This window comes from Schistocerca gregaria, unplaced genomic scaffold, assembly GCF_023897955.1.
Source record: "Schistocerca gregaria isolate iqSchGreg1 unplaced genomic scaffold, iqSchGreg1.2 ptg000845l, whole genome shotgun sequence".
Lineage (NCBI taxonomy): Eukaryota > Metazoa > Arthropoda > Insecta > Orthoptera > Acrididae > Schistocerca > Schistocerca gregaria.
The window spans coordinates 87-144,265 of NW_026062209.1; the positions used below are offsets into that span (position 1 = coordinate 87).

The window sequence follows — 144,179 nt, forward strand, 5'->3', positions numbered from 1 at the left end:
CATGGCCCTGCAGGAGGCCAGCGAGGCCTACCTCGTCGGCCTCTTCGAAGACACCAACCTGTGCGCAATCCACGCCAAGCGAGTCACCATCATGCCCAAGGACATCCAGCTCGCGCGCCGCATCCGCGGCGAGCGCGCCTAAACCCGCACACCGCCAAACAAACAAAACGGCCCTTTTCAGGGCCACTAACGTCTCTCCGTCGCGAGCAAAACTTTGTCGGTCGCAACGACTAGTTCCCCACTCACTCTCCAGTCCAGTCGTCCCACCCCCGGCCCGGCCCGGCGCCGCCGTTTCCAAAAAAAAAAAAAAAAAAAGCACCGCACCGGCCGAGCCAAGTCGCAAGCGTCAATAGCGCCACGGCACAAAACGTGACGCCCGGAAAGCAAAGCCAAAAAAGACTATTCCAAAACCACCACCAAGACAAACAAACAAACGCGGCGCAAAATAAATAGGTAAAAATAATAAAAGTAAAAATACACTTTATGTAACACCGACCGCGGCGCCGCCGCCCACGCCCGCCAACGACCCCACAATCCAACCACCGCGGCACGCAAACACCATCCACACATGAAACAAACAAACAAACGCCAGCAAGCAAGACAGACAGACAAGGCAACCGACCGACCACGACACGACAATCAACACCTTCCCGACGTGCTTTGATGGCCCTGAGAAGGGCCGTTTTTGTTTTTGTCCGGGACCGCGCGACAGCCTCTGGTTGCGCGCCGGCCACCAGGCGACGGTGTCAACCGCCAACCCTTCCCTGCCCTTTTTTACTTCTTCTTCTTGGGCGAAGCCTTCGCCTTAGACGGCGTCGCCGTCGCCTTCTTCGGGCGCGGCGCCTTCGGCTTCTTCGTCGGAACCTTGGCGGCCTTCTTCGCCTTCGACGGCGACTTGGCCTTGGCCGGCTTGGCCGCAGCCGCCTTCTTCGCACCCGCGGGAGCGGCCGACGCCGCAGACGCCTTCTTGGCGGCGCCCGCCTTCCGACCGGTCGCCGCCTTCACGCCGCCAGCCTTCTTTGCGCCGGCCGCACGGGCCCCCTTCTTCTCCTTGCTGGCCGGAGCGGCGCGCTTCTTCTTCGCACCACCGCCGCCACCACGAGCCTTGCCGCCCTCGGCCGCCCCGCCGCCGGCGCCGGCAAGCTTGAAAGAGCCCGACGCGCCCTTCCCCTTCGTCTGCACCAGCTCGCCAGCCACGACGGCCGACTTGAGGTACTTCTTGATAAAGGGCGCCAGCTTCTCCGCGTCCAGCTTGTAGTGCGCGGCAATGTACTTCTTGATCGCCTGCAGCGACGACCCGCCGCGCTCCTTCAGACTCTTGATGGCGGCCGTCACCATCTCAGAGGTGCGCGGGTGCGCAGGCTTGGCGCGCGGCTTCTTCGCAGACGACGCAGACTTGGCCTTCTTCGTAGTGCCGGTGGCGGCGGGTGCCGCGGCAGTCTCGTTCGTAGCCGCCTGGTCTGCCATCTTTTGCCTGTTCTCTTTTCTTTTTTCCCCTTGCTTTCGCTTCCTTCTCTCCTTCGACGACGCACAACAGCGAGGGGCGCGCAGCAGAGAATAGCCGCGCACGCGCCTGGCCCAGCCAGTGTCGCGGGCGGGCGCGGACGGCCGAGAGAGCGGCCGCCACTCGGCGCGCCGCCGCGCCGCCGCGCCGCGCCTCCCGCGCTTGCTACCGCCCAACGTCCGACAGCCTGCGCGGAGCAGCCCCCAACCTGCGCCGCAACCACCCGCGCCATTCAAACCACCGAGGATGGGGCTACACACACCGACACCACGGTCGCCAACCAGTCGCCGCGGCGGCGCCGCAAACCACGGCCAAACTGCAGCCACCGCGCGCCACAGCCTGGGTCGGCCCGCCGAGAATCGCCGCCCCCGCCCAAATGCCGCCCCCACAGCCCCAGCCGACGACCCGCCACAATGGCCAAACCTTCGTCAAAACTCCCACACCGTCGCCGCGGCAGCCCGGCCACCGCGGCCGGCGCCACAGCCACACGAGCCGAGTCGTGCGGCGATGACGGCCGTGCACAAACGCACCTCCGCCGCCCCATCGCCTTCCGCCGTTTTCCCGATCGGCCCGCAGCCGTCGGGCCACGGCCGCGGGCCGTCCTCCTCCTCTCGCCTCGCCCGCCAACACCCACAGCCCTTCCAACACATTTTTCTTTTTCTTTTTTCTTTTTTTTTTTCTACTTTTTTACGATCGCCGCCTGCGCAACATGGCACCGGCCGACGGAGCGCCAACCCCCCCGCCACAGGCGAAAACAAAACAACGATAAACAAACAAACAAAATAAATTACCAGCCAGCCCCAACTACAGACACACCGAATCTGCCCTCACAGCCGACCTTACACGCCTCAACGTCAAAACAAAGGTGGTTTCTTTCTTTCAACGGTTACCTTACCTTACGTTACGTCAGGTTAGGCTAAGAAGGCGTCAGGGTTAGGTTAAGCGTTGACGTGACGTCACGTCTTAACGTAGGCGTTAAGCTAAGGTTGCGGTCACGTACGTTAGGTTAAGGCGACTTGGGGGTTGGCCTAAGGGCTTAGGTTAGGTTACGTTAGTTTAGGTGGCTGCGTTAACGGCTTAAAGAAGTTTAGGAGGTTAAGGCGTCGAGGCGGCCGCACCCCCTTAGCTGCTGCGGCTCGGCCACGCCACGCCACGCCACGCCACGCTTTGGGGTTTCATAAGGTCGCGCGGCGGGTCGTCGGCACGCCGCAAAGGACAAAACTGCAAGACGACGTCGAAAAACAAACAACAGGTAAAAAATAAATAAGTAAAAATAAACGACGCCGACAGGCGGGGATCAGCAGAACGAGCAGATTCCGGAGAGCGAACGAGACACACACGCACGCACGCACGCACGCACGCACGCACACACACACACACACACACAAACCCCCCCGAGCCGAGAGAGCACAGAGCACCACCACGTGTCGGCCTCCGCTCACCCGACTCGGCTGGGCTGGGCTGGCGGCCGGGCCGGATGCACGTACACGTACGGCTACAGCCACTACCCGTACACAGCCGCTCTTCACGCAACACCAGCCAAATGGCGCGCCCGCGGCTCGTCGCGGTCGCCGTCGCGGTCGCAACGCCACGCCGGCACACTTTCGGCACCACCGTTTTCGCGCGCACCGCAAACAAAAACGCAGCCGACACACACAGAAAAAAAAAAAAAAAACAACACAGAGCGCGAGAGACGGGCGGCGGCGCACCTTTCGCCAGCCGGCAGGCAATCGACTCGCCCAGTACGACAAACGTGCACGCCACCCCACCCACCAACCAACCAGTCGTCGTCGTCGTCGTCGTCGTCGTCGTCGTCCCGAAATCAAACAAACTCTCAAAAGCACAGCCCCTGCTGCCAACGGACGCAGGCGCCACGCAGCTCCCTTCCCGCCACACTCGATTCGCAGCGCAACTCACCCGGCACACCGTCAAACGACGGGCTGGGCTCGCCGCATCGCCGCAACCTACACACCTTCCCCGCCACGACGCACAGCCCCACCAGACGCCCGTGCCGCAACGACACTACTGCACTACCACTACCGCACTACTCCTCTCGCCCTTGCCATACACGACACAACACGCCAAAAAATGAAAATCCAAATACAAACAAAAACACCGCCCCCACGACCCAAACACATGCACGGCGCGCCAACACACGCGAGGCAAGGCACGCAGCAAACGGCGTCCCCTCCGCGTCGCGCCATCAACCTACACACACAAGGCAACACCAACAACAAACAGCCAGCCAGCCCCACTCTCACGCCGCAAAAACAGAAAACACACCGAAACCGCCAAACGCCGCACATTCGCGCTTCGCACTCACCACACACCTCTCGGCATCCGTTTCGCACACAACGACGCGACGCACAATACATCATCACGGGCTACGCACGCACACCGCGACCCACTTTTTTACGACGCCCTCGGCAGAGCACACGTGCCCACGCCCACACACAGTCGACACAACGACGCAGCGCGCAGCAGACGCGGCCGCAACACGTACCTCCCCGACGACGCGCCAACACCGCCAGCCACTGCTCACTCGCCCAAGCAACCCGTGCACACAACTGCCACACGCGTCCACCACGCCGCCGCCAACCACCCGCCCGCCAGGGGGCGCTCACGTCCGCGACAACAGCGCGGCACCGCCGGACCGGGCCGAACCGAGCCGAGCCGCCGCCTCCTCTCCACTCGGCACGCCACGTCCTGCTTGCAAAACACATGGCTCGTCCCTCTGTACACACAACGCGCCTGCCTGCGGTCGCCGCCGGCATCTATCTACCTGCGCATCGGAGCCAGGCCGGCAAGCCCACACTTAAATAATGCACTTCACCAGCCAAACAAACCCACTCTTCCTTTCTTTGCACAGCGCATGCAACAGCAGCCCCAGGAGCCGGGCCCGCCGCCAGCGTCTCCTCCTCCTCTGGGCACAGCCAGCCAGCCGTTCCCACCGCCCCGCCCCTGCTCTGCAGAACAAGAAAAAACGAAAAAGTACCAACACACGCACCCAAAGCGTAAGCCAGACAAGACCAGCCTCTCCAAGGCCACACACACGCAAAAAAACAAAAAAACAAAAACACTACAACAAAATAAAATAAAATGAAAAAGAAAAAGCAAGCTGTCGCCTCGCCCCCGCCCGTCCCCCCCACCACATTCGCCCCCTCCGCTTGTTTTCCTTTCTACAATTTCCCTCTTTTCCACCCAATATCCCGCCGCGGTTTACGGGCACCGGCCGATTTTGCGCCCGCCCACATGTGTGCCTACTCCCCACCACCATTCCCTCCGCAGCCCGCAGCCCGCTTTTCCCCCCCTCCCTGCCCACACCACACCACACCGACGGTGCTGACGTCGACACGCACCCAAGACAGGGGCCACGACCGTCTTTTTTCCTGGGCCCATCCCCGCACCGCACCTCCTTCCAATCATCAACGCTGTGGCGCCTGTGTCCGCGCGAGACGCGTGCGCGCCGCCTCTCTCAACATCCGTCCGCCGTCCGGCCCGTTTTTCGGCCCCCAGGCCATCCGTCAACCACCACTGCCACTGCCACTGCCACTGCCCCTGCCCCTGCCCGCCCCGCACCACACCACACACCGCTGCTTGCCCCGGCCGTTGCCACCAAAGGCGCCAACCGCAGCCCGCGCGCGCCAGAAAGAGATGGCAAAACTACAGGGACCCAGCCGACCGACGAAAATCAGAGCAATTGGCCGGGAGGATCAAAAAGAGAGCTCCGAAAACCACCGTAGCGAGGCGTGGGAGGAAACGTTACGAGAAGCAGGAAGGGACCAGGAAAAATTCTGGAAATTTCTTAAAACTCGTAAACTAGACACGAAACATCTACATCTACATGGGGAAGGAACGACCCCACAGACCGAGCTGAAGCACTGGCGGATTCACTAGAAAGGCAATTCCAAGCACCAGAAGCGGTAGATGACGAAACTGATGACCACCAGGAAATGGTACTCAGAAGGGTAAAACCGCATCCTGAGTGCCCCGATCAGAACATCTTTCACAATCCAATAAACGCAGAAACCCCGTATCTTATCACATCACAAACATACACACATCCTAAGAAGGCATCAGGCCCAGATTCCATCAAACCGCAACTACTACATCACCTACCTCCAGCAACTATCAATTATCTATCTAACATCAATATATAATGCTTGCTTCAGACTAAACTACTTGGAAACAGGCCCGAGTCATCACATTACCAAAGCCAAACAAGGACTTATTATTTCCGCAAAACTATAGGCCAACTTCCTTGGAAAGGTCCTCGGAAAGCTCATTCAAACTGAACTGAAGAAATTCAATTCTTAAAGGATAACAACATAATCATCCCACAACAATTCCGATTCCGCGAAGAACACAGCACCACCCACCAGGTGACCAGACTAGTCGAGCACATATGTCAGGCCAGAAACATTAGACACAGTACTGGAGCAGTCCTGCTTGACATTGGAAAAGCATTCGGATAACGCCTTATCTACAAGCTCCACCAGTACAACTGCCCCATCCACATTATTGCTTCTTTTCTCCGCAACAGAGCATTCTATGTCCATGTACCAGGAGCGGCAAGTAACACTAGATCCATAGAGGCTGGAGTCCCGCAAGGCTCAGTGCTGGGGCCCATTCTCTACTCAATATACACAAACAAACAGCTGGGAGGACACTTGTCACTATTTGCAGACGACACTGCAGTCTACCGCAGCAGTTCTAACCTGCAATATAGAGTCACAAAAATAGAGCAACACCTACAATCCATCCAGAAATGGGCTAACCAATGGAAACAAAAAACAATAAACGCGGAGAAAACCCAAGCAATACAATACGATTCACATTCAAAAAGAATACCTCCTAACCTGCATATACGCCTCAGAAATAACAATCTTCCATGGTCAGGCACAATAAAGTATCTAGGCATCAAGCTGGACAAGAGGTTGACATTTAGAGACCATGTTACACACGTTTGTAACAAGGCTGCAGCAGCAATATTCAGACTGTACCCAATCATCAAAGGAAACAGAATAAATATGCGCGCCAAAAAGAAAATCTTCAAAACCGTCATAGGAACCAGCCATCACTTACGGCTCTGAAAATCTGGTCAATGGCCGCAGACACCAAACATAACAAGAGTAAAAAAGGGTGCAGAACAAATACTTCAGAATTACTACTGCTGATGCCGGCCGGTACCAGACAAACCGAGACATATACACAAACCATAACATACTCAATCAAAATCCCGGAAATCATCCAAAGAAAAATCCATAAAGTGTTTTTTTTTTTTTTTTTTTTTTTTTTCCACCAAACCACGGATTCGAACCACCCACTCATCAGAAATCTGGGACAAAATCCACCCGACCCAAGAACGACATTTCCCATCACGACAAAACACCACAAACTACAACATACCATGATAAACAAAAATAAAATACAAACACCATAACACTCACTCAAACAACAAACATCTACACACACCCAAGAGACCCATCATTTTGTTACCCAACATAATCAGACAGAAGGCAGGGATCAAGGACAGATCCGGTCCTTCGAGTACAGGGGGTAAAAAATACCCATCAGACCAGCGCTCTCTCTCTCTCTCTCCTCCTCGCTTCTCCGTGCCGACGCTGCCCCGCACACGCGTTCGGCCGACACCACACGACAGGTCTTTGGGGCCCCGCCACTGCGCGCACGCACGCCTCCTCCTCTTCCTTAGTTCTTTTTCGCTTTTCTTTTCTCCCCCGCCCCCCGCTCTCACCGCCACATCATCCCGCAACCCTTGGGGGATGTTTCCCAACATCAACGCGCCCCAATTCCACTCTCTGCCCGTGCCGCACTCTCCACTTTGCTTCTCCCCGTCCCCTACACACACGACTACCGAAACCCCGGTTGACACACCTTCTCGTAGGACAGGGGTGCGTGCGTGCGTGCGTGCGTTGTCTTGACGGTGACAGCAACAGCAACGGATCCGTCCATCCCATTCCCCCCCACTCGGTAAAGAACCATGTTCAACCCACACTACACAACAAGGGGGGCACACACGAACGCGAAAGAAAGGGCAGGGCAGGGGCAACTATCTCGTACACATTCTTCCTCAGAACCCACGTATCGCATCAACGAACGGCAGGCCAATTGCGGACTCAGCCGTGTCAGGCAAATCCAACCCAACCAACACCTCCCACGGAAAACCCTGACACTGATCCAGCAGTACGTCCACATACATCGCCACACCAAATACGGGTGACGAGTGAGCAACAAATGGAACAATACACAACAAGGGCTGACCTAATAAAAACTGCACGTCACGTCATACCTTCCAGACAGACGCAGTTCCGACGGGACGGCGGAACCGTATACGTACCTTTCAGCCACAACAACCGACCGACTGGACACGCCCGCGTCTCCAGCCAGCCAACCACCAGGGCCACACAGCCCGCAAGTTTCAGCGTCAACACTTCTTAACGTACGTTGCAAACTTTTCAAAACATTGCCACACACACACACACACACACACACACACACACACACCACGAAAAGCGTCAACCTCTCTCACACTGGATACACTCAACACTTTTTGTCGGCGGAGCTTGAGGCCAACGGTTGACACACCCCCACCGGCCACACAGGTTTCCCTTTGAAAATTGCAGTGACGGAGGAGACGCGGCATTACGAGAGGGTTGTTTCCGAGAGCGCGAGCTGGACGGAGCTGCGGCGCCGCCGCCGCCGCCGAGGGGTAATGAACGCACGCGATGCCGCATGACAGCCCATCACCCAAAGTTTCACCCACAACTGCACAGGTCGCACCCCCTTTTCGCGCCATACTAGTGTCGATCGTCAATTACAGCTGACGGTGTTCGCATTTGCCACTTGACGGGGGGGAAAAGAAAACAAACATCTGACACGCCATGTGTTTCTCTCTCTCTGTTACATCTAGGTCATTCGGCAGCCACTGTAAAAAAAAAAAAAAAATATTTTTACGACATGGTTGGGTAAGTGATTTAAAGACAACAATTGTGGGTCACACACCATAGACCATTTCGATAGTGTTCTTGTTCTTCTCTTTTTCCTTTTTTTATCGCTCAATTGAAATAAAACCTGGGGATGATGCAATGCTGCGATATGGCACAACCGTCGTCCATTGTACACAACTCGGGAACAAAAAGAAACCAATTCAGGGAACGTTCGTTCCTTCACAACGTTTCTTTCAACGCACTTGGTCTTTACCATCCTGTATTCAACACACATTTCCTTTCATCAAACTAGGGCATTTCCATAACAGTATTTGCAATACTGCTTCTTCGACGTCATTTCACCATCTTAACTAGAGACAAACAAACAACAAAATAGGAAAACAGCCTTGAGAACCCCGTCCACCAAATTTCAGTTAGCACGGCATCCAAGATTCTTTTCCGGGGAGTGCAGTGCAGCTGACGCTGCTCAGACCATATACCGTCGCCAGTCTCACTCAACTCTTGCGCATTCCATTCTACGCTACGTGACTATGCAAAAATGAATGAATCAAACCCGCCCAGAGAGCGTCTTGTGCGAGGGGACACACGATATAGAGAACAGGGGACACCACCACAGTTGGAGAGAACGTTTCCACCACGGCAGCCGCGCCGTTACGCGCTTTTTTTTTTTTTTTTTTTTTTTCCTCCCCCCCACTGCACACCTCCGACACCACGGGAACGTTCACCGTCCCGTTGCCCTACACTGGCGTTTCTTTTCAACCCCCCACCCTATTCCTCGCTCCCCGGACATTCGACCGATCACAAAGTGCAACCTCTCGTTACCGTCGGGTGCCCCTCTTCATCCCCGGGGCGCCAACAACAAAACAAAAACACCACCGACGCCGTCGTCTCGCGTCACCTCACTCAACTGAGCGGAAAATACACGTACATCCAGAATGACGACACCGCCTCCACAAACAAAAACCAGACGTCAGACGTCAGGTCGAAAGAGGGCACCGTACGTCGTGGCGCGTGGTCTCCTAACTCACCTCGCGCGTACAAATACAATGCAATGCGTGTCTCCTCACGTTCACACACACCTCCACGCTCCACTTTTACGTCGCCCAACCAACCAACTAACTTAACCCACCCGCTCGGCGTAGAAGCAGCTGTAGGCGGCAACGTGTTTCTCACCCTCGCCACCAACGGTGTGACATCCGACAATCGCGGTTTGCTTTCCGTTCCACACCTCCGGCCATACCATACAAAGGGGACAAAAAAAAAAAAAAAAATATATATCAAACAAGCCAACTCCAGCGATCCGCCCCCCTAACACCAACACGTCTCGAAACACCCACGCCCACGACCCGGCTGTGGCTAAAGTGCGTATCCCAACGTCACACCAAAACCAAAGGCGCCGGCGCCGCACCACAAGCTACAGCTACAGCTGTGCCGCCGTCCACCCGCTCACAACAACAACAATTCCGCCCTTCCCGCAAAGGCATTTTGGTGGCCCTGAAAAGGGCCGTTTTTTTCTTTTCTTCGCCGCGCCGCGGACGAGCCTCCTATTTCCAAGAGCCACCTCCTTACTTGGAGCTCGTGTACTTGGTCACCGCCTTCGTGCCCTCGCTCACCGCGTGCTTGGCCAGCTCGCCAGGCAGCAAGAGCCGCACAGCGGTCTGGATCTCGCGGGACGTGATGGTCGAGCGCTTGTTGTAGTGCGCCAGGCGAGAAGCCTCGGCCGCAATGCGCTCGAAAATGTCGTTCACGAAGCTGTTCATGATGCTCATCGCCTTCGAAGAGATGCCCGTGTCAGGGTGCACCTGCTTCAGCACCTTGTAGATGTAGATGGCATAGCTCTCCTTCCTCTTGCGCTTCTTCTTCTTGTCGCCCTTCGAAATGTTCTTCTGCGCCTTGCCAGCCTTCTTGGCGGCTTTCCCGCTAGTCTTGGGCGGCATCACGAACAAACAGGCAGGCAGGCACGCGCAGTCAGTCAGTCAGTCAGGCGCTCCGCTCCAGTCAGCGTCTCCCCACACAGTGGCACCCGCCGCACGTCTCGTGCATAAGTGTGTGAGTGACGCAGTTTTTGCGTTCTCACCTGTGGGGAAGTTTACAGCGTACTTGACACTCTTTCTTCCAGGAATGGGGTGTTTCTTCTTAGTGGGAAGTCTTTGTGTGGTTTATTCTTGTTCTGCACTTGAACATCACATGAGGAAATTCTTCACTTCGCGGGCACTATTGTTGCGTGCGAAGGAGGTCTGGCCAGCGCAGTGTGGCGCGCCAGTGTGGTCGGTGGCCGAGATCGCGTACCTTGGGGTTACGCGATGCTTCAACCTTCTCGTAGAAGTCTTGGGCAGCATGTTGAAACCGCTGTCTGAGTAAAGGTACTCCTGCGATGTCGTGTAGTTCCGCGGCGTTGAAGTCCCGCGGAAGATGCAGCACCGTTCTGAGGGCCCTGTTTTGGACCGTTTGTAGACGGCGGATGTTGGTCTCGGCTGCGTTGCCCCACACCACCGCTGCGTAATCAAACAGCGGGCTGATGGTGGTTTTATACAGCGTGAGACCTAAGTCTGCTGGTAGCGATGATGTGGGGTTGATGACCGGGTACAGCATGCGCAGTCTACCCAGTGCTTTCCTCCTCACTTCTTCGATATGTTGGCGCCACGTTAGACGCTTGTCTAGCGTGACGCCAAGATATTTTGCACTGTTGTTCCACGGTACACGTCTTCCGCGGACTGTCAGCTGCTCGAGGTCTACCGGAACGTGTCGAAGCGCGATGATTATCGCCTGACTTTTTTCTGGGTTATAAGCCAGACGCCATTTCGTGGCCCATTCTTCTAACGCTGTGGTTGCCGCTTGCAGACGCCTTTGTAGAGCTCGGGGGCATCTGCTGCGGCTGTAGACGGCGGTATCGTCCGCGTACAGGGCGTTGTTGACTGCGCCTGTGCGTGGGAGGTCCGCTGTGTAGAGCGAGTAAAGCGTCGGGCCGATGACCGAGCCTTGCGGTACACCCGCGAGTACCCGGCGCTCCGTGGAAATTCCACTATCTGCCCGAACGTGGAATGTCCTGTCCCGCAGGTAAGTCTGCAGGAGACTCACGTGTGACACGGGTACCCCCAGTACAAGTAACTTATACAGGAGGCCTTCGTGCCACACCGAGTCAAAGGCGCGTGACACGTCGAGCATGAGAGCACCGAAATACTCGCGTCGGTCAACTGCTCCGAACGCTTCCTCGGTCAGCCGTAGGACTTGGTGTGTGGCAGAGTGTCCTCGCCGGAACCCAAATTGCTCATTTGGCAGGATTTCTTCCGCAGTGATATGACGCAGGAGGCGCGTCATGTATAGCCGCTCAAAGAGTTTGGATAGCGCCGGCAGCAAGCTAATCGGACGGTAGTTTTTTGCCATCCGCGCGTCCTTCCCTGGTTTTGGTAGGGCCACTATTTCTGCGTGCTTCCAAATTTGCGGAAACTCTTCTGTTCGTAGCACTTCATTGAAGAGTTCCGTGAGTTTGGCCACTGCTTCTTCTGGGAGTTGCCTAAGGAGCGAATTTGTCACCATGTCTGGGCCGGCAGCTTTGCGACCTTGAAGGTGACGCAGCAGCTGTTTCACCTCGTCGACGACTATCGGCGTGATGTGGTCGTCAGGGTCTCTCGCCGCAAGAAAGCGGGGAAGACGATCCCTGACGAGTCGAATATGCGCTGCGTCAACCGGGTCCTCCATCGGTGTGAAATTAGCGGCGAACACATCGGCCAGGGAGTTAGCCTTTGCATTCGGCTCGCTGACAAAGTCCGCACCGACCTGTAGTGGAGGAATTTTCATCGTACGACGGATGAAACTCTTTACCATTCTCCACGCCGAACCATCTTCCGTGTTGAGCTGGGAGATCTTGGTCGCCCACTCCTGGTGCCTGTGTTGTTCTGATGCGACCTTGATTTCCCTGCGCAACCGGTTGAGTGTCGGTTTGATGGCCGGATTGCGGGTGCGTTGCCATTCTCTGGCAACCCGGTTTTTCTCGGAGATCAGGTTCTCCAGGTCTCGTGGCAGACGCTGTAGCTTGCAGCTTCGGTGGTCAGCGGCTGGTCTGGGCGGTGTGGCGTTGGTAGCTGCTTCCAACATGCAGTTTGTGTAATGTCGTAGAGCTACGTTTACTCCGTTCGCTGCCGGGTCCGGAAGTTGTTCCAACGCTGCCACCATGGCTTCGCGGTATTGGTCCCAGTTGATCCCGCGTAAGTCAAGCCCTCTTCTTGGTATCGGCGTAAGTTCCGCCTCGACTTCGAACATGACTGGGACGTGGTCGGAGTTGATAGGCGGCCTTGTGCTCGCTGTCAGGTTCTGTCGGACGCCTTTGTTGATCAGTATATCGATCACATCAGGCAGCCCTCTAGGAGGGAAAATAGTTGGTTCGTGTGGAGCGACGACTACGGCGTTATGGCGCTCTACGATGCGTTGCAGCTGCCGCCCACTCGTGTTAGTAAGTCTAGAATTCCAGACTTGATTTTTGCAATTATAGTCGCCTCCCAGTAGTAATTTTCCTGGTAACGACAACAGTTTGTCGATGTCTTCGCGTTGCAGGCGCCGGCGCGGCGACTTGTACACGACACCGACCGTTATTTTTCCGTGCGCCGTGTTTACTGCAACCGCGGTCGCCTCGGCTGTCTGCAGCGGCGGCAGGTGAATCTTGTAGTGATTTAGTGTACGACGCACGTATATTGCCGTTCCCCCTCCGTGGGTTGGCCTGTCGTCGCGGTGACACACATAATTCGGAATCCCGACGCGGACTCCGGGCTTGAGGAAGGTCTCTGTTACCAAACATAGATCCACATTTTCCTCTCGAATTAACTCGCGAAATTCTGCAGCCTGTTCTCGTAGACCGCGGGCGTTCCAGAGGCAGATTTTAATTTCGCGAGGCGCTGCCATGCTGGGCCGTGGAGTTGTTTATATTTGTTGCCTGCTGCATCGCGGCCGCAATCTTGGCGGGAAGCTCGCTGATGATGTTCACGACGAGGGACATGAATTTTTCCATCATCGCGAACATTCGCTGCTCCATTGCCGTCATCATGCGCTCATAGCTGGCGCTCATACTGCCGACGGCGTCGAGGCGGTCGGCGTGTGGTGCGTTGTCGTGTCCTGCCTGGTGAGCGGCGGTCACGTCGCCATTGACGTTGCCGACAAGATGGCGTGTGGCTGTCTGGCCAGCGGCGGGCTCGCCGCCATTGCTGCTGCCGACAAGATGGCGCGTGGTTGCCTGGCCGGCGGTGGGCTCGCCGCCATTGCTGCTGCCGACAAGATGGCGCGTGACTGCCTGGCCAGCGGCGAGCTCGCCGCCATTGCTGCTGCCGGCAAAATGGCGCATTGCTACCTTGGGTCCGCCATGCTGTCGGCGCTCGCGCAGTCCGGGGAAGACGGCCGCATCGTTCAGTGGCGGTGCCTCTGCGCCTTCATTTTGTGCCTTTGGCGTGGTGTTCTCCCAGCGACGCGCTCTCTGATTGGCGCGCGGGCGCTCGGTAGTGTGAGCGGTGGATTGTGTTACCTGCGTCTTGCATCGCTCGGGGATTGCTCCGTCCGCGACGATGGCTGCGCTGGGCGGGGCTTGCCCGCCATTTTGTGCGCTGCCAGTCTTCGGTTGGGCTGAAGTCTGCTCGGCCTGGGGATGGTGTGAGGTGTCACCTGGGCGGGGTTTGGAGTTCCTTACCCCGCGGCGGCGACCTTGACGACGGCGACCACCTTTTGTTCGTCCTTCCCGCTCGGCTCCGCGTTGTCTGGAGTTTCCCGCCAAAACTGTGCCTTTCTTCGGCGTCTCCGCTTTCCGGAGGCGCGCCGCGAAGGCTTTGTGCCGTGGACATCCTCGATAAGATGCCACGTGCTCACCGTTACAGAGTTTACACTTCGGCTTAAAGTCCTTCACCCGCCGCACGCCGCCGCCGCACCTTTACCAGCTCGCCCTGCTGCGGCCGCCGACCAATGGGGCGCGCGCGCAACCGGCCGCCGCACCCGAGCCCATAAAGGACCCCCACCCCGCCGGCGCCGGCACGCACTCCGCTGCTCGACTCGCTGCGGCTCGCACCGTTTGGGGCGTTGTGCTTTTCTTTCTCGCTTCTTTCGAAACTAGCCCATCGCCATGTCCGGACGCGGAAAGGGAGGCAAAGTCAAGGGCAAGTCAAAGTCCCGCTCAAGCAGGGCTGGGCTCCAGTTCCCGGTCGGCAGAATCCACCGCCTCCTGCGCAAGGGAAACTACGCCGAGCGCGTCGGCGCCGGGGCGCCCGTCTACCTCGCCGCCGTCATGGAGTACCTCGCGGCTGAGGTGCTCGAGCTGGCCGGAAACGCGGCCCGCGACAACAAGAAGACGCGCATCATCCCGCGCCACCTGCAGCTCGCCATACGCAACGACGAGGAGCTCAACAAGCTCTTGTCGGGCGTCACCATCGCACAGGGAGGTGTCCTGCCCAACATCCAGGCCGTCCTGCTGCCAAAGAAGACCGAGAAGAAGGCCTAAAAGAGAGACAGCGCAATCGGCAACCGCCGCGTGCTCCCTTGGCACGCAGCGCGCCATTTGCCGCCTCGGCTCAAAAAACAAAACACAATCGGCCCTTTTCAGGGCCACCACACAAACCTACGTCCAAAGCAGAATTCCAGTCGTTCGTCGCACCACTTTTCTCTCTCTCTCTTTCTGTGTACGGTTTTTTCCTTCTTACACACACAGGCGCCGCCATCTTGTACACACGTACTTGGCCACCTCCTCCACTCAACTCCACGCACGCACAGTCTCGCGACCATTAACCAGCACACGTGGCGCACAACAACACACCTCAAAAATAATAACCCCTCGGCACTCAGCCGCGCCGCAACACACAGCCCATCCACCGACAAGAAGCATACAAGCAAAGAGGGAGGGGAAGGAAGGAAGGAAGGAGCTCACACAACGCAAGGGCACGCTTCCTTCCTTCCCTCCCAACCGCACCGCACACCACGTCAAAAAAAAAAAAAAAAAAAAAAAAAAAAAAAAAAAAAAAAAAAAAAAAAAAAACTCCAAACAAAACTAAAAGGCCAAGTAGACTAAAAAGGAAAAGAGAAAAACCAGCAACACAGACTCTTTCGCACTTTTCAACTTCCGAACACTGTGGTGGCCCTGAAAAGGGCCGTTTTTCAATCTATCTCTCTTTCCTTCCTTCGGTCTCACACCGCCTAACCGCCGAAACCGTACAGGGTGCGCCCCTGCCTCTTCAGGGCGTACACCACGTCCATGGCCGTCACAGTCTTGCGCTTGGCGTGCTCAGTGTACGTCACCGCGTCGCGGATCACGTTCTCCAGGAACACCTTCAGCACTCCGCGCGTCTCCTCGTAGATCAGACCAGAGATGCGCTTCACGCCGCCCCTGCGCGCCAGGCGGCGGATCGCGGGCTTCGTGATGCCCTGGATGTTGTCGCGCAACACCTTGCGGTGCCGCTTGGCGCCACCCTTGCCGAGCCCCTTTCCTCCCTTGCCGCGGCCTGTCATTCTTCTTCTTCAAGCGTCTCAACCACAATAATATAAAAAACAGAAAGCAAGGCAAGCTCCTCACCCGGCGCTAGCGAGTCGGCTACGGTTGTGGCGCCCAGCGCGCGCGCCGCCCCCCTATATAGACTCTGGGGCCCCGCGGCCCGCCCTCCCCTCCCCCCACCACCGCGCACCGAGGGCATATAAGCGCAGCACCCGGGGCGCGCGGGCCCGTTGTCAAGGCAGCACCGGACGCCGTCGCGCACGCATATCCTCCACGCCGCATCCGCATCCGCAGTAGCCATGGCCCGGACAAAGCAAACGGCCCGCAAGTCCACCGGCGGAAAGGCGCCGCGCAAACAGCTCGCCACCAAGGCGGCGAGGAAGAGCGCGCCCGCCACCGGCGGCGTCAAGAAGCCCCACCGCTACAGGCCGGGCACCGTCGCCCTGCGAGAAATCAGGCGCTACCAGAAGAGCACAGAGCTGCTCATCCGCAAGCTGCCATTCCAGCGCCTAGTGCGCGAGATCGCCCAGGACTTCAAGACCGACCTGCGCTTCCAGAGCTCCGCAGTCATGGCCCTGCAGGAGGCCAGCGAGGCCTACCTCGTCGGCCTCTTCGAAGACACCAACCTGTGCGCAATCCACGCCAAGCGAGTCACCATCATGCCCAAGGACATCCAGCTCGCGCGCCGCATCCGCGGCGAGCGCGCCTAAACCCGCACACCGCCAAACAAACAAAACGGCCCTTTTCAGGGCCACTAACGTCTCTCCGTCGCGAGCAAAACTTTGTCGGTCGCAACGACTAGTTCCCCACTCACTCTCCAGTCCAGTCGTCCCACCCCCGGCCCGGCCCGGCGCCGCCGTTTCCAAAAAAAAAAAAAAAAAAAGCACCGCACCGGCCGAGCCAAGTCGCAAGCGTCAATAGCGCCACGGCACAAAACGTGACGCCCGGAAAGCAAAGCCAAAAAAGACTATTCCAAAACCACCACCAAGACAAACAAACAAACGCGGCGCAAAATAAATAGGTAAAAATAATAAAAGTAAAAATACACTTTATGTAACACCGACCGCGGCGCCGCCGCCCACGCCCGCCAACGACCCCACAATCCAACCACCGCGGCACGCAAACACCATCCACACATGAAACAAACAAACAAACGCCAGCAAGCAAGACAGACAGACAAGGCAACCGACCGACCACGACACGACAATCAACACCTTCCCGACGTGCTTTGATGGCCCTGAGAAGGGCCGTTTTTGTTTTTGTCCGGGACCGCGCGACAGCCTCTGGTTGCGCGCCGGCCACCAGGCGACGGTGTCAACCGCCAACCCTTCCCTGCCCTTTTTACTTCTTCTTCTTGGGCGAAGCCTTCGCCTTAGACGGCGTCGCCGTCGCCTTCTTCGGGCGCGGCGCCTTCGGCTTCTTCGTCGGAACCTTGGCGGCCTTCTTCGCCTTCGACGGCGACTTGGCCTTGGCCGGCTTGGCCGCAGCCGCCTTCTTCGCACCCGCGGGAGCGGCCGACGCCGCAGACGCCTTCTTGGCGGCGCCCGCCTTCCGACCGGTCGCCGCCTTCACGCCGCCAGCCTTCTTTGCGCCGGCCGCACGGGCCCCCTTCTTCTCCTTGCTGGCCGGAGCGGCGCGCTTCTTCTTCGCACCACCGCCGCCACCACGAGCCTTGCCGCCCTCGGCCGCCCCGCCGCCGGCGCCGGCAAGCTTGAAAGAGCCCGACGCGCCCTTCCCCTTCGTCTGCACCAGCTCGCCAGCCACGACGGCCGACTTGAGGTACTTCTTGATAAAGGGCGCCAGCTTCTCCGCGTCCAGCTTGTAGTGCGCGGCAATGTACTTCTTGATCGCCTGCAGCGACGACCCGCCGCGCTCCTTCAGACTCTTGATGGCGGCCGTCACCATCTCAGAGGTGCGCGGGTGCGCAGGCTTGGCGCGCGGCTTCTTCGCAGACGACGCAGACTTGGCCTTCTTCGTAGTGCCGGTGGCGGCGGGTGCCGCGGCAGTCTCGTTCGTAGCCGCCTGGTCTGCCATCTTTTGCCTGTTCTCTTTTCTTTTTTCCCCTTGGTTTCGCTTCCTTCTCTCCTTCGACGACGCACAACAGCGAGGGGCGCGCAGCAGAGAATAGCCGCGCACGCGCCTGGCCCAGCCAGTGTCGCGGGCGGGCGCGGACGGCCGAGAGAGCGGCCGCCACTCGGCGCGCCGCCGCGCCGCCGCGCCGCGCCTCCCGCGCTTGCTACCGCCCAACGTCCGACAGCCTGCGCGGAGCAGCCCCCAACCTGCGCCGCAACCACCCGCGCCATTCAAACCACCGAGGATGGGGCTACACACACCGACACCACGGTCGCCAACCAGTCGCCGCGGCGGCGCCGCAAACCACGGCCAAACTGCAGCCACCGCGCGCCACAGCCTGGGTCGGCCCGCCGAGAATCGCCGCCCCCGCCCAAATGCCGCCCCCACAGCCCCAGCCGACGACCCGCCACAATGGCCAAACCTTCGTCAAAACTCCCACACCGTCGCCGCGGCAGCCCGGCCACCGCGGCCGGCGCCACAGCCACACGAGCCGAGTCGTGCGGCGATGACGGCCGTGCACAAACGCACCTCCGCCGCCCCATCGCCTTCCGCCGTTTTCCCGATCGGCCCGCAGCCGTCGGGCCACGGCCGCGGGCCGTCCTCCTCCTCTCGCCTCGCCCGCCAACACCCACAGCCCTTCCAACACATTTTTCTTTTTCTTTTTTCTTTTTTTTTTTTCTACTTTTTTACGATCGCCGCCTGCGCAACATGGCACCGGCCGACGGAGCGCCAACCCCCCCGCCACAGGCGAAAACAAAACAACGATAAACAAACAAACAAAATAAATTACCAGCCAGCCCCAACTACAGACACACCGAATCTGCCCTCACAGCCGACCTTACACGCCTCAACGTCAAAACAAAGGTGGTTTCTTTCTTTCAACGGTTACCTTACCTTACGTTACGTCAGGTTAGGCTAAGAAGGCGTCAGGGTTAGGTTAAGCGTTGACGTGACGTCACGTCTTAACGTAGGCGTTAAGCTAAGGTTGCGGTCACGTACGTTAGGTTAAGGCGACTTGGGGGTTGGCCTAAGGGCTTAGGTTAGGTTACGTTAGTTTAGGTGGCTGCGTTAACGGCTTAAAGAAGTTTAGGAGGTTAAGGCGTCGAGGCGGCCGCACCCCCTTAGCTGCTGCGGCTCGGCCACGCCACGCCACGCCACGCCACGCTTTGGGGTTTCATAAGGTCGCGCGGCGGGTCGTCGGCACGCCGCAAAGGACAAAACTGCAAGACGACGTCGAAAAACAAACAACAGGTAAAAAATAAATAAGTAAAAATAAACGACGCCGACAGGCGGGGATCAGCAGAACGAGCAGATTCCGGAGAGCGAACGAGACACACACGCACGCACGCACGCACGCACGCACGCACACACACACACACACACACAAACCCCCCCGAGCCGAGAGAGCACAGAGCACCACCACGTGTCGGCCTCCGCTCACCCGACTCGGCTGGGCTGGGCTGGCGGCCGGGCCGGATGCACGTACACGTACGGCTACAGCCACTACCCGTACACAGCCGCTCTTCACGCAACACCAGCCAAATGGCGCGCCCGCGGCTCGTCGCGGTCGCCGTCGCGGTCGCAACGCCACGCCGGCACACTTTCGGCACCACCGTTTTCGCGCGCACCGCAAACAAAAACGCAGCCGACACACACAGAAAAAAAAAAAAAAAAACAACACAGAGCGCGAGAGACGGGCGGCGGCGCACCTTTCGCCAGCCGGCAGGCAATCGACTCGCCCAGTACGACAAACGTGCACGCCACCCCACCCACCAACCAACCAGTCGTCGTCGTCGTCGTCGTCGTCGTCGTCGTCCCGAAATCAAACAAACTCTCAAAAGCACAGCCCCTGCTGCCAACGGACGCAGGCGCCACGCAGCTCCCTTCCCGCCACACTCGATTCGCAGCGCAACTCACCCGGCACACCGTCAAACGACGGGCTGGGCTCGCCGCATCGCCGCAACCTACACACCTTCCCCGCCACGACGCACAGCCCCACCAGACGCCCGTGCCGCAACGACACTACTGCACTACCACTACCGCACTACTCCTCTCGCCCTTGCCATACACGACACAACACGCCAAAAAATGAAAATCCAAATACAAACAAAAACACCGCCCCCACGACCCAAACACATGCACGGCGCGCCAACACACGCGAGGCAAGGCACGCAGCAAACGGCGTCCCCTCCGCGTCGCGCCATCAACCTACACACACAAGGCAACACCAACAACAAACAGCCAGCCAGCCCCACTCTCACGCCGCAAAAACAGAAAACACACCGAAACCGCCAAACGCCGCACATTCGCGCTTCGCACTCACCACACACCTCTCGGCATCCGTTTCGCACACAACGACGCGACGCACAATACATCATCACGGGCTACGCACGCACACCGCGACCCACTTTTTTACGACGCCCTCGGCAGAGCACACGTGCCCACGCCCACACACAGTCGACACAACGACGCAGCGCGCAGCAGACGCGGCCGCAACACGTACCTCCCCGACGACGCGCCAACACCGCCAGCCACTGCTCACTCGCCCAAGCAACCCGTGCACACAACTGCCACACGCGTCCACCACGCCGCCGCCAACCACCCGCCCGCCAGGGGGCGCTCACGTCCGCGACAACAGCGCGGCACCGCCGGACCGGGCCGAACCGAGCCGAGCCGCCGCCTCCTCTCCACTCGGCACGCCACGTCCTGCTTGCAAAACACATGGCTCGTCCCTCTGTACACACAACGCGCCTGCCTGCGGTCGCCGCCGGCATCTATCTACCTGCGCATCGGAGCCAGGCCGGCAAGCCCACACTTAAATAATGCACTTCACCAGCCAAACAAACCCACTCTTCCTTTCTTTGCACAGCGCATGCAACAGCAGCCCCAGGAGCCGGGCCCGCCGCCAGCGTCTCCTCCTCCTCTGGGCACAGCCAGCCAGCCGTTCCCACCGCCCCGCCCCTGCTCTGCAGAACAAGAAAAAACGAAAAAGTACCAACACACGCACCCAAAGCGTAAGCCAGACAAGACCAGCCTCTCCAAGGCCACACACACGCAAAAAAACAAAAAAACAAAAACACTACAACAAAATAAAATAAAATGAAAAAGAAAAAGCAAGCTGTCGCCTCGCCCCCGCCCGTCCCCCCCACCACATTCGCCCCCTCCGCTTGTTTTCCTTTCTACAATTTCCCTCTTTTCCACCCAATATCCCGCCGCGGTTTACGGGCACCGGCCGATTTTGCGCCCGCCCACATGTGTGCCTACTCCCCACCACCATTCCCTCCGCAGCCCGCAGCCCGCTTTTCCCCCCCCTCCCTGCCCACACCACACCACACCGACGGTGCTGACGTCGACACGCACCCAAGACAGGGGCCACGACCGTCTTTTTTCCTGGGCCCATCCCCGCACCGCACCTCCTTCCAATCATCAACGCTGTGGCGCCTGTGTCCGCGCGAGACGCGTGCGCGCCGCCTCTCTCAACATCCGTCCGCCGTCCGGCCCGTTTTTCGGCCCCCAGGCCATCCGTCAACCACCACTGCCACTGCCACTGCCACTGCCCCTGCCCCTGCCCGCCCCGCACCACACCACACACCGCTGCTTGCCCCGGCCGTTGCCACCAAAGGCGCCAACCGCAGCCCGCGCGCGCCAGAAAGAGATGGCAAAACTACAGGGACCCAGCCGACCGACGAAAATCAGAGCAATTGGCCGGGAGGATCAAAAAGAGAGCTCCGAAAACCACCGTAGCGAGGCGTGGGAGGAAACGTTACGAGAAGCAGGAAGGGACCAGGAAAAATTCTGGAAATTTCTTAAAACTCGTAAACTAGACACGAAACATCTACATCTACATGGGGAAGGAACGACCCCACAGACCGAGCTGAAGCACTGGCGGATTCACTAGAAAGGCAATTCCAAGCACCAGAAGCGGTAGATGACGAAACTGATGACCACCAGGAAATGGTACTCAGAAGGGTAAAACCGCATCCTGAGTGCCCCGATCAGAACATCTTTCACAATCCAATAAACGCAGAAACCCCGTATCTTATCACATCACAAACATACACACATCCTAAGAAGGCATCAGGCCCAGATTCCATCAAACCGCAACTACTACATCACCTACCTCCAGCAACTATCAATTATCTATCTAACATCAATATATAATGCTTGCTTCAGACTAAACTACTTGGAAACAGGCCCGAGTCATCACATTACCAAAGCCAAACAAGGACTTATTATTTCCGCAAAACTATAGGCCAACTTCCTTGGAAAGGTCCTCGGAAAGCTCATTCAAACTGAACTGAAGAAATTCAATTCTTAAAGGATAACAACATAATCATCCCACAACAATTCCGATTCCGCGAAGAACACAGCACCACCCACCAGGTGACCAGACTAGTCGAGCACATATGTCAGGCCAGAAACATTAGACACAGTACTGGAGCAGTCCTGCTTGACATTGGAAAAGCATTCGGATAACGCCTTATCTACAAGCTCCACCAGTACAACTGCCCCATCCACATTATTGCTTCTTTTCTCCGCAACAGAGCATTCTATGTCCATGTACCAGGAGCGGCAAGTAACACTAGATCCATAGAGGCTGGAGTCCCGCAAGGCTCAGTGCTGGGGCCCATTCTCTACTCAATATACACAAACAAACAGCTGGGAGGACACTTGTCACTATTTGCAGACGACACTGCAGTCTACCGCAGCAGTTCTAACCTGCAATATAGAGTCACAAAAATAGAGCAACACCTACAATCCATCCAGAAATGGGCTAACCAATGGAAACAAAAAACAATAAACGCGGAGAAAACCCAAGCAATACAATACGATTCACATTCAAAAAGAATACCTCCTAACCTGCATATACGCCTCAGAAATAACAATCTTCCATGGTCAGGCACAATAAAGTATCTAGGCATCAAGCTGGACAAGAGGTTGACATTTAGAGACCATGTTACACACGTTTGTAACAAGGCTGCAGCAGCAATATTCAGACTGTACCCAATCATCAAAGGAAACAGAATAAATATGCGCGCCAAAAAGAAAATCTTCAAAACCGTCATAGGAACCAGCCATCACTTACGGCTCTGAAAATCTGGTCAATGGCCGCAGACACCAAACATAACAAGAGTAAAAAAGGGTGCAGAACAAATACTTCAGAATTACTACTGCTGATGCCGGCCGGTACCAGACAAACCGAGACATATACACAAACCATAACATACTCAATCAAAATCCCGGAAATCATCCAAAGAAAAATCCATAAAGTGTTTTTTTTTTTTTTTTTTTTTTTTTTTTTTCCACCAAACCACGGATTCGAACCACCCACTCATCAGAAATCTGGGACAAAATCCACCCGACCCAAGAACGACATTTCCCATCACGACAAAACACCACAAACTACAACATACCATGATAAACAAAAATAAAATACAAACACCATAACACTCACTCAAACAACAAACATCTACACACACCCAAGAGACCCATCATTTTGTTACCCAACATAATCAGACAGAAGGCAGGGATCAAGGACAGATCCGGTCCTTCGAGTACAGGGGGTAAAAAATACCCATCAGACCAGCGCTCTCTCTCTCTCTCTCCTCCTCGCTTCTCCGTGCCGACGCTGCCCCGCACACGCGTTCGGCCGACACCACACGACAGGTCTTTGGGGCCCCGCCACTGCGCGCACGCACGCCTCCTCCTCTTCCTTAGTTCTTTTTCGCTTTTCTTTTCTCCCCCGCCCCCCGCTCTCACCGCCACATCATCCCGCAACCCTTGGGGGATGTTTCCCAACATCAACGCGCCCCAATTCCACTCTCTGCCCGTGCCGCACTCTCCACTTTGCTTCTCCCCGTCCCCTACACACACGACTACCGAAACCCCGGTTGACACACCTTCTCGTAGGACAGGGGTGCGTGCGTGCGTGCGTGCGTTGTCTTGACGGTGACAGCAACAGCAACGGATCCGTCCATCCCATTCCCCCCCACTCGGTAAAGAACCATGTTCAACCCACACTACACAACAAGGGGGGCACACACGAACGCGAAAGAAAGGGCAGGGCAGGGGCAACTATCTCGTACACATTCTTCCTCAGAACCCACGTATCGCATCAACGAACGGCAGGCCAATTGCGGACTCAGCCGTGTCAGGCAAATCCAACCCAACCAACACCTCCCACGGAAAACCCTGACACTGATCCAGCAGTACGTCCACATACATCGCCACACCAAATACGGGTGACGAGTGAGCAACAAATGGAACAATACACAACAAGGGCTGACCTAATAAAAACTGCACGTCACGTCATACCTTCCAGACAGACGCAGTTCCGACGGGACGGCGGAACCGTATACGTACCTTTCAGCCACAACAACCGACCGACTGGACACGCCCGCGTCTCCAGCCAGCCAACCACCAGGGCCACACAGCCCGCAAGTTTCAGCGTCAACACTTCTTAACGTACGTTGCAAACTTTTCAAAACATTGCCACACACACACACACACACACACACACACACACACACCACGAAAAGCGTCAACCTCTCTCACACTGGATACACTCAACACTTTTTGTCGGCGGAGCTTGAGGCCAACGGTTGACACACCCCCACCGGCCACACAGGTTTCCCTTTGAAAATTGCAGTGACGGAGGAGACGCGGCATTACGAGAGGGTTGTTTCCGAGAGCGCGAGCTGGACGGAGCTGCGGCGCCGCCGCCGCCGCCGAGGGGTAATGAACGCACGCGATGCCGCATGACAGCCCATCACCCAAAGTTTCACCCACAACTGCACAGGTCGCACCCCCTTTTCGCGCCATACTAGTGTCGATCGTCAATTACAGCTGACGGTGTTCGCATTTGCCACTTGACGGGGGGGAAAAGAAAACAAACATCTGACACGCCATGTGTTTCTCTCTCTCTGTTACATCTAGGTCATTCGGCAGCCACTGTAAAAAAAAAAAAAAATATTTTTACGACATGGTTGGGTAAGTGATTTAAAGACAACAATTGTGGGTCACACACCATAGACCATTTCGATAGTGTTCTTGTTCTTCTCTTTTTCCTTTTTTTATCGCTCAATTGAAATAAAACCTGGGGATGATGCAATGCTGCGATATGGCACAACCGTCGTCCATTGTACACAACTCGGGAACAAAAAGAAACCAATTCAGGGAACGTTCGTTCCTTCACAACGTTTCTTTCAACGCACTTGGTCTTTACCATCCTGTATTCAACACACATTTCCTTTCATCAAACTAGGGCATTTCCATAACAGTATTTGCAATACTGCTTCTTCGACGTCATTTCACCATCTTAACTAGAGACAAACAAACAACAAAATAGGAAAACAGCCTTGAGAACCCCGTCCACCAAATTTCAGTTAGCACGGCATCCAAGATTCTTTTCCGGGGAGTGCAGTGCAGCTGACGCTGCTCAGACCATATACCGTCGCCAGTCTCACTCAACTCTTGCGCATTCCATTCTACGCTACGTGACTATGCAAAAATGAATGAATCAAACCCGCCCAGAGAGCGTCTTGTGCGAGGGGACACACGATATAGAGAACAGGGGACACCACCACAGTTGGAGAGAACGTTTCCACCACGGCAGCCGCGCCGTTACGCGCTTTTTTTTTTTTTTTTTTTTTTTTCCTCCCCCCCACTGCACACCTCCGACACCACGGGAACGTTCACCGTCCCGTTGCCCTACACTGGCGTTTCTTTTCAACCCCCCACCCTATTCCTCGCTCCCCGGACATTCGACCGATCACAAAGTGCAACCTCTCGTTACCGTCGGGTGCCCCTCTTCATCCCCGGGGCGCCAACAACAAAACAAAAACACCACCGACGCCGTCGTCTCGCGTCACCTCACTCAACTGAGCGGAAAATACACGTACATCCAGAATGACGACACCGCCTCCACAAACAAAAACCAGACGTCAGACGTCAGGTCGAAAGAGGGCACCGTACGTCGTGGCGCGTGGTCTCCTAACTCACCTCGCGCGTACAAATACAATGCAATGCGTGTCTCCTCACGTTCACACACACCTCCACGCTCCACTTTTACGTCGCCCAACCAACCAACTAACTTAACCCACCCGCTCGGCGTAGAAGCAGCTGTAGGCGGCAACGTGTTTCTCACCCTCGCCACCAACGGTGTGACATCCGACAATCGCGGTTTGCTTTCCGTTCCACACCTCCGGCCATACCATACAAAGGGGACAAAAAAAAAAAAAAAAATATATATCAAACAAGCCAACTCCAGCGATCCGCCCCCCTAACACCAACACGTCTCGAAACACCCACGCCCACGACCCGGCTGTGGCTAAAGTGCGTATCCCAACGTCACACCAAAACCAAAGGCGCCGGCGCCGGCGCCGCACCACAAGCTACAGCTACAGCTGTGCCGCCGTCCACCCGCTCACAACAACAACAATTCCGCCCTTCCCGCAAAGGCATTTTGGTGGCCCTGAAAAGGGCCGTTTTTTTCTTTTCTTCGCCGCGCCGCGGACGAGCCTCCTATTTCCAAGAGCCACCTCCTTACTTGGAGCTCGTGTACTTGGTCACCGCCTTCGTGCCCTCGCTCACCGCGTGCTTGGCCAGCTCGCCAGGCAGCAAGAGCCGCACAGCGGTCTGGATCTCGCGGGACGTGATGGTCGAGCGCTTGTTGTAGTGCGCCAGGCGAGAAGCCTCGGCCGCAATGCGCTCGAAAATGTCGTTCACGAAGCTGTTCATGATGCTCATCGCCTTCGAAGAGATGCCCGTGTCAGGGTGCACCTGCTTCAGCACCTTGTAGATGTAGATGGCATAGCTCTCCTTCCTCTTGCGCTTCTTCTTCTTGTCGCCCTTCGAAATGTTCTTCTGCGCCTTGCCAGCCTTCTTGGCGGCTTTCCCGCTAGTCTTGGGCGGCATCACGAACAAACAGGCAGGCAGGCACGCGCAGTCAGTCAGTCAGTCAGTCAGGCGCTCCGCTCCAGTCAGCGTCTCCCCACACAGTGGCACCCGCCGCACGCCGCCGCCGCACCTTTACCAGCTCGCCCTGCTGTGGCCGCCGACCAATGGGGCGCGCGCGCAACCGGCCGCCGCACCCGAGCCCATAAAGGACCCCCACCCCGCCGGCGCCGGCACGCACTCCGCTGCTCGACTCGCTGCGGCTCGCACCGTTTGGGGCGTTGTGCTTTTCTTTCTCGCTTCTTTCGAAACTAGCCCATCGCCATGTCCGGACGCGGAAAGGGAGGCAAAGTCAAGGGCAAGTCAAAGTCCCGCTCAAGCAGGGCTGGGCTCCAGTTCCCGGTCGGCAGAATCCACCGCCTCCTGCGCAAGGGAAACTACGCCGAGCGCGTCGGCGCCGGGGCGCCCGTCTACCTCGCCGCCGTCATGGAGTACCTCGCGGCTGAGGTGCTCGAGCTGGCCGGAAACGCGGCCCGCGACAACAAGAAGACGCGCATCATCCCGCGCCACCTGCAGCTCGCCATACGCAACGACGAGGAGCTCAACAAGCTCTTGTCGGGCGTCACCATCGCACAGGGAGGTGTCCTGCCCAACATCCAGGCCGTCCTGCTGCCAAAGAAGACCGAGAAGAAGGCCTAAAAGAGAGACAGCGCAATCGGCAACCGCCGCGTGCTCCCTTGGCACGCAGCGCGCCATTTGCCGCCTCGGCTCAAAAAACAAAACACAATCGGCCCTTTTCAGGGCCACCACACAAACCTACGTCCAAAGCAGAATTCCAGTCGTTCGTCGCACCACTTTTCTCTCTCTCTCTTTCTGTGTACGGTTTTTTCCTTCTTACACACACAGGCGCCGCCATCTTGTACACACGTACTTGGCCACCTCCTCCACTCAACTCCACGCACGCACAGTCTCGCGACCATTAACCAGCACACGTGGCGCACAACAACACACCTCAAAAATAATAACCCCTCGGCACTCAGCCGCGCCGCAACACACAGCCCATCCACCGACAAGAAGCATACAAGCAAAGAGGGAGGGGAAGGAAGGAAGGAAGGAGCTCACACAACGCAAGGGCACGCTTCCTTCCTTCCCTCCCAACCGCACCGCACACCACGTCAAAAAAAAAAAACTCCAAACAAAACTAAAAGGCCAAGTAGACTAAAAAGGAAAAGAGAAAAACCAGCAACACAGACTCTTTCGCACTTTTCAACTTCCGAACACTGTGGTGGCCCTGAAAAGGGCCGTTTTTCAATCTATCTCTCTTTCCTTCCTTCGGTCTCACACCGCCTAACCGCCGAAACCGTACAGGGTGCGCCCCTGCCTCTTCAGGGCGTACACCACGTCCATGGCCGTCACAGTCTTGCGCTTGGCGTGCTCAGTGTACGTCACCGCGTCGCGGATCACGTTCTCCAGGAACACCTTCAGCACTCCGCGCGTCTCCTCGTAGATCAGACCAGAGATGCGCTTCACGCCGCCCCTGCGCGCCAGGCGGCGGATCGCGGGCTTCGTGATGCCCTGGATGTTGTCGCGCAACACCTTGCGGTGCCGCTTGGCGCCACCCTTGCCGAGCCCCTTTCCTCCCTTGCCGCGGCCTGTCATTCTTCTTCTTCAAGCGTCTCAACCACAATAATATAAAAAACAGAAAGCAAGGCAAGCTCCTCACCCGGCGCTAGCGAGTCGGCTACGGTTGTGGCGCCCAGCGCGCGCGCCGCCCCCCTATATAGACTCTGGGGCCCCGCGGCCCGCCCTCCCCTCCCCCCACCACCGCGCACCGAGGGCATATAAGCGCAGCACCCGGGGCGCGCGGGCCCGTTGTCAAGGCAGCACCGGACGCCGTCGCGCACGCATATCCTCCACGCCGCATCCGCATCCGCAGTAGCCATGGCCCGGACAAAGCAAACGGCCCGCAAGTCCACCGGCGGAAAGGCGCCGCGCAAACAGCTCGCCACCAAGGCGGCGAGGAAGAGCGCGCCCGCCACCGGCGGCGTCAAGAAGCCCCACCGCTACAGGCCGGGCACCGTCGCCCTGCGAGAAATCAGGCGCTACCAGAAGAGCACAGAGCTGCTCATCCGCAAGCTGCCATTCCAGCGCCTAGTGCGCGAGATCGCCCAGGACTTCAAGACCGACCTGCGCTTCCAGAGCTCCGCAGTCATGGCCCTGCAGGAGGCCAGCGAGGCCTACCTCGTCGGCCTCTTCGAAGACACCAACCTGTGCGCAATCCACGCCAAGCGAGTCACCATCATGCCCAAGGACATCCAGCTCGCGCGCCGCATCCGCGGCGAGCGCGCCTAAACCCGCACACCGCCAAACAAACAAAACGGCCCTTTTCAGGGCCACTAACGTCTCTCCGTCGCGAGCAAAACTTTGTCGGTCGCAACGACTAGTTCCCCACTCACTCTCCAGTCCAGTCGTCCCACCCCCGGCCCGGCCCGGCGCCGCCGTTTCCAAAAAAAAAAAAAAAAAAAGCACCGCACCGGCCGAGCCAAGTCGCAAGCGTCAATAGCGCCACGGCACAAAACGTGACGCCCGGAAAGCAAAGCCAAAAAAGACTATTCCAAAACCACCACCAAGACAAACAAACAAACGCGGCGCAAAATAAATAGGTAAAAATAATAAAAGTAAAAATACACTTTATGTAACACCGACCGCGGCGCCGCCGCCCACGCCCGCCAACGACCCCACAATCCAACCACCGCGGCACGCAAACACCATCCACACATGAAACAAACAAACAAACGCCAGCAAGCAAGACAGACAGACAAGGCAACCGACCGACCACGACACGACAATCAACACCTTCCCGACGTGCTTTGATGGCCCTGAGAAGGGCCGTTTTTGTTTTTGTCCGGGACCGCGCGACAGCCTCTGGTTGCGCGCCGGCCACCAGGCGACGGTGTCAACCGCCAACCCTTCCCTGCCCTTTTTACTTCTTCTTCTTGGGCGAAGCCTTCGCCTTAGACGGCGTCGCCGTCGCCTTCTTCGGGCGCGGCGCCTTCGGCTTCTTCGTCGGAACCTTGGCGGCCTTCTTCGCCTTCGACGGCGACTTGGCCTTGGCCGGCTTGGCCGCAGCCGCCTTCTTCGCACCCGCGGGAGCGGCCGACGCCGCAGACGCCTTCTTGGCGGCGCCCGCCTTCCGACCGGTCGCCGCCTTCACGCCGCCAGCCTTCTTTGCGCCGGCCGCACGGGCCCCCTTCTTCTCCTTGCTGGCCGGAGCGGCGCGCTTCTTCTTCGCACCACCGCCGCCACCACGAGCCTTGCCGCCCTCGGCCGCCCCGCCGCCGGCGCCGGCAAGCTTGAAAGAGCCCGACGCGCCCTTCCCCTTCGTCTGCACCAGCTCGCCAGCCACGACGGCCGACTTGAGGTACTTCTTGATAAAGGGCGCCAGCTTCTCCGCGTCCAGCTTGTAGTGCGCGGCAATGTACTTCTTGATCGCCTGCAGCGACGACCCGCCGCGCTCCTTCAGACTCTTGATGGCGGCCGTCACCATCTCAGAGGTGCGCGGGTGCGCAGGCTTGGCGCGCGGCTTCTTCGCAGACGACGCAGACTTGGCCTTCTTCGTAGTGCCGGTGGCGGCGGGTGCCGCGGCAGTCTCGTTCGTAGCCGCCTGGTCTGCCATCTTTTGCCTGTTCTCTTTTCTTTTTTCCCCTTGGTTTCGCTTCCTTCTCTCCTTCGACGACGCACAACAGCGAGGGGCGCGCAGCAGAGAATAGCCGCGCACGCGCCTGGCCCAGCCAGTGTCGCGGGCGGGCGCGGACGGCCGAGAGAGCGGCCGCCACTCGGCGCGCCGCCGCGCCGCCGCGCCGCGCCTCCCGCGCTTGCTACCGCCCAACGTCCGACAGCCTGCGCGGAGCAGCCCCCAACCTGCGCCGCAACCACCCGCGCCATTCAAACCACCGAGGATGGGGCTACACACACCGACACCACGGTCGCCAACCAGTCGCCGCGGCGGCGCCGCAAACCACGGCCAAACTGCAGCCACCGCGCGCCACAGCCTGGGTCGGCCCGCCGAGAATCGCCGCCCCCGCCCAAATGCCGCCCCCACAGCCCCAGCCGACGACCCGCCACAATGGCCAAACCTTCGTCAAAACTCCCACACCGTCGCCGCGGCAGCCCGGCCACCGCGGCCGGCGCCACAGCCACACGAGCCGAGTCGTGCGGCGATGACGGCCGTGCACAAACGCACCTCCGCCGCCCCATCGCCTTCCGCCGTTTTCCCGATCGGCCCGCAGCCGTCGGGCCACGGCCGCGGGCCGTCCTCCTCCTCTCGCCTCGCCCGCCAACACCCACAGCCCTTCCAACACATTTTTCTTTTTCTTTTTTCTTTTTTTTTTTCTACTTTTTTACGATCGCCGCCTGCGCAACATGGCACCGGCCGACGGAGCGCCAACCCCCCCGCCACAGGCGAAAACAAAACAACGATAAACAAACAAACAAAATAAATTACCAGCCAGCCCCAACTACAGACACACCGAATCTGCCCTCACAGCCGACCTTACACGCCTCAACGTCAAAACAAAGGTGGTTTCTTTCTTTCAACGGTTACCTTACCTTACGTTACGTCAGGTTAGGCTAAGAAGGCGTCAGGGTTAGGTTAAGCGTTGACGTGACGTCACGTCTTAACGTAGGCGTTAAGCTAAGGTTGCGGTCACGTACGTTAGGTTAAGGCGACTTGGGGGTTGGCCTAAGGGCTTAGGTTAGGTTACGTTAGTTTAGGTGGCTGCGTTAACGGCTTAAAGAAGTTTAGGAGGTTAAGGCGTCGAGGCGGCCGCACCCCCTTAGCTGCTGCGGCTCGGCCACGCCACGCCACGCCACGCCACGCTTTGGGGTTTCATAAGGTCGCGCGGCGGGTCGTCGGCACGCCGCAAAGGACAAAACTGCAAGACGACGTCGAAAAACAAACAACAGGTAAAAAATAAATAAGTAAAAATAAACGACGCCGACAGGCGGGGATCAGCAGAACGAGCAGATTCCGGAGAGCGAACGAGACACACACGCACGCACGCACGCACGCACGCACGCACACACACACACACACACACAAACCCCCCCGAGCCGAGAGAGCACAGAGCACCACCACGTGTCGGCCTCCGCTCACCCGACTCGGCTGGGCTGGGCTGGCGGCCGGGCCGGATGCACGTACACGTACGGCTACAGCCACTACCCGTACACAGCCGCTCTTCACGCAACACCAGCCAAATGGCGCGCCCGCGGCTCGTCGCGGTCGCCGTCGCGGTCGCAACGCCACGCCGGCACACTTTCGGCACCACCGTTTTCGCGCGCACCGCAAACAAAAACGCAGCCGACACACACAGAAAAAAAAAAAAAAACAACACAGAGCGCGAGAGACGGGCGGCGGCGCACCTTTCGCCAGCCGGCAGGCAATCGACTCGCCCAGTACGACAAACGTGCACGCCACCCCACCCACCAACCAACCAGTCGTCGTCGTCGTCGTCGTCGTCGTCGTCGTCCCGAAATCAAACAAACTCTCAAAAGCACAGCCCCTGCTGCCAACGGACGCAGGCGCCACGCAGCTCCCTTCCCGCCACACTCGATTCGCAGCGCAACTCACCCGGCACACCGTCAAACGACGGGCTGGGCTCGCCGCATCGCCGCAACCTACACACCTTCCCCGCCACGACGCACAGCCCCACCAGACGCCCGTGCCGCAACGACACTACTGCACTACCACTACCGCACTACTCCTCTCGCCCTTGCCATACACGACACAACACGCCAAAAAATGAAAATCCAAATACAAACAAAAACACCGCCCCCACGACCCAAACACATGCACGGCGCGCCAACACACGCGAGGCAAGGCACGCAGCAAACGGCGTCCCCTCCGCGTCGCGCCATCAACCTACACACACAAGGCAACACCAACAACAAACAGCCAGCCAGCCCCACTCTCACGCCGCAAAAACAGAAAACACACCGAAACCGCCAAACGCCGCACATTCGCGCTTCGCACTCACCACACACCTCTCGGCATCCGTTTCGCACACAACGACGCGACGCACAATACATCATCACGGGCTACGCACGCACACCGCGACCCACTTTTTTACGACGCCCTCGGCAGAGCACACGTGCCCACGCCCACACACAGTCGACACAACGACGCAGCGCGCAGCAGACGCGGCCGCAACACGTACCTCCCCGACGACGCGCCAACACCGCCAGCCACTGCTCACTCGCCCAAGCAACCCGTGCACACAACTGCCACACGCGTCCACCACGCCGCCGCCAACCACCCGCCCGCCAGGGGGCGCTCACGTCCGCGACAACAGCGCGGCACCGCCGGACCGGGCCGAACCGAGCCGAGCCGCCGCCTCCTCTCCACTCGGCACGCCACGTCCTGCTTGCAAAACACATGGCTCGTCCCTCTGTACACACAACGCGCCTGCCTGCGGTCGCCGCCGGCATCTATCTACCTGCGCATCGGAGCCAGGCCGGCAAGCCCACACTTAAATAATGCACTTCACCAGCCAAACAAACCCACTCTTCCTTTCTTTGCACAGCGCATGCAACAGCAGCCCCAGGAGCCGGGCCCGCCGCCAGCGTCTCCTCCTCCTCTGGGCACAGCCAGCCAGCCGTTCCCACCGCCCCGCCCCTGCTCTGCAGAACAAGAAAAAACGAAAAAGTACCAACACACGCACCCAAAGCGTAAGCCAGACAAGACCAGCCTCTCCAAGGCCACACACACGCAAAAAAACAAAAAAACAAAAACACTACAACAAAATAAAATAAAATGAAAAAGAAAAAGCAAGCTGTCGCCTCGCCCCCGCCCGTCCCCCCCACCACATTCGCCCCCTCCGCTTGTTTTCCTTTCTACAATTTCCCTCTTTTCCACCCAATATCCCGCCGCGGTTTACGGGCACCGGCCGATTTTGCGCCCGCCCACATGTGTGCCTACTCCCCACCACCATTCCCTCCGCAGCCCGCAGCCCGCTTTTCCCCCCCTCCCTGCCCACACCACACCACACCGACGGTGCTGACGTCGACACGCACCCAAGACAGGGGCCACGACCGTCTTTTTTCCTGGGCCCATCCCCGCACCGCACCTCCTTCCAATCATCAACGCTGTGGCGCCTGTGTCCGCGCGAGACGCGTGCGCGCCGCCTCTCTCAACATCCGTCCGCCGTCCGGCCCGTTTTTCGGCCCCCAGGCCATCCGTCAACCACCACTGCCACTGCCACTGCCACTGCCCCTGCCCCTGCCCGCCCCGCACCACACCACACACCGCTGCTTGCCCCGGCCGTTGCCACCAAAGGCGCCAACCGCAGCCCGCGCGCGCCAGAAAGAGATGGCAAAACTACAGGGACCCAGCCGACCGACGAAAATCAGAGCAATTGGCCGGGAGGATCAAAAAGAGAGCTCCGAAAACCACCGTAGCGAGGCGTGGGAGGAAACGTTACGAGAAGCAGGAAGGGACCAGGAAAAATTCTGGAAATTTCTTAAAACTCGTAAACTAGACACGAAACATCTACATCTACATGGGGAAGGAACGACCCCACAGACCGAGCTGAAGCACTGGCGGATTCACTAGAAAGGCAATTCCAAGCACCAGAAGCGGTAGATGACGAAACTGATGACCACCAGGAAATGGTACTCAGAAGGGTAAAACCGCATCCTGAGTGCCCCGATCAGAACATCTTTCACAATCCAATAAACGCAGAAACCCCGTATCTTATCACATCACAAACATACACACATCCTAAGAAGGCATCAGGCCCAGATTCCATCAAACCGCAACTACTACATCACCTACCTCCAGCAACTATCAATTATCTATCTAACATCAATATATAATGCTTGCTTCAGACTAAACTACTTGGAAACAGGCCCGAGTCATCACATTACCAAAGCCAAACAAGGACTTATTATTTCCGCAAAACTATAGGCCAACTTCCTTGGAAAGGTCCTCGGAAAGCTCATTCAAACTGAACTGAAGAAATTCAATTCTTAAAGGATAACAACATAATCATCCCACAACAATTCCGATTCCGCGAAGAACACAGCACCACCCACCAGGTGACCAGACTAGTCGAGCACATATGTCAGGCCAGAAACATTAGACACAGTACTGGAGCAGTCCTGCTTGACATTGGAAAAGCATTCGGATAACGCCTTATCTACAAGCTCCACCAGTACAACTGCCCCATCCACATTATTGCTTCTTTTCTCCGCAACAGAGCATTCTATGTCCATGTACCAGGAGCGGCAAGTAACACTAGATCCATAGAGGCTGGAGTCCCGCAAGGCTCAGTGCTGGGGCCCATTCTCTACTCAATATACACAAACAAACAGCTGGGAGGACACTTGTCACTATTTGCAGACGACACTGCAGTCTACCGCAGCAGTTCTAACCTGCAATATAGAGTCACAAAAATAGAGCAACACCTACAATCCATCCAGAAATGGGCTAACCAATGGAAACAAAAAACAATAAACGCGGAGAAAACCCAAGCAATACAATACGATTCACATTCAAAAAGAATACCTCCTAACCTGCATATACGCCTCAGAAATAACAATCTTCCATGGTCAGGCACAATAAAGTATCTAGGCATCAAGCTGGACAAGAGGTTGACATTTAGAGACCATGTTACACACGTTTGTAACAAGGCTGCAGCAGCAATATTCAGACTGTACCCAATCATCAAAGGAAACAGAATAAATATGCGCGCCAAAAAGAAAATCTTCAAAACCGTCATAGGAACCAGCCATCACTTACGGCTCTGAAAATCTGGTCAATGGCCGCAGACACCAAACATAACAAGAGTAAAAAAGGGTGCAGAACAAATACTTCAGAATTACTACTGCTGATGCCGGCCGGTACCAGACAAACCGAGACATATACACAAACCATAACATACTCAATCAAAATCCCGGAAATCATCCAAAGAAAAATCCATAAAGTGTTTTTTTTTTTTTTTTTTTTTTTTTTTTTTCCACCAAACCACGGATTCGAACCACCCACTCATCAGAAATCTGGGACAAAATCCACCCGACCCAAGAACGACATTTCCCATCACGACAAAACACCACAAACTACAACATACCATGATAAACAAAAATAAAATACAAACACCATAACACTCACTCAAACAACAAACATCTACACACACCCAAGAGACCCATCATTTTGTTACCCAACATAATCAGACAGAAGGCAGGGATCAAGGACAGATCCGGTCCTTCGAGTACAGGGGGTAAAAAATACCCATCAGACCAGCGCTCTCTCTCTCTCTCTCCTCCTCGCTTCTCCGTGCCGACGCTGCCCCGCACACGCGTTCGGCCGACACCACACGACAGGTCTTTGGGGCCCCGCCACTGCGCGCACGCACGCCTCCTCCTCTTCCTTAGTTCTTTTTCGCTTTTCTTTTCTCCCCCGCCCCCCGCTCTCACCGCCACATCATCCCGCAACCCTTGGGGGATGTTTCCCAACATCAACGCGCCCCAATTCCACTCTCTGCCCGTGCCGCACTCTCCACTTTGCTTCTCCCCGTCCCCTACACACACGACTACCGAAACCCCGGTTGACACACCTTCTCGTAGGACAGGGGTGCGTGCGTGCGTGCGTGCGTTGTCTTGACGGTGACAGCAACAGCAACGGATCCGTCCATCCCATTCCCCCCCACTCGGTAAAGAACCATGTTCAACCCACACTACACAACAAGGGGGGCACACACGAACGCGAAAGAAAGGGCAGGGCAGGGGCAACTATCTCGTACACATTCTTCCTCAGAACCCACGTATCGCATCAACGAACGGCAGGCCAATTGCGGACTCAGCCGTGTCAGGCAAATCCAACCCAACCAACACCTCCCACGGAAAACCCTGACACTGATCCAGCAGTACGTCCACATACATCGCCACACCAAATACGGGTGACGAGTGAGCAACAAATGGAACAATACACAACAAGGGCTGACCTAATAAAAACTGCACGTCACGTCATACCTTCCAGACAGACGCAGTTCCGACGGGACGGCGGAACCGTATACGTACCTTTCAGCCACAACAACCGACCGACTGGACACGCCCGCGTCTCCAGCCAGCCAACCACCAGGGCCACACAGCCCGCAAGTTTCAGCGTCAACACTTCTTAACGTACGTTGCAAACTTTTCAAAACATTGCCACACACACACACACACACACACACACACACACACACCACGAAAAGCGTCAACCTCTCTCACACTGGATACACTCAACACTTTTTGTCGGCGGAGCTTGAGGCCAACGGTTGACACACCCCCACCGGCCACACAGGTTTCCCTTTGAAAATTGCAGTGACGGAGGAGACGCGGCATTACGAGAGGGTTGTTTCCGAGAGCGCGAGCTGGACGGAGCTGCGGCGCCGCCGCCGCCGCCGAGGGGTAATGAACGCACGCGATGCCGCATGACAGCCCATCACCCAAAGTTTCACCCACAACTGCACAGGTCGCACCCCCTTTTCGCGCCATACTAGTGTCGATCGTCAATTACAGCTGACGGTGTTCGCATTTGCCACTTGACGGGGGGGAAAAGAAAACAAACATCTGACACGCCATGTGTTTCTCTCTCTCTGTTACATCTAGGTCATTCGGCAGCCACTGTAAAAAAAAAAAAAAATATTTTTACGACATGGTTGGGTAAGTGATTTAAAGACAACAATTGTGGGTCACACACCATAGACCATTTCGATAGTGTTCTTGTTCTTCTCTTTTTCCTTTTTTTATCGCTCAATTGAAATAAAACCTGGGGATGATGCAATGCTGCGATATGGCACAACCGTCGTCCATTGTACACAACTCGGGAACAAAAAGAAACCAATTCAGGGAACGTTCGTTCCTTCACAACGTTTCTTTCAACGCACTTGGTCTTTACCATCCTGTATTCAACACACATTTCCTTTCATCAAACTAGGGCATTTCCATAACAGTATTTGCAATACTGCTTCTTCGACGTCATTTCACCATCTTAACTAGAGACAAACAAACAACAAAATAGGAAAACAGCCTTGAGAACCCCGTCCACCAAATTTCAGTTAGCACGGCATCCAAGATTCTTTTCCGGGGAGTGCAGTGCAGCTGACGCTGCTCAGACCATATACCGTCGCCAGTCTCACTCAACTCTTGCGCATTCCATTCTACGCTACGTGACTATGCAAAAATGAATGAATCAAACCCGCCCAGAGAGCGTCTTGTGCGAGGGGACACACGATATAGAGAACAGGGGACACCACCACAGTTGGAGAGAACGTTTCCACCACGGCAGCCGCGCCGTTACGCGCTTTTTTTTTTTTTTTTTTTTTTTCCTCCCCCCCACTGCACACCTCCGACACCACGGGAACGTTCACCGTCCCGTTGCCCTACACTGGCGTTTCTTTTCAACCCCCCACCCTATTCCTCGCTCCCCGGACATTCGACCGATCACAAAGTGCAACCTCTCGTTACCGTCGGGTGCCCCTCTTCATCCCCGGGGCGCCAACAACAAAACAAAAACACCACCGACGCCGTCGTCTCGCGTCACCTCACTCAACTGAGCGGAAAATACACGTACATCCAGAATGACGACACCGCCTCCACAAACAAAAACCAGACGTCAGACGTCAGGTCGAAAGAGGGCACCGTACGTCGTGGCGCGTGGTCTCCTAACTCACCTCGCGCGTACAAATACAATGCAATGCGTGTCTCCTCACGTTCACACACACCTCCACGCTCCACTTTTACGTCGCCCAACCAACCAACTAACTTAACCCACCCGCTCGGCGTAGAAGCAGCTGTAGGCGGCAACGTGTTTCTCACCCTCGCCACCAACGGTGTGACATCCGACAATCGCGGTTTGCTTTCCGTTCCACACCTCCGGCCATACCATACAAAGGGGACAAAAAAAAAAAAAAAAAAAATTTATATCAAACAAGCCAACTCCAGCGATCCGCCCCCCTAACACCAACACGTCTCGAAACACCCACGCCCACGACCCGGCTGTGGCTAAAGTGCGTATCCCAACGTCACACCAAAACCAAAGGCGCCGGCGCCGGCGCCGCACCACAAGCTACAGCTACAGCTGTGCCGCCGTCCACCCGCTCACAACAACAACAATTCCGCCCTTCCCGCAAAGGCATTTTGGTGGCCCTGAAAAGGGCCGTTTTTTTCTTTTCTTCGCCGCGCCGCGGACGAGCCTCCTATTTCCAAGAGCCACCTCCTTACTTGGAGCTCGTGTACTTGGTCACCGCCTTCGTGCCCTCGCTCACCGCGTGCTTGGCCAGCTCGCCAGGCAGCAAGAGCCGCACAGCGGTCTGGATCTCGCGGGACGTGATGGTCGAGCGCTTGTTGTAGTGCGCCAGGCGAGAAGCCTCGGCCGCAATGCGCTCGAAAATGTCGTTCACGAAGCTGTTCATGATGCTCATCGCCTTCGAAGAGATGCCCGTGTCAGGGTGCACCTGCTTCAGCACCTTGTAGATGTAGATGGCATAGCTCTCCTTCCTCTTGCGCTTCTTCTTCTTGTCGCCCTTCGAAATGTTCTTCTGCGCCTTGCCAGCCTTCTTGGCGGCTTTCCCGCTAGTCTTGGGCGGCATCACGAACAAACAGGCAGGCAGGCACGCGCAGTCAGTCAGTCAGTCAGGCGCTCCGCTCCAGTCAGCGTCTCCCCACACAGTGGCACCCGCCGCACGCCGCCGCCGCACCTTTACCAGCTCGCCCTGCTGCGGCCGCCGACCAATGGGGCGCGCGCGCAACCGGCCGCCGCACCCGAGCCCATAAAGGACCCCCACCCCGCCGGCGCCGGCACGCACTCCGCTGCTCGACTCGCTGCGGCTCGCACCGTTTGGGGCGTTGTGCTTTTCTTTCTCGCTTCTTTCGAAACTAGCCCATCGCCATGTCCGGACGCGGAAAGGGAGGCAAAGTCAAGGGCAAGTCAAAGTCCCGCTCAAGCAGGGCTGGGCTCCAGTTCCCGGTCGGCAGAATCCACCGCCTCCTGCGCAAGGGAAACTACGCCGAGCGCGTCGGCGCCGGGGCGCCCGTCTACCTCGCCGCCGTCATGGAGTACCTCGCGGCTGAGGTGCTCGAGCTGGCCGGAAACGCGGCCCGCGACAACAAGAAGACGCGCATCATCCCGCGCCACCTGCAGCTCGCCATACGCAACGACGAGGAGCTCAACAAGCTCTTGTCGGGCGTCACCATCGCACAGGGAGGTGTCCTGCCCAACATCCAGGCCGTCCTGCTGCCAAAGAAGACCGAGAAGAAGGCCTAAAAGAGAGACAGCGCAATCGGCAACCGCCGCGTGCTCCCTTGGCACGCAGCGCGCCATTTGCCGCCTCGGCTCAAAAAACAAAACACAATCGGCCCTTTTCAGGGCCACCACACAAACCTACGTCCAAAGCAGAATTCCAGTCGTTCGTCGCACCACTTTTCTCTCTCTCTCTTTCTGTGTACGGTTTTTTCCTTCTTACACACACAGGCGCCGCCATCTTGTACACACGTACTTGGCCACCTCCTCCACTCAACTCCACGCACGCACAGTCTCGCGACCATTAACCAGCACACGTGGCGCACAACAACACACCTCAAAAATAATAACCCCTCGGCACTCAGCCGCGCCGCAACACACAGCCCATCCACCGACAAGAAGCATACAAGCAAAGAGGGAGGGGAAGGAAGGAAGGAAGGAGCTCACACAACGCAAGGGCACGCTTCCTTCCTTCCCTCCCAACCGCACCGCACACCACGTCAAAAAAAAAAAACTCCAAACAAAACTAAAAGGCCAAGTAGACTAAAAAGGAAAAGAGAAAAACCAGCAACACAGACTCTTTCGCACTTTTCAACTTCCGAACACTGTGGTGGCCCTGAAAAGGGCCGTTTTTCAATCTATCTCTCTTTCCTTCCTTCGGTCTCACACCGCCTAACCGCCGAAACCGTACAGGGTGCGCCCCTGCCTCTTCAGGGCGTACACCACGTCCATGGCCGTCACAGTCTTGCGCTTGGCGTGCTCAGTGTACGTCACCGCGTCGCGGATCACGTTCTCCAGGAACACCTTCAGCACTCCGCGCGTCTCCTCGTAGATCAGACCAGAGATGCGCTTCACGCCGCCCCTGCGCGCCAGGCGGCGGATCGCGGGCTTCGTGATGCCCTGGATGTTGTCGCGCAACACCTTGCGGTGCCGCTTGGCGCCACCCTTGCCGAGCCCCTTTCCTCCCTTGCCGCGGCCTGTCATTCTTCTTCTTCAAGCGTCTCAACCACAATAATATAAAAAACAGAAAGCAAGGCAAGCTCCTCACCCGGCGCTAGCGAGTCGGCTACGGTTGTGGCGCCCAGCGCGCGCGCCGCCCCCCTATATAGACTCTGGGGCCCCGCGGCCCGCCCTCCCCTCCCCCCACCACCGCGCACCGAGGGCATATAAGCGCAGCACCCGGGGCGCGCGGGCCCCCTGATCCACGTCGCTCGGGAGCGGGTACTCCCCGACGTTCAGTTTGGCTTCCGGCGAGGACACTCCACCACCCACCAACTCCTCCGTCTTGTTGAGGAAGCACTGGAGGCCATTGAGCGTCGGGAGTACTTCGGGGCCGTCTTCCTCGATGTCTCCCGGGCGTTCGATTCTGTCTGGCATGAGGGGCTACTTTACAAGCTCTTCGGGCACGGCTTCTCCATCTCCCATGTGCGCCTCATCGCCACCTACTTAGAAGGTCGTACATTCCATGTCCGGATCCCGGGAGGTACCTCCACCAGGCGTCGTATCAGGGCGGGTGTTCCACAGGGGAGCGTGCTCGGCCCTGTTCTATACAGTCTGTTCACAGCTGACACGCCCACCGTGCCTCGTGTGCATCTCGCCCTGTATGCGGATGATACCGCGGTTTTTGCTCGCTCCCGGAGCAAGGCGCTCCTCCGGCAGAAACTACAACAGGCCATCGACTCTGTTGTCGATTATGCCAAACGTTGGCGCCTGGCCTTCAACCCGGCAAAGACGCAGGCACTCATCATTTGTCGGCGGCGGTGGCCGGTCGCCTATCCCCCTGTCACTGTGCTCGGCACCCCCGCCCCCTGGGCCAGAACAGCTATGTACCTGGGGGTCACCCTGGATAGGGCCCTCACCTGGCGTCCCCACATAGAGGCCATCCGGCGGAAGGCCTTGGGGCGCATCGGCCAACTCTACCCTTTTATGAACCCTACCTCTACCCTTCCCATTCCTCTTGCCCTCCTCCTCTACACATCCCTCATCCGCCCCCTCCTGGAGTATGCCTCGGTTGTGTGGGGCAATGCCGCGCCTACACATCTCCACCGCCTGCAGACGGTACAGAATCGTGCCCTTCGAATTGCCCTTCGCCTCCCTTACCGTTTCCCAACCCGTGAACTTCACCTCCTTGCCAATATCCCCCTCCTTCAAGACCGTGTCCGATCCTCCGCCATCTCCTTCTATGACCAATCCCGTCATTCCCCCAATCCACTCATTGTCTCTCTTGGCACCCGCCTCCATCGCCTGGCCACCACTCGCTGGCCCGACCTCCTTTCCCGCCCCCCCTGACACCTCCCATCCACCCCCCCGTCCTGTTACTTCTTCCTCTTCCTACCACTTCTCCTTTTTTGTCACCCCATCCTGAAATATCTGCCGCCACCGTCATCGCCGTCGCCAAGAAGATCTGGCCAGGACGAAGGCCTTTCGTTTTCTTCATCCTCTTCCTGTCATCTTTCACTATTCTTTCGTCTGTCACTCAACGTTTCTTTTCCGGTTAGTCAATGGAGCCGTTCGTTTTCCTCTATCTCTCACTATTCCTTTTACTGTTCTGTCACCTGTTACTGTTAATTACCGTGCAACGGCCAGTCAATTGGGCCTTTCGTTTTCCTGCTTCTCTAACTATCCCTCTCACTATTCTTTCATCTTATGAAAAAAAAAAAAAAAAAAAAAAAACCAAAATGCACAACGTCAAGCAAACCATACCGCCAAGTCCACTTCTTCACCACCCGTCAAGAGGAAGGCGAAGCGCGCCAGCGCTAGTACTTCCTACACGAGTCGAGGGACCACCCTCTCCTGTGCAGCGTGGCGTGGCGTGGCGCGCGGGCCCGTTGTCAAGGCAGCACCGGACGCCGTCGCGCACGCATATCCTCCACGCCGCATCCGCATCCGCAGTAGCCATGGCCCGGACAAAGCAAACGGCCCGCAAGTCCACCGGCGGAAAGGCGCCGCGCAAACAGCTCGCCACCAAGGCGGCGAGGAAGAGCGCGCCCGCCACCGGCGGCGTCAAGAAGCCCCACCGCTACAGGCCGGGCACCGTCGCCCTGCGAGAAATCAGGCGCTACCAGAAGAGCACAGAGCTGCTCATCCGCAAGCTGCCATTCCAGCGCCTAGTGCGCGAGATCGCCCAGGACTTCAAGACCGACCTGCGCTTCCAGAGCTCCGCAGTCATGGCCCTGCAGGAGGCCAGCGAGGCCTACCTCGTCGGCCTCTTCGAAGACACCAACCTGTGCGCAATCCACGCCAAGCGAGTCACCATCATGCCCAAGGACATCCAGCTCGCGCGCCGCATCCGCGGCGAGCGCGCCTAAACCCGCACACCGCCAAACAAACAAAACGGCCCTTTTCAGGGCCACTAACGTCTCTCCGTCGCGAGCAAAACTTTGTCGGTCGCAACGACTAGTTCCCCACTCACTCTCCAGTCCAGTCGTCCCACCCCCGGCCCGGCCCGGCGCCGCCGTTTCCAAAAAAAAAAAAAAAAAAAGCACCGCACCGGCCGAGCCAAGTCGCAAGCGTCAATAGCGCCACGGCACAAAACGTGACGCCCGGAAAGCAAAGCCAAAAAAGACTATTCCAAAACCACCACCAAGACAAACAAACAAACGCGGCGCAAAATAAATAGGTAAAAATAATAAAAGTAAAAATACACTTTATGTAACACCGACCGCGGCGCCGCCGCCCACGCCCGCCAACGACCCCACAATCCAACCACCGCGGCACGCAAACACCATCCACACATGAAACAAACAAACAAACGCCAGCAAGCAAGACAGACAGACAAGGCAACCGACCGACCACGACACGACAATCAACACCTTCCCGACGTGCTTTGATGGCCCTGAGAAGGGCCGTTTTTGTTTTTGTCCGGGACCGCGCGACAGCCTCTGGTTGCGCGCCGGCCACCAGGCGACGGTGTCAACCGCCAACCCTTCCCTGCCCTTTTTACTTCTTCTTCTTGGGCGAAGCCTTCGCCTTAGACGGCGTCGCCGTCGCCTTCTTCGGGCGCGGCGCCTTCGGCTTCTTCGTCGGAACCTTGGCGGCCTTCTTCGCCTTCGACGGCGACTTGGCCTTGGCCGGCTTGGCCGCAGCCGCCTTCTTCGCACCCGCGGGAGCGGCCGACGCCGCAGACGCCTTCTTGGCGGCGCCCGCCTTCCGACCGGTCGCCGCCTTCACGCCGCCAGCCTTCTTTGCGCCGGCCGCACGGGCCCCCTTCTTCTCCTTGCTGGCCGGAGCGGCGCGCTTCTTCTTCGCACCACCGCCGCCACCACGAGCCTTGCCGCCCTCGGCCGCCCCGCCGCCGGCGCCGGCAAGCTTGAAAGAGCCCGACGCGCCCTTCCCCTTCGTCTGCACCAGCTCGCCAGCCACGACGGCCGACTTGAGGTACTTCTTGATAAAGGGCGCCAGCTTCTCCGCGTCCAGCTTGTAGTGCGCGGCAATGTACTTCTTGATCGCCTGCAGCGACGACCCGCCGCGCTCCTTCAGACTCTTGATGGCGGCCGTCACCATCTCAGAGGTGCGCGGGTGCGCAGGCTTGGCGCGCGGCTTCTTCGCAGACGACGCAGACTTGGCCTTCTTCGTAGTGCCGGTGGCGGCGGGTGCCGCGGCAGTCTCGTTCGTAGCCGCCTGGTCTGCCATCTTTTGCCTGTTCTCTTTTCTTTTTTCCCCTTGGTTTCGCTTCCTTCTCTCCTTCGACGACGCACAACAGCGAGGGGCGCGCAGCAGAGAATAGCCGCGCACGCGCCTGGCCCAGCCAGTGTCGCGGGCGGGCGCGGACGGCCGAGAGAGCGGCCGCCACTCGGCGCGCCGCCGCGCCGCCGCGCCGCGCCTCCCGCGCTTGCTACCGCCCAACGTCCGACAGCCTGCGCGGAGCAGCCCCCAACCTGCGCCGCAACCACCCGCGCCATTCAAACCACCGAGGATGGGGCTACACACACCGACACCACGGTCGCCAACCAGTCGCCGCGGCGGCGCCGCAAACCACGGCCAAACTGCAGCCACCGCGCGCCACAGCCTGGGTCGGCCCGCCGAGAATCGCCGCCCCCGCCCAAATGCCGCCCCCACAGCCCCAGCCGACGACCCGCCACAATGGCCAAACCTTCGTCAAAACTCCCACACCGTCGCCGCGGCAGCCCGGCCACCGCGGCCGGCGCCACAGCCACACGAGCCGAGTCGTGCGGCGATGACGGCCGTGCACAAACGCACCTCCGCCGCCCCATCGCCTTCCGCCGTTTTCCCGATCGGCCCGCAGCCGTCGGGCCACGGCCGCGGGCCGTCCTCCTCCTCTCGCCTCGCCCGCCAACACCCACAGCCCTTCCAACACATTTTTCTTTTTCTTTTTTCTTTTTTTTTTTCTACTTTTTTACGATCGCCGCCTGCGCAACATGGCACCGGCCGACGGAGCGCCAACCCCCCCGCCACAGGCGAAAACAAAACAACGATAAACAAACAAACAAAATAAATTACCAGCCAGCCCCAACTACAGACACACCGAATCTGCCCTCACAGCCGACCTTACACGCCTCAACGTCAAAACAAAGGTGGTTTCTTTCTTTCAACGGTTACCTTACCTTACGTTACGTCAGGTTAGGCTAAGAAGGCGTCAGGGTTAGGTTAAGCGTTGACGTGACGTCACGTCTTAACGTAGGCGTTAAGCTAAGGTTGCGGTCACGTACGTTAGGTTAAGGCGACTTGGGGGTTGGCCTAAGGGCTTAGGTTAGGTTACGTTAGTTTAGGTGGCTGCGTTAACAGCTTAAAGAAGTTTAGGAGGTTAAGGCGTCGAGGCGGCCGCACCCCCTTAGCTGCTGCGGCTCGGCCACGCCACGCCACGCCACGCCACGCTTTGGGGTTTCATAAGGTCGCGCGGCGGGTCGTCGGCACGCCGCAAAGGACAAAACTGCAAGACGACGTCGAAAAACAAACAACAGGTAAAAAATAAATAAGTAAAAATAAACGACGCCGACAGGCGGGGATCAGCAGAACGAGCAGATTCCGGAGAGCGAACGAGACACACACGCACGCACGCACGCACGCACGCACACACACACACACACACACAAACCCCCCCGAGCCGAGAGAGCACAGAGCACCACCACGTGTCGGCCTCCGCTCACCCGACTCGGCTGGGCTGGGCTGGCGGCCGGGCCGGATGCACGTACACGTACGGCTACAGCCACTACCCGTACACAGCCGCTCTTCACGCAACACCAGCCAAATGGGGCGCCCGCGGCTCGTCGCGGTCGCCGTCGCGGTCGCAACGCCACGCCGGCACACTTTCGGCACCACCGTTTTCGCGCGCACCGCAAACAAAAACGCAGCCGACACACACAGAAAAAAAAAAAAAACAACACAGAGCGCGAGAGACGGGCGGCGGCGCACCTTTCGCCAGCCGGCAGGCAATCGACTCGCCCAGTACGACAAACGTGCACGCCACCCCACCCACCAACCAACCAGTCGTCGTCGTCGTCGTCGTCGTCGTCGTCGTCCCGAAATCAAACAAACTCTCAAAAGCACAGCCCCTGCTGCCAACGGACGCAGGCGCCACGCAGCTCCCTTCCCGCCACACTCGATTCGCAGCGCAACTCACCCGGCACACCGTCAAACGACGGGCTGGGCTCGCCGCATCGCCGCAACCTACACACCTTCCCCGCCACGACGCACAGCCCCACCAGACGCCCGTGCCGCAACGACACTACTGCACTACCACTACCGCACTACTCCTCTCGCCCTTGCCATACACGACACAACACGCCAAAAAATGAAAATCCAAATACAAACAAAAACACCGCCCCCACGACCCAAACACATGCACGGCGCGCCAACACACGCGAGGCAAGGCACGCAGCAAACGGCGTCCCCTCCGCGTCGCGCCATCAACCTACACACACAAGGCAACACCAACAACAAACAGCCAGCCAGCCCCACTCTCACGCCGCAAAAACAGAAAACACACCGAAACCGCCAAACGCCGCACATTCGCGCTTCGCACTCACCACACACCTCTCGGCATCCGTTTCGCACACAACGACGCGACGCACAATACATCATCACGGGCTACGCACGCACACCGCGACCCACTTTTTTACGACGCCCTCGGCAGAGCACACGTGCCCACGCCCACACACAGTCGACACAACGACGCAGCGCGCAGCAGACGCGGCCGCAACACGTACCTCCCCGACGACGCGCCAACACCGCCAGCCACTGCTCACTCGCCCAAGCAACCCGTGCACACAACTGCCACACGCGTCCACCACGCCGCCGCCAACCACCCGCCCGCCAGGGGGCGCTCACGTCCGCGACAACAGCGCGGCACCGCCGGACCGGGCCGAACCGAGCCGAGCCGCCGCCTCCTCTCCACTCGGCACGCCACGTCCTGCTTGCAAAACACATGGCTCGTCCCTCTGTACACACAACGCGCCTGCCTGCGGTCGCCGCCGGCATCTATCTACCTGCGCATCGGAGCCAGGCCGGCAAGCCCACACTTAAATAATGCACTTCACCAGCCAAACAAACCCACTCTTCCTTTCTTTGCACAGCGCATGCAACAGCAGCCCCAGGAGCCGGGCCCGCCGCCAGCGTCTCCTCCTCCTCTGGGCACAGCCAGCCAGCCGTTCCCACCGCCCCGCCCCTGCTCTGCAGAACAAGAAAAAACGAAAAAGTACCAACACACGCACCCAAAGCGTAAGCCAGACAAGACCAGCCTCTCCAAGGCCACACACACGCAAAAAAACAAAAAAACAAAAACACTACAACAAAATAAAATAAAATGAAAAAGAAAAAGCAAGCTGTCGCCTCGCCCCCGCCCGTCCCCCCCACCACATTCGCCCCCTCCGCTTGTTTTCCTTTCTACAATTTCCCTCTTTTCCACCCAATATCCCGCCGCGGTTTACGGGCACCGGCCGATTTTGCGCCCGCCCACATGTGTGCCTACTCCCCACCACCATTCCCTCCGCAGCCCGCAGCCCGCTTTTCCCCCCCTCCCTGCCCACACCACACCACACCGACGGTGCTGACGTCGACACGCACCCAAGACAGGGGCCACGACCGTCTTTTTTCCTGGGCCCATCCCCGCACCGCACCTCCTTCCAATCATCAACGCTGTGGCGCCTGTGTCCGCGCGAGACGCGTGCGCGCCGCCTCTCTCAACATCCGTCCGCCGTCCGGCCCGTTTTTCGGCCCCCAGGCCATCCGTCAACCACCACTGCCACTGCCACTGCCACTGCCCCTGCCCCTGCCCGCCCCGCACCACACCACACACCGCTGCTTGCCCCGGCCGTTGCCACCAAAGGCGCCAACCGCAGCCCGCGCGCGCCAGAAAGAGATGGCAAAACTACAGGGACCCAGCCGACCGACGAAAATCAGAGCAATTGGCCGGGAGGATCAAAAAGAGAGCTCCGAAAACCACCGTAGCGAGGCGTGGGAGGAAACGTTACGAGAAGCAGGAAGGGACCAGGAAAAATTCTGGAAATTTCTTAAAACTCGTAAACTAGACACGAAACATCTACATCTACATGGGGAAGGAACGACCCCACAGACCGAGCTGAAGCACTGGCGGATTCACTAGAAAGGCAATTCCAAGCACCAGAAGCGGTAGATGACGAAACTGATGACCACCAGGAAATGGTACTCAGAAGGGTAAAACCGCATCCTGAGTGCCCCGATCAGAACATCTTTCACAATCCAATAAACGCAGAAACCCCGTATCTTATCACATCACAAACATACACACATCCTAAGAAGGCATCAGGCCCAGATTCCATCAAACCGCAACTACTACATCACCTACCTCCAGCAACTATCAATTATCTATCTAACATCAATATATAATGCTTGCTTCAGACTAAACTACTTGGAAACAGGCCCGAGTCATCACATTACCAAAGCCAAACAAGGACTTATTATTTCCGCAAAACTATAGGCCAACTTCCTTGGAAAGGTCCTCGGAAAGCTCATTCAAACTGAACTGAAGAAATTCAATTCTTAAAGGATAACAACATAATCATCCCACAACAATTCCGATTCCGCGAAGAACACAGCACCACCCACCAGGTGACCAGACTAGTCGAGCACATATGTCAGGCCAGAAACATTAGACACAGTACTGGAGCAGTCCTGCTTGACATTGGAAAAGCATTCGGATAACGCCTTATCTACAAGCTCCACCAGTACAACTGCCCCATCCACATTATTGCTTCTTTTCTCCGCAACAGAGCATTCTATGTCCATGTACCAGGAGCGGCAAGTAACACTAGATCCATAGAGGCTGGAGTCCCGCAAGGCTCAGTGCTGGGGCCCATTCTCTACTCAATATACACAAACAAACAGCTGGGAGGACACTTGTCACTATTTGCAGACGACACTGCAGTCTACCGCAGCAGTTCTAACCTGCAATATAGAGTCACAAAAATAGAGCAACACCTACAATCCATCCAGAAATGGGCTAACCAATGGAAACAAAAAACAATAAACGCGGAGAAAACCCAAGCAATACAATACGATTCACATTCAAAAAGAATACCTCCTAACCTGCATATACGCCTCAGAAATAACAATCTTCCATGGTCAGGCACAATAAAGTATCTAGGCATCAAGCTGGACAAGAGGTTGACATTTAGAGACCATGTTACACACGTTTGTAACAAGGCTGCAGCAGCAATATTCAGACTGTACCCAATCATCAAAGGAAACAGAATAAATATGCGCGCCAAAAAGAAAATCTTCAAAACCGTCATAGGAACCAGCCATCACTTACGGCTCTGAAAATCTGGTCAATGGCCGCAGACACCAAACATAACAAGAGTAAAAAAGGGTGCAGAACAAATACTTCAGAATTACTACTGCTGATGCCGGCCGGTACCAGACAAACCGAGACATATACACAAACCATAACATACTCAATCAAAATCCCGGAAATCATCCAAAGAAAAATCCATAAAGTGTTTTTTTTTTTTTTTTTTTTTTTTTTTCCACCAAACCACGGATTCGAACCACCCACTCATCAGAAATCTGGGACAAAATCCACCCGACCCAAGAACGACATTTCCCATCACGACAAAACACCACAAACTACAACATACCATGATAAACAAAAATAAAATACAAACACCATAACACTCACTCAAACAACAAACATCTACACACACCCAAGAGACCCATCATTTTGTTACCCAACATAATCAGACAGAAGGCAGGGATCAAGGACAGATCCGGTCCTTCGAGTACAGGGGGTAAAAAATACCCATCAGACCAGCGCTCTCTCTCTCTCTCTCCTCCTCGCTTCTCCGTGCCGACGCTGCCCCGCACACGCGTTCGGCCGACACCACACGACAGGTCTTTGGGGCCCCGCCACTGCGCGCACGCACGCCTCCTCCTCTTCCTTAGTTCTTTTTCGCTTTTCTTTTCTCCCCCGCCCCCCGCTCTCACCGCCACATCATCCCGCAACCCTTGGGGGATGTTTCCCAACATCAACGCGCCCCAATTCCACTCTCTGCCCGTGCCGCACTCTCCACTTTGCTTCTCCCCGTCCCCTACACACACGACTACCGAAACCCCGGTTGACACACCTTCTCGTAGGACAGGGGTGCGTGCGTGCGTGCGTGCGTTGTCTTGACGGTGACAGCAACAGCAACGGATCCGTCCATCCCATTCCCCCCCACTCGGTAAAGAACCATGTTCAACCCACACTACACAACAAGGGGGGCACACACGAACGCGAAAGAAAGGGCAGGGCAGGGGCAACTATCTCGTACACATTCTTCCTCAGAACCCACGTATCGCATCAACGAACGGCAGGCCAATTGCGGACTCAGCCGTGTCAGGCAAATCCAACCCAACCAACACCTCCCACGGAAAACCCTGACACTGATCCAGCAGTACGTCCACATACATCGCCACACCAAATACGGGTGACGAGTGAGCAACAAATGGAACAATACACAACAAGGGCTGACCTAATAAAAACTGCACGTCACGTCATACCTTCCAGACAGACGCAGTTCCGACGGGACGGCGGAACCGTATACGTACCTTTCAGCCACAACAACCGACCGACTGGACACGCCCGCGTCTCCAGCCAGCCAACCACCAGGGCCACACAGCCCGCAAGTTTCAGCGTCAACACTTCTTAACGTACGTTGCAAACTTTTCAAAACATTGCCACACACACACACACACACACACACACACACACACACCACGAAAAGCGTCAACCTCTCTCACACTGGATACACTCAACACTTTTTGTCGGCGGAGCTTGAGGCCAACGGTTGACACACCCCCACCGGCCACACAGGTTTCCCTTTGAAAATTGCAGTGACGGAGGAGACGCGGCATTACGAGAGGGTTGTTTCCGAGAGCGCGAGCTGGACGGAGCTGCGGCGCCGCCGCCGCCGCCTAGGGGTAATGAACGCACGCGATGCCGCATGACAGCCCATCACCCAAAGTTTCACCCACAACTGCACAGGTCGCACCCCCTTTTCGCGCCATACTAGTGTCGATCGTCAATTACAGCTGACGGTGTTCGCATTTGCCACTTGACGGGGGGGAAAAGAAAACAAACATCTGACACGCCATGTGTTTCTCTCTCTCTGTTACATCTAGGTCATTCGGCAGCCACTGTAAAAAAAAAAAAAATATTTTTACGACATGGTTGGGTAAGTGATTTAAAGACAACAATTGTGGGTCACACACCATAGACCATTTCGATAGTGTTCTTGTTCTTCTCTTTTTCCTTTTTTTATCGCCCAATTGAAATAAAACCTGGGGATGATGCAATGCTGCGATATGGCACAACCGTCGTCCATTGTACACAACTCGGGAACAAAAAGAAACCAATTCAGGGAACGTTCGTTCCTTCACAACGTTTCTTTCAACGCACTTGGTCTTTACCATCCTGTATTCAACACACATTTCCTTTCATCAAACTAGGGCATTTCCATAACAGTATTTGCAATACTGCTTCTTCGACGTCATTTCACCATCTTAACTAGAGACAAACAAACAACAAAATAGGAAAACAGCCTTGAGAACCCCGTCCACCAAATTTCAGTTAGCACGGCATCCAAGATTCTTTTCCGGGGAGTGCAGTGCAGCTGACGCTGCTCAGACCATATACCGTCGCCAGTCTCACTCAACTCTTGCGCATTCCATTCTACGCTACGTGACTATGCAAAAATGAATGAATCAAACCCGCCCAGAGAGCGTCTTGTGCGAGGGGACACACGATATAGAGAACAGGGGACACCACCACAGTTGGAGAGAACGTTTCCACCACGGCAGCCGCGCCGTTACGCGCTTTTTTTTTTTTTTTTTTTTTTTTCCTCCCCCCCACTGCACACCTCCGACACCACGGGAACGTTCACCGTCCCGTTGCCCTACACTGGCGTTTCTTTTCAACCCCCCACCCTATTCCTCGCTCCCCGGACATTCGACCGATCACAAAGTGCAACCTCTCGTTACCGTCGGGTGCCCCTCTTCATCCCCGGGGCGCCAACAACAAAACAAAAACACCACCGACGCCGTCGTCTCGCGTCACCTCACTCAACTGAGCGGAAAATACACGTACATCCAGAATGACGACACCGCCTCCACAAACAAAAACCAGACGTCAGACGTCAGGTCGAAAGAGGGCACCGTACGTCGTGGCGCGTGGTCTCCTAACTCACCTCGCGCGTACAAATACAATGCAATGCGTGTCTCCTCACGTTCACACACACCTCCACGCTCCACTTTTACGTCGCCCAACCAACCAACTAACTTAACCCACCCGCTCGGCGTAGAAGCAGCTGTAGGCGGCAACGTGTTTCTCACCCTCGCCACCAACGGTGTGACATCCGACAATCGCGGTTTGCTTTCCGTTCCACACCTCCGGCCATACCATACAAAGGGGACAAAAAAAAAAAAAAAAATATATATCAAACAAGCCAACTCCAGCGATCCGCCCCCCTAACACCAACACGTCTCGAAACACCCACGCCCACGACCCGGCTGTGGCTAAAGTGCGTATCCCAACGTCACACCAAAACCAAAGGCGCCGGCGCCGGCGCCGCACCACAAGCTACAGCTACAGCTGTGCCGCCGTCCACCCGCTCACAACAACAACAATTCCGCCCTTCCCGCAAAGGCATTTTGGTGGCCCTGAAAAGGGCCGTTTTTTTCTTTTCTTCGCCGCGCCGCGGACGAGCCTCCTATTTCCAAGAGCCACCTCCTTACTTGGAGCTCGTGTACTTGGTCACCGCCTTCGTGCCCTCGCTCACCGCGTGCTTGGCCAGCTCGCCAGGCAGCAAGAGCCGCACAGCGGTCTGGATCTCGCGGGACGTGATGGTCGAGCGCTTGTTGTAGTGCGCCAGGCGAGAAGCCTCGGCCGCAATGCGCTCGAAAATGTCGTTCACGAAGCTGTTCATGATGCTCATCGCCTTCGAAGAGATGCCCGTGTCAGGGTGCACCTGCTTCAGCACCTTGTAGATGTAGATGGCATAGCTCTCCTTCCTCTTGCGCTTCTTCTTCTTGTCGCCCTTCGAAATGTTCTTCTGCGCCTTGCCAGCCTTCTTGGCGGCTTTCCCGCTAGTCTTGGGCGGCATCACGAACAAACAGGCAGGCAGGCACGCGCAGTCAGTCAGTCAGTCAGGCGCTCCGCTCCAGTCAGCGTCTCCCCACACAGTGGCACCCGCCGCACGCCGCCGCCGCACCTTTACCAGCTCGCCCTGCTGCGGCCGCCGACCAATGGGGCGCGCGCGCAACCGGCCGCCGCACCCGAGCCCATAAAGGACCCCCACCCCGCCGGCGCCGGCACGCACTCCGCTGCTCGACTCGCTGCGGCTCGCACCGTTTGGGGCGTTGTGCTTTTCTTTCTCGCTTCTTTCGAAACTAGCCCATCGCCATGTCCGGACGCGGAAAGGGAGGCAAAGTCAAGGGCAAGTCAAAGTCCCGCTCAAGCAGGGCTGGGCTCCAGTTCCCGGTCGGCAGAATCCACCGCCTCCTGCGCAAGGGAAACTACGCCGAGCGCGTCGGCGCCGGGGCGCCCGTCTACCTCGCCGCCGTCATGGAGTACCTCGCGGCTGAGGTGCTCGAGCTGGCCGGAAACGCGGCCCGCGACAACAAGAAGACGCGCATCATCCCGCGCCACCTGCAGCTCGCCATACGCAACGACGAGGAGCTCAACAAGCTCTTGTCGGGCGTCACCATCGCACAGGGAGGTGTCCTGCCCAACATCCAGGCCGTCCTGCTGCCAAAGAAGACCGAGAAGAAGGCCTAAAAGAGAGACAGCGCAATCGGCAACCGCCGCGTGCTCCCTTGGCACGCAGCGCGCCATTTGCCGCCTCGGCTCAAAAAACAAAACACAATCGGCCCTTTTCAGGGCCACCACACAAACCTACGTCCAAAGCAGAATTCCAGTCGTTCGTCGCACCACTTTTCTCTCTCTCTCTTTCTGTGTACGGTTTTTTCCTTCTTACACACACAGGCGCCGCCATCTTGTACACACGTACTTGGCCACCTCCTCCACTCAACTCCACGCACGCACAGTCTCGCGACCATTAACCAGCACACGTGGCGCACAACAACACACCTCAAAAATAATAACCCCTCGGCACTCAGCCGCGCCGCAACACACAGCCCATCCACCGACAAGAAGCATACAAGCAAAGAGGGAGGGGAAGGAAGGAAGGAAGGAGCTCACACAACGCAAGGGCACGCTTCCTTCCTTCCCTCCCAACCGCACCGCACACCACGTCAAAAAAAAAAAACTCCAAACAAAACTAAAAGGCCAAGTAGACTAAAAAGGAAAAGAGAAAAACCAGCAACACAGACTCTTTCGCACTTTTCAACTTCCGAACACTGTGGTGGCCCTGAAAAGGGCCGTTTTTCAATCTATCTCTCTTTCCTTCCTTCGGTCTCACACCGCCTAACCGCCGAAACCGTACAGGGTGCGCCCCTGCCTCTTCAGGGCGTACACCACGTCCATGGCCGTCACAGTCTTGCGCTTGGCGTGCTCAGTGTACGTCACCGCGTCGCGGATCACGTTCTCCAGGAACACCTTCAGCACTCCGCGCGTCTCCTCGTAGATCAGACCAGAGATGCGCTTCACGCCGCCCCTGCGCGCCAGGCGGCGGATCGCGGGCTTCGTGATGCCCTGGATGTTGTCGCGCAACACCTTGCGGTGCCGCTTGGCGCCACCCTTGCCGAGCCCCTTTCCTCCCTTGCCGCGGCCTGTCATTCTTCTTCTTCAAGCGTCTCAACCACAATAATATAAAAAACAGAAAGCAAGGCAAGCTCCTCACCCGGCGCTAGCGAGTCGGCTACGGTTGTGGCGCCCAGCGCGCGCGCCGCCCCCCTATATAGACTCTGGGGCCCCGCGGCCCGCCCTCCCCTCCCCCCACCACCGCGCACCGAGGGCATATAAGCGCAGCACCCGGGGCGCGCGGGCCCGTTGTCAAGGCAGCACCGGACGCCGTCGCGCACGCATATCCTCCACGCCGCATCCGCATCCGCAGTAGCCATGGCCCGGACAAAGCAAACGGCCCGCAAGTCCACCGGCGGAAAGGCGCCGCGCAAACAGCTCGCCACCAAGGCGGCGAGGAAGAGCGCGCCCGCCACCGGCGGCGTCAAGAAGCCCCACCGCTACAGGCCGGGCACCGTCGCCCTGCGAGAAATCAGGCGCTACCAGAAGAGCACAGAGCTGCTCATCCGCAAGCTGCCATTCCAGCGCCTAGTGCGCGAGATCGCCCAGGACTTCAAGACCGACCTGCGCTTCCAGAGCTCCGCAGTCATGGCCCTGCAGGAGGCCAGCGAGGCCTACCTCGTCGGCCTCTTCGAAGACACCAACCTGTGCGCAATCCACGCCAAGCGAGTCACCATCATGCCCAAGGACATCCAGCTCGCGCGCCGCATCCGCGGCGAGCGCGCCTAAACCCGCACACCGCCAAACAAACAAAACGGCCCTTTTCAGGGCCACTAACGTCTCTCCGTCGCGAGCAAAACTTTGTCGGTCGCAACGACTAGTTCCCCACTCACTCTCCAGTCCAGTCGTCCCACCCCCGGCCCGGCCCGGCGCCGCCGTTTCCAAAAAAAAAAAAAAAAAAAGCACCGCACCGGCCGAGCCAAGTCGCAAGCGTCAATAGCGCCACGGCACAAAACGTGACGCCCGGAAAGCAAAGCCAAAAAAGACTATTCCAAAACCACCACCAAGACAAACAAACAAACGCGGCGCAAAATAAATAGGTAAAAATAATAAAAGTAAAAATACACTTTATGTAACACCGACCGCGGCGCCGCCGCCCACGCCCGCCAACGACCCCACAATCCAACCACCGCGGCACGCAAACACCATCCACACATGAAACAAACAAACAAACGCCAGCAAGCAAGACAGACAGACAAGGCAACCGACCGACCACGACACGACAATCAACACCTTCCCGACGTGCTTTGATGGCCCTGAGAAGGGCCGTTTTTGTTTTTGTCCGGGACCGCGCGACAGCCTCTGGTTGCGCGCCGGCCACCAGGCGACGGTGTCAACCGCCAACCCTTCCCTGCCCTTTTTACTTCTTCTTCTTGGGCGAAGCCTTCGCCTTAGACGGCGTCGCCGTCGCCTTCTTCGGGCGCGGCGCCTTCGGCTTCTTCGTCGGAACCTTGGCGGCCTTCTTCGCCTTCGACGGCGACTTGGCCTTGGCCGGCTTGGCCGCAGCCGCCTTCTTCGCACCCGCGGGAGCGGCCGACGCCGCAGACGCCTTCTTGGCGGCGCCCGCCTTCCGACCGGTCGCCGCCTTCACGCCGCCAGCCTTCTTTGCGCCGGCCGCACGGGCCCCCTTCTTCTCCTTGCTGGCCGGAGCGGCGCGCTTCTTCTTCGCACCACCGCCGCCACCACGAGCCTTGCCGCCCTCGGCCGCCCCGCCGCCGGCGCCGGCAAGCTTGAAAGAGCCCGACGCGCCCTTCCCCTTCGTCTGCACCAGCTCGCCAGCCACGACGGCCGACTTGAGGTACTTCTTGATAAAGGGCGCCAGCTTCTCCGCGTCCAGCTTGTAGTGCGCGGCAATGTACTTCTTGATCGCCTGCAGCGACGACCCGCCGCGCTCCTTCAGACTCTTGATGGCGGCCGTCACCATCTCAGAGGTGCGCGGGTGCGCAGGCTTGGCGCGCGGCTTCTTCGCAGACGACGCAGACTTGGCCTTCTTCGTAGTGCCGGTGGCGGCGGGTGCCGCGGCAGTCTCGTTCGTAGCCGCCTGGTCTGCCATCTTTTGCCTGTTCTCTTTTCTTTTTTCCCCTTGGTTTCGCTTCCTTCTCTCCTTCGACGACGCACAACAGCGAGGGGCGCGCAGCAGAGAATAGCCGCGCACGCGCCTGGCCCAGCCAGTGTCGCGGGCGGGCGCGGACGGCCGAGAGAGCGGCCGCCACTCGGCGCGCCGCCGCGCCGCCGCGCCGCGCCTCCCGCGCTTGCTACCGCCCAACGTCCGACAGCCTGCGCGGAGCAGCCCCCAACCTGCGCCGCAACCACCCGCGCCATTCAAACCACCGAGGATGGGGCTACACACACCGACACCACGGTCGCCAACCAGTCGCCGCGGCGGCGCCGCAAACCACGGCCAAACTGCAGCCACCGCGCGCCACAGCCTGGGTCGGCCCGCCGAGAATCGCCGCCCCCGCCCAAATGCCGCCCCCACAGCCCCAGCCGACGACCCGCCACAATGGCCAAACCTTCGTCAAAACTCCCACACCGTCGCCGCGGCAGCCCGGCCACCGCGGCCGGCGCCACAGCCACACGAGCCGAGTCGTGCGGCGATGACGGCCGTGCACAAACGCACCTCCGCCGCCCCATCGCCTTCCGCCGTTTTCCCGATCGGCCCGCAGCCGTCGGGCCACGGCCGCGGGCCGTCCTCCTCCTCTCGCCTCGCCCGCCAACACCCACAGCCCTTCCAACACATTTTTCTTTTTCTTTTTTCTTTTTTTTTTTTCTACTTTTTTACGATCGCCGCCTGCGCAACATGGCACCGGCCGACGGAGCGCCAACCCCCCCGCCACAGGCGAAAACAAAACAACGATAAACAAACAAACAAAATAAATTACCAGCCAGCCCCAACTACAGACACACCGAATCTGCCCTCACAGCCGACCTTACACGCCTCAACGTCAAAACAAAGGTGGTTTCTTTCTTTCAACGGTTACCTTACCTTACGTTACGTCAGGTTAGGCTAAGAAGGCGTCAGGGTTAGGTTAAGCGTTGACGTGACGTCACGTCTTAACGTAGGCGTTAAGCTAAAGTTGCGGTCACGTACGTTAGGTTAAGGCGACTTGGGGGTTGGCCTAAGGGCTTAGGTTAGGTTACGTTAGTTTAGGTGGCTGCGTTAACGGCTTAAAGAAGTTTAGGAGGTTAAGGCGTCGAGGCGGCCGCACCCCCTTAGCTGCTGCGGCTCGGCCACGCCACGCCACGCCACGCCACGCTTTGGGGTTTCATAAGGTCGCGCGGCGGGTCGTCGGCACGCCGCAAAGGACAAAACTGCAAGACGACGTCGAAAAACAAACAACAGGTAAAAAATAAATAAGTAAAAATAAACGACGCCGACAGGCGGGGATCAGCAGAACGAGCAGATTCCGGAGAGCGAACGAGACACACACGCACGCACGCACGCACGCACGCACGCACACACACACACACACACACAAACCCCCCCGAGCCGAGAGAGCACAGAGCACCACCACGTGTCGGCCTCCGCTCACCCGACTCGGCTGGGCTGGGCTGGCGGCCGGGCCGGATGCACGTACACGTACGGCTACAGCCACTACCCGTACACAGCCGCTCTTCACGCAACACCAGCCAAATGGCGCGCCCGCGGCTCGTCGCGGTCGCCGTCGCGGTCGCAACGCCACGCCGGCACACTTTCGGCACCACCGTTTTCGCGCGCACCGCAAACAAAAACGCAGCCGACACACACAGAAAAAAAAAAAAAAACAACACAGAGCGCGAGAGACGGGCGGCGGCGCACCTTTCGCCAGCCGGCAGGCAATCGACTCGCCCAGTACGACAAACGTGCACGCCACCCCACCCACCAACCAACCAGTCGTCGTCGTCGTCGTCGTCGTCGTCGTCGTCGTCCCGAAATCAAACAAACTCTCAAAAGCACAGCCCCTGCTGCCAACGGACGCAGGCGCCACGCAGCTCCCTTCCCGCCACACTCGATTCGCAGCGCAACTCACCCGGCACACCGTCAAACGACGGGCTGGGCTCGCCGCATCGCCGCAACCTACACACCTTCCCCGCCACGACGCACAGCCCCACCAGACGCCCGTGCCGCAACGACACTACTGCACTACCACTACCGCACTACTCCTCTCGCCCTTGCCATACACGACACAACACGCCAAAAAATGAAAATCCAAATACAAACAAAAACACCGCCCCCACGACCCAAACACATGCACGGCGCGCCAACACACGCGAGGCAAGGCACGCAGCAAACGGCGTCCCCTCCGCGTCGCGCCATCAACCTACACACACAAGGCAACACCAACAACAAACAGCCAGCCAGCCCCACTCTCACGCCGCAAAAACAGAAAACACACCGAAACCGCCAAACGCCGCACATTCGCGCTTCGCACTCACCACACACCTCTCGGCATCCGTTTCGCACACAACGACGCGACGCACAATACATCATCACGGGCTACGCACGCACACCGCGACCCACTTTTTTACGACGCCCTCGGCAGAGCACACGTGCCCACGCCCACACACAGTCGACACAACGACGCAGCGCGCAGCAGACGCGGCCGCAACACGTACCTCCCCGACGACGCGCCAACACCGCCAGCCACTGCTCACTCGCCCAAGCAACCCGTGCACACAACTGCCACACGCGTCCACCACGCCGCCGCCAACCACCCGCCCGCCAGGGGGCGCTCACGTCCGCGACAACAGCGCGGCACCGCCGGACCGGGCCGAACCGAGCCGAGCCGCCGCCTCCTCTCCACTCGGCACGCCACGTCCTGCTTGCAAAACACATGGCTCGTCCCTCTGTACACACAACGCGCCTGCCTGCGGTCGCCGCCGGCATCTATCTACCTGCGCATCGGAGCCAGGCCGGCAAGCCCACACTTAAATAATGCACTTCACCAGCCAAACAAACCCACTCTTCCTTTCTTTGCACAGCGCATGCAACAGCAGCCCCAGGAGCCGGGCCCGCCGCCAGCGTCTCCTCCTCCTCTGGGCACAGCCAGCCAGCCGTTCCCACCGCCCCGCCCCTGCTCTGCAGAACAAGAAAAAACGAAAAAGTACCAACACACGCACCCAAAGCGTAAGCCAGACAAGACCAGCCTCTCCAAGGCCACACACACGCAAAAAAACAAAAAAACAAAAACACTACAACAAAATAAAATAAAATGAAAAAGAAAAAGCAAGCTGTCGCCTCGCCCCCGCCCGTCCCCCCCACCACATTCGCCCCCTCCGCTTGTTTTCCTTTCTACAATTTCCCTCTTTTCCACCCAATATCCCGCCGCGGTTTACGGGCACCGGCCGATTTTGCGCCCGCCCACATGTGTGCCTACTCCCCACCACCATTCCCTCCGCAGCCCGCAGCCCGCTTTTCCCCCCCTCCCTGCCCACACCACACCACACCGACGGTGCTGACGTCGACACGCACCCAAGACAGGGGCCACGACCGTCTTTTTTCCTGGGCCCATCCCCGCACCGCACCTCCTTCCAATCATCAACGCTGTGGCGCCTGTGTCCGCGCGAGACGCGTGCGCGCCGCCTCTCTCAACATCCGTCCGCCGTCCGGCCCGTTTTTCGGCCCCCAGGCCATCCGTCAACCACCACTGCCACTGCCACTGCCACTGCCCCTGCCCCTGCCCGCCCCGCACCACACCACACACCGCTGCTTGCCCCGGCCGTTGCCACCAAAGGCGCCAACCGCAGCCCGCGCGCGCCAGAAAGAGATGGCAAAACTACAGGGACCCAGCCGACCGACGAAAATCAGAGCAATTGGCCGGGAGGATCAAAAAGAGAGCTCCGAAAACCACCGTAGCGAGGCGTGGGAGGAAACGTTACGAGAAGCAGGAAGGGACCAGGAAAAATTCTGGAAATTTCTTAAAACTCGTAAACTAGACACGAAACATCTACATCTACATGGGGAAGGAACGACCCCACAGACCGAGCTGAAGCACTGGCGGATTCACTAGAAAGGCAATTCCAAGCACCAGAAGCGGTAGATGACGAAACTGATGACCACCAGGAAATGGTACTCAGAAGGGTAAAACCGCATCCTGAGTGCCCCGATCAGAACATCTTTCACAATCCAATAAACGCAGAAACCCCGTATCTTATCACATCACAAACATACACACATCCTAAGAAGGCATCAGGCCCAGATTCCATCAAACCGCAACTACTACATCACCTACCTCCAGCAACTATCAATTATCTATCTAACATCAATATATAATGCTTGCTTCAGACTAAACTACTTGGAAACAGGCCCGAGTCATCACATTACCAAAGCCAAACAAGGACTTATTATTTCCGCAAAACTATAGGCCAACTTCCTTGGAAAGGTCCTCGGAAAGCTCATTCAAACTGAACTGAAGAAATTCAATTCTTAAAGGATAACAACATAATCATCCCACAACAATTCCGATTCCGCGAAGAACACAGCACCACCCACCAGGTGACCAGACTAGTCGAGCACATATGTCAGGCCAGAAACATTAGACACAGTACTGGAGCAGTCCTGCTTGACATTGGAAAAGCATTCGGATAACGCCTTATCTACAAGCTCCACCAGTACAACTGCCCCATCAACATTATTGCTTCTTTTCTCCGCAACAGAGCATTCTATGTCCATGTACCAGGAGCGGCAAGTAACACTAGATCCATAGAGGCTGGAGTCCCGCAAGGCTCAGTGCTGGGGCCCATTCTCTACTCAATATACACAAACAAACAGCTGGGAGGACACTTGTCACTATTTGCAGACGACACTGCAGTCTACCGCAGCAGTTCTAACCTGCAATATAGAGTCACAAAAATAGAGCAACACCTACAATCCATCCAGAAATGGGCTAACCAATGGAAACAAAAAACAATAAACGCGGAGAAAACCCAAGCAATACAATACGATTCACATTCAAAAAGAATACCTCCTAACCTGCATATACGCCTCAGAAATAACAATCTTCCATGGTCAGGCACAATAAAGTATCTAGGCATCAAGCTGGACAAGAGGTTGACATTTAGAGACCATGTTACACACGTTTGTAACAAGGCTGCAGCAGCAATATTCAGACTGTACCCAATCATCAAAGGAAACAGAATAAATATGCGCGCCAAAAAGAAAATCTTCAAAACCGTCATAGGAACCAGCCATCACTTACGGCTCTGAAAATCTGGTCAATGGCCGCAGACACCAAACATAACAAGAGTAAAAAAGGGTGCAGAACAAATACTTCAGAATTACTACTGCTGATGCCGGCCGGTACCAGACAAACCGAGACATATACACAAACCATAACATACTCAATCAAAATCCCGGAAATCATCCAAAGAAAAATCCATAAAGTGTTTTTTTTTTTTTTTTTTTTTTTTTTTTTCCACCAAACCACGGATTCGAACCACCCACTCATCAGAAATCTGGGACAAAATCCACCCGACCCAAGAACGACATTTCCCATCACGACAAAACACCACAAACTACAACATACCATGATAAACAAAAATAAAATACAAACACCATAACACTCACTCAAACAACAAACATCTACACACACCCAAGAGACCCATCATTTTGTTACCCAACATAATCAGACAGAAGGCAGGGATCAAGGACAGATCCGGTCCTTCGAGTACAGGGGGTAAAAAATACCCATCAGACCAGCGCTCTCTCTCTCTCTCTCCTCCTCGCTTCTCCGTGCCGACGCTGCCCCGCACACGCGTTCGGCCGACACCACACGACAGGTCTTTGGGGCCCCGCCACTGCGCGCACGCACGCCTCCTCCTCTTCCTTAGTTCTTTTTCGCTTTTCTTTTCTCCCCCGCCCCCCGCTCTCACCGCCACATCATCCCGCAACCCTTGGGGGATGTTTCCCAACATCAACGCGCCCCAATTCCACTCTCTGCCCGTGCCGCACTCTCCACTTTGCTTCTCCCCGTCCCCTACACACACGACTACCGAAACCCCGGTTGACACACCTTCTCGTAGGACAGGGGTGCGTGCGTGCGTGCGTGCGTTGTCTTGACGGTGACAGCAACAGCAACGGATCCGTCCATCCCATTCCCCCCCACTCGGTAAAGAACCATGTTCAACCCACACTACACAACAAGGGGGGCACACACGAACGCGAAAGAAAGGGCAGGGCAGGGGCAACTATCTCGTACACATTCTTCCTCAGAACCCACGTATCGCATCAACGAACGGCAGGCCAATTGCGGACTCAGCCGTGTCAGGCAAATCCAACCCAACCAACACCTCCCACGGAAAACCCTGACACTGATCCAGCAGTACGTCCACATACATCGCCACACCAAATACGGGTGACGAGTGAGCAACAAATGGAACAATACACAACAAGGGCTGACCTAATAAAAACTGCACGTCACGTCATACCTTCCAGACAGACGCAGTTCCGACGGGACGGCGGAACCGTATACGTACCTTTCAGCCACAACAACCGACCGACTGGACACGCCCGCGTCTCCAGCCAGCCAACCACCAGGGCCACACAGCCCGCAAGTTTCAGCGTCAACACTTCTTAACGTACGTTGCAAACTTTTCAAAACATTGCCACACACACACACACACACACACACACACACACACACCACGAAAAGCGTCAACCTCTCTCACACTGGATACACTCAACACTTTTTGTCGGCGGAGCTTGAGGCCAACGGTTGACACACCCCCACCGGCCACACAGGTTTCCCTTTGAAAATTGCAGTGACGGAGGAGACGCGGCATTACGAGAGGGTTGTTTCCGAGAGCGCGAGCTGGACGGAGCTGCGGCGCCGCCGCCGCCGCCGAGGGGTAATGAACGCACGCGATGCCGCATGACAGCCCATCACCCAAAGTTTCACCCACAACTGCACAGGTCGCACCCCCTTTTCGCGCCATACTAGTGTCGATCGTCAATTACAGCTGACGGTGTTCGCATTTGCCACTTGACGGGGGGGAAAAGAAAACAAACATCTGACACGCCATGTGTTTCTCTCTCTCTGTTACATCTAGGTCATTCGGCAGCCACTGTAAAAAAAAAAAAAAATATTTTTACGACATGGTTGGGTAAGTGATTTAAAGACAACAATTGTGGGTCACACACCATAGACCATTTCGATAGTGTTCTTGTTCTTCTCTTTTTCCTTTTTTTATCGCTCAATTGAAATAAAACCTGGGGATGATGCAATGCTGCGATATGGCACAACCGTCGTCCATTGTACACAACTCGGGAACAAAAAGAAACCAATTCAGGGAACGTTCGTTCCTTCACAACGTTTCTTTCAACGCACTTGGTCTTTACCATCCTGTATTCAACACACATTTCCTTTCATCAAACTAGGGCATTTCCATAACAGTATTTGCAATACTGCTTCTTCGACGTCATTTCACCATCTTAACTAGAGACAAACAAACAACAAAATAGGAAAACAGCCTTGAGAACCCCGTCCACCAAATTTCAGTTAGCACGGCATCCAAGATTCTTTTCCGGGGAGTGCAGTGCAGCTGACGCTGCTCAGACCATATACCGTCGCCAGTCTCACTCAACTCTTGCGCATTCCATTCTACGCTACGTGACTATGCAAAAATGAATGAATCAAACCCGCCCAGAGAGCGTCTTGTGCGAGGGGACACACGATATAGAGAACAGGGGACACCACCACAGTTGGAGAGAACGTTTCCACCACGGCAGCCGCGCCGTTACGCGCCTTTTTTTTTTTTTTTTTTTTTTTTCCTCCCCCCCACTGCACACCTCCGACACCACGGGAACGTTCACCGTCCCGTTGCCCTACACTGGCGTTTCTTTTCAACCCCCCACCCTATTCCTCGCTCCCCGGACATTCGACCGATCACAAAGTGCAACCTCTCGTTACCGTCGGGTGCCCCTCTTCATCCCCGGGGCGCCAACAACAAAACAAAAACACCACCGACGCCGTCGTCTCGCGTCACCTCACTCAACTGAGCGGAAAATACACGTACATCCAGAATGACGACACCGCCTCCACAAACAAAAACCAGACGTCAGACGTCAGGTCGAAAGAGGGCACCGTACGTCGTGGCGCGTGGTCTCCTAACTCACCTCGCGCGTACAAATACAATGCAATGCGTGTCTCCTCACGTTCACACACACCTCCACGCTCCACTTTTACGTCGCCCAACCAACCAACTAACTTAACCCACCCGCTCGGCGTAGAAGCAGCTGTAGGCGGCAACGTGTTTCTCACCCTCGCCACCAACGGTGTGACATCCGACAATCGCGGTTTGCTTTCCGTTCCACACCTCCGGCCATACCATACAAAGGGGACAAAAAAAAAAAAAAAAAATATATATCAAACAAGCCAACTCCAGCGATCCGCCCCCCTAACACCAACACGTCTCGAAACACCCACGCCCACGACCCGGCTGTGGCTAAAGTGCGTATCCCAACGTCACACCAAAACCAAAGGCGCCGGCGCCGGCGCCGCACCACAAGCTACAGCTACAGCTGTGCCGCCGTCCACCCGCTCACAACAACAACAATTCCGCCCTTCCCGCAAAGGCATTTTGGTGGCCCTGAAAAGGGCCGTTTTTTTCTTTTCTTCGCCGCGCCGCGGACGAGCCTCCTATTTCCAAGAGCCACCTCCTTACTTGGAGCTCGTGTACTTGGTCACCGCCTTCGTGCCCTCGCTCACCGCGTGCTTGGCCAGCTCGCCAGGCAGCAAGAGCCGCACAGCGGTCTGGATCTCGCGGGACGTGATGGTCGAGCGCTTGTTGTAGTGCGCCAGGCGAGAAGCCTCGGCCGCAATGCGCTCGAAAATGTCGTTCACGAAGCTGTTCATGATGCTCATCGCCTTCGAAGAGATGCCCGTGTCAGGGTGCACCTGCTTCAGCACCTTGTAGATGTAGATGGCATAGCTCTCCTTCCTCTTGCGCTTCTTCTTCTTGTCGCCCTTCGAAATGTTCTTCTGCGCCTTGCCAGCCTTCTTGGCGGCTTTCCCGCTAGTCTTGGGCGGCATCACGAACAAACAGGCAGGCAGGCACGCGCAGTCAGTCAGTCAGTCAGGCGCTCCGCTCCAGTCAGCGTCTCCCCACACAGTGGCACCCGCCGAGAGAGGAGTGTCTGATGGGTACTGGACCCCTTTATGTTTCAAGGCCCGGGACAAGATGTCTCTTCCCTTGTGTCTGATATTTGGTTTTATGGATGGTGGTATACGAGCTCGTAGGAAGGTGGTGGCTTATGGATGATGCAAAGTGTTAGATGTTGTAATCACGATCAATGATCATTCGTGGGAATTTGCTTCTAGGGTTTGGGGGTACATTGCCCAGTGATTGGATGAGGGGATAGGGTGAGGATTGTGTTCTAGTGTAGAAAGTTTCTGCTTGTCGTTGGATGATGTGGGTGATCTTCGTGATGTTGTGTATTGTGTAGATGTCCGTGTTAGGTTGGAAGCGGGGGGCATTGGTGGCTATTCTGAGGAATCTGTTTTGGATTGTTTGCACTCTTTTCATATGCGTATCTGCTGTTGTGGCCCAGATTTCTGATCCGTATGTGATGACAGGTTGGATCAGTGCCTTGAATAGGTTGAGCTTGGTTTTGGTCTGAAGACCGTTCCCCTTGATGAGTGGGTACATTTGATAGATGAGGCCTTGGCCTCGGTTGTAGATGTGCTCAACATGTTTTTTGAACGTCAGTCTGGAGTCGAGGATGATTCCCAGGTATTTGACATGTGGTCTCCAGGGTATCTGTGTTCCATTGAGATATAGGATTGCATCTTCAGGGATGGTTTTAAATGTAAACATTATGGCCTGCGTTTTCTCTGGATTAATAGTGATTTTCCATTTGAGGGCCCATTTTAGTATTTCCTGGAGGTGTTCCTTTAGTTTTCTGGTGATGTATGCTAAATTAGAGCTGCTGCGGTATATTGCCGTATCATCAGCAAAGAGGGCTAGCTGCCCCCCCATCTGGTGCGGGATGTCGTTTGTGTACAAGGAGTACAGTGTGGGACCCATGACGGAGCCTTGGGGTACCCCTGCAGCAATTGGTCTGAGGTTGCTAGTCGTGTTGCTGATGGCTACAAAGAATTGTCTATTGCTAAGGAAGGATCGGATGATGAGGGTGAGGTGCAGGGGACAATTATGGTCTAGAAGTTTGGAGATGAGTCCCGTGTGCCATACCTTGTCGAACGCCTTTTGTATGTCCAAGAATATGGCACCGGTACTGTGGCGGATTTGGCGGGCATTATAGATATGCTCAACCAGCCGCATTGTTTGCTGAGTCGTGCTGTGTTTTTCTCTAAAACCAAATTGCTGTGGGATGATAATGTTATTTTCGGAAAGGAAGTAGTTTAGGTGGGAAAGGATTATACGCTCCAGAATTTTCCCTGGACAACTGAGGAGGGAGATTGGGCGATAGTTCTGAGGGAATAGTGGGTCTTTTCCGGGCTTTGGTAGGGTGATCACCCTGGCGATTTTCCAGGGTTTTGGGAAGTAGGAGTGATGAAGGCACGCATTGTAGATTTTAGTTAGGAGGTCTATGGAGATAGGAGGAAGGTGTTTAAGGTGGAGGGGGGATAGCTTGTCTGGACCTGGGGATTTCTTGTTTTGGAGGACTTTAATATAGTTGCATACTTCATCGGACGTTATTACGGGGAAGTGGGTTGCTACAGGGGCCCTGAGCCGCCGGGTCACTCTTCTGATGATTGTTTCCTCATGAGCGTCAGCTTCAGGGTCGTCCGTTTCGGTTGTTGTGAATTGTAGCTCCAGCGAGCTGGCCATTGCTTCAGCCTTACTCAGGTTGTCATAGACTAATCCGTTTGGGCCATGAAGGGGCTTGGTAGGTGCTGGGGGATTTTTTCTAGCTTTTGTTATTCGCCAGAGCTTGTCTGGGTTATCTTCAGTTTCTTTGAGGGTTTCCTCCCACCTCTTGCTATTGTGGTCTTGCAGTTCCCTTTTGATCTGTCGGCTTAGATGGTCTGCACGACGTCTGTCAGAAGGGTCACGGAATTCTTGCCACCGTTTACGGAAGTACTTTTTGTTGGCGAGGAGGTCCTGCAATTGTTGTGGTAGGAAGGATTTGGAGGTATGATGAGTGATGATGGTGGTAGCTTTCTTATGACTTTCTGTGATGGCTTCAGTGAGGGATGTTATTGCTTGATTGATGCCGGCTTTAGAATTAATGATAGGGAAGTCAGGAGTGTTGTTGGTCAGGAAAGCATTATAGCGGTCCCAGTTGGTATGGGAGGTCTTGATGGTGCGTGAGCTTTCCTGGCGGTGGCCATTGCCGCCTAGGGTGAGGAGGACAGGATTGTGATCGGAATCTAATTCGTTAAGTACCGAGAGTGAAGTGTTCCAGTCGATGTTTTGCAGGAGGAAGATGTCTAGGATGTCAGGACGGATATTGGGGTCGAAGTGGAAGTGGGTAGGAGTGTCAGGAGCAGCAACAATTACATTTCTCCTTGTTTGGAGAAATTGGTGCATGAGTTGCCCGTTCCTGTTGGTCGCTCTGCAATTCCATGTGGGGTGCTTAGAGTTTAGGTCACCCCCCATTATCACAGAGGGGCCCAGGTTGAGCAGGGATTGTAGGTCACCTACCACTAGCCTTGGCCCTGCTGGCGGATTGTATGCAGCTATTAGTGTAGTGAGTTTGTTCTGTATTTTTAGTTCTATTGCGGTGGCTTCTATCCTGGCCAGGTTTGGGAGGTCCAGCCTTCTGTGCGCATGTCTATTTTTAATAAGAACTGCTGTTCCGCCGCCTGGTCGGTCGGCCCTGTCATCTCTGTATGTTGTATAATTCCTCACCTTGAAGACCTGGCCTGGTTGGAGGTGGGTTTCAGTGACGAGTGCGACGTCAACACAGTGTGTGTCTAGGAATTCTTGAAGAGTCTGACGTTGCGCGAGAACACCATTAGCGTTCCAGTTTATGATGTTGAACGGTTTGGCGGGATTAGTTTGATCCATTAAAGAAGTTAATGGCTGCTGTGCAGATGATACTGATTTTAGAGAAGGTATCAGTTGCTTGTCTGAGTTCTGCGACCGTTTGTTGAATGGTGGCCACTACTTTTTTGATGTTGATCTGTGTGATCAGCCCCAGGAGCATTTTGATGTCATCTCCAAGTCCTGAGGGTTGTTCTGGTGCTGGTGGTTGCTGTTGAGGTTGTTGACTAGTCCATGGTGATCGTGGCGTGGAGTTTGGGGTTTGTTTTGGTTGATTGCGAAGTCCTGGGAATTGGGCTGCGTCTGGGCGGAATTCAGGCCGTTGCTGTTGCGCTGGTGTCTGTCTATTTGTCCTCCTGGAGGTCCATTCTGCTAGCAGTTCTAAATATTTGGGGCATTTGCGGTAGCTAGCCGTGTGTGCCCCTCCGCAGTTGGCGCATTTGGGTGGCGCTTTCAGCGTCTTTTTGCATTCAGCGGTTGGATGGTTGGCACCGCATTTGACGCAGCGCGGCGGGAGTTTGCAAAATCTTGAACCATGGTAAAACTGTTGGCAATTGTGACATTGCGCTGGGCCCCTTGGGGCTCTGTATGACCTGACTGTTATTCCGAGGTGTAGCAGTGAGCGGAGTTGGTAGATCCTTTTTCCTTCTTCTGTGTTGTCGAGTTCTACCATGAATTGCGCTTTTGGTCGCCTGGTTCCATCGTCAGTGGGTTCGGACATCTGTGCGACCCTGTGGACGGGGAGGTTCAGTGCAGTGAGGCATTCGTGAATCATTGTGGGGGCCATATTCAGCAGGAGTCCGTAGATGACCACCTTTAGGGGTTTGGTGGGATTCAATTCGTGGGTATAGAATGGAATTTTCTCGTCAGTTAGCAGTTTGCAGAGAAGATGGTAGTCCTCTGCTTCTGTGAAGTAATATGATATTTTCTCTTTTGAGGATTTAGTTCGAAGGTTCCCCTTCATTTTGGGTCTGATACTACGCAGGATGTTTATGTAGTTTGCTGTGTTGAACACGACTATTGGTGGTATGACAGGTTTTGTTGGTTTCGTCGATTGCGGAGTTTGAGAGCTGACTGATGCCTCACCCTGAAGGGCCTCGTATCTGTTGGATGTCGGGATGTTAGGAACTGATTCCGCCTCCATTTCGGAATCTTCTGGTAGAGCCACGTCTGCTGGGTCAATTTCTGGTGTCTCTTTCAGCGCGACTTCTGAGACTTTCCGTTTCGGCGCTGTATTGCCATCGGAAGTACTGGCGCCGTCGGAAGACTGGTTTTCGACAGGCGCCTTGCGTTTAATTTCTGACCTCATTTTCCCCAGCTCCCAAACTTTGGTGTGTGTGTCTGTGTCATTTGGTGTGATAGAGTGTGGGGGAAGTGGGGGATGGTCTGAGTGGGTTGGGGTGGCCCTGTCGGCCGTGGAATTCGCGAGGAATTCCGCGGCGGAAAGGAAGTAAGTCGGAAGGGTGGTAGATGCTCTTTCTGGAATTTTGATCTGACTTTGCCTCAGTGTACGCGGGCTGGTCCCACGTGAAGGGGGCCCTGGCACACAAATTCCCTAGCTAACAACTAGAGTCTGGCTAGTCCAGAATCATCCTATCACGATGAGCATCATGAACAGAGCAATTCGTGAACACGACAATTTTGCTGACTCGCGCTCTCGCATGCGAGATGCAAGTCACGTCGGAACGTCGTCTTCTTCTCGCCCACGTGGTCGGAGTAGTCGGCGCGCCTCAGCGCGGCAGCGCAGACAAAGGCAGCGAGCGGACAAAGGCGGCGGCAAGCACACGCGCGCCAGGCAGCAGGAAGCTCCGTTCAGCGCGGAGTGCGAGCTCGGAATGGCACCCGCCGCACGCCGCCGCCGCACCTTTACCAGCTCGCCCTGCTGCGGCCGCCGACCAATGGGGCGCGCGCGCAACCGGCCGCCGCACCCGAGCCCATAAAGGACCCCCACCCCGCCGGCGCCGGCACGCACTCCGCTGCTCGACTCGCTGCGGCTCGCACCGTTTGGGGCGTTGTGCTTTTCTTTCTCGCTTCTTTCGAAACTAGCCCATCGCCATGTCCGGACGCGGAAAGGGAGGCAAAGTCAAGGGCAAGTCAAAGTCCCGCTCAAGCAGGGCTGGGCTCCAGTTCCCGGTCGGCAGAATCCACCGCCTCCTGCGCAAGGGAAACTACGCCGAGCGCGTCGGCGCCGGGGCGCCCGTCTACCTCGCCGCCGTCATGGAGTACCTCGCGGCTGAGGTGCTCGAGCTGGCCGGAAACGCGGCCCGCGACAACAAGAAGACGCGCATCATCCCGCGCCACCTGCAGCTCGCCATACGCAACGACGAGGAGCTCAACAAGCTCTTGTCGGGCGTCACCATCGCACAGGGAGGTGTCCTGCCCAACATCCAGGCCGTCCTGCTGCCAAAGAAGACCGAGAAGAAGGCCTAAAAGAGAGATAGCGCAATCGGCAACCGCCGCGTGCTCCCTTGGCACGCAGCGCGCCATTTGCCGCCTCGGCTCAAAAAACAAAACACAATCGGCCCTTTTCAGGGCCACCACACAAACCTACGTCCAAAGCAGAATTCCAGTCGTTCGTCGCACCACTTTTCTCTCTCTCTCTTTCTGTGTACGGTTTTTTCCTTCTTACACACACAGGCGCCGCCATCTTGTACACACGTACTTGGCCACCTCCTCCACTCAACTCCACGCACGCACAGTCTCGCGACCATTAACCAGCACACGTGGCGCACAACAACACACCTCAAAAATAATAACCCCTCGGCACTCAGCCGCGCCGCAACACACAGCCCATCCACCGACAAGAAGCATACAAGCAAAGAGGGAGGGGAAGGAAGGAAGGAAGGAGCTCACACAACGCAAGGGCACGCTTCCTTCCTTCCCTCCCAACCGCACCGCACACCACGTCAAAAAAAAAAAACTCCAAACAAAACTAAAAGGCCAAGTAGACTAAAAAGGAAAAGAGAAAAACCAGCAACACAGACTCTTTCGCACTTTTCAACTTCCGAACACTGTGGTGGCCCTGAAAAGGGCCGTTTTTCAATCTATCTCTCTTTCCTTCCTTCGGTCTCACACCGCCTAACCGCCGAAACCGTACAGGGTGCGCCCCTGCCTCTTCAGGGCGTACACCACGTCCATGGCCGTCACAGTCTTGCGCTTGGCGTGCTCAGTGTACGTCACCGCGTCGCGGATCACGTTCTCCAGGAACACCTTCAGCACTCCGCGCGTCTCCTCGTAGATCAGACCAGAGATGCGCTTCACGCCGCCCCTGCGCGCCAGGCGGCGGATCGCGGGCTTCGTGATGCCCTGGATGTTGTCGCGCAACACCTTGCGGTGCCGCTTGGCGCCACCCTTGCCGAGCCCCTTTCCTCCCTTGCCGCGGCCTGTCATTCTTCTTCTTCAAGCGTCTCAACCACAATAATATAAAAAACAGAAAGCAAGGCAAGCTCCTCACCCGGCGCTAGCGAGTCGGCTACGGTTGTGGCGCCCAGCGCGCGCGCCGCCCCCCTATATAGACTCTGGGGCCCCGCGGCCCGCCCTCCCCTCCCCCCACCACCGCGCACCGAGGGCATATAAGCGCAGCACCCGGGGCGCGCGGGCCCGTTGTCAAGGCAGCACCGGACGCCGTCGCGCACGCATATCCTCCACGCCGCATCCGCAGTAGCCATGGCCCGGACAAAGCAAACGGCCCGCAAGTCCACCGGCGGAAAGGCGCCGCGCAAACAGCTCGCCACCAAGGCGGCGAGGAAGAGCGCGCCCGCCACCGGCGGCGTCAAGAAGCCCCACCGCTACAGGCCGGGCACCGTCGCCCTGCGAGAAATCAGGCGCTACCAGAAGAGCACAGAGCTGCTCATCCGCAAGCTGCCATTCCAGCGCCTAGTGCGCGAGATCGCCCAGGACTTCAAGACCGACCTGCGCTTCCAGAGCTCCGCAGTCATGGCCCTGCAGGAGGCCAGCGAGGCCTACCTCGTCGGCCTCTTCGAAGACACCAACCTGTGCGCAATCCACGCCAAGCGAGTCACCATCATGCCCAAGGACATCCAGCTCGCGCGCCGCATCCGCGGCGAGCGCGCCTAAACCCGCACACCGCCAAACAAACAAAACGGCCCTTTTCAGGGCCACTAACGTCTCTCCGTCGCGAGCAAAACTTTGTCGGTCGCAACGACTAGTTCCCCACTCACTCTCCAGTCCAGTCGTCCCACCCCCGGCCCGGCCCGGCGCCGCCGTTTCCAAAAAAAAAAAAAAAAAAAGCACCGCACCGGCCGAGCCAAGTCGCAAGCGTCAATAGCGCCACGGCACAAAACGTGACGCCCGGAAAGCAAAGCCAAAAAAGACTATTCCAAAACCACCACCAAGACAAACAAACAAACGCGGCGCAAAATAAATAGGTAAAAATAATAAAAGTAAAAATACACTTTATGTAACACCGACCGCGGCGCCGCCGCCCACGCCCGCCAACGACCCCACAATCCAACCACCGCGGCACGCAAACACCATCCACACATGAAACAAACAAACAAACGCCAGCAAGCAAGACAGACAGACAAGGCAACCGACCGACCACGACACGACAATCAACACCTTCCCGACGTGCTTTGATGGCCCTGAGAAGGGCCGTTTTTGTTTTTGTCCGGGACCGCGCGACAGCCTCTGGTTGCGCGCCGGCCACCAGGCGACGGTGTCAACCGCCAACCCTTCCCTGCCCTTTTTACTTCTTCTTCTTGGGCGAAGCCTTCGCCTTAGACGGCGTCGCCGTCGCCTTCTTCGGGCGCGGCGCCTTCGGCTTCTTCGTCGGAACCTTGGCGGCCTTCTTCGCCTTCGACGGCGACTTGGCCTTGGCCGGCTTGGCCGCAGCCGCCTTCTTCGCACCCGCGGGAGCGGCCGACGCCGCAGACGCCTTCTTGGCGGCGCCCGCCTTCCGACCGGTCGCCGCCTTCACGCCGCCAGCCTTCTTTGCGCCGGCCGCACGGGCCCCCTTCTTCTCCTTGCTGGCCGGAGCGGCGCGCTTCTTCTTCGCACCACCGCCGCCACCACGAGCCTTGCCGCCCTCGGCCGCCCCGCCGCCGGCGCCGGCAAGCTTGAAAGAGCCCGACGCGCCCTTCCCCTTCGTCTGCACCAGCTCGCCAGCCACGACGGCCGACTTGAGGTACTTCTTGATAAAGGGCGCCAGCTTCTCCGCGTCCAGCTTGTAGTGCGCGGCAATGTACTTCTTGATCGCCTGCAGCGACGACCCGCCGCGCTCCTTCAGACTCTTGATGGCGGCCGTCACCATCTCAGAGGTGCGCGGGTGCGCAGGCTTGGCGCGCGGCTTCTTCGCAGACGACGCAGACTTGGCCTTCTTCGTAGTGCCGGTGGCGGCGGGTGCCGCGGCAGTCTCGTTCGTAGCCGCCTGGTCTGCCATCTTTTGCCTGTTCTCTTTTCTTTTTTCCCCTTGGTTTCGCTTCCTTCTCTCCTTCGACGACGCACAACAGCGAGGGGCGCGCAGCAGAGAATAGCCGCGCACGCGCCTGGCCCAGCCAGTGTCGCGGGCGGGCGCGGACGGCCGAGAGAGCGGCCGCCACTCGGCGCGCCGCCGCGCCGCCGCGCCGCGCCTCCCGCGCTTGCTACCGCCCAACGTCCGACAGCCTGCGCGGAGCAGCCCCCAACCTGCGCCGCAACCACCCGCGCCATTCAAACCACCGAGGATGGGGCTACACACACCGACACCACGGTCGCCAACCAGTCGCCGCGGCGGCGCCGCAAACCACGGCCAAACTGCAGCCACCGCGCGCCACAGCCTGGGTCGGCCCGCCGAGAATCGCCGCCCCCGCCCAAATGCCGCCCCCACAGCCCCAGCCGACGACCCGCCACAATGGCCAAACCTTCGTCAAAACTCCCACACCGTCGCCGCGGCAGCCCGGCCACCGCGGCCGGCGCCACAGCCACACGAGCCGAGTCGTGCGGCGATGACGGCCGTGCACAAACGCACCTCCGCCGCCCCATCGCCTTCCGCCGTTTTCCCGATCGGCCCGCAGCCGTCGGGCCACGGCCGCGGGCCGTCCTCCTCCTCTCGCCTCGCCCGCCAACACCCACAGCCCTTCCAACACATTTTTCTTTTTCTTTTTTCTTTTTTTTTTTTCTACTTTTTTACGATCGCCGCCTGCGCAACATGGCACCGGCCGACGGAGCGCCAACCCCCCCGCCACAGGCGAAAACAAAACAACGATAAACAAACAAACAAAATAAATTACCAGCCAGCCCCAACTACAGACACACCGAATCTGCCCTCACAGCCGACCTTACACGCCTCAACGTCAAAACAAAGGTGGTTTCTTTCTTTCAACGGTTACCTTACCTTACGTTACGTCAGGTTAGGCTAAGAAGGCGTCAGGGTTAGGTTAAGCGTTGACGTGACGTCACGTCTTAACGTAGGCGTTAAGCTAAGGTTGCGGTCACGTACGTTAGGTTAAGGCGACTTGGGGGTTGGCCTAAGGGCTTAGGTTAGGTTACGTTAGTTTAGGTGGCTGCGTTAACGGCTTAAAGAAGTTTAGGAGGTTAAGGCGTCGAGGCGGCCGCACCCCCTTAGCTGCTGCGGCTCGGCCACGCCACGCCACGCCACGCCACGCTTTGGGGTTTCATAAGGTCGCGCGGCGGGTCGTCGGCACGCCGCAAAGGACAAAACTGCAAGACGACGTCGAAAAACAAACAACAGGTAAAAAATAAATAAGTAAAAATAAACGACGCCGACAGGCGGGGATCAGCAGAACGAGCAGATTCCGGAGAGCGAACGAGACACACACGCACGCACGCACGCACGCACGCACGCACACACACACACACACACACAAACCCCCCCGAGCCGAGAGAGCACAGAGCACCACCACGTGTCGGCCTCCGCTCACCCGACTCGGCTGGGCTGGGCTGGCGGCCGGGCCGGATGCACGTACACGTACGGCTACAGCCACTACCCGTACACAGCCGCTCTTCACGCAACACCAGCCAAATGGCGCGCCCGCGGCTCGTCGCGGTCGCCGTCGCGGTCGCAACGCCACGCCGGCACACTTTCGGCACCACCGTTTTCGCGCGCACCGCAAACAAAAACGCAGCCGACACACACAGAAAAAAAAAAAAAACAACACAGAGCGCGAGAGACGGGCGGCGGCGCACCTTTCGCCAGCCGGCAGGCAATCGACTCGCCCAGTACGACAAACGTGCACGCCACCCCACCCACCAACCAACCAGTCGTCGTCGTCGTCGTCGTCGTCGTCGTCGTCCCGAAATCAAACAAACTCTCAAAAGCACAGCCCCTGCTGCCAACGGACGCAGGCGCCACGCAGCTCCCTTCCCGCCACACTCGATTCGCAGCGCAACTCACCCGGCACACCGTCAAACGACGGGCTGGGCTCGCCGCATCGCCGCAACCTACACACCTTCCCCGCCACGACGCACAGCCCCACCAGACGCCCGTGCCGCAACGACACTACTGCACTACCACTACCGCACTACTCCTCTCGCCCTTGCCATACACGACACAACACGCCAAAAAATGAAAATCCAAATACAAACAAAAACACCGCCCCCACGACCCAAACACATGCACGGCGCGCCAACACACGCGAGGCAAGGCACGCAGCAAACGGCGTCCCCTCCGCGTCGCGCCATCAACCTACACACACAAGGCAACACCAACAACAAACAGCCAGCCAGCCCCACTCTCACGCCGCAAAAACAGAAAACACACCGAAACCGCCAAACGCCGCACATTCGCGCTTCGCACTCACCACACACCTCTCGGCATCCGTTTCGCACACAACGACGCGACGCACAATACATCATCACGGGCTACGCACGCACACCGCGACCCACTTTTTTACGACGCCCTCGGCAGAGCACACGTGCCCACGCCCACACACAGTCGACACAACGACGCAGCGCGCAGCAGACGCGGCCGCAACACGTACCTCCCCGACGACGCGCCAACACCGCCAGCCACTGCTCACTCGCCCAAGCAACCCGTGCACACAACTGCCACACGCGTCCACCACGCCGCCGCCAACCACCCGCCCGCCAGGGGGCGCTCACGTCCGCGACAACAGCGCGGCACCGCCGGACCGGGCCGAACCGAGCCGAGCCGCCGCCTCCTCTCCACTCGGCACGCCACGTCCTGCTTGCAAAACACATGGCTCGTCCCTCTGTACACACAACGCGCCTGCCTGCGGTCGCCGCCGGCATCTATCTACCTGCGCATCGGAGCCAGGCCGGCAAGCCCACACTTAAATAATGCACTTCACCAGCCAAACAAACCCACTCTTCCTTTCTTTGCACAGCGCATGCAACAGCAGCCCCAGGAGCCGGGCCCGCCGCCAGCGTCTCCTCCTCCTCTGGGCACAGCCAGCCAGCCGTTCCCACCGCCCCGCCCCTGCTCTGCAGAACAAGAAAAAACGAAAAAGTACCAACACACGCACCCAAAGCGTAAGCCAGACAAGACCAGCCTCTCCAAGGCCACACACACGCAAAAAAACAAAAAAACAAAAACACTACAACAAAATAAAATAAAATGAAAAAGAAAAAGCAAGCTGTCGCCTCGCCCCCGCCCGTCCCCCCCACCACATTCGCCCCCTCCGCTTGTTTTCCTTTCTACAATTTCCCTCTTTTCCACCCAATATCCCGCCGCGGTTTACGGGCACCGGCCGATTTTGCGCCCGCCCACATGTGTGCCTACTCCCCACCACCATTCCCTCCGCAGCCCGCAGCCCGCTTTTCCCCCCCTCCCTGCCCACACCACACCACACCGACGGTGCTGACGTCGACACGCACCCAAGACAGGGGCCACGACCGTCTTTTTTCCTGGGCCCATCCCCGCACCGCACCTCCTTCCAATCATCAACGCTGTGGCGCCTGTGTCCGCGCGAGACGCGTGCGCGCCGCCTCTCTCAACATCCGTCCGCCGTCCGGCCCGTTTTTCGGCCCCCAGGCCATCCGTCAACCACCACTGCCACTGCCACTGCCACTGCCCCTGCCCCTGCCCGCCCCGCACCACACCACACACCGCTGCTTGCCCCGGCCGTTGCCACCAAAGGCGCCAACCGCAGCCCGCGCGCGCCAGAAAGAGATGGCAAAACTACAGGGACCCAGCCGACCGACGAAAATCAGAGCAATTGGCCGGGAGGATCAAAAAGAGAGCTCCGAAAACCACCGTAGCGAGGCGTGGGAGGAAACGTTACGAGAAGCAGGAAGGGACCAGGAAAAATTCTGGAAATTTCTTAAAACTCGTAAACTAGACACGAAACATCTACATCTACATGGGGAAGGAACGACCCCACAGACCGAGCTGAAGCACTGGCGGATTCACTAGAAAGGCAATTCCAAGCACCAGAAGCGGTAGATGACGAAACTGATGACCACCAGGAAATGGTACTCAGAAGGGTAAAACCGCATCCTGAGTGCCCCGATCAGAACATCTTTCACAATCCAATAAACGCAGAAACCCCGTATCTTATCACATCACAAACATACACACATCCTAAGAAGGCATCAGGCCCAGATTCCATCAAACCGCAACTACTACATCACCTACCTCCAGCAACTATCAATTATCTATCTAACATCAATATATAATGCTTGCTTCAGACTAAACTACTTGGAAACAGGCCCGAGTCATCACATTACCAAAGCCAAACAAGGACTTATTATTTCCGCAAAACTATAGGCCAACTTCCTTGGAAAGGTCCTCGGAAAGCTCATTCAAACTGAACTGAAGAAATTCAATTCTTAAAGGATAACAACATAATCATCCCACAACAATTCCGATTCCGCGAAGAACACAGCACCACCCACCAGGTGACCAGACTAGTCGAGCACATATGTCAGGCCAGAAACATTAGACACAGTACTGGAGCAGTCCTGCTTGACATTGGAAAAGCATTCGGATAACGCCTTATCTACAAGCTCCACCAGTACAACTGCCCCATCCACATTATTGCTTCTTTTCTCCACAACAGAGCATTCTATGTCCATGTACCAGGAGCGGCAAGTAACACTAGATCCATAGAGGCTGGAGTCCCGCAAGGCTCAGTGCTGGGGCCCATTCTCTACTCAATATACACAAACAAACAGCTGGGAGGACACTTGTCACTATTTGCAGACGACACTGCAGTCTACCGCAGCAGTTCTAACCTGCAATATAGAGTCACAAAAATAGAGCAACACCTACAATCCATCCAGAAATGGGCTAACCAATGGAAACAAAAAACAATAAACGCGGAGAAAACCCAAGCAATACAATACGATTCACATTCAAAAAGAATACCTCCTAACCTGCATATACGCCTCAGAAATAACAATCTTCCATGGTCAGGCACAATAAAGTATCTAGGCATCAAGCTGGACAAGAGGTTGACATTTAGAGACCATGTTACACACGTTTGTAACAAGGCTGCAGCAGCAATATTCAGACTGTACCCAATCATCAAAGGAAACAGAATAAATATGCGCGCCAAAAAGAAAATCTTCAAAACCGTCATAGGAACCAGCCATCACTTACGGCTCTGAAAATCTGGTCAATGGCCGCAGACACCAAACATAACAAGAGTAAAAAAGGGTGCAGAACAAATACTTCAGAATTACTACTGCTGATGCCGGCCGGTACCAGACAAACCGAGACATATACACAAACCATAACATACTCAATCAAAATCCCGGAAATCATCCAAAGAAAAATCCATAAAGTGTTTTTTTTTTTTTTTTTTTTTTTTTTCCACCAAACCACGGATTCGAACCACCCACTCATCAGAAATCTGGGACAAAATCCACCCGACCCAAGAACGACATTTCCCATCACGACAAAACACCACAAACTACAACATACCATGATAAACAAAAATAAAATACAAACACCATAACACTCACTCAAACAACAAACATCTACACACACCCAAGAGACCCATCATTTTGTTACCCAACATAATCAGACAGAAGGCAGGGATCAAGGACAGATCCGGTCCTTCGAGTACAGGGGGTAAAAAATACCCATCAGACCAGCGCTCTCTCTCTCTCTCTCCTCCTCGCTTCTCCGTGCCGACGCTGCCCCGCACACGCGTTCGGCCGACACCACACGACAGGTCTTTGGGGCCCCGCCACTGCGCGCACGCACGCCTCCTCCTCTTCCTTAGTTCTTTTTCGCTTTTCTTTTCTCCCCCGCCCCCCGCTCTCACCGCCACATCATCCCGCAACCCTTGGGGGATGTTTCCCAACATCAACGCGCCCCAATTCCACTCTCTGCCCGTGCCGCACTCTCCACTTTGCTTCTCCCCGTCCCCTACACACACGACTACCGAAACCCCGGTTGACACACCTTCTCGTAGGACAGGGGTGCGTGCGTGCGTGCGTGCGTTGTCTTGACGGTGACAGCAACAGCAACGGATCCGTCCATCCCATTCCCCCCCACTCGGTAAAGAACCATGTTCAACCCACACTACACAACAAGGGGGGCACACACGAACGCGAAAGAAAGGGCAGGGCAGGGGCAACTATCTCGTACACATTCTTCCTCAGAACCCACGTATCGCATCAACGAACGGCAGGCCAATTGCGGACTCAGCCGTGTCAGGCAAATCCAACCCAACCAACACCTCCCACGGAAAACCCTGACACTGATCCAGCAGTACGTCCACATACATCGCCACACCAAATACGGGTGACGAGTGAGCAACAAATGGAACAATACACAACAAGGGCTGACCTAATAAAAACTGCACGTCACGTCATACCTTCCAGACAGACGCAGTTCCGACGGGACGGCGGAACCGTATACGTACCTTTCAGCCACAACAACCGACCGACTGGACACGCCCGCGTCTCCAGCCAGCCAACCACCAGGGCCACACAGCCCGCAAGTTTCAGCGTCAACACTTCTTAACGTACGTTGCAAACTTTTCAAAACATTGCCACACACACACACACACACACACACACACACACACACCACGAAAAGCGTCAACCTCTCTCACACTGGATACACTCAACACTTTTTGTCGGCGGAGCTTGAGGCCAACGGTTGACACACCCCCACCGGCCACACAGGTTTCCCTTTGAAAATTGCAGTGACGGAGGAGACGCGGCATTACGAGAGGGTTGTTTCCGAGAGCGCGAGCTGGACGGAGCTGCGGCGCCGCCGCCGCCGCCGAGGGGTAATGAACGCACGCGATGCCGCATGACAGCCCATCACCCAAAGTTTCACCCACAACTGCACAGGTCGCACCCCCTTTTCGCGCCATACTAGTGTCGATCGTCAATTACAGCTGACGGTGTTCGCATTTGCCACTTGACGGGGGGGAAAAGAAAACAAACATCTGACACGCCATGTGTTTCTCTCTCTCTGTTACATCTAGGTCATTCGGCAGCCACTGTAAAAAAAAAAAAAAATATTTTTACGACATGGTTGGGTAAGTGATTTAAAGACAACAATTGTGGGTCACACACCATAGACCATTTCGATAGTGTTCTTGTTCTTCTCTTTTTCCTTTTTTTATCGCTCAATTGAAATAAAACCTGGGGATGATGCAATGCTGCGATATGGCACAACCGTCGTCCATTGTACACAACTCGGGAACAAAAAGAAACCAATTCAGGGAACGTTCGTTCCTTCACAACGTTTCTTTCAACGCACTTGGTCTTTACCATCCTGTATTCAACACACATTTCCTTTCATCAAACTAGGGCATTTCCATAACAGTATTTGCAATACTGCTTCTTCGACGTCATTTCACCATCTTAACTAGAGACAAACAAACAACAACAACAAAATAGGAAAACAGCCTTGAGAACCCCGTCCACCAAATTTCAGTTAGCACGGCATCCAAGATTCTTTTCCGGGGAGTGCAGTGCAGCTGACGCTGCTCAGACCATATACCGTCGCCAGTCTCACTCAACTCTTGCGCATTCCATTCTACGCTACGTGACTATGCAAAAATGAATGAATCAAACCCGCCCAGAGAGCGTCTTGTGCGAGGGGACACACGATATAGAGAACAGGGGACACCACCACAGTTGGAGAGAACGTTTCCACCACGGCAGCCGCGCCGTTACGCGCTTTTTTTTTTTTTTTTTTTTTTTCCTCCCCCCCACTGCACACCTCCGACACCACGGGAACGTTCACCGTCCCGTTGCCCTACACTGGCGTTTCTTTTCAACCCCCCACCCTATTCCTCGCTCCCCGGACATTCGACCGATCACAAAGTGCAACCTCTCGTTACCGTCGGGTGCCCCTCTTCATCCCCGGGGCGCCAACAACAAAACAAAAACACCACCGACGCCGTCGTCTCGCGTCACCTCACTCAACTGAGCGGAAAATACACGTACATCCAGAATGACGACACCGCCTCCACAAACAAAAACCAGACGTCAGACGTCAGGTCGAAAGAGGGCACCGTACGTCGTGGCGCGTGGTCTCCTAACTCACCTCGCGCGTACAAATACAATGCAATGCGTGTCTCCTCACGTTCACACACACCTCCACGCTCCACTTTTACGTCGCCCAACCAACCAACTAACTTAACCCACCCGCTCGGCGTAGAAGCAGCTGTAGGCGGCAACGTGTTTCTCACCCTCGCCACCAACGGTGTGACATCCGACAATCGCGGTTTGCTTTCCGTTCCACACCTCCGGCCATACCATACAAAGGGGACAAAAAAAAAAAAAAAAATATATATCAAACAAGCCAACTCCAGCGATCCGCCCCCCTAACACCAACACGTCTCGAAACACCCACGCCCACGACCCGGCTGTGGCTAAAGTGCGTATCCCAACGTCACACCAAAACCAAAGGCGCCGGCGCCGGCGCCGCACCACAAGCTACAGCTACAGCTGTGCCGCCGTCCACCCGCTCACAACAACAACAATTCCGCCCTTCCCGCAAAGGCATTTTGGTGGCCCTGAAAAGGGCCGTTTTTTTCTTTTCTTCGCCGCGCCGCGGACGAGCCTCCTATTTCCAAGAGCCACCTCCTTACTTGGAGCTCGTGTACTTGGTCACCGCCTTCGTGCCCTCGCTCACCGCGTGCTTGGCCAGCTCGCCAGGCAGCAAGAGCCGCACAGCGGTCTGGATCTCGCGGGACGTGATGGTCGAGCGCTTGTTGTAGTGCGCCAGGCGAGAAGCCTCGGCCGCAATGCGCTCGAAAATGTCGTTCACGAAGCTGTTCATGATGCTCATCGCCTTCGAAGAGATGCCCGTGTCAGGGTGCACCTGCTTCAGCACCTTGTAGATGTAGATGGCATAGCTCTCCTTCCTCTTGCGCTTCTTCTTCTTGTCGCCCTTCGAAATGTTCTTCTGCGCCTTGCCAGCCTTCTTGGCGGCTTTCCCGCTAGTCTTGGGCGGCATCACGAACAAACAGGCAGGCAGGCACGCGCAGTCAGTCAGTCAGTCAGGCGCTCCGCTCCAGTCAGCGTCTCCCCACACAGTGGCACCCGCCGCACGCCGCCGCCGCACCTTTACCAGCTCGCCCTGCTGCGGCCGCCGACCAATGGGGCGCGCGCGCAACCGGCCGCCGCACCCGAGCCCATAAAGGACCCCCACCCCGCCGGCGCCGGCACGCACTCCGCTGCTCGACTCGCTGCGGCTCGCACCGTTTGGGGCGTTGTGCTTTTCTTTCTCGCTTCTTTCGAAACTAGCCCATCGCCATGTCCGGACGCGGAAAGGGAGGCAAAGTCAAGGGCAAGTCAAAGTCCCGCTCAAGCAGGGCTGGGCTCCAGTTCCCGGTCGGCAGAATCCACCGCCTCCTGCGCAAGGGAAACTACGCCGAGCGCGTCGGCGCCGGGGCGCCCGTCTACCTCGCCGCCGTCATGGAGTACCTCGCGGCTGAGGTGCTCGAGCTGGCCGGAAACGCGGCCCGCGACAACAAGAAGACGCGCATCATCCCGCGCCACCTGCAGCTCGCCATACGCAACGACGAGGAGCTCAACAAGCTCTTGTCGGGCGTCACCATCGCACAGGGAGGTGTCCTGCCCAACATCCAGGCCGTCCTGCTGCCAAAGAAGACCGAGAAGAAGGCCTAAAAGAGAGACAGCGCAATCGGCAACCGCCGCGTGCTCCCTTGGCACGCAGCGCGCCATTTGCCGCCTCGGCTCAAAAAACAAAACACAATCGGCCCTTTTCAGGGCCACCACACAAACCTACGTCCAAAGCAGAATTCCAGTCGTTCGTCGCACCACTTTTCTCTCTCTCTCTTTCTGTGTACGGTTTTTTCCTTCTTACACACACAGGCGCCGCCATCTTGTACACACGTACTTGGCCACCTCCTCCACTCAACTCCACGCACGCACAGTCTCGCGACCATTAACCAGCACACGTGGCGCACAACAACACACCTCAAAAATAATAACCCCTCGGCACTCAGCCGCGCCGCAACACACAGCCCATCCACCGACAAGAAGCATACAAGCAAAGAGGGAGGGGAAGGAAGGAAGGAAGGAGCTCACACAACGCAAGGGCACGCTTCCTTCCTTCCCTCCCAACCGCACCGCACACCACGTCAAAAAAAAAAAACTCCAAACAAAACTAAAAGGCCAAGTAGACTAAAAAGGAAAAGAGAAAAACCAGCAACACAGACTCTTTCGCACTTTTCAACTTCCGAACACTGTGGTGGCCCTGAAAAGGGCCGTTTTTCAATCTATCTCTCTTTCCTTCCTTCGGTCTCACACCGCCTAACCGCCGAAACCGTACAGGGTGCGCCCCTGCCTCTTCAGGGCGTACACCACGTCCATGGCCGTCACAGTCTTGCGCTTGGCGTGCTCAGTGTACGTCACCGCGTCGCGGATCACGTTCTCCAGGAACACCTTCAGCACTCCGCGCGTCTCCTCGTAGATCAGACCAGAGATGCGCTTCACGCCGCCCCTGCGCGCCAGGCGGCGGATCGCGGGCTTCGTGATGCCCTGGATGTTGTCGCGCAACACCTTGCGGTGCCGCTTGGCGCCACCCTTGCCGAGCCCCTTTCCTCCCTTGCCGCGGCCTGTCATTCTTCTTCTTCAAGCGTCTCAACCACAATAATATAAAAAACAGAAAGCAAGGCAAGCTCCTCACCCGGCGCTAGCGAGTCGGCTACGGTTGTGGCGCCCAGCGCGCGCGCCGCCCCCCTATATAGACTCTGGGGCCCCGCGGCCCGCCCTCCCCTCCCCCCACCACCGCGCACCGAGGGCATATAAGCGCAGCACCCGGGGCGCGCGGGCCCGTTGTCAAGGCAGCACCGGACGCCGTCGCGCACGCATATCCTCCACGCCGCATCCGCATCCGCAGTAGCCATGGCCCGGACAAAGCAAACGGCCCGCAAGTCCACCGGCGGAAAGGCGCCGCGCAAACAGCTCGCCACCAAGGCGGCGAGGAAGAGCGCGCCCGCCACCGGCGGCGTCAAGAAGCCCCACCGCTACAGGCCGGGCACCGTCGCCCTGCGAGAAATCAGGCGCTACCAGAAGAGCACAGAGCTGCTCATCCGCAAGCTGCCATTCCAGCGCCTAGTGCGCGAGATCGCCCAGGACTTCAAGACCGACCTGCGCTTCCAGAGCTCCGCAGTCATGGCCCTGCAGGAGGCCAGCGAGGCCTACCTCGTCGGCCTCTTCGAAGACACCAACCTGTGCGCAATCCACGCCAAGCGAGTCACCATCATGCCCAAGGACATCCAGCTCGCGCGCCGCATCCGCGGCGAGCGCGCCTAAACCCGCACACCGCCAAACAAACAAAACGGCCCTTTTCAGGGCCACTAACGTCTCTCCGTCGCGAGCAAAACTTTGTCGGTCGCAACGACTAGTTCCCCACTCACTCTCCAGTCCAGTCGTCCCACCCCCGGCCCGGCCCGGCGCCGCCGTTTCCAAAAAAAAAAAAAAAAAAAGCACCGCACCGGCCGAGCCAAGTCGCAAGCGTCAATAGCGCCACGGCACAAAACGTGACGCCCGGAAAGCAAAGCCAAAAAAGACTATTCCAAAACCACCACCAAGACAAACAAACAAACGCGGCGCAAAATAAATAGGTAAAAATAATAAAAGTAAAAATACACTTTATGTAACACCGACCGCGGCGCCGCCGCCCACGCCCGCCAACGACCCCACAATCCAACCACCGCGGCACGCAAACACCATCCACACATGAAACAAACAAACAAACGCCAGCAAGCAAGACAGACAGACAAGGCAACCGACCGACCACGACACGACAATCAACACCTTCCCGACGTGCTTTGATGGCCCTGAGAAGGGCCGTTTTTGTTTTTGTCCGGGACCGCGCGACAGCCTCTGGTTGCGCGCCGGCCACCAGGCGACGGTGTCAACCGCCAACCCTTCCCTGCCCTTTTTACTTCTTCTTCTTGGGCGAAGCCTTCGCCTTAGACGGCGTCGCCGTCGCCTTCTTCGGGCGCGGCGCCTTCGGCTTCTTCGTCGGAACCTTGGCGGCCTTCTTCGCCTTCGACGGCGACTTGGCCTTGGCCGGCTTGGCCGCAGCCGCCTTCTTCGCACCCGCGGGAGCGGCCGACGCCGCAGACGCCTTCTTGGCGGCGCCCGCCTTCCGACCGGTCGCCGCCTTCACGCCGCCAGCCTTCTTTGCGCCGGCCGCACGGGCCCCCTTCTTCTCCTTGCTGGCCGGAGCGGCGCGCTTCTTCTTCGCACCACCGCCGCCACCACGAGCCTTGCCGCCCTCGGCCGCCCCGCCGCCGGCGCCGGCAAGCTTGAAAGAGCCCGACGCGCCCTTCCCCTTCGTCTGCACCAGCTCGCCAGCCACGACGGCCGACTTGAGGTACTTCTTGATAAAGGGCGCCAGCTTCTCCGCGTCCAGCTTGTAGTGCGCGGCAATGTACTTCTTGATCGCCTGCAGCGACGACCCGCCGCGCTCCTTCAGACTCTTGATGGCGGCCGTCACCATCTCAGAGGTGCGCGGGTGCGCAGGCTTGGCGCGCGGCTTCTTCGCAGACGACGCAGACTTGGCCTTCTTCGTAGTGCCGGTGGCGGCGGGTGCCGCGGCAGTCTCGTTCGTAGCCGCCTGGTCTGCCATCTTTTGCCTGTTCTCTTTTCTTTTTTCCCCTTGGTTTCGCTTCCTTCTCTCCTTCGACGACGCACAACAGCGAGGGGCGCGCAGCAGAGAATAGCCGCGCACGCGCCTGGCCCAGCCAGTGTCGCGGGCGGGCGCGGACGGCCGAGAGAGCGGCCGCCACTCGGCGCGCCGCCGCGCCGCCGCGCCGCGCCTCCCGCGCTTGCTACCGCCCAACGTCCGACAGCCTGCGCGGAGCAGCCCCCAACCTGCGCCGCAACCACCCGCGCCATTCAAACCACCGAGGATGGGGCTACACACACCGACACCACGGTCGCCAACCAGTCGCCGCGGCGGCGCCGCAAACCACGGCCAAACTGCAGCCACCGCGCGCCACAGCCTGGGTCGGCCCGCCGAGAATCGCCGCCCCCGCCCAAATGCCGCCCCCACAGCCCCAGCCGACGACCCGCCACAATGGCCAAACCTTCGTCAAAACTCCCACACCGTCGCCGCGGCAGCCCGGCCACCGCGGCCGGCGCCACAGCCACACGAGCCGAGTCGTGCGGCGATGACGGCCGTGCACAAACGCACCTCCGCCGCCCCATCGCCTTCCGCCGTTTTCCCGATCGGCCCGCAGCCGTCGGGCCACGGCCGCGGGCCGTCCTCCTCCTCTCGCCTCGCCCGCCAACACCCACAGCCCTTCCAACACATTTTTCTTTTTCTTTTTTCTTTTTTTTTTTTCTACTTTTTTACGATCGCCGCCTGCGCAACATGGCACCGGCCGACGGAGCGCCAACCCCCCCGCCACAGGCGAAAACAAAACAACGATAAACAAACAAACAAAATAAATTACCAGCCAGCCCCAACTACAGACACACCGAATCTGCCCTCACAGCCGACCTTACACGCCTCAACGTCAAAACAAAGGTGGTTTCTTTCTTTCAACGGTTACCTTACCTTACGTTACGTCAGGTTAGGCTAAGAAGGCGTCAGGGTTAGGTTAAGCGTTGACGTGACGTCACGTCTTAACGTAGGCGTTAAGCTAAGGTTGCGGTCACGTACGTTAGGTTAAGGCGACTTGGGGGTTGGCCTAAGGGCTTAGGTTAGGTTACGTTAGTTTAGGTGGCTGCGTTAACGGCTTAAAGAAGTTTAGGAGGTTAAGGCGTCGAGGCGGCCGCACCCCCTTAGCTGCTGCGGCTCGGCCACGCCACGCCACGCCACGCCACGCTTTGGGGTTTCATAAGGTCGCGCGGCGGGTCGTCGGCACGCCGCAAAGGACAAAACTGCAAGACGACGTCGAAAAACAAACAACAGGTAAAAAATAAATAAGTAAAAATAAACGACGCCGACAGGCGGGGATCAGCAGAACGAGCAGATTCCGGAGAGCGAACGAGACACACACGCACGCACGCACGCACGCACGCACGCACACACACACACACACACACAAACCCCCCCGAGCCGAGAGAGCACAGAGCACCACCACGTGTCGGCCTCCGCTCACCCGACTCGGCTGGGCTGGGCTGGCGGCCGGGCCGGATGCACGTACACGTACGGCTACAGCCACTACCCGTACACAGCCGCTCTTCACGCAACACCAGCCAAATGGCGCGCCCGCGGCTCGTCGCGGTCGCCGTCGCGGTCGCAACGCCACGCCGGCACACTTTCGGCACCACCGTTTTCGCGCGCACCGCAAACAAAAACGCAGCCGACACACACAGAAAAAAAAAAAAAAACAACACAGAGCGCGAGAGACGGGCGGCGGCGCACCTTTCGCCAGCCGGCAGGCAATCGACTCGCCCAGTACGACAAACGTGCACGCCACCCCACCCACCAACCAACCAGTCGTCGTCGTCGTCGTCGTCGTCGTCGTCGTCCCGAAATCAAACAAACTCTCAAAAGCACAGCCCCTGCTGCCAACGGACGCAGGCGCCACGCAGCTCCCTTCCCGCCACACTCGATTCGCAGCGCAACTCACCCGGCACACCGTCAAACGACGGGCTGGGCTCGCCGCATCGCCGCAACCTACACACCTTCCCCGCCACGACGCACAGCCCCACCAGACGCCCGTGCCGCAACGACACTACTGCACTACCACTACCGCACTACTCCTCTCGCCCTTGCCATACACGACACAACACGCCAAAAAATGAAAATCCAAATACAAACAAAAACACCGCCCCCACGACCCAAACACATGCACGGCGCGCCAACACACGCGAGGCAAGGCACGCAGCAAACGGCGTCCCCTCCGCGTCGCGCCATCAACCTACACACACAAGGCAACACCAACAACAAACAGCCAGCCAGCCCCACTCTCACGCCGCAAAAACAGAAAACACACCGAAACCGCCAAACGCCGCACATTCGCGCTTCGCACTCACCACACACCTCTCGGCATCCGTTTCGCACACAACGACGCGACGCACAATACATCATCACGGGCTACGCACGCACACCGCGACCCACTTTTTTACGACGCCCTCGGCAGAGCACACGTGCCCACGCCCACACACAGTCGACACAACGACGCAGCGCGCAGCAGACGCGGCCGCAACACGTACCTCCCCGACGACGCGCCAACACCGCCAGCCACTGCTCACTCGCCCAAGCAACCCGTGCACACAACTGCCACACGCGTCCACCACGCCGCCGCCAACCACCCGCCCGCCAGGGGGCGCTCACGTCCGCGACAACAGCGCGGCACCGCCGGACCGGGCCGAACCGAGCCGAGCCGCCGCCTCCTCTCCACTCGGCACGCCACGTCCTGCTTGCAAAACACATGGCTCGTCCCTCTGTACACACAACGCGCCTGCCTGCGGTCGCCGCCGGCATCTATCTACCTGCGCATCGGAGCCAGGCCGGCAAGCCCACACTTAAATAATGCACTTCACCAGCCAAACAAACCCACTCTTCCTTTCTTTGCACAGCGCATGCAACAGCAGCCCCAGGAGCCGGGCCCGCCGCCAGCGTCTCCTCCTCCTCTGGGCACAGCCAGCCAGCCGTTCCCACCGCCCCGCCCCTGCTCTGCAGAACAAGAAAAAACGAAAAAGTACCAACACACGCACCCAAAGCGTAAGCCAGACAAGACCAGCCTCTCCAAGGCCACACACACGCAAAAAAACAAAAAAACAAAAACACTACAACAAAATAAAATAAAATGAAAAAGAAAAAGCAAGCTGTCGCCTCGCCCCCGCCCGTCCCCCCCACCACATTCGCCCCCTCCGCTTGTTTTCCTTTCTACAATTTCCCTCTTTTCCACCCAATATCCCGCCGCGGTTTACGGGCACCGGCCGATTTTGCGCCCGCCCACATGTGTGCCTACTCCCCACCACCATTCCCTCCGCAGCCCGCAGCCCGCTTTTCCCCCCCTCCCTGCCCACACCACACCACACCGACGGTGCTGACGTCGACACGCACCCAAGACAGGGGCCACGACCGTCTTTTTTCCTGGGCCCATCCCCGCACCGCACCTCCTTCCAATCATCAACGCTGTGGCGCCTGTGTCCGCGCGAGACGCGTGCGCGCCGCCTCTCTCAACATCCGTCCGCCGTCCGGCCCGTTTTTCGGCCCCCAGGCCATCCGTCAACCACCACTGCCACTGCCACTGCCACTGCCCCTGCCCCTGCCCGCCCCGCACCACACCACACACCGCTGCTTGCCCCGGCCGTTGCCACCAAAGGCGCCAACCGCAGCCCGCGCGCGCCAGAAAGAGATGGCAAAACTACAGGGACCCAGCCGACCGACGAAAATCAGAGCAATTGGCCGGGAGGATCAAAAAGAGAGCTCCGAAAACCACCGTAGCGAGGCGTGGGAGGAAACGTTACGAGAAGCAGGAAGGGACCAGGAAAAATTCTGGAAATTTCTTAAAACTCGTAAACTAGACACGAAACATCTACATCTACATGGGGAAGGAACGACCCCACAGACCGAGCTGAAGCACTGGCGGATTCACTAGAAAGGCAATTCCAAGCACCAGAAGCGGTAGATGACGAAACTGATGACCACCAGGAAATGGTACTCAGAAGGGTAAAACCGCATCCTGAGTGCCCCGATCAGAACATCTTTCACAATCCAATAAACGCAGAAACCCCGTATCTTATCACATCACAAACATACACACATCCTAAGAAGGCATCAGGCCCAGATTCCATCAAACCGCAACTACTACATCACCTACCTCCAGCAACTATCAATTATCTATCTAACATCAATATATAATGCTTGCTTCAGACTAAACTACTTGGAAACAGGCCCGAGTCATCACATTACCAAAGCCAAACAAGGACTTATTATTTCCGCAAAACTATAGGCCAACTTCCTTGGAAAGGTCCTCGGAAAGCTCATTCAAACTGAACTGAAGAAATTCAATTCTTAAAGGATAACAACATAATCATCCCACAACAATTCCGATTCCGCGAAGAACACAGCACCACCCACCAGGTGACCAGACTAGTCGAGCACATATGTCAGGCCAGAAACATTAGACACAGTACTGGAGCAGTCCTGCTTGACATTGGAAAAGCATTCGGATAACGCCTTATCTACAAGCTCCACCAGTACAACTGCCCCATCCACATTATTGCTTCTTTTCTCCGCAACAGAGCATTCTATGTCCATGTACCAGGAGCGGCAAGTAACACTAGATCCATAGAGGCTGGAGTCCCGCAAGGCTCAGTGCTGGGGCCCATTCTCTACTCAATATACACAAACAAACAGCTGGGAGGACACTTGTCACTATTTGCAGACGACACTGCAGTCTACCGCAGCAGTTCTAACCTGCAATATAGAGTCACAAAAATAGAGCAACACCTACAATCCATCCAGAAATGGGCTAACCAATGGAAACAAAAAACAATAAACGCGGAGAAAACCCAAGCAATACAATACGATTCACATTCAAAAAGAATACCTCCTAACCTGCATATACGCCTCAGAAATAACAATCTTCCATGGTCAGGCACAATAAAGTATCTAGGCATCAAGCTGGACAAGAGGTTGACATTTAGAGACCATGTTACACACGTTTGTAACAAGGCTGCAGCAGCAATATTCAGACTGTACCCAATCATCAAAGGAAACAGAATAAATATGCGCGCCAAAAAGAAAATCTTCAAAACCGTCATAGGAACCAGCCATCACTTACGGCTCTGAAAATCTGGTCAATGGCCGCAGACACCAAACATAACAAGAGTAAAAAAGGGTGCAGAACAAATACTTCAGAATTACTACTGCTGATGCCGGCCGGTACCAGACAAACCGAGACATATACACAAACCATAACATACTCAATCAAAATCCCGGAAATCATCCAAAGAAAAATCCATAAAGTGTTTTTTTTTTTTTTTTTTTTTTTTTTTTTCCACCAAACCACGGATTCGAACCACCCACTCATCAGAAATCTGGGACAAAATCCACCCGACCCAAGAACGACATTTCCCATCACGACAAAACACCACAAACTACAACATACCATGATAAACAAAAATAAAATACAAACACCATAACACTCACTCAAACAACAAACATCTACACACACCCAAGAGACCCATCATTTTGTTACCCAACATAATCAGACAGAAGGCAGGGATCAAGGACAGATCCGGTCCTTCGAGTACAGGGGGTAAAAAATACCCATCAGACCAGCGCTCTCTCTCTCTCTCTCCTCCTCGCTTCTCCGTGCCGACGCTGCCCCGCACACGCGTTCGGCCGACACCACACGACAGGTCTTTGGGGCCCCGCCACTGCGCGCACGCACGCCTCCTCCTCTTCCTTAGTTCTTTTTCGCTTTTCTTTTCTCCCCCGCCCCCCGCTCTCACCGCCACATCATCCCGCAACCCTTGGGGGATGTTTCCCAACATCAACGCGCCCCAATTCCACTCTCTGCCCGTGCCGCACTCTCCACTTTGCTTCTCCCCGTCCCCTACACACACGACTACCGAAACCCCGGTTGACACACCTTCTCGTAGGACAGGGGTGCGTGCGTGCGTGCGTGCGTTGTCTTGACGGTGACAGCAACAGCAACGGATCCGTCCATCCCATTCCCCCCCACTCGGTAAAGAACCATGTTCAACCCACACTACACAACAAGGGGGGCACACACGAACGCGAAAGAAAGGGCAGGGCAGGGGCAACTATCTCGTACACATTCTTCCTCAGAACCCACGTATCGCATCAACGAACGGCAGGCCAATTGCGGACTCAGCCGTGTCAGGCAAATCCAACCCAACCAACACCTCCCACGGAAAACCCTGACACTGATCCAGCAGTACGTCCACATACATCGCCACACCAAATACGGGTGACGAGTGAGCAACAAATGGAACAATACACAACAAGGGCTGACCTAATAAAAACTGCACGTCACGTCATACCTTCCAGACAGACGCAGTTCCGACGGGACGGCGGAACCGTATACGTACCTTTCAGCCACAACAACCGACCGACTGGACACGCCCGCGTCTCCAGCCAGCCAACCACCAGGGCCACACAGCCCGCAAGTTTCAGCGTCAACACTTCTTAACGTACGTTGCAAACTTTTCAAAACATTGCCACACACACACACACACACACACACACACACACACACACCACGAAAAGCGTCAACCTCTCTCACACTGGATACACTCAACACTTTTTGTCGGCGGAGCTTGAGGCCAACGGTTGACACACCCCCACCGGCCACACAGGTTTCCCTTTGAAAATTGCAGTGACGGAGGAGACGCGGCATTACGAGAGGGTTGTTTCCGAGAGCGCGAGCTGGACGGAGCTGCGGCGCCGCCGCCGCCGCCGAGGGGTAATGAACGCACGCGATGCCGCATGACAGCCCATCACCCAAAGTTTCACCCACAACTGCACAGGTCGCACCCCCTTTTCGCGCCATACTAGTGTCGATCGTCAATTACAGCTGACGGTGTTCGCATTTGCCACTTGACGGGGGGGAAAAGAAAACAAACATCTGACACGCCATGTGTTTCTCTCTCTCTGTTACATCTAGGTCATTCGGCAGCCACTGTAAAAAAAAAAAAAAATATTTTTACGACATGGTTGGGTAAGTGATTTAAAGACAACAATTGTGGGTCACACACCATAGACCATTTCGATAGTGTTCTTGTTCTTCTCTTTTTCCTTTTTTTATCGCTCAATTGAAATAAAACCTGGGGATGATGCAATGCTGCGATATGGCACAACCGTCGTCCATTGTACACAACTCGGGAACAAAAAGAAACCAATTCAGGGAACGTTCGTTCCTTCACAACGTTTCTTTCAACGCACTTGGTCTTTACCATCCTGTATTCAACACACATTTCCTTTCATCAAACTAGGGCATTTCCATAACAGTATTTGCAATACTGCTTCTTCGACGTCATTTCACCATCTTAACTAGAGACAAACAAACAACAAAATAGGAAAACAGCCTTGAGAACCCCGTCCACCAAATTTCAGTTAGCACGGCATCCAAGATTCTTTTCCGGGGAGTGCAGTGCAGCTGACGCTGCTCAGACCATATACCGTCGCCAGTCTCACTCAACTCTTGCGCATTCCATTCTACGCTACGTGACTATGCAAAAATGAATGAATCAAACCCGCCCAGAGAGCGTCTTGTGCGAGGGGACACACGATATAGAGAACAGGGGACACCACCACAGTTGGAGAGAACGTTTCCACCACGGCAGCCGCGCCGTTACGCGCTTTTTTTTTTTTTTTTTTTTTTCCTCCCCCCCACTGCACACCTCCGACACCACGGGAACGTTCACCGTCCCGTTGCCCTACACTGGCGTTTCTTTTCAACCCCCCACCCTATTCCTCGCTCCCCGGACATTCGACCGATCACAAAGTGCAACCTCTCGTTACCGTCGGGTGCCCCTCTTCATCCCCGGGGCGCCAACAACAAAACAAAAACACCACCGACGCCGTCGTCTCGCGTCACCTCACTCAACTGAGCGGAAAATACACGTACATCCAGAATGACGACACCGCCTCCACAAACAAAAACCAGACGTCAGACGTCAGGTCGAAAGAGGGCACCGTACGTCGTGGCGCGTGGTCTCCTAACTCACCTCGCGCGTACAAATACAATGCAATGCGTGTCTCCTCACGTTCACACACACCTCCACGCTCCACTTTTACGTCGCCCAACCAACCAACTAACTTAACCCACCCGCTCGGCGTAGAAGCAGCTGTAGGCGGCAACGTGTTTCTCACCCTCGCCACCAACGGTGTGACATCCGACAATCGCGGTTTGCTTTCCGTTCCACACCTCCGGCCATACCATACAAAGGGGACAAAAAAAAAAAAAAAAAAATATATATCAAACAAGCCAACTCCAGCGATCCGCCCCCCTAACACCAACACGTCTCGAAACACCCACGCCCACGACCCGGCTGTGGCTAAAGTGCGTATCCCAACGTCACACCAAAACCAAAGGCGCCGGCGCCGGCGCCGCACCACAAGCTACAGCTACAGCTGTGCCGCCGTCCACCCGCTCACAACAACAACAATTCCGCCCTTCCCGCAAAGGCATTTTGGTGGCCCTGAAAAGGGCCGTTTTTTTCTTTTCTTCGCCGCGCCGCGGACGAGCCTCCTATTTCCAAGAGCCACCTCCTTACTTGGAGCTCGTGTACTTGGTCACCGCCTTCGTGCCCTCGCTCACCGCGTGCTTGGCCAGCTCGCCAGGCAGCAAGAGCCGCACAGCGGTCTGGATCTCGCGGGACGTGATGGTCGAGCGCTTGTTGTAGTGCGCCAGGCGAGAAGCCTCGGCCGCAATGCGCTCGAAAATGTCGTTCACGAAGCTGTTCATGATGCTCATCGCCTTCGAAGAGATGCCCGTGTCAGGGTGCACCTGCTTCAGCACCTTGTAGATGTAGATGGCATAGCTCTCCTTCCTCTTGCGCTTCTTCTTCTTGTCGCCCTTCGAAATGTTCTTCTGCGCCTTGCCAGCCTTCTTGGCGGCTTTCCCGCTAGTCTTGGGCGGCATCACGAACAAACAGGCAGGCAGGCACGCGCAGTCAGTCAGTCAGTCAGGCGCTCCGCTCCAGTCAGCGTCTCCCCACACAGTGGCACCCGCCGCACGCCGCCGCCGCACCTTTACCAGCTCGCCCTGCTGCGGCCGCCGACCAATGGGGCGCGCGCGCAACCGGCCGCCGCACCCGAGCCCATAAAGGACCCCCACCCCGCCGGCGCCGGTACGCACTCCGCTGCTCGACTCGCTGCGGCTCGCACCGTTTGGGGCGTTGTGCTTTTCTTTCTCGCTTCTTTCGAAACTAGCCCATCGCCATGTCCGGACGCGGAAAGGGAGGCAAAGTCAAGGGCAAGTCAAAGTCCCGCTCAAGCAGGGCTGGGCTCCAGTTCCCGGTCGGCAGAATCCACCGCCTCCTGCGCAAGGGAAACTACGCCGAGCGCGTCGGCGCCGGGGCGCCCGTCTACCTCGCCGCCGTCATGGAGTACCTCGCGGCTGAGGTGCTCGAGCTGGCCGGAAACGCGGCCCGCGACAACAAGAAGACGCGCATCATCCCGCGCCACCTGCAGCTCGCCATACGCAACGACGAGGAGCTCAACAAGCTCTTGTCGGGCGTCACCATCGCACAGGGAGGTGTCCTGCCCAACATCCAGGCCGTCCTGCTGCCAAAGAAGACCGAGAAGAAGGCCTAAAAGAGAGACAGCGCAATCGGCAACCGCCGCGTGCTCCCTTGGCACGCAGCGCGCCATTTGCCGCCTCGGCTCAAAAAACAAAACACAATCGGCCCTTTTCAGGGCCACCACACAAACCTACGTCCAAAGCAGAATTCCAGTCGTTCGTCGCACCACTTTTCTCTCTCTCTCTTTCTGTGTACGGTTTTTTCCTTCTTACACACACAGGCGCCGCCATCTTGTACACACGTACTTGGCCACCTCCTCCACTCAACTCCACGCACGCACAGTCTCGCGACCATTAACCAGCACACGTGGCGCACAACAACACACCTCAAAAATAATAACCCCTCGGCACTCAGCCGCGCCGCAACACACAGCCCATCCACCGACAAGAAGCATACAAGCAAAGAGGGAGGGGAAGGAAGGAAGGAAGGAGCTCACACAACGCAAGGGCACGCTTCCTTCCTTCCCTCCCAACCGCACCGCACACCACGTCAAAAAAAAAAAACTCCAAACAAAACTAAAAGGCCAAGTAGACTAAAAAGGAAAAGAGAAAAACCAGCAACACAGACTCTTTCGCACTTTTCAACTTCCGAACACTGTGGTGGCCCTGAAAAGGGCCGTTTTTCAATCTATCTCTCTTTCCTTCCTTCGGTCTCACACCGCCTAACCGCCGAAACCGTACAGGGTGCGCCCCTGCCTCTTCAGGGCGTACACCACGTCCATGGCCGTCACAGTCTTGCGCTTGGCGTGCTCAGTGTACGTCACCGCGTCGCGGATCACGTTCTCCAGGAACACCTTCAGCACTCCGCGCGTCTCCTCGTAGATCAGACCAGAGATGCGCTTCACGCCGCCCCTGCGCGCCAGGCGGCGGATCGCGGGCTTCGTGATGCCCTGGATGTTGTCGCGCAACACCTTGCGGTGCCGCTTGGCGCCACCCTTGCCGAGCCCCTTTCCTCCCTTGCCGCGGCCTGTCATTCTTCTTCTTCAAGCGTCTCAACCACAATAATATAAAAAACAGAAAGCAAGGCAAGCTCCTCACCCGGCGCTAGCGAGTCGGCTACGGTTGTGGCGCCCAGCTGCTGCTGCTGTTCGACCTTACGGGTCTGCCCTGACCCGTGCAGGAGCAGGCTAAGCAGTCAACTGCTATTCCTGCGGGAGCCTTTCGTTTCGGAGGGACTAACTCTCTTCTTGGATTGGCCTCTGGTTGGTTTCTTCGTGGATGGGGATGTCCTGTCTCTATTGCGGAAGTTTTCACTCCCGCAACAGGTCAGGCCAGCGTGTTGTTGGCCTGTGGTGTGCAGGATGGCCCAGATCCCTGATGAGCCGGTTGTCGGACCGTTCGGCCCGCTCATAGAAGGCCCGCGCTGATTGCTTGAAGCGGTCGCGGAGGAGGGGTATTCCGGTCTGCTCGTGTAGCCGAGCGGTCGAGTATAGCCTCGGTAGGCGCAGAGCGAGCTTGAGCGCCCTGTTCTGCACCCTCTGTAGCTTGCTGATGTGTGTCTCGGCCGCGTTGCCCCACACCACAGCCGCGTATTCCAGCACTGGACGTACCAGCGCCAGGTACAGCGTGATGCCGTGGTGAGGAGGCAGCGCAGACGAGGGATTGAGCAGAGGGTACAGGACGCGTAGGCGCCCTATTGCTCTGCCCCTGACGTCCTCGATGTGCGGCTTCCATGTCAGCTTGTGGTCCAATGTGACACCCAGGTAGCGGCCGGTCTTGCTCCATGGGACGGGGCTGCCCATGACGGTGACTGGCGGAAGATCGGGCGGCAGTGGTCGTCTAGTGAACACCACCGCCTGGCTCTTCGCCGCGTTTTGTTTGAGGCGCCACTTGGTCGACCAGGCGCCAAGGGCCTCGCAACCTCGTTGGAGAAGACGGCGCATCTCGACCGCCTTCATGCTCCGCACGAACAGCGCAGTGTCGTCAGCATATAGTGCCAACTTCACCGGCGTCACGCGCGGAGCGTCGGCGGTGTATAGGGAGTACAGTAGGGGCCCAAGAACGGACCCCTGCGGCACTCCAGCACGGATGTATCGGTGGGTGGATGTCCCGTCTTCCAGCCTGACATGGAAGGACCGCTCGGCTAGGTATGACCGGAGGAGGACTCCGTGCGACGTCGGTACCCCGTGCACAAAAAGTTTGTACACGAGGCCGTCGTGCCACACGGAGTCGAATGCCCTAGAGACGTCCAGGAACACCGCCCCAAGGTATTCCCGAGTCTCCAGGGCGCGCATGGCTTCTTCCACCATCCGCATCAGCTGGTGGACGGTGGAATGGCCCCTCCTAAAGCCGAACTGCTCGTCGGGTATGATGCCCTCTGCTGTCACGTGGCGGAGCAGGCGTCTGGCGTACAGGCGCTCGAACACCTTCGAGAGTGCCGGCAGCAGACTGATTGGCCTATAGTTGGCGGCGTCCCGTGGGTCCTTGTTTGCCTTGGGGATTGCCACCACCTCTGCATGTTTCCATACAGAGGGGTAGACCCCAGAGCGAAGGACCTGGTTGAAGATGCCCGCCAGGAATGGGTGTGCACCCGCCGGCAGGCTCTTCAGCAGATGGTTGGTGACGCCGTCAGCCCCGCCAGCCTTCTTGGTGTTGAGCGCCGTTATCTGCACGGCCACCTCCTCCTCGGTGATGGGGTCGATCTCGTCCGCGGCGTCCCTGGCTTCCAGGAACACTGGGAGCTGCTCCTCAACCCGGTGGAGGTGCTCCTCGTCAATGTTGTCATCCACCGGGGTGAATGACAGCTCGAAGTGGTCCGCCAGGGCGCCTGCCTTGCCGTCCGGGCTGCAGACGACATCTTGTCCGACGAGTAGCGGCGGGACGCGCTGCCTTCTGCGTAGAAAGGACTTCACAGTCCGCCACGCGCTGCCGTCCTCGGTGTTGAGGGAGGCGACGAGGTCTGCCCATACGTTGTTCCTGTGCGCCTCAGCCGCCGCTTTGATGTCTCTCCGCATGCGGTTGAGGCGCCGTTTCGTTGCGGGTTGGCGCGTGAGCTGCCACTCCCGGAAGAGGCGGTTCTTCTCCCGTATTGCGTCCCGGATGGGAGGCGGCAGGTTACGGGAGAAGTCCCTGGTACCCTGTGGAGGGGCAGGGGAGGCCGCATCAGCTGCCTGCAGCAGCTGACGCGTGAAGAATTGAAGGGCGGCATCCGCCCCCACTGCCGCGGGGTCAGGTGAGTCCGCCAGTGATGCCAGGACGTTGTCCTGAAATCGATCGCTGTCCAGGCGCCGGTACGTCTGCCGACGTGGCGGGAGCGTGGCTCCAGCGATGTCGATTCCATAGACCACCGGCAGGTGGTCGGACGACATCGCACACCGCGTGGTGGCGGTCGTGTGGTGCCCGATGCCTTTGATGACGGCGACGTCGAGCACGTCCGACCGCCCCCTGGCCGGGAAGATGGTGTGGTCCTGTGGGCCCAGTACCAGGGCGCCATTCCTCTGGGCTGCGCGAAGAAGTCGGCGGCCACTGACGTTCGTGAGGCGGGAGTTCCATTCCGGGTGTTTCGCATTGAAGTCACCCGCAATGAAGACCCTCCCCCCAATCGCCAGCAGTGCGTCGACGTCTGCCTCCTGGAGGTGTCCACGTGGTGGCCTGTATGCAGCCACGAAGGTTATTTGCCCCACAGCCGTCGTGACGTTCACCCCGGTGACTTCCAGGGTGGCCATGGCGGGGAGCAGCACCTGGTGGTGCCGGAGTGAGGCGCGGACGTAGATGGCGGTACCCCCGCCTGCCGTCGGCCTGTCGTTGCGGTAGCAAACATAGTTTGCTACCTTCACGAGAACTCCTGGCTTGAGGTGAGTTTCGCAGATCAGGCACAGGTCGATGGCCTCGTCCTGCATGAACTGACGAAACTCACCCTGTTGTGGAAACAGGCTGTTGGCATTGAAACCACAGATGGTCAGACCGTGGATAAGGACGTTATCCATGGTGTGGTTTCGTGGCGACGGTAGCGGCCTGGAGGGCCCCCGTTACGGCGGTGACGAGCACCGGCAGTTGCTGTAGCAGGGCAGAGAGGGAGCTCAACATTGCTCCCAGGTCTGCTGCTTCTGGTCGCGGAATTGCTGCAGGAGGTGCCGCAGTTGCGGGTGCGTGGGCGGCGGGGCGCAGCGGAGTGGCTGCGTCCGTTAGCGGGACCACACGCCTAGCAGCTTGCGGCGTGTCTGAGGTGGGGGGACGGTTTAGCCGTCCGCCCTGGTGTTGGTCGTCCTGGGTGCCGGCTGCCTGGTTGGGCGCCTTGGTGGTCGCTGCGTCCGCCCGCCGCCCCCTGGGGGCGTCCGAGGACTCCCCCTTGGTGGCAGAGGCGAAGCTGGTGCCTGGTTGCACCTTTCGTGCCGGTGCCGAACGTCCTTGCTGCCGTGGGCCGCGTTTGAAGGCGGTGCAGCCTCTGTAGCTCGCCACATGTGGCTCGCTACAATTGCAGCACTTGGGCGCCTCCTCCCTCTTCTTTGTGCAGTCTCGACTCTGGTGGGAGTCGGCGCACTTGACGCAGCGGGCCGGCATCGTGCAGTAGCGCGCCACGTGGTCAAGGCCTTGACAGGAGAAGCACTGGGCGCGCCTCCCCTTGGCCTTGAGCGGCTCCACTTCCACTGCGATCCTGGCCACCATCTGCACCTGAAAAATTTTGCGGTTTTCGAGGTTGTCCGGGAGGACAACCAAGAACAGTGGCATGGGCCTCCTCGTCCTGGGCGACTTCATGAGCGTGACCGAGCTGGCCATGTAGCCCAGCCCAGCTAGTTCACCCTTGAGGTGGTCGGTCTCCATTTTCAGCGGGAGGCGGCGGAAAACCACCTTCAGCTGCTTCATTGGCTCCGCATTGTGGGTGTAGCAATGCAGCTTCTCCTTCTCTATGAGCCGCATGGCAGCCCGGTACTCCTCCATTGTGCCGATCGAAACTCTGTACAAGTCCCGACCGGCACATTTAATCTTGGCGGTGGACGATACCTTCTGGAACTTCTCGAGGAAGGACTGGTACGTGTCCTTCCACGATACTGTAATCGGTGGCGGGGCGGGTGCCCGCCTCTTGGGTGCCTCAGCTTCGTCCATGGGCTCCGGCTCGTCAGGAACGTCGACGAATGAGTTCGCTGTCGGCAGCGGCTGCACTCTCTCAAGCCGTTTGGCCCGAGCAGTGTGCCGCCGCTTCGGGACAACGAAGCCGTCGTCGGTCCCCTGATCTGCCTCCGAGTGGGCAGCAGCTTCTGGCGTCTTCTTCTTCTGACTTTGCATGCAGGTAGAATCAGAGATGGCGGCGGAATCTTCCTCCTCCGCAGCTGCAGGCCTCTTTCTAGAGGGCTGCGCTGTATCCATGGTTTCCGCCTCGAGCAGTTCGCCAAGGTTGGCCTCTGGGATTGTGCTGTCTCGTGGCAGGGCAGTGGCGTGCTCTGTCGTCGCGCCTGACGGTACAGCAAACGGCGTATCTGAGGTCTCTTCACTGGCTCCCGACGGTACGCTCACATCTTCGAATACCTCGCAGCCAAGTGACCTCAGGTGCTGTTGGAACGCGCGGAGTGCTCGTTCGTCGGCTTCCTGTTCAGGGTACACAATGCCCCGCGATAGTCGGTGTACAACTAGGTACACCTGCTCTGGTGTGAGCGGGCTAGTGCGCATTGGGTGTACCGCAGCGCAGTCCGCAGTCGATTGCAGCGTCGTCATACGTGGGGGGCCGGATGCAGCCGCCGACAGAGCTGCCTCGGTCGCCCGAGGTAGTCCCGCCGCGCGGCAGTCCGCCGCTCCCTGCGCCTGCGTAACGCAGTCCTCCTCGCTCGGCATCCTAACTCGGAATGCCGCGCACGCGCCTGGCCCAGCCAGTGTCGCGGGCGGGCGCGGACGGCCGAGAGAGCGGCCGCCCGCCGCTCCCTGCGCCTGCGTAACGCGGTCCTCCTCGCTCGGCATCCTAACTCGGAATGTGGCGCCCAGCGCGCGCGCCGCCCCCCTATATAGACTCTGGGGCCCCGCGGCCCGCCCTCCCCTCCCCCCACCACCGCGCACCGAGGGCATATAAGCGCAGCACCCGGGGCGCGCGGGCCCACTGGTGTCGTGGTGCACACCGTGCGTGGCCCCATCACCTTTGTGGCGCTTTACAGGCCGCCCCACCGCGGCGTTCTCCACGGCCCTGACTTTGCTCAGGTCCTGTCACTTGGCCACTCCCTCTTCGTTGGGGGCGACTGTAATGCCAAGCATGCCGCCTGGCACAGTCGCCTAACCAACAACGATGGCCGTCGCCTCCTCCGTGTGGTGGAAGCCCACGCCGCCCATGTTGTTGCCCCCTTCGACCCCACCATCTTCCCGACAAATGGCCCTCCTGACGTCCTTGACATTGCATTGGTTAAAGGACTCCCCCTCCCTATCAATGCCACTACCCGTGCTGCCCTTGCCTCCGACCACGTCCCAGTAATTTGCACGGTCGACCTTGTCGGCTCCCTAGTGCCACCACGTGACACCTTGGACCTCCGTGGCATCGACTGGGCGTCTTATCGGAGACGGGTCGAGGCAGCACTCCCTACCATACCCGACGCCGCCAGGGTGGGGGCTGACCTCACCCTCGCACAGTTCACGGACGCCGCCATCACTGCTGCAGTTGCAGCAACGCCTCCACATCCCCCGCGCCCTCCGACCCATGTGCGCCCTCTCCCCCTAGCCCTCCGCGCACTCATCACCGAGAAAAACAGGGTCATCCGCGAATGGCAAAGAACACGAGACCCTGCCACTAAGCGCCGGATAAATCGCATGCAGCGGGAGATCCGTGCTGCCATTCAGACCCACCGCAGTCAGGACTGGGAGCGAAAAATCTCCGCCCTTGACCTGAGCGATGCATCCGCTTGGCGCCTGGTCTCCCGCATCATCCACAAACGCCCGCAAATTCCCCCCCTCCTGGTCGGCGCTGAGGCTGTGTGCGATCCTGATGCTAAGGCCAATGCCTTGGCTGATGTGTTCGCACGCAGCTTCACCCCTGTCACCGACCCCGTTGACCCCGACCATATCCAAATGGTCACCGCACGAGTCCACCAGTTCCTCACCGCCCAGGATCCAGAAGACCATATCACCCCCGTCACGGATGAGGAGATTGCCCGGGAGCTTAAGTCCCTCCACTCCCGAAAAGCCGGTGGCCCAGACAGACTCACCAATCAGCTTCTCAAGCAGCTTCCCCCAGCCTCTGTTCCCGTCCTTACTTCTACTTTCAATTCCATCCTCTCCTCTAGGCAGTTTCCTTCCGTGTGGAAACACGCGGAGGTGATTGCCATCCCCAAACCTGGGAAAGACCCTCGATCCCCTTCCAGCTATCGTCCCATCAGCCTCCTTCCCGCCCTCTCCAAGCTGTTTGAGAGGCTGTATCTCAAACGTGTCCTGATCCACGTCGCTCGGGAGCGGGTACTCCCCGACGTTCAGTTTGGCTTCCGGCGAGGACACTCCACCACCCACCAACTCCTCCGTCTTGTTGAGGAAGCACTGGAGGCCATTGAGCGTCGGGAGTACTTCGGGGCCGTCTTCCTCGATGTCTCCCGGGCGTTCGATTCTGTCTGGCACGAGGGGCTACTTTACAAGCTCTTCGGGCACGGCTTCTCCATCTCCCATGTGCGCCTCATCGCCACCTACTTAGAAGGTCGTACATTCCATGTCCGGATCCCGGGAGGTACCTCCACCAGGCGTCGTATCAGGGCGGGTGTTCCACAGGGGAGCGTGCTCGGCCCTGTTCTATACAGTCTGTTCACAGCTGACACGCCCACCGTGCCTCGTGTGCATCTCGCCCTGTATGCGGATGATACCGCGGTTTTTGCTCGCTCCCGGAGCAAGGCGCTCCTCCGGCAGAAACTACAACAGGCCATCGACTCTGTTGTCGATTATGCCAAACGTTGGCGCCTGGCCTTCAACCCAGCAAAGACGCAGGCACTCATCATTTGTCGGCGGCGGTGGCCGGTCGCCTATCCCCCTGTCACTGTGCTCGGCACCCCCGCCCCCTGGGCCAGAACAGCTATGTACCTGGGGGTCACCCTGGATAGGGCCCTCACCTGGCGTCCCCACATAGAGGCCATCCGGCGGAAGGCCTTGGGGCGCATCGGCCAACTCTACCCTTTTATGAACCCTACCTCTACCCTTCCCATTCCTCTTGCCCTCCTCCTCTACACATCCCTCATCCGCCCCCTCCTGGAGTATGCCTCGGTTGTGTGGGGCAATGCCGCGCCTACGCATCTCCACCGCCTGCAGACAGTACAGAATCGTGCCCTTCGAATTGCCCTTCGCCTCCCTTACCGTTTCCCAACCCGTGAACTTCACCTCCTTGCCAATATCCCCCTCCTTCAAGACCGTGTCCGATCCTCCGCCATCTCCTTCTATGACCAATCCCGTCATTCCCCCAATCCACTCATTGTCTCTCTTGGCACCCGCCTCCATCGCCTGGCCACCACTCGCTGGCCGGACCTCCTTTCCCGCCCCCCCTGACACCTCCCATCCACCCCCCCGTCCTGTTACTTCTTCCTCTTCCTACCACTTCACCTTTTTTGTCACACCATCCTGAAATATCTGCCGCCACCGTCATCGCCGTCGCCAAGAAGATCTGGCCAGGACGAAGGCCTTTCGTTTTCTTCATCCTCTTCCTGTCATCTTTCACTATTCTTTCGTCTGTCACTCAACGTTTCTTTTCCGGCTAGTCAATGGAGCCGTTCGTTTTCCTCTATCTCTCACTATTCCTTTTACTGTTCTGTCACCTGTTACTGTTAATTACCGTGCAACGGCCAGTCAATTGGGCCTTTCGTTTTCCTGCTTCTCTAACTATCCCTCTCACTATTCTTTCATCTTATTAAAAAAAAAAAAAAAAAAAAAAAAAAAAAAAAAAAAAAAAAAAAACCCAAAATGCACAACGTCAAGCAAACCATACCGCCAATTCCACTTCTTCACCACCCGTCAAGAGGAAGGCGAAGCGCGCCAGCGCTAGTACTTCCTATACGAGTCGAGGGACCACCCTCTCCTGTGCAGCGTGGCGTGGCGTGGCGCGCGGGCCCGTTGTCAAGGCAGCACCGGACGCCGTCGCGCACGCATATCCTCCACGCCGCATCCGCATCCGCAGTAGCCATGGCCCGGACAAAGCAAACGGCCCGCAAGTCCACCGGCGGAAAGGCGCCGCGCAAACAGCTCGCCACCAAGGCGGCGAGGAAGAGCGCGCCCGCCACCGGCGGCGTCAAGAAGCCCCACCGCTACAGGCCGGGCACCGTCGCCCTGCGAGAAATCAGGCGCTACCAGAAGAGCACAGAGCTGCTCATCCGCAAGCTGCCATTCCAGCGCCTAGTGCGCGAGATCGCCCAGGACTTCAAGACCGACCTGCGCTTCCAGAGCTCCGCAGTCATGGCCCTGCAGGAGGCCAGCGAGGCCTACCTCGTCGGCCTCTTCGAAGACACCAACCTGTGCGCAATCCACGCCAAGCGAGTCACCATCATGCCCAAGGACATCCAGCTCGCGCGCCGCATCCGCGGCGAGCGCGCCTAAACCCGCACACCGCCAAACAAACAAAACGGCCCTTTTCAGGGCCACTAACGTCTCTCCGTCGCGAGCAAAACTTTGTCGGTCGCAACGACTAGTTCCCCACTCACTCTCCAGTCCAGTCGTCCCACCCCCGGCCCGGCCCGGCGCCGCCGTTTCCAAAAAAAAAAAAAAAAAAAGCACCGCACCGGCCGAGCCAAGTCGCAAGCGTCAATAGCGCCACGGCACAAAACGTGACGCCCGGAAAGCAAAGCCAAAAAAGACTATTCCAAAACCACCACCAAGACAAACAAACAAACGCGGCGCAAAATAAATAGGTAAAAATAATAAAAGTAAAAATACACTTTATGTAACACCGACCGCGGCGCCGCCGCCCACGCCCGCCAACGACCCCACAATCCAACCACCGCGGCACGCAAACACCATCCACACATGAAACAAACAAACAAACGCCAGCAAGCAAGACAGACAGACAAGGCAACCGACCGACCACGACACGACAATCAACACCTTCCCGACGTGCTTTGATGGCCCTGAGAAGGGCCGTTTTTGTTTTTGTCCGGGACCGCGCGACAGCCTCTGGTTGCGCGCCGGCCACCAGGCGACGGTGTCAACCGCCAACCCTTCCCTGCCCTTTTTACTTCTTCTTCTTGGGCGAAGCCTTCGCCTTAGACGGCGTCGCCGTCGCCTTCTTCGGGCGCGGCGCCTTCGGCTTCTTCGTCGGAACCTTGGCGGCCTTCTTCGCCTTCGACGGCGACTTGGCCTTGGCCGGCTTGGCCGCAGCCGCCTTCTTCGCACCCGCGGGAGCGGCCGACGCCGCAGACGCCTTCTTGGCGGCGCCCGCCTTCCGACCGGTCGCCGCCTTCACGCCGCCAGCCTTCTTTGCGCCGGCCGCACGGGCCCCCTTCTTCTCCTTGCTGGCCGGAGCGGCGCGCTTCTTCTTCGCACCACCGCCGCCACCACGAGCCTTGCCGCCCTCGGCCGCCCCGCCGCCGGCGCCGGCAAGCTTGAAAGAGCCCGACGCGCCCTTCCCCTTCGTCTGCACCAGCTCGCCAGCCACGACGGCCGACTTGAGGTACTTCTTGATAAAGGGCGCCAGCTTCTCCGCGTCCAGCTTGTAGTGCGCGGCAATGTACTTCTTGATCGCCTGCAGCGACGACCCGCCGCGCTCCTTCAGACTCTTGATGGCGGCCGTCACCATCTCAGAGGTGCGCGGGTGCGCAGGCTTGGCGCGCGGCTTCTTCGCAGACGACGCAGACTTGGCCTTCTTCGTAGTGCCGGTGGCGGCGGGTGCCGCGGCAGTCTCGTTCGTAGCCGCCTGGTCTGCCATCTTTTGCCTGTTCTCTTTTCTTTTTTCCCCTTGGTTTCGCTTCCTTCTCTCCTTCGACGACGCACAACAGCGAGGGGCGCGCAGCAGAGAATAGCCGCGCACGCGCCTGGCCCAGCCAGTGTCGCGGGCGGGCGCGGACGGCCGAGAGAGCGGCCGCCACTCGGCGCGCCGCCGCGCCGCCGCGCCGCGCCTCCCGCGCTTGCTACCGCCCAACGTCCGACAGCCTGCGCGGAGCAGCCCCCAACCTGCGCCGCAACCACCCGCGCCATTCAAACCACCGAGGATGGGGCTACACACACCGACACCACGGTCGCCAACCAGTCGCCGCGGCGGCGCCGCAAACCACGGCCAAACTGCAGCCACCGCGCGCCACAGCCTGGGTCGGCCCGCCGAGAATCGCCGCCCCCGCCCAAATGCCGCCCCCACAGCCCCAGCCGACGACCCGCCACAATGGCCAAACCTTCGTCAAAACTCCCACACCGTCGCCGCGGCAGCCCGGCCACCGCGGCCGGCGCCACAGCCACACGAGCCGAGTCGTGCGGCGATGACGGCCGTGCACAAACGCACCTCCGCCGCCCCATCGCCTTCCGCCGTTTTCCCGATCGGCCCGCAGCCGTCGGGCCACGGCCGCGGGCCGTCCTCCTCCTCTCGCCTCGCCCGCCAACACCCACAGCCCTTCCAACACATTTTTCTTTTTCTTTTTTCTTTTTTTTTTTTCTACTTTTTTACGATCGCCGCCTGCGCAACATGGCACCGGCCGACGGAGCGCCAACCCCCCCGCCACAGGCGAAAACAAAACAACGATAAACAAACAAACAAAATAAATTACCAGCCAGCCCCAACTACAGACACACCGAATCTGCCCTCACAGCCGACCTTACACGCCTCAACGTCAAAACAAAGGTGGTTTCTTTCTTTCAACGGTTACCTTACCTTACGTTACGTCAGGTTAGGCTAAGAAGGCGTCAGGGTTAGGTTAAGCGTTGACGTGACGTCACGTCTTAACGTAGGCGTTAAGCTAAGGTTGCGGTCACGTACGTTAGGTTAAGGCGACTTGGGGGTTGGCCTAAGGGCTTAGGTTAGGTTACGTTAGTTTAGGTGGCTGCGTTAACGGCTTAAAGAAGTTTAGGAGGTTAAGGCGTCGAGGCGGCCGCACCCCCTTAGCTGCTGCGGCTCGGCCACGCCACGCCACGCCACGCCACGCTTTGGGGTTTCATAAGGTCGCGCGGCGGGTCGTCGGCACGCCGCAAAGGACAAAACTGCAAGACGACGTCGAAAAACAAACAACAGGTAAAAAATAAATAAGTAAAAATAAACGACGCCGACAGGCGGGGATCAGCAGAACGAGCAGATTCCGGAGAGCGAACGAGACACACACGCACGCACGCACGCACGCACGCACGCACACACACACACACACACACAAACCCCCCCGAGCCGAGAGAGCACAGAGCACCACCACGTGTCGGCCTCCGCTCACCCGACTCGGCTGGGCTGGGCTGGCGGCCGGGCCGGATGCACGTACACGTACGGCTACAGCCACTACCCGTACACAGCCGCTCTTCACGCAACACCAGCCAAATGGCGCGCCCGCGGCTCGTCGCGGTCGCCGTCGCGGTCGCAACGCCACGCCGGCACACTTTCGGCACCACCGTTTTCGCGCGCACCGCAAACAAAAACGCAGCCGACACACACAGAAAAAAAAAAAAAAACAACACAGAGCGCGAGAGACGGGCGGCGGCGCACCTTTCGCCAGCCGGCAGGCAATCGACTCGCCCAGTACGACAAACGTGCACGCCACCCCACCCACCAACCAACCAGTCGTCGTCGTCGTCGTCGTCGTCGTCGTCGTCCCGAAATCAAACAAACTCTCAAAAGCACAGCCCCTGCTGCCAACGGACGCAGGCGCCACGCAGCTCCCTTCCCGCCACACTCGATTCGCAGCGCAACTCACCCGGCACACCGTCAAACGACGGGCTGGGCTCGCCGCATCGCCGCAACCTACACACCTTCCCCGCCACGACGCACAGCCCCACCAGACGCCCGTGCCGCAACGACACTACTGCACTACCACTACCGCACTACTCCTCTCGCCCTTGCCATACACGACACAACACGCCAAAAAATGAAAATCCAAATACAAACAAAAACACCGCCCCCACGACCCAAACACATGCACGGCGCGCCAACACACGCGAGGCAAGGCACGCAGCAAACGGCGTCCCCTCCGCGTCGCGCCATCAACCTACACACACAAGGCAACACCAACAACAAACAGCCAGCCAGCCCCACTCTCACGCCGCAAAAACAGAAAACACACCGAAACCGCCAAACGCCGCACATTCGCGCTTCGCACTCACCACACACCTCTCGGCATCCGTTTCGCACACAACGACGCGACGCACAATACATCATCACGGGCTACGCACGCACACCGCGACCCACTTTTTTACGACGCCCTCGGCAGAGCACACGTGCCCACGCCCACACACAGTCGACACAACGACGCAGCGCGCAGCAGACGCGGCCGCAACACGTACCTCCCCGACGACGCGCCAACACCGCCAGCCACTGCTCACTCGCCCAAGCAACCCGTGCACACAACTGCCACACGCGTCCACCACGCCGCCGCCAACCACCCGCCCGCCAGGGGGCGCTCACGTCCGCGACAACAGCGCGGCACCGCCGGACCGGGCCGAACCGAGCCGAGCCGCCGCCTCCTCTCCACTCGGCACGCCACGTCCTGCTTGCAAAACACATGGCTCGTCCCTCTGTACACACAACGCGCCTGCCTGCGGTCGCCGCCGGCATCTATCTACCTGCGCATCGGAGCCAGGCCGGCAAGCCCACACTTAAATAATGCACTTCACCAGCCAAACAAACCCACTCTTCCTTTCTTTGCACAGCGCATGCAACAGCAGCCCCAGGAGCCGGGCCCGCCGCCAGCGTCTCCTCCTCCTCTGGGCACAGCCAGCCAGCCGTTCCCACCGCCCCGCCCCTGCTCTGCAGAACAAGAAAAAACGAAAAAGTACCAACACACGCACCCAAAGCGTAAGCCAGACAAGACCAGCCTCTCCAAGGCCACACACACGCAAAAAAACAAAAAAACAAAAACACTACAACAAAATAAAATAAAATGAAAAAGAAAAAGCAAGCTGTCGCCTCGCCCCCGCCCGTCCCCCCCACCACATTCGCCCCCTCCGCTTGTTTTCCTTTCTACAATTTCCCTCTTTTCCACCCAATATCCCGCCGCGGTTTACGGGCACCGGCCGATTTTGCGCCCGCCCACATGTGTGCCTACTCCCCACCACCATTCCCTCCGCAGCCCGCAGCCCGCTTTTCCCCCCCTCCCTGCCCACACCACACCACACCGACGGTGCTGACGTCGACACGCACCCAAGACAGGGGCCACGACCGTCTTTTTTCCTGGGCCCATCCCCGCACCGCACCTCCTTCCAATCATCAACGCTGTGGCGCCTGTGTCCGCGCGAGACGCGTGCGCGCCGCCTCTCTCAACATCCGTCCGCCGTCCGGCCCGTTTTTCGGCCCCCAGGCCATCCGTCAACCACCACTGCCACTGCCACTGCCACTGCCCCTGCCCCTGCCCGCCCCGCACCACACCACACACCGCTGCTTGCCCCGGCCGTTGCCACCAAAGGCGCCAACCGCAGCCCGCGCGCGCCAGAAAGAGATGGCAAAACTACAGGGACCCAGCCGACCGACGAAAATCAGAGCAATTGGCCGGGAGGATCAAAAAGAGAGCTCCGAAAACCACCGTAGCGAGGCGTGGGAGGAAACGTTACGAGAAGCAGGAAGGGACCAGGAAAAATTCTGGAAATTTCTTAAAACTCGTAAACTAGACACGAAACATCTACATCTACATGGGGAAGGAACGACCCCACAGACCGAGCTGAAGCACTGGCGGATTCACTAGAAAGGCAATTCCAAGCACCAGAAGCGGTAGATGACGAAACTGATGACCACCAGGAAATGGTACTCAGAAGGGTAAAACCGCATCCTGAGTGCCCCGATCAGAACATCTTTCACAATCCAATAAACGCAGAAACCCCGTATCTTATCACATCACAAACATACACACATCCTAAGAAGGCATCAGGCCCAGATTCCATCAAACCGCAACTACTACATCACCTACCTCCAGCAACTATCAATTATCTATCTAACATCAATATATAATGCTTGCTTCAGACTAAACTACTTGGAAACAGGCCCGAGTCATCACATTACCAAAGCCAAACAAGGACTTATTATTTCCGCAAAACTATAGGCCAACTTCCTTGGAAAGGTCCTCGGAAAGCTCATTCAAACTGAACTGAAGAAATTCAATTCTTAAAGGATAACAACATAATCATCCCACAACAATTCCGATTCCGCGAAGAACACAGCACCACCCACCAGGTGACCAGACTAGTCGAGCACATATGTCAGGCCAGAAACATTAGACACAGTACTGGAGCAGTCCTGCTTGACATTGGAAAAGCATTCGGATAACGCCTTATCTACAAGCTCCACCAGTACAACTGCCCCATCCACATTATTGCTTCTTTTCTCCGCAACAGAGCATTCTATGTCCATGTACCAGGAGCGGCAAGTAACACTAGATCCATAGAGGCTGGAGTCCCGCAAGGCTCAGTGCTGGGGCCCATTCTCTACTCAATATACACAAACAAACAGCTGGGAGGACACTTGTCACTATTTGCAGACGACACTGCAGTCTACCGCAGCAGTTCTAACCTGCAATATAGAGTCACAAAAATAGAGCAACACCTACAATCCATCCAGAAATGGGCTAACCAATGGAAACAAAAAACAATAAACGCGGAGAAAACCCAAGCAATACAATACGATTCACATTCAAAAAGAATACCTCCTAACCTGCATATACGCCTCAGAAATAACAATCTTCCATGGTCAGGCACAATAAAGTATCTAGGCATCAAGCTGGACAAGAGGTTGACATTTAGAGACCATGTTACACACGTTTGTAACAAGGCTGCAGCAGCAATATTCAGACTGTACCCAATCATCAAAGGAAACAGAATAAATATGCGCGCCAAAAAGAAAATCTTCAAAACCGTCATAGGAACCAGCCATCACTTACGGCTCTGAAAATCTGGTCAATGGCCGCAGACACCAAACATAACAAGAGTAAAAAAGGGTGCAGAACAAATACTTCAGAATTACTACTGCTGATGCCGGCCGGTACCAGACAAACCGAGACATATACACAAACCATAACATACTCAATCAAAATCCCGGAAATCATCCAAAGAAAAATCCATAAAGTGTTTTTTTTTTTTTTTTTTTTTTTTTTCCACCAAACCACGGATTCGAACCACCCACTCATCAGAAATCTGGGACAAAATCCACCCGACCCAAGAACGACATTTCCCATCACGACAAAACACCACAAACTACAACATACCATGATAAACAAAAATAAAATACAAACACCATAACACTCACTCAAACAACAAACATCTACACACACCCAAGAGACCCATCATTTTGTTACCCAACATAATCAGACAGAAGGCAGGGATCAAGGACAGATCCGGTCCTTCGAGTACAGGGGGTAAAAAATACCCATCAGACCAGCGCTCTCTCTCTCTCTCTCCTCCTCGCTTCTCCGTGCCGACGCTGCCCCGCACACGCGTTCGGCCGACACCACACGACAGGTCTTTGGGGCCCCGCCACTGCGCGCACGCACGCCTCCTCCTCTTCCTTAGTTCTTTTTCGCTTTTCTTTTCTCCCCCGCCCCCCGCTCTCACCGCCACATCATCCCGCAACCCTTGGGGGATGTTTCCCAACATCAACGCGCCCCAATTCCACTCTCTGCCCGTGCCGCACTCTCCACTTTGCTTCTCCCCGTCCCCTACACACACGACTACCGAAACCCCGGTTGACACACCTTCTCGTAGGACAGGGGTGCGTGCGTGCGTGCGTGCGTTGTCTTGACGGTGACAGCAACAGCAACGGATCCGTCCATCCCATTCCCCCCCACTCGGTAAAGAACCATGTTCAACCCACACTACACAACAAGGGGGGCACACACGAACGCGAAAGAAAGGGCAGGGCAGGGGCAACTATCTCGTACACATTCTTCCTCAGAACCCACGTATCGCATCAACGAACGGCAGGCCAATTGCGGACTCAGCCGTGTCAGGCAAATCCAACCCAACCAACACCTCCCACGGAAAACCCTGACACTGATCCAGCAGTACGTCCACATACATCGCCACACCAAATACGGGTGACGAGTGAGCAACAAATGGAACAATACACAACAAGGGCTGACCTAATAAAAACTGCACGTCACGTCATACCTTCCAGACAGACGCAGTTCCGACGGGACGGCGGAACCGTATACGTACCTTTCAGCCACAACAACCGACCGACTGGACACGCCCGCGTCTCCAGCCAGCCAACCACCAGGGCCACACAGCCCGCAAGTTTCAGCGTCAACACTTCTTAACGTACGTTGCAAACTTTTCAAAACATTGCCACACACACACACACACACACACACACACACACACACCACGAAAAGCGTCAACCTCTCTCACACTGGATACACTCAACACTTTTTGTCGGCGGAGCTTGAGGCCAACGGTTGACACACCCCCACCGGCCACACAGGTTTCCCTTTGAAAATTGCAGTGACGGAGGAGACGCGGCATTACGAGAGGGTTGTTTCCGAGAGCGCGAGCTGGACGGAGCTGCGGCGCCGCCGCCGCCGCCGAGGGGTAATGAACGCACGCGATGCCGCATGACAGCCCATCACCCAAAGTTTCACCCACAACTGCACAGGTCGCACCCCCTTTTCGCGCCATACTAGTGTCGATCGTCAATTACAGCTGACGGTGTTCGCATTTGCCACTTGACGGGGGGGAAAAGAAAACAAACATCTGACACGCCATGTGTTTCTCTCTCTCTGTTACATCTAGGTCATTCGGCAGCCACTGTAAAAAAAAAAAAAAAATATTTTTACGACATGGTTGGGTAAGTGATTTAAAGACAACAATTGTGGGTCACACACCATAGACCATTTCGATAGTGTTCTTGTTCTTCTCTTTTTCCTTTTTTTATCGCTCAATTGAAATAAAACCTGGGGATGATGCAATGCTGCGATATGGCACAACCGTCGTCCATTGTACACAACTCGGGAACAAAAAGAAACCAATTCAGGGAACGTTCGTTCCTTCACAACGTTTCTTTCAACGCACTTGGTCTTTACCATCCTGTATTCAACACACATTTCCTTTCATCAAACTAGGGCATTTCCATAACAGTATTTGCAATACTGCTTCTTCGACGTCATTTCACCATCTTAACTAGAGACAAACAAACAACAAAATAGGAAAACAGCCTTGAGAACCCCGTCCACCAAATTTCAGTTAGCACGGCATCCAAGATTCTTTTCCGGGGAGTGCAGTGCAGCTGACGCTGCTCAGACCATATACCGTCGCCAGTCTCACTCAACTCTTGCGCATTCCATTCTACGCTACGTGACTATGCAAAAATGAATGAATCAAACCCGCCCAGAGAGCGTCTTGTGCGAGGGGACACACGATATAGAGAACAGGGGACACCACCACAGTTGGAGAGAACGTTTCCACCACGGCAGCCGCGCCGTTACGCGCTTTTTTTTTTTTTTTTTTTTTTTTCCTCCCCCCCACTGCACACCTCCGACACCACGGGAACGTTCACCGTCCCGTTGCCCTACACTGGCGTTTCTTTTCAACCCCCCACCCTATTCCTCGCTCCCCGGACATTCGACCGATCACAAAGTGCAACCTCTCGTTACCGTCGGGTGCCCCTCTTCATCCCCGGGGCGCCAACAACAAAACAAAAACACCACCGACGCCGTCGTCTCGCGTCACCTCACTCAACTGAGCGGAAAATACACGTACATCCAGAATGACGACACCGCCTCCACAAACAAAAACCAGACGTCAGACGTCAGGTCGAAAGAGGGCACCGTACGTCGTGGCGCGTGGTCTCCTAACTCACCTCGCGCGTACAAATACAATGCAATGCGTGTCTCCTCACGTTCACACACACCTCCACGCTCCACTTTTACGTCGCCCAACCAACCAACTAACTTAACCCACCCGCTCGGCGTAGAAGCAGCTGTAGGCGGCAACGTGTTTCTCACCCTCGCCACCAACGGTGTGACATCCGACAATCGCGGTTTGCTTTCCGTTCCACACCTCCGGCCATACCATACAAAGGGGACAAAAAAAAAAAAAAAAAAATATATATATCAAACAAGCCAACTCCAGCGATCCGCCCCCCTAACACCAACACGTCTCGAAACACCCACGCCCACGACCCGGCTGTGGCTAAAGTGCGTATCCCAACGTCACACCAAAACCAAAGGCGCCGGCGCCGGCGCCGCACCACAAGCTACAGCTACAGCTGTGCCGCCGTCCACCCGCTCACAACAACAACAATTCCGCCCTTCCCGCAAAGGCATTTTGGTGGCCCTGAAAAGGGCCGTTTTTTTCTTTTCTTCGCCGCGCCGCGGACGAGCCTCCTATTTCCAAGAGCCACCTCCTTACTTGGAGCTCGTGTACTTGGTCACCGCCTTCGTGCCCTCGCTCACCGCGTGCTTGGCCAGCTCGCCAGGCAGCAAGAGCCGCACAGCGGTCTGGATCTCGCGGGACGTGATGGTCGAGCGCTTGTTGTAGTGCGCCAGGCGAGAAGCCTCGGCCGCAATGCGCTCGAAAATGTCGTTCACGAAGCTGTTCATGATGCTCATCGCCTTCGAAGAGATGCCCGTGTCAGGGTGCACCTGCTTCAGCACCTTGTAGATGTAGATGGCATAGCTCTCCTTCCTCTTGCGCTTCTTCTTCTTGTCGCCCTTCGAAATGTTCTTCTGCGCCTTGCCAGCCTTCTTGGCGGCTTTCCCGCTAGTCTTGGGCGGCATCACGAACAAACAGGCAGGCAGGCACGCGCAGTCAGTCAGTCAGTCAGGCGCTCCGCTCCAGTCAGCGTCTCCCCACACAGTGGCACCCGCCGCCGCGTGGGTTGTCGGATGGGTTCTAGGACCCTGTTGTTTTGAAGGACCGAGACTTAATTTAGCTCCTGCCTTCTGTCTGATGTTTTGGGGAACGAAACTGATGGTTTGGTGTTGTCTTGAGTGTTATTTTGTTGTGTATCTGTAGTCGGGTGTAGTTTGCTTAGACGTGGAATTGTCGAGTGATTGTCATTTTCGGGAATTTGGTGATGGTGTGCTCTGGGTTTATACCGATGTTGCGGATGTGGGGGTATTGGGAGGCTGCGGCTTTGGCGAAGAATGATTCGGATTTCTGCTTGATGATGTCGGTGATGTGGGGGAAGTTTGTGAGGTTGTATAGATTTCTGTTTGACTGATAACGGGGTGCATTGGTAGCCAGTCGGAGAAATCTGTTGTGAACTGCTTGTACTTTCTTCAAGTTCTTGTCGCTGGTCAGCGACCAGAGTTCCGACCCGTATAAAATGGCTGGAAATACTATCGTCTTATACATCTTTAGTTTAGTTCTAATAGTTAGCCCATTCCCTTTCAGTAGTGGATACAACTGTGATATGGCTTGGGACCCCTTGTTGCAGATTTGCGTGATGTGCTGTTTGAAGGTCATTCTCTTATCAAAAACTAATCCTAAGTACTTAACATTATCTTGCCAGATTAGATCTGTGTCGTTAAACCTAATGATGATGTTTGGACTCATCCTCCGATGTGTGAACATGATGGCTTGAGTCTTGGTGCTGTTTATTGTGACCTTCCATAGGTTTGCCCACTTCTGAATTATCTCCAGGTGCTCTTGTAGTTTCCTTGCGATAAAGTGGAGATTTGGTCCACTCCTATACAGGGCCGTGTCATCAGCAAAGAGGGAGAGTTGACCTCCTCTTAGCTGTGGTATGTCATTTGTATAAACAGAGTAGAGGACTGGGCCCATTACGGAGCCTTGCGGTACTCCAGCTTCTACCTGTTTGATCGAGCTGTCGGCTCCTGATAAGCGCACATAGAAGGTGCGGTTTCGAAGGAAGGAAATTAGCATGTGTAGGAGGTGTTTAGGACAGCCGTATTCATTGAGCTTGTATGTCAGGCCGTAGTGCCAGACGCGGTCGAAGGCTTTCTCTATGTCGAGAAAGACCGCGCCCGTACTATGCCTGATGTTTTTGGCCTTGCATATGTATTCAGTTAGTCTCATAGCTTGGTGTATTGTGCTATGTTCCTGCCTGAATCCAAACTGTTCCGGTATGATAATATTGTTCTCTTTGAGGAATCTGTCCAGTTCTTTCAGAATGATTTTTTCTAGCACTTTCCCCAAGAAGCACAGGAGTGAGATCGGCCTGTGGTTTTGAGGAAAGAGGTGGTCCTTCTGTGGTTTTGGAATCGTTATTACTTTAGCTTTCTTCCATGGGAGTGGGAAGTAGTTCCTTTCCAGGCAAGCATTTAGGATGTGCGTGATGAATTCCAGTGTGTTTGGTGCCAGGTGTTTGAGGTGCAATGGGCTGACTTTGTCTGGGCCACCTGCTTTCTTGTTGCCTATAGTTTTTATTATTACGCTAACTTCCTCCGCTTCTACTGGTCTAAAGGATGTTGTGATTGGGGCCCTGAGGATCCTGTTGACACAGGCGATCACCTGCTCTTCGTGGTCGTCGCTCTCCTGATCGTTCGTATTTGGTGTTCTGAATTGTAACTCCAGGGAGTCGGCCATAGCTTCCGCCCTTTCTTGTGGTTCATAGACTATTCCATTTCTACCGTGGAGTGGTTGGAGCGAGGTGTTGCCTGTTTTTCGTGACTTGATGACCCTCCAGAACTTATCTGGTGTGCTCTCCATGTCCGTTAGGAGGGCTTCCCAGCAGATACTTCTGTGTGTTTGGAGTTCCCTCTTGACCCTCCTGGCTAATCGGTACATCTGTGCCCTGTCGGCTGGGTCTCTATAATTCTGCCACCTATGCCTGTAATATTTCTTCTCAGCTAAGAGGTCCTGTATATGATGTGGTAGATCAGTTCTGGAGGTTGTATGCGCTATAGTTACCGTGGCCTTCCTGCCACACTCCGTTATGACCTCCGTTATCTCATCTATAGCCCTGTTGATGTCTCTTCGAGAGCGGAGTTGACCCACAGGTGGTGTTGACTGTTCAGTTAAGTTGGTATACCTCTCCCAGTTCGTGTGTGATGTTCTTATGGTCCGTGTATCTACCTGTCTTGTGGGGTCACCTCCTAGAGTGAGGATCACTGGATTGTGATCAGAGTCTAGGTCGTTGATGACTCTGATCGATGTCTGGAGCCTGATGTTCTTCAGCAGGTAGATATCTAGGATGTCTGGCCTATGTTGCGAATAGTAGGGGTAGTGGGTCGGAACATCTGGTGCTATCACAGCAATGTTTCTGCGTGCATTTAGGTATGGACGCAGAATCCTGCCATTTCTGTTTGTGGTTCTACAGTGCCAGTCGCCGTGTTTAGAGTTGAAGTCTCCACCTAGGATAACTGTGTTTGCTTGGTTGAATAGGATATCCAAGTCGTCCGTTTGGAGGTTGGGCGTCCCCGGCGGGTTGTAGACTGCCGCGATATTCATCAGTCTGCCTCCTATTTTAGTTTCTATGGCGGTGGCTTCAGCCCTACGCAGTCCTGGCAGTTGTACCTGGCGATAGGCTAATCTGTTTTTGATGAGCACAGCCGTCCCGCCTCCAGGTCTATTCGGCCTGTCCTTTCTGACGACTGTGTAGTTTCTGATTTTAAAAGAGGTGCTTGGTTCTAGGTGGGTCTCCGTGATTAGGGCGATGTCTACCCTGTGCGTATCAAGGAACTCTTGCAAGGTGTTCCTCTGGTCTAGAATTCCATTTGCATTCCAAGTCATGATATTTACCTCCTGGTTAGGGGCTAAGAATGGAAACAGCAGCAGTGAAGATAATACTGATTTTTGAAATTGGATCTGTTGCTTGTCGGAGTTTTGCTGCTGTGTCCTGAATTGTATGCAGTATTTTTGGTATGTTGAATTGGGACAGGAGGCCTAGGATGTCCCGCAGGTCGGCTCCTAATCCGGCTGTGGCGGGAGGAGCAGTAGAGTTTTGTGATTCATCAGGTGCTACGGTGGCTGAGGTGGAGGGGGTTGGCTGTGCTGTTGTTTGCGTTGCCCAAGGATTTGATAGTGGGTGTCTAGTGTTCCGGTTTTTCATTTTTGGAAAGTTCTTGGGATCCATTTCTGGGGCTGGAGGCGGCTTGGTTTGAGCTGCCTTCAATTGTGACCTGGCCTGTCGCGCCTGCACGATCGCTAACCGTGTGGGGCACTTTGTGTAATTTGCTGTGTGGGGGCCTTTACAGTTCACACAGGTGGGGGCGGTTTCGAACTTCTTTGTGCATTCCTTTGACTGGTGGTCTTTGCCACACTTTACACAGTTTGGTCGAAGGTTGCAGTGTCTGGCTCCATGGTGGAACCCCTGGCAGTTGTGGCACTGCGTGGGGCCCTTTGGTGTTCTGTACGACTCGACATTCACTTGTAGGTGCAGTAGTGATTTTAATTGATATATTTTTCTAGCAGCTTCAGTGTTCTCGAGGTGAACTTGGAAATTCGGCTGGAGCCGCTTTTCCTTTGCTCCTTCGTCCATAGTTGACATCTGGGCCACTTTCAGTACTGGGAAGTTGAGTTCTAGTAGAGCTTCGTGTACCAAGGCTGGGTCCATGGTTGCTAGGAGCTTCTTGATTACCACTTTTAGTGGTTTGTTGGGGGTCATTTCGTGTGTGTAATATTGGATTTTCTCGTTTCTCAGGAGAGAAATAAGTTTGTGGTAGTCCTGGGGATGTGAAAACTGGTATGTGACCTTTCCCCCTCTGGAGAGAGTTTTCATGGATCCCTCTAGTTTCGGTTTGATAACTCCTAGTATGTTCATGTAATTCTTTGTGTCGTGCACTACAATCGGCGGTACGCGCGGTTGTTTTTCCGTGCTTTTGGCGGGAGGTGGTCGGTCTCCTGCGTCATCGTCCTTGAGTACACTGAATTTGTTTGCAGTGGGAACCTGTGCTACAAGCTGCTGGTCAGATGGTTGGGAGTCCATGGCGTCCTCGTCAACTACCAGGCGCCCAGGATCGGATTCTAAGTCAGAGTCACTGTCGGTTAGAATGTCGTCAGACTTTCTTTTCGGTTCTGTGGCTTCCTCACACTGGTTGGTATCGATCGGACGCTTTTTTTTGTTTCGTTCATCCCCCATTATGCAGTCGTGTGTGTGTGCATTGTCTGTACTATGTTCTGTGTGTTCTGTTTGGGCTGTATGTGATGTGCTGGCCGCGGGTACCCCAGTGGGCACCGCGGCGGGCGGAGATGGTTGAAGGAACGTTTCTGATATTTCAGACAGTCGGCTGGGATGCGTTATTAAGTCTGCCTTTGCCTCTGAGTACGCGGGCTGGTCCCACGTGAAGGGGGCCCTGGCACTCGAAATCCCTAACTAACGCTAGAATCTGGCTAATCCAGAATCGCCGCCTGCATTTTTGCGAAAGCACGAGGTCGGTGACAAAGCACGCAAGTCCCGAGCAGCGGAGGTCGCTCCCACGTGGCGAGAGCGGCGGTCGGGTTTTCCCCAGGCGCGCAACACAATGGAGCGCGGAGCGCAGTAATAACAGCGTCCGCTCTCCTCGGCTACACGACTCGGAATCGGCCTGGCACCCGCCGCACGCCGCCGCCGCACCTTTACCAGCTCGCCCTGCTGCGGCCGCCGACCAATGGGGCGCGCGCGCAACCGGCCGCCGCACCCGAGCCCATAAAGGACCCCCACCCCGCCGGCGCCGGCACGCACTCCGCTGCTCGACTCGCTGCGGCTCGCACCGTTTGGGGCGTTGTGCTTTTCTTTCTCGCTTCTTTCGAAACTAGCCCATCGCCATGTCCGGACGCGGAAAGGGAGGCAAAGTCAAGGGCAAGTCAAAGTCCCGCTCAAGCAGGGCTGGGCTCCAGTTCCCGGTCGGCAGAATCCACCGCCTCCTGCGCAAGGGAAACTACGCCGAGCGCGTCGGCGCCGGGGCGCCCGTCTACCTCGCCGCCGTCATGGAGTACCTCGCGGCTGAGGTGCTCGAGCTGGCCGGAAACGCGGCCCGCGACAACAAGAAGACGCGCATCATCCCGCGCCACCTGCAGCTCGCCATACGCAACGACGAGGAGCTCAACAAGCTCTTGTCGGGCGTCACCATCGCACAGGGAGGTGTCCTGCCCAACATCCAGGCCGTCCTGCTGCCAAAGAAGACCGAGAAGAAGGCCTAAAAGAGAGACAGCGCAATCGGCAACCGCCGCGTGCTCCCTTGGCACGCAGCGCGCCATTTGCCGCCTCGGCTCAAAAAACAAAACACAATCGGCCCTTTTCAGGGCCACCACACAAACCTACGTCCAAAGCAGAATTCCAGTCGTTCGTCGCACCACTTTTCTCTCTCTCTCTTTCTGTGTACGGTTTTTTCCTTCTTACACACACAGGCGCCGCCATCTTGTACACACGTACTTGGCCACCTCCTCCACTCAACTCCACGCACGCACAGTCTCGCGACCATTAACCAGCACACGTGGCGCACAACAACACACCTCAAAAATAATAACCCCTCGGCACTCAGCCGCGCCGCAACACACAGCCCATCCACCGACAAGAAGCATACAAGCAAAGAGGGAGGGGAAGGAAGGAAGGAAGGAGCTCACACAACGCAAGGGCACGCTTCCTTCCTTCCCTCCCAACCGCACCGCACACCACGTCAAAAAAAAAAAAAAAAAAAAAAAAAAAAAAAAAAAAAAAAAAAACTCCAAACAAAACTAAAAGGCCAAGTAGACTAAAAAGGAAAAGAGAAAAACCAGCAACACAGACTCTTTCGCACTTTTCAACTTCCGAACACTGTGGTGGCCCTGAAAAGGGCCGTTTTTCAATCTATCTCTCTTTCCTTCCTTCGGTCTCACACCGCCTAACCGCCGAAACCGTACAGGGTGCGCCCCTGCCTCTTCAGGGCGTACACCACGTCCATGGCCGTCACAGTCTTGCGCTTGGCGTGCTCAGTGTACGTCACCGCGTCGCGGATCACGTTCTCCAGGAACACCTTCAGCACTCCGCGCGTCTCCTCGTAGATCAGACCAGAGATGCGCTTCACGCCGCCCCTGCGCGCCAGGCGGCCGATCGCGGGCTTCGTGATGCCCTGGATGTTGTCGCGCAACACCTTGCGGTGCCGCTTGGCGCCACCCTTGCCGAGCCCCTTTCCTCCCTTGCCGCGGCCTGTCATTCTTCTTCTTCAAGCGTCTCAACCACAATAATATAAAAAACAGAAAGCAAGGCAAGCTCCTCACCCGGCGCTAGCGAGTCGGCTACGGTTGTGGCGCCCAGCGCGCGCGCCGCCCCCCTATATAGACTCTGGGGCCCCGCGGCCCGCCCTCCCCTCCCCCCACCACCGCGCACCGAGGGCATATAAGCGCAGCACCCGGGGCGCGCGGGCCCGTTGTCAAGGCAGCACCGGACGCCGTCGCGCACGCATATCCTCCACGCCGCATCCGCATCCGCAGTAGCCATGGCCCGGACAAAGCAAACGGCCCGCAAGTCCACCGGCGGAAAGGCGCCGCGCAAACAGCTCGCCACCAAGGCGGCGAGGAAGAGCGCGCCCGCCACCGGCGGCGTCAAGAAGCCCCACCGCTACAGGCCGGGCACCGTCGCCCTGCGAGAAATCAGGCGCTACCAGAAGAGCACAGAGCTGCTCATCCGCAAGCTGCCATTCCAGCGCCTAGTGCGCGAGATCGCCCAGGACTTCAAGACCGACCTGCGCTTCCAGAGCTCCGCAGTCATGGCCCTGCAGGAGGCCAGCGAGGCCTACCTCGTCGGCCTCTTCGAAGACACCAACCTGTGCGCAATCCACGCCAAGCGAGTCACCATCATGCCCAAGGACATCCAGCTCGCGCGCCGCATCCGCGGCGAGCGCGCCTAAACCCGCACACCGCCAAACAAACAAAACGGCCCTTTTCAGGGCCACTAACGTCTCTCCGTCGCGAGCAAAACTTTGTCGGTCGCAACGACTAGTTCCCCACTCACTCTCCAGTCCAGTCGTCCCACCCCCGGCCCGGCCCGGCGCCGCCGTTTCCAAAAAAAAAAAAAAAAAAAGCACCGCACCGGCCGAGCCAAGTCGCAAGCGTCAATAGCGCCACGGCACAAAACGTGACGCCCGGAAAGCAAAGCCAAAAAAGACTATTCCAAAACCACCACCAAGACAAACAAACAAACGCGGCGCAAAATAAATAGGTAAAAATAATAAAAGTAAAAATACACTTTATGTAACACCGACCGCGGCGCCGCCGCCCACGCCCGCCAACGACCCCACAATCCAACCACCGCGGCACGCAAACACCATCCACACATGAAACAAACAAACAAACGCCAGCAAGCAAGACAGACAGACAAGGCAACCGACCGACCACGACACGACAATCAACACCTTCCCGACGTGCTTTGATGGCCCTGAGAAGGGCCGTTTTTGTTTTTGTCCGGGACCGCGCGACAGCCTCTGGTTGCGCGCCGGCCACCAGGCGACGGTGTCAACCGCCAACCCTTCCCTGCCCTTTTTACTTCTTCTTCTTGGGCGAAGCCTTCGCCTTAGACGGCGTCGCCGTCGCCTTCTTCGGGCGCGGCGCCTTCGGCTTCTTCGTCGGAACCTTGGCGGCCTTCTTCGCCTTCGACGGCGACTTGGCCTTGGCCGGCTTGGCCGCAGCCGCCTTCTTCGCACCCGCGGGAGCGGCCGACGCCGCAGACGCCTTCTTGGCGGCGCCCGCCTTCCGACCGGTCGCCGCCTTCACGCCGCCAGCCTTCTTTGCGCCGGCCGCACGGGCCCCCTTCTTCTCCTTGCTGGCCGGAGCGGCGCGCTTCTTCTTCGCACCACCGCCGCCACCACGAGCCTTGCCGCCCTCGGCCGCCCCGCCGCCGGCGCCGGCAAGCTTGAAAGAGCCCGACGCGCCCTTCCCCTTCGTCTGCACCAGCTCGCCAGCCACGACGGCCGACTTGAGGTACTTCTTGATAAAGGGCGCCAGCTTCTCCGCGTCCAGCTTGTAGTGCGCGGCAATGTACTTCTTGATCGCCTGCAGCGACGACCCGCCGCGCTCCTTCAGACTCTTGATGGCGGCCGTCACCATCTCAGAGGTGCGCGGGTGCGCAGGCTTGGCGCGCGGCTTCTTCGCAGACGACGCAGACTTGGCCTTCTTCGTAGTGCCGGTGGCGGCGGGTGCCGCGGCAGTCTCGTTCGTAGCCGCCTGGTCTGCCATCTTTTGCCTGTTCTCTTTTCTTTTTTCCCCTTGGTTTCGCTTCCTTCTCTCCTTCGACGACGCACAACAGCGAGGGGCGCGCAGCAGAGAATAGCCGCGCACGCGCCTGGCCCAGCCAGTGTCGCGGGCGGGCGCGGACGGCCGAGAGAGCGGCCGCCACTCGGCGCGCCGCCGCGCCGCCGCGCCGCGCCTCCCGCGCTTGCTACCGCCCAACGTCCGACAGCCTGCGCGGAGCAGCCCCCAACCTGCGCCGCAACCACCCGCGCCATTCAAACCACCGAGGATGGGGCTACACACACCGACACCACGGTCGCCAACCAGTCGCCGCGGCGGCGCCGCAAACCACGGCCAAACTGCAGCCACCGCGCGCCACAGCCTGGGTCGGCCCGCCGAGAATCGCCGCCCCCGCCCAAATGCCGCCCCCACAGCCCCAGCCGACGACCCGCCACAATGGCCAAACCTTCGTCAAAACTCCCACACCGTCGCCGCGGCAGCCCGGCCACCGCGGCCGGCGCCACAGCCACACGAGCCGAGTCGTGCGGCGATGACGGCCGTGCACAAACGCACCTCCGCCGCCCCATCGCCTTCCGCCGTTTTCCCGATCGGCCCGCAGCCGTCGGGCCACGGCCGCGGGCCGTCCTCCTCCTCTCGCCTCGCCCGCCAACACCCACAGCCCTTCCAACACATTTTTCTTTTTCTTTTTTCTTTTTTTTTTTCTACTTTTTTACGATCGCCGCCTGCGCAACATGGCACCGGCCGACGGAGCGCCAACCCCCCCGCCACAGGCGAAAACAAAACAACGATAAACAAACAAACAAAATAAATTACCAGCCAGCCCCAACTACAGACACACCGAATCTGCCCTCACAGCCGACCTTACACGCCTCAACGTCAAAACAAAGGTGGTTTCTTTCTTTCAACGGTTACCTTACCTTACGTTACGTCAGGTTAGGCTAAGAAGGCGTCAGGGTTAGGTTAAGCGTTGACGTGACGTCACGTCTTAACGTAGGCGTTAAGCTAAGGTTGCGGTCACGTACGTTAGGTTAAGGCGACTTGGGGGTTGGCCTAAGGGCTTAGGTTAGGTTACGTTAGTTTAGGTGGCTGCGTTAACGGCTTAAAGAAGTTTAGGAGGTTAAGGCGTCGAGGCGGCAGCACCCCCTTAGCTGCTGCGGCTCGGCCACGCCACGCCACGCCACGCCACGCCACGCTTTGGGGTTTCATAAGGTCGCGCGGCGGGTCGTCGGCACGCCGCAAAGGACAAAACTGCAAGACGACGTCGAAAAACAAACAACAGGTAAAAAATAAATAAGTAAAAATAAACGACGCCGACAGGCGGGGATCAGCAGAACGAGCAGATTCCGGAGAGCGAACGAGACACACACGCACGCACGCACGCACGCACGCACGCACACACACACACACACACACAAACCCCCCCGAGCCGAGAGAGCACAGAGCACCACCACGTGTCGGCCTCCGCTCACCCGACTCGGCTGGGCTGGGCTGGCGGCCGGGCCGGATGCACGTACACGTACGGCTACAGCCACTACCCGTACACAGCCGCTCTTCACGCAACACCAGCCAAATGGCGCGCCCGCGGCTCGTCGCGGTCGCCGTCGCGGTCGCAACGCCACGCCGGCACACTTTCGGCACCACCGTTTTCGCGCGCACCGCAAACAAAAACGCAGCCGACACACACAGAAAAAAAAAAAAAAACAACACAGAGCGCGAGAGACGGGCGGCGGCGCACCTTTCGCCAGCCGGCAGGCAATCGACTCGCCCAGTACGACAAACGTGCACGCCACCCCACCCACCAACCAACCAGTCGTCGTCGTCGTCGTCGTCGTCGTCGTCGTCCCGAAATCAAACAAACTCTCAAAAGCACAGCCCCTGCTGCCAACGGACGCAGGCGCCACGCAGCTCCCTTCCCGCCACACTCGATTCGCAGCGCAACTCACCCGGCACACCGTCAAACGACGGGCTGGGCTCGCCGCATCGCCGCAACCCTACACACCTTCCCCCGCCACGACGCACAGCCCCACCAGACGCCCGTGCCGCAACGACACTACTGCACTACCACTACCGCACTACTCCTCGCCCCTTGCCATACACGACACAACACGCCAAAAAATGAAATCCAAATACAAACAAAAACACCGCCCCCACGACCCAAACACATGCACGGCGCGCCAACACACGCGAGGCAAGGCACGCAGCAAACGGCGTCCCCTCCGCGTCGCGCCATCAACCTACACACACAAGGCAACACCAACAACAAACAGCCAGCCAGCCCCACTCTCACGCCGCACAAACAGAAAACACACCGAAACCGCCAAACGCCGCACATTCGCGCTTCGCACTCACCACACACCTCTCGGCATCCGTTTCGCACACAACGACGCGACGCACAATACATCATCACGGGCTACGCACCGCACACCGCGACCCACTTTTTTACGAGCCCCTCGGCAGAGCACACGTGCCCACGCCCACACACAGTCGACACAACGACGCAGCGCGCAGCAGACGCGGCCGCAACACGTACCCTCCCCGACGACGCGCCAACACCGCCAGCCACTGCTCACTCGCCCAAGCAACCCGTGCACACAACTGCCACACGCGTCCACCACGCCGCCGCCAACCACCCGCCCGCCAGGGGGCGCTCACGTCCGCGACAACAGCGCGGCACCGCCGGACCGGGCCGAACCGAGCCGAGCCGCCGCCTCCTCTCCACTCGGCACGCCACGTCCTGCTGCAAAACACATGGCTCGTCCCTCTGTACACACAACGCGCCTGCCTGCGGTCGCCGCCGGCATCTATCTACCTGCGCATCGGAGCCAGGCCGGCAAGCCCCACACTTAAATAATGCACTTCACCAGCCAAACAAACCCACTCTTCCTTTCTTTGCACAGCGCATGCAACAGCAGCCCCAGGAGCCGGGCCCGCCGCCAGCGTCTCCTCCTCCTCTGGGCACAGCCAGCCAGCCGTTCCCACCGCCCCGCCCCTGCTCTGCAGAACAAGAAAAAACGAAAAAGTACCAACACACGCACCCAAAGCGTAAGCCAGACAAGACCAGCCTCTCCAAGGCCACACACACGCAAAAAAACAAAAAAACAAAAACACTACAACAAAATAAAATAAAATGAAAAGAAAAAGCAAGCTGTCGCCTCGCCCCCCGCCCGTCCCCCCCACCACATTCGCCCCCTCCGCTTGTTTTCCTTTCTACAATTTCCCTCTTTTCCACCCAATATCCCGCCGCGGTTTACGGGCACCGGCCGATTTTGCGCCCGCCCACATGTGTGCCTACTCCCCACCACCATTCCCTCCGCAGCCCGCAGCCCGCTTTTCCCCCCCCTCCCTGCCCACACCACACCACACCCGACGGTGCTGACGTCGACACGCACCCAAGACAGGGGCCACGACCGTCTTTTTTCCTGGGCCCATCCCCCGCACCGCACCTCCTTCCAATCATCAACGCTGTGGCGCCTGTGTCCGCGCGAGACGCGTGCGCGCCCGCCTCTCTCAACATCCGTCCGCCGTCCGGCCCGTTTTTCGGCCCCCAGGCCATCCGTCAACCACCACTGCCACTGCCACTGCCACTGCCCCTGCCCCCTGCCAGCCCCCGCACCCACACCCACACACACCGCTGCTTGCCCCCGGCCGTTGCCACCAAAGGCGCCAACCGCAGCCCGCGCGCGCCAGAAAGAGATGGCAAAACTACAGGGACCCAGCCGACCGACGAAAATCAGAGCAATTGGCCGGGGAGGATCAAAAAGAGAGCTCCGAAAACCACCGTAGCGAGGCGTGGGAGGAAACGTTACGAGAAGCAGGAAGGGACCAGGAAAAATTCTGGAAATTTCTTAAAACTCGTAAACTAGACACGAAACATCTACATCTACATGGGGAAGGAACGACCCCACAGACCGAGCTGAAGCACTGGCGGATTCACTAGAAAGGCAATTCCAAGCACCAGAAGCGGTAGATGACGAAACTGATGACCACCAGGAAATGGTACTCAGAAGGGTAAAACCGCATCCTGAGTGCCCCGATCAGAACATCTTTCACAATCCAATAAACGCAGAAACCCCGTATCTTATCACATCACAAACCATACACACATCCTAAGAAGGCATCAGGCCCAGATTCCATCAAACCGCAACTACTACATCACCTACCTCCAGCAACTATCAATTATCTATCTAACATCAATATATAATGCTTGCTTCAGACTAAACTACTTGGAAACAGGCCCGAGTCATCACATTACCAAAGCCAAACAAGGACTTATTATTTCCGCAAAACTATAGGCCAACTTCCTTGGAAAGGTCCTCGGAAAGCTCATTCAAACTGAACTGAAGAAATTCAATTCTTAAAGGATAACAACATAATCATCCCACAACAATTCCGATTCCGCGAAGAACACAGCACCACCCACCAGGTGACCAGACTAGTCGAGCACATATGTCAGGCCAGAAACATTAGACACAGTACTGGAGCAGTCCTGCTTGACATTGGAAAAGCATTCGGATAACGCCTTATCTACAAGCTCCACCAGTACAACTGCCCCATCCACAATTATTGCTTCTTTTCTCCGCAACAGAGCATTCTATGTCCATGTACAGGAGCGGCAAGTAACACTAGATCCATAGAGGCTGGAGTCCCGCAAGGCTCAGTGCTGGGGCCCATTCTCTACTCAATATACACAAACAAACAGCTGGGAGGACACTTGTCACTATTTGCAGACGACACTGCAGTCTACCGCAGCAGTTCTAACCTGCAATATAGAGTCACAAAAATAGAGCAACACCTACAATCCATCCAGAAATGGGCTAACCAATGGAAACAAAAACAATAAACGCGGAGAAAACCCAAGCAATACAATACGATTCACATTCAAAAAGAATACCTCCTAACCTGCATATACGCCTCAGAAATAACAATCTTCCATGGTCAGGCACAATAAAGTATCTAGGCATCAAGCTGGACAAGAGGTTGACATTTAGAGACCATGTTACACACGTTTGTAACAAGGCTGCAGCAGCAATATTCAGACTGTACCCAATCATCAAAGGAAACAGAATAAATATGCGCGCCAAAAAGAAAATCTTCAAAACCGTCATAGGAACCAGCCATCACTTACGGCTCTGAAAATCTGGTCAATGGCCGCAGGACACCAAACATAACAAGAGTAAAAAAGGGTGCAGAACAAATACTTCAGAATTACTACTGCCTGATGCCGGCCGGGTACCAGACAAACCGAGACATATACACAAACCATAACATACTCAATCAAAATCCCGGAAATCATCCAAAGAAAAATCCATAAAGTGTTTTTTTTTTTTTTTTTTTTTTTTTTTTTTTTTCCACCAAACCACGGATTCGAACCACCCACTCATCAGAAATCTGGGACAAAATCCACCCGACCCAAGAACGACATTTCCCCATCACGACAAAACACCACAAACTACAACATACCATGATAAACAAAAATAAAATACAAACACCATAACACTCACTCAAACAACAAACATCTACACACACCCAAGAGACCCATCATTTTGTTACCCAACATAATCAGACAGAAGGCAGGGATCAAGGACAGATCCGGTCCTTCGAGTACAGGGGGTAAAAAAATACCCATCAGACCAGCGCTCTCTCTCTCTCTCTCCTCCTCGCTTCTCCGTTGCCGACGCTGCCCCGCACACGCGTTCGGCCGACACCACACGACAGGTCTTTGGGGGGCCCCGCCACTGCGCGCCACGCACGCCTCCTCCTCTTCCTTAGTTCTTTTTCGCTTTTCTTTTCTCCCCCGCCCCCCGCTCTCACCGCCACATCATCCCGCAACCCTTGGGGGATGTTTCCCAACATCAACGCGCCCCAATTCCACTCTCTGCCCCGTGCCGCACTCTCCACTTTGCTTCTCCCCGTCCCCTACACACACGACTACCGAAACCCCGGTTGACACACCTTCTCGTAGGACAGGGGTGCGTGCGTGCGTGCGTGCGTTGTCTTGACGGGTGACAGCAACAGCAACGGATCCGTCCATCCCATTCCCCCCCACTCGGTAAAGAACCATGTTCAACCCACACTACACAACAAGGGGGGCACACACGAACGCGAAAGAAAGGGCAGGGCAGGGGCAACTATCTCGTACACATTCTTCCTCAGAACCCCACGTATCGCATCAACGAACGCAGGCCAATTGCGGACTCAGCCGTGTCCAGGCAAATCCAACCCAACCAACACCTCCCACGGAAAACCCTGACACTGATCCAGCAGTACGTCCACATACATCGCCACACCAAATACGGGTGACGAGTGAGCAACAATGGAACAATACACAACAAGGGGCTGACCTAATAAAAACTGCACGTCACGTCATACCTTCCAGACAGACGCAGTTCCGACGGGACGGCGGAACCGTATACGTACTTTCAGCCACAACAACCGACCGACTGGACACGCCCGCGTCTCCAGCCAGCCAACCACCAGGGCCACACAGCCCGCAAGTTTCAGCGTCAACACTTCTTAACGTACGTTGCAAACTTTTCAAAACATTGCCACACACACACACACACACACACACACACACACACACCACGAAAAGCGGTCAACCTCTCTCACACTGGATACACTCAACACTTTTTGTCGGCGGAGCTTGAGGCCCAACGGTTGACACACCCCCACCGGCCACACAGGTTTCCCTTTGAAAATTGCAGTGACGGAGGAGACGCGGCATTACGAGAGGGTTGTTTTCCGAGAGCGCGAGCTGGACGGGAGCTGCGGCGCCGCCGCCGCCGCCGAGGGGGTAATGAACGCACGCGATGCCGCATGACAGCCCATCACCCAAAGTTTCACCCACCAACTGCACAGGTCGCACCCCCTTTTCGCGCCATACTAGTGTCGATCGTCAATTACAGCTGACGGTGTTCGCATTTGCCACTTGACGGGGGGGAAAAGAAAACAAACATCTGACACGCCATGTGTTTCTCTCTCTCTGTTACATCTAGGTCATTCGGCAGCCACCTGTAAAAAAAAAAAAAAAATATTTTTACGACATGGTTGGGTAAGTGATTTAAAGACAACAATTGTGGGTCACACACCATAGACCATTTCGATAGTGTTCTTGTTCTTCTCTTTTTCCTTTTTTTATCGCTCAATTGAAATAAAACCTGGGGATGATGCAATGCTGCGATATGGCACAACCGTCGTCCATTGTACACAACTCGGGAACAAAAAGAAACCAATTCAGGGAACGTTCGTTCCTTCACAACGTTTCTTTCAACGCACTTGGTCTTTACCATCCTGTATTCAACACACATTTCCTTTCATCAAACTAGGGCATTTCCATAACAGTATTTGCAATACTGCTTCTTCGACGTCATTTCACCATCTTAACTAGAGACAAACAAACAACAAAATAGGAAAACAGCCTTGAGAACCCCGTCCCACCAAATTTCAGTTAGCACGGCATCCAAGATTCTTTTCCGGGGAGTGCAGTGCAGCTGACGCTGCTCAGACATATACCGTCGCCAGTCCTCACTCAGCCTCTTGCGCATTCCATTCTACGCTACGTGACTATGCAAAAATGAATGAATCAAACCGCCCAGAAGAGCGTCTTGTGCGAGGGGGACACACGATATAGAGAACAGGGGACACCACCACAGTTGGAGAGAACGTTTCCACCACGGCAGCCGCGCCGTTACGCGCTTTTTTTTTTTTTTTTTTTTTTTTTTCCTCCCCCCCACTGCACACCTCCGACACCACGGGAACGTTCACCGTCCGTTGCCCTACACTGGCGTTTCTTTTCAACCCCCCACCCTATTCCTCGCTCCCCGGACATTCGAGCCGATCACAAAGTGCAACCTCTCGTTACCGTCGGGTGCCCCTCTTCATCCCCGGGGCGCCAACAACAAAACAAAAACACCACCGACGCCGTCGTCTCGCGTCACCTCACTCAAACTGAGCGGAAAATACACGTACATCCAGAATGACGACACCGCCTCCACAACAAAAACCAGACGTCAGACGTCAGGTCGAAAGAGGGGCACCGTACGTCGTGGCGCGTGGTCTCCTAACTCACCTCGCGCGTACAAATACAATGCAATGCGTGTCTCCTCACGTTCACACACACCTCCACGCTCCACTTTTACGTCGCCCAACCAACCAACTAACTTAACCCACCCCGCTCGGCGTAGAAAGCAGCTGTAGGCGGCAACGTGTTTCTCACCCTCGCCACCAACGGTGTGACATCCGACAATCGCGGTTTGCTTTCCGTTCCACACCTCCGGCCATACCATACAAAGGGGACAAAAAATAAAAAAAAAAAAAATATATATCAAACAAGCCAACTCCAGCGATCCGCCCCCCTAACACCAACACGTCTCGAAACACCCACGCCCACGACCCGGCTGTGGCTAAAGTGCGTATCCCAACGTCACACCAAAACCAAAGGCGCCGGCGCCGGCGCCGCACCACAAGCTACAGCTACAGCTGTGCCGCCGTCCACCCGCTCACAACAACAACAATTCCGCCCTTCCCGCAAAGGCATTTTGGTGGCCCTGAAAAGGGCCGTTTTTTTTCTTTTCTTCGCCGCGCCGCGGACGAGCCTCCTATTTCCAAGAGCCACCTCCTTACTTGGAGCTCGTGTACTTGGTCACCGCCTTCGTGCCCTCGCTCACCGCGTGCTTGGCCAGCTCGCCAGGCAGCAAGAGCCGCACAGCGGTCTGGATCTCGCGGGACGTGATGGTCGAGCGCTTGTTGTAGTGCGCCAGGCGAGAAGCCTCGGCCGCAATGCGCTCGAAAATGTCGTTCACGAAGCTGTTCATGATGCTCATCGCCTTCGAAGAGATGCCCGTGTCAGGGTGCACCTGCTTCAGCACCTTGTAGATGTAGATGGCATAGCTCTCCTTCCTCTTGCGCTTCTTCTTCTTGTCGCCCTTCGAAATGTTCTTCTGCGCCTTGCCAGCCTTCTTGGCGGCTTTCCCGCTAGTCCTTGGGCGGCATCACGAACAAAACAGGCAGGCAGGCACGCGCAGTCAGTCAGTCAGTCAGGCGCTCCGCTCCAGTCAGCGTCTCCCCACACAGTGGCACCCGCCGCACGCCGCCCGCCGCACCTTTACCAGCTCGCCCCTGCTGCGGCCGCCGAACCAATGGGGCGCGCGCGCAACCGGCCGCCGCACCCGAGCCATAAAGGACCCCCACCCCGCCGGCGCCGGCACGCACTCCGCTGCTCGACTCGCTGCGGCTCGCACCGTTTGGGGCGTTGTGCTTTTCTTTCTCGCTTCTTTCGAAACTAGCCCATCGCCATGTCCGGACGCGGAAAGGGAGGCAAAGTCAAGGGCAAGTCAAAGTCCCGCTCAAGCAGGGCTGGGCTCCAGTTCCCGGTCGGCAGAATCCACCGCCTCCTGCGCAAGGGAAAACTACGCCGAGCGCGTCGGCGCCGGGGGCGCCCGGTCTACCTCGCCGCCGTCATGGAGTACCTCGCGGCTGAGGTGCTCGAGCTGGCCGGAAACGCGGCCCGCGACAACAAGAAGACGCGCATCATCCCGCGCCACACTGCAGGCTCGCCATACGCAACGACGAGGAGCTCAACAAGCTCTTGTCGGGCGTCACCATCGCACAGGGAGGTGTCCTGCCCAACATCCAGGCCGTCCTGCTGCCAAAGAAGACCGAGAAGAAGGCCTAAAAGAGAGACAGCGCAATCGGCAACCGCCGCGTGCTCCCTTGGCACGCAGCGCGCCATTTGCCGCCTCGGCTCAAAAAACAAAAACACAATCGGCCCTTTTCAGGGCCACCACACAAACCTACGTCCAAAGCAGAATTCCAGTCGTTCGTCGCACCACTTTCTCTCTCTCCTCTCTCTCTCTCTCTCTCTCTCTCTCTCTGTGTACGGTTTTTTTTTTCCTTCTTACACACACAGCACTAGATCGCGTGTTACACGTACTTGGCCACCTCCTCCACTCAACTCCACGCACGCACAGTCTCGCGACCATTAACCAGCACACGTGGCGCACAACAACACACCTCAAAAATAACCCCTCGGCGCTCAGCCGCGCCGCAACACACAGCCCATCCACCGACAAGAAGCATACAAGCAAAGAGGGAGGGGAAGGAAGGAAGGAAGGAGCTCACACAACGCAAGGGCACGCTTCCTTCCCTCCCAACCGCACCGCACACCACGTCAAAAAAAACTCCAAACAAAACTAAAAGGCCAAGTAGACTAAAAAGGAAAAGAAAAACCAGCAACACAGACTCTTTCGCACTTTTCAACTTCCGAACACTGTGGTGGCCCTGAAAAGGGCCGTTTTTCAATCTATCTCTCTTTCCTTCCTTCGGTCTCACACCGCCTAACCGCCGAAACCGTACAGGGTGCGCCCCTGCCTCTTCAGGGCGTACACCACGTCCATGGCCGTCACAGTCTTGCGCTTGGCGTGCTCAGTGTACGTCACCGCGTCGCGGATCACGTTCTCCAGGAACACCTTCAGCACTCCGCGCGTCTCCTCGTAGATCAGACCAGAGATGCGCTTCACGCCGCCCCTGCGCGCCAGGCGGCGGATCGCGGGCTTCGTGATGCCCTGGATGTTGTCGCGCAACACCTTGCGGTGCCGCTTGGCGCCACCCTTGCCGAGCCCCTTTCCTCCCTTGCCGCGGCCTGTCATTCTTCTTCTTCAAGCGTCTCAACCACAATAATATAAAAAACAGAAAGCAAGGCAAGCTCCTCACCCGGCGCTAGCGAGTCGGCTACGGTTGTGGCGCCCAGCGCGCGCGCCGCCCCCCTATATAGACTCTGGGGCCCCGCGGCCCGCCCTCCCCTCCCCCCACCACCGCGCACCGAGGGCATATAAGCGCAGCACCCGGGGCGCGCGGGCCCGTTGTCAAGGCAGCACCGGACGCCGTCGCGCACGCATATCCTCCACGCCGCATCCGCATCCGCATCCGCATCCGCAGTAGCCATGGCCCGGACAAAGCAAACGGCCCGCAAGTCCACCGGCGGAAAGGCGCCGCGCAAACAGCTCGCCACCAAGGCGGCGAGGAAGAGCGCGCCCGCCACCGGCGGCGTCAAGAAGCCCCACCGCTACAGGCCGGGCACCGTCGCCCTGCGAGAAATCAGGCGCTACCAGAAGAGCACAGAGCTGCTCATCCGCAAGCTGCCATTCCAGCGCCTAGTGCGCGAGATCGCCCAGGACTTCAAGACCGACCTGCGCTTCCAGAGCTCCGCAGTCATGGCCCTGCAGGAGGCCAGCGAGGCCTACCTCGTCGGCCTCTTCGAAGACACCAACCTGTGCGCAATCCACGCCAAGCGAGTCACCATCATGCCCAAGGACATCCAGCTCGCGCGCCGCATCCGCGGCGAGCGCGCCTAAACCCGCACACCGCCAAACAAACAAAACGGCCCTTTTCAGGGCCACTAACGTCTCTCCGTCGCGAGCAAAACTTTGTCGGTCGCAACGACTAGTTCCCCACTCACTCTCCAGTCCAGTCGTCCCACCCCCGGCCCGGCCCGGCGCCGCCGTTTCCAAAAGAAAAAAAAAAGCACCGCACCGGCCGAGCCAAGTCGCAAGCGTCAATAGCGCCACCCACACAGGCCACGGCACAAAACGTGACGCCCGGAAAGCAAAGCCAAAAAAGACTATTCCAAAACCACCACCAAGACAAACAAACAAACGCGGCGCAAAATAAATAGGTAGAAATAATAAAAGTAAAATACACTTTATGTAACACCAACCGCGGCGCCGCCGCCCACGCCCGCCAACGACCCCACAATCCAACCACCATCCACACATGAAACAAACAAACGCCAGCAAGCAAGACAGACAGACAACAAGGCAACCGACCGACCACGACACGACACGACAATCAACACCTTCCCGACGTGCTTTGATGGCCCTGAGAAGGGCCGTTTTTGTTTTTGTCCGGGACCGCGCGACAGCCTCTGGTTGCGCGCCGGCCACCAGGCGACGGTGTCAACCGCCAACCCTTCCCTGCCCTTTTTACTTCTTCTTCTTGGGCGAAGCCTTCGCCTTAGACGGCGTCGCCGTCGCCTTCTTCGGGCGCGGCGCCTTCGGCTTCTTCGTCGGAACCTTGGCGGCCTTCTTCGCCTTCGACGGCGACTTGGCCTTGGCCGGCTTGGCCGCAGCCGCCTTCTTCGCACCCGCGGGAGCGGCCGACGCCGCAGACGCCTTCTTGGCGGCGCCCGCCTTCCGACCGGTCGCCGCCTTCACGCCGCCAGCCTTCTTTGCGCCGGCCGCACGGGCCCCCTTCTTCTCCTTGCTGGCCGGAGCGGCGCGCTTCTTCTTCGCACCACCGCCGCCACCACGAGCCTTGCCGCCCTCGGCCGCCCCGCCGCCGGCGCCGGCAAGCTTGAAAGAGCCCGACGCGCCCTTCCCCTTCGTCTGCACCAGCTCGCCAGCCACGACGGCCGACTTGAGGTACTTCTTGATAAAGGGCGCCAGCTTCTCCGCGTCCAGCTTGTAGTGCGCGGCAATGTACTTCTTGATCGCCTGCAGCGACGACCCGCCGCGCTCCTTCAGACTCTTGATGGCGGCCGTCACCATCTCAGAGGTGCGCGGGTGCGCAGGCTTGGCGCGCGGCTTCTTCGCAGACGACGCAGACTTGGCCTTCTTCGTAGTGCCGGTGGCGGCGGGTGCCGCGGCAGTCTCGTTCGTAGCCGCCTGGTCTGCCATCTTTTGCCTGTTCTCTTTTCTTTTTTCCCCTTGCTTTCGCTTCCTTCTCTCCTTCGACGACGCACAACAGCGAGGGGCGCGCAGCAGAGAATAGCCGCGCACGCGCCTGGCCCAGCCAGTGTCGCGGGCGGGCGCGGACGGCCGAGAGAGCGGCCGCCACTCGGCGCGCCGCCGCGCCGCCGCGCCGCGCCTCCCGCGCTTGCTACCGCCCAACGTCCGACAGCCTGCGCGGAGCAGCCCCCAACCTGCGCCGCAACCACCCGCGCCATTCAAACCACCGAGGATGGGGCTACACACACCGACACCACGGTCGCCAACCAGTCGCCGCGGCGGCGCCGCAAACCACGGCCAAACTGCAGCCACCGCGCGCCACAGCCTGGGTCGGCCCGCCGAGAATCGCCGCCCCCGCCCAAATGCCGCCCCCACAGCCCCAGCCGACGACCCGCCACAATGGCCAAACCTTCGTCAAAACTCCCACACCGTCGCCGCGGCAGCCCGGCCACCGCGGCCGGCGCCACAGCCACACGAGCCGAGTCGTGCGGCGATGACGGCCGTGCACAAACGCACCTCCGCCGCCCCATCGCCTTCCGCCGTTTTCCCGATCGGCCCGCAGCCGTCGGGCCACGGCCGCGGGCCGTCCTCCTCCTCTCGCCTCGCCCGCCAACACCCACAGCCCTTCCAACACATTTTTTTTTTCTTTTTTCTTTTTTTTTTTCTACTTTTTTACGATCGCCGCCTGCGCAACATGGCACCGGCCGACGGAGCGCCAACCCCCCCGCCACAGGCGAAAACAAGACAACGATAAACAAACAAACAAAATAAATTACCAGCCAGCCCCAACTACAGACACACCGAATCTGCCCTCACAGCCGACCTTACACGCCTCAACGTCAAAACAAAGGTGGTTTCTTTCTTTCAACGGTTACCTTACCTTAGGTTACGTCAGGTTAGGCTAAGAAGGCGTCAGGGTTAGGTTAAGCGTTGACGTGACGTCACGTCTTAACGTAGGCGTTAAGCTAAGGTTGCGGTCACGTACGTTAGGTTAAGGCGACTTGGGGGTTGGCCTAAGGGCTTACGTTAGGTTACGTTAGTTTAGGTGGCTGCGTTAACGGCTTAAAGAAGTTTAGGAGGTTAAGGCGTCGAGGCGGCCGCACCCCCTTAGCTGCTGCGGCTCGGCCACGCCACGCCACGCCACGCCACGCTTTGGGGTTTCATAAGGTCGCGCGGCGGGTCGTCGGCACGCCGCAAAGGACAAAACTGCAAGACGACGTCGAAAAACAAACAACAGGTAAAAAATAAATAAGTAAAAATAAACGACGCCGACAGGCGGGGATCAGCAGAACGAGCAGATTCCGGAGAGCGAACGAGACACACACGCACGCACGCACACACACACACACACACACAAACCCCCCCGAGCCGAGAGAGCACAGCACCACCACGTGTCGGCCTCCGCTCACCCGACTCGGCTGGGCTGGGCTGGGCTGGGCTGGGCTGGGCTGGGCTGGGCTGGGCTGGCGGCCGGGCCGGATGCACGTGCACGTACACGTACGGCTACAGCCACTACCCGTACACAGCCGCTCTTCACGCAACACCAGCCAAATGGCGCGCCCGCGGCTCGTCGCGGTCGCAACGCCACGCCGGCACACTTTCGGCACCACCGTCTTCGCGCGCACCGCAAACAAAAACGCAGCCGACACACACAGAAAAAAAAAAAAAACAACACAGAGCGCGAGAGACGGGCGGCGGCGCACCTTTCGCCAGCCGGCAGGCAATCGACTCGCCCAGTACGACAAACGTGCACGCCACCCCACCCACCAACCAACCAGTCGTCGTCGTCGTCGTCCCGAAATCAAACAAACTCTCAAAAGGCACAGCCCCTGCTGCCAACGGACGCAGGCGCCACGCAGCTCCCTTCCCGCCACACTCGATTCGCAGCGCAACTCACCCGGCACACCGTCAAACGACGGGCTGGGCTCGCCGCATCGCCGCAACCTACACACCTTCCCCGCCACGACGCACAGCCCCACCAGACGCCCGTGCCGCAACGACACTACCGCACTACTCCTCTCGCCCTTGCCATACACGACACAACACGCCAAAAAATGAAAATCCAAATACAAACAAAAACACCGCCCCCACGACCCAAACACATGCACGGCGCGCCAACACACGCGAGGCAAGGCACGCAGCAAACGGCGTCCCCTCCGCGTCGCGCCATCAACCTACACACACAAGGCAACACCAACAACAAACAGCCAGCCAGCCAGCCAGCCAGCCAGCCCCACTCTCACGCCGCAAAAACAGAAAACACACCGAAACCGCCAAACGCCGCACATTCGCGCTTCGCACTCACCACACACCTCTCGGCATCCGTTTCGCACACAACGACGCGACGCACAATACATCATCACGGGCTACGCACGCACACCGCGACCCACTTTTTTACGACGCCCTCGCCAGAGCACACGTGCCCACGCCCACACACAGTCGACACAACGACGCAGCGCGCAGCAGACGCGGCCGCAACACATACCTCCCCGACGACGCGCCAACACCGCCAGCCACTGCTCACTCGCCCAAGCAACCCGTGCACACAACTGCCACACGCGTCCACCACGCCGCCGCCAACCACCCGCCCGCCAGGGGGCGCTCACGTCCGCGACAACAGCGCGGCACCGCCGGACCGGGCCGAACCGAGCCGAGCCGCCGCCTCCTCTCCACTCGGCACGCCACGTCCTGCTTGCAAAACACATGGCTCGTCCCTCTGTACACACAACGCGCCTGCCTGCGGTCGCCGCCGGCATCTATCTACCTGCGCATCGGAGCCAGGCCGGCAAGCCCACACTTAAATAATGCACTTCACCAGCCAAACAAACCCACTCTTCCTTTCTTTGCACAGCGCATGCAACAGCAGCCCCAGGAGCCGGGCCCGCCGCCAGCGTCTCCTCCTCCTCTGGGCACAGCCAGCCAGCCGTTCCCACCGCCCCGCCCCTGCTCTGCAGAACAAGAAAAAACGAAAAAGTACCAACACACGCACCCAAAGCGTAAGCCAGACAAGACCAGCCTCTCCAAGGCCACACACACGCAAAAAAACAAAAAAAAACAAAAACACTACAACAAAATAAAATAAAATGAAAAAGAAAAAGCAAGCTGTCGCCTCGCCCCCGCCCGTCCCCCCACCCCACCACATTCGCCCCCTCCGCTTGTTTTCCTTTCTACAATTTCCCTCTTTTCCACCCAATATCCCGCCGCGGTTTACGGGCACCGGCCGATTTTGCGCCCGCCCACATGTGTGCCTACTCCCCACCACCATTCCCTCCGCAGCCCGCAGCCCGCAGCCCGCAGCCCGCAGCCCGCTTTTCCCCCCTCCCTGCCCACACCACACCACACCACACCACACCACACCACACCACACCACACCACACCGACGGTGCTGACGTCGACACGCACCCAAGACAGGGGCCACGACCGTCTTTTTTCCTGGGCCCATCCCCGCACCGCACCTCCTTCCAATCATCAACGCTGTGGCGCCTGTGTCCGCGCGAGACGCGTGCGCGCCGCCTCTCTCAACATCCGCCGGTCCGTCCGCCGGCCGGCCCGTTTTTCGGCCCCCAGGCCATCCGTCAACCACCACTGCCCCTGCCCGCCCCGCACCACACCACACACCGCTGCTTGCCCCGGCCGTTGCCACCAAAGGCGCCAACCGCAGCCCGCGCGCGCCAGAAAGAGATGGCAAAACTACAGGGACCCAGCCGACCGACGAAAATCAGAGCAATTGGCCGGGAGGATCAAAAAGAGAGCTCCGAAAACCACCGTAGCGAGGCGTGGGAGGAAACGTTACGAGAAGCAGGAAGGGACCAGGAAAAATTCTGGAAATTTCTTAAAACTCGTAAACTAGACACGAAACATCTACATCTACATGGGGAAGGAACGACCCCACAGACCGAGCTGAAGCACTGGCGGATTCACTAGAAAGGCAATTCCAAGCACCAGAAGCGGTAGATGACGAAACTGATGACCACCAGGAAATGGTACTCAGAAGGGTAAAACCGCATCCTAAGTGCCCCGATCAGAACATCTTTCACAATCCAATAAACGCAGAAACCCCGTATCTTATCACATCACAAACATACACACATCCTAAGAAGGCATCAGGCCCAGATTCCATCAAACCGCAACTACTACATCACCTACCTCCAGCAACTATCAATTATCTATCTAACATCAATATATAATGCTTGCTTCAGACTAAACTACTTGGAAACAGGCCCGAGTCATCACATTACCAAAGCCAAACAAGGACTTATTATTTCCGCAAAACTATAGGCCAACTTCCTTGGAAAGGTTCTCGGAAAGCTCATTCAAACTGAACTGAAGAAATTCAATTCTTAAAGGATAACAACATAATCATCCCACAACAATTCCGATTCCGCGAAGAACACAGCACCACCCACCAGGTGACCAGACTAGTCGAGCACATATGTCAGGCCAGAAACATTAGACACAGTACTGGAGCAGTCCTGCTTGACATTGGAAAAGCATTCGGATAACGCCTTATCTACAAGCTCCACCAGTACAACTGCCCCATCCACATTATTGCTTCTTTTCTCCGCAACAGAGCATTCTATGTCCATGTACCAGGAGCGGCAAGTAACACTAGATCCATAGAGGCTGGAGTCCCGCAAGGCTCAGTGCTGGGGCCCATTCTCTACTCAATATACACAAACAAACAGCTGGGAGGACACTTGTCACTATTTGCAGACGACACTGCAGTCTACCGCAGCAGTTCTAACCTGCAATATAGAGTCACAAAAATAGAGCAACACCTACAATCCATCCAGAAATGGGCTAACCAAAAAAACAATAAACGCGGAGAAAACCCAAGCAATACAATACGATTCACATTCAAAAAGAATACCTCCTAACCTGCATATACGCCTCAGAAATAACAATCTTCCATGGTCAGGCACAATAAAGTATCTAGGCATCAAGCTGGACAAGAGGTTGACATTTAGAGACCATGTTACACACGTTTGTAACAAGGCTGCAGCAGCAATATTCAGACTGTACCCAATCATCAAAGGAAACAGAATAAATATGCGCGCCAAAAAGAAAATCTTCAAAACCGTCATAGGAACCAGCCATCACTTACGGCTCTGAAAAATCTCGTCAATGGCCGCAGACACCAAACATAACAAGAGTAAAAAAGGGTGCAGAACAAATACTTCAGAATTACTGCTGATGCCGGCCGGTACCAGACAAACCGAGACATATACACAAACCATAACATACTCAATCAAAATCCCGGAAATCATCCAAAGAAAAATCCATAAAGTTTTTTTTTTTTTTTTTTTTTGTTTTTTTTCCACCAAACCACGGATTCGAACCACCCACTCATCAGAAATCTGGGACCAAAATCCACCCGACCCAAGAACGACATTTCCCATCACGACAAAACACCACAAACTACAACATACCATGATAAACAAAAATAAAATACAAACACCATAACACTCACTCAAACAAACAAACATCTACACACACCCAAGAGACCCTATCATCCCATCATTTTGTTACCCAACATAATCAGACAGAAGGCAGGGATCAAGGACAGATCCGGTCCTTCGAGTACAGGGGGTAAAAAATACCCATCAGACCAGCTCTCTCTCTCTCTCTCCTCCTCGCTTCTCCGTGCCGACGCTGCCCCGCACACGCGTTCGCGTTCGCGTTCGCGCTCGCGTTCGGCCGACACCACACGACAGGTCTTTGGGGCCCCGCCACTGCGCACACGCACGCCTCCTCCTCTTCCTTAGTTCTTTTTCGCTTTTCTTTTCTCCCCCGCCCCCCGCTCTCACCGCCACATCATCCCGCAACCCTTGGGGCATGTTTCCCAACATCAACGCGCCCCAATTCCACTCTCTGCCCGTGCCGCACTCTCCACTTTGCTTCTCCCCGTCCCCTACACACACGACTACCGAAACCCCGGTTGACACACCTTCTCGTAGGACAGGGGTGCGTGCGTGCGTGCGTGCGTTGTCTTGACGGTGACAGCAACAGCAACGGATCCGTCCATCCCATTCCCCCCCACTCGGTAAAGAACCATGTTCAACCCACACTACACAACAAGGGGGGCACACACGAACGCGAAAGAAAGGGCAGGGCAGGGGCAACTATCTCGTACACATTCTTCCTCAGAACCCACATATCGCATCAACGAACGGCAGGCCAATTGCGGACTCAGCCGTGTCAGGCAAATCCAACCCAACCAACACCTCCCACGGAAACCCTGACACTGATCCAGCAGTACGTCCACATACATCGCCACACCAAATACGGGTGACGAGTGAGCAACAAATGGAACAATACACAACAAGGGCTGACCTAATAAAAACTGCACGTCACGTCATACCTTCCAGACAGACGCAGTTCCGACGGGACGGCGGAACCGTATACGTACCTTTCAGCCACAACAACCGACCGACTGGACACGCCCGCGTCTCCAGCCAGCCAACCACCAGGGCCACACAGCCCG

At 57.0% G+C, this 144,179-nt stretch overlaps 1 protein-coding gene across 1 annotated transcript; it reads right to left on the minus strand.

Moving 5' to 3' along the window:
• Positions 1–13,345: 13,345 nt before the first annotated feature.
• On the minus strand, positions 13,346–102,656 carry LOC126322872 (microtubule-associated protein 4-like). The gene is made up of 3 exons (XM_049994590.1): positions 101,832–102,656; positions 100,863–101,240; positions 13,346–14,095 (listed from the first exon to the last, which is right to left on the minus strand). Exons 1-3 carry the CDS (start codon positions 102,654–102,656, stop codon positions 13,346–13,348), a joined length of 1,953 nt encoding a protein of 650 aa, XP_049850547.1.
• Between the last annotated feature and the right edge of the window lie 41,523 nt (positions 102,657–144,179).

Coding starts and splice junctions, on each gene's coding strand:
- LOC126322872 (XM_049994590.1), bottom strand. CDS start 102,656: ATGCCGAGCGAGGAGGACTGCGTTACGCAGGCGCAGGGAGCGGCGGAC. Junction 101,241..101,831: donor TCCTCGAGAAGTTCCAGAAG/GTATCGTCCACC, acceptor GGCCCACGGCAG/CAAGGACGTTCGGCACCGGC. Junction 14,096..100,862: donor TGCCGGTGCTCGTCACCGCC/GTAACGGGGGCC, acceptor CACCATCCCCAG/GCCGAGCAGACTTCAGCCCA.